At 43.8% G+C, this 144179-nt stretch overlaps 2 protein-coding genes across 5 annotated transcripts; both read right to left on the bottom strand.

The window, feature by feature from the left end:
* Window positions 1–26100: 26100 nt before the first annotated feature.
* Window positions 26101–49227, bottom strand: LOC126543833 (pseudouridylate synthase TRUB1-like). The gene is made up of 7 exons (XM_050190961.3): window positions 48957–49227; window positions 48203–48283; window positions 47547–47602; window positions 42941–43022; window positions 36596–36793; window positions 28069–28125; window positions 26101–26372 (listed from the first exon to the last, which is right to left on the bottom strand). Exons 1-7 carry the CDS (start codon window positions 49093–49095, stop codon window positions 26158–26160), a joined length of 828 nt encoding a protein of 275 aa, XP_050046918.1. The 5' UTR covers window positions 49096–49227; the 3' UTR covers window positions 26101–26157.
* A 7648-nt stretch (window positions 49228–56875) lies between these two features.
* On the bottom strand, window positions 56876–135325 carry ICA69 (islet cell autoantigen 1-like protein). Of its 4 annotated transcripts, none has more exons than XM_050190953.3 (12): window positions 135203–135325; window positions 134743–134822; window positions 129199–129425; window positions 110351–110474; window positions 107896–108094; window positions 102949–103173; window positions 102344–102429; window positions 87941–87979; window positions 79964–80241; window positions 69675–70028; window positions 62990–63102; window positions 56876–58742 (listed from the first exon to the last, which is right to left on the bottom strand). In XM_050190953.3, the coding sequence occupies exons 2-12, from the start codon at window positions 134751–134753 to the stop codon at window positions 58635–58637; spliced, it is 1764 nt and encodes a 587-aa protein (XP_050046910.1). In that variant the 5' UTR covers window positions 134754–134822; window positions 135203–135325; the 3' UTR covers window positions 56876–58634. The 4 variants fall into 4 exon arrangements, with proteins under 4 accessions (XP_050046910.1, XP_050046909.1, XP_050046912.1 ...); XM_050190952.3 differs by lacking the exon at window positions 135203–135325 and adding an exon at window positions 134992–135194; XM_050190955.2 differs by lacking the exon at window positions 135203–135325 and having other exon boundaries at window positions 79979–80241; window positions 134743–135195.
* Between the last annotated feature and the right edge of the window lie 8854 nt (window positions 135326–144179).

Raw genomic sequence — 144179 nt, 5'->3', positions numbered from 1 at the left:
ACGTTCATAGGTGAACTCGAAGTGCTAGCAGCTAACGAAGCCGTAGTGGCAGCAGAGGCCGGTAAAGGCCAGAGTGAGAGCGACGAGGTGCTGTGCCAACAGAGGACTGTAGAGACAGCTAGGCCAGCTGCGAACAAATTGGCACAGTTACCGCGCGTGTGCGTCGCATCTCATGGTAGCGAGGTCGTTAGCGAGGTACAGAATACTACGGACTTGACAGACGCGAGCACCCATGTCAGGTCAGATCTGCGTGCAGAAGTGAAGTGCGAGCTGGACGATGCAGTTGAGAATAGTTCTCGGGGTGGCGAGCTCCGTAGCTCACGAGAGAACAACTGCACTGTTCAGGGATCGGTGCGGCTCTCCGCCAGTCTAGATAGCCTAGATAGGGATGATTCAGTTGTTAATCATTCGGACTGTGCGCGTGAGACAGCGATCGATACCGACGGGCTGTGTGCAGATGCACAGCGTGAGCTGGGCAATGTAGTAGAGGGCAGTTCGCAAGAGTGCGAGTTGTCTAACTCGAGTAAAGCCTGCTGCATTGTGCCAGAGTCGGTTGGGCTGTCCGCCAGTCGAGGCAAAGTGAGAGTAGATTTAAATGTAAATCACTCAGACTGTGCGGGTAAGAGACCGATCCGGGCCGACGAAATGTGTACCGGCCAGCACGAGGCACGAGAAGGCGACATGAAAGCGAGTGCAAAGAGAAAGCGCCGAAATAAGAAGCGCGGTAAAGACCGAAAGACGGTAACTAATGTAGCGCCGCCAAAGATGGCGAGAAACCCAAAAGGGCAGGGCGCGAGGAAAAAGGTGCGGTCGTCACTGACGATATTGACGCATCGAAAACGTTCGAGCCACCGGTCAAAGGGGGACCGAGAAGCTTGTTCTGCACGGACGCGGACAAAGGGCACGGGGCAGTCAAATTCCTCGTCGTTCCGTCGTTCTCTTCGAGGCTCAGCGTGCAGTACAAAGAAGCGCAAGGTGGCAAGACGAGACCAGGTGGGGAGTAGCGACGCGGTCAGTCGAGGTCATGTTGAAAGCGGGGCGCGAGGACGCAAATTGGCAGGAGACCGTAACGTCTTGGGGGAGCTGATAGTGAGTCAGCCCTTTTGTTGTTCCTCCGTAGCCAGAGTAGCTTTTAAACCGCGACCACCTCGGGTTCGGCTGAAAGTATGAGTCAGTCGTAAGCAATCGGGAACGGGAGGCCAGGAGAGCTTCCGTAGTAGGAAAACGTGTTGTTTTGTTTTATTTTTGAACATTTGCAAATTTTCGCGATTTGAGACTAGGATTTCTTTCAATATGTAAGGTATGAGCTCTGTTTATGATTTGTTTGAGAAGCTTGAGATTTGAAAGACGCGTTTTAAGTAAACCTGTAGTCTCGCGAGGTGTTCATTAATAAGTATATAGGCTTTCTTTTTTGTGTGTGTAAGTAACCTGAGTGTCAAGGTTATCTGTGAGAGGCCTATCGTAACGCGCGTGTGTGTTATTTAACCTTCTTTCTTTTTAAGTGTTTTTGAATTTTCTAAGGTTAAACGCGTAGATTTTCAGTAAGTGCGTGATTTGCACTAAGAAGAGCTCTTAGGTCTATTAGCGCGTGTCCTGTGTGGACGGAAGGAAGCAGAACGTTTATGACTGGGTTGCTCGTGTGTGTCGAGGGCAGCCGTATTCTGACTTCTCTAGTACGCGTGCGTAGAGCTAGTTATTAGAAGACACATTTGTTCAAAGGTTCCTCTGTGTTGCGTAAGTTACGCAAGTGTGGTTGTTGGTTTAAGGAATGTGTCCTGTGTGGACTAAAGGAACAAATGTGAGTCAGCGTGATGAAAACTTTGTATGATGCAAGCACGTGTTCGGAATAGGGACCTCAAACTTAGCGCGTCTGTGATGACGTACCTGTGGAGTTGGCCAGACGGTTCAGTGGCAGCCGTACATGAGATAAGTACGCCACTGTGATAGGGTAGGAACAGGCTGTTCGCGAAGTTATGCTGCTGAAGTTATGATTGAGTATTGGTGTTTGAAAGGCTTCGGTTTAATTCTGCGTAAACCTTTAGTCTTGTGCAGCACGACGGTCGGGTTTGGTCGAACTCAGGAGGAACGTGAACGCTCGCTTTGGCGGCACGAAATTTTGGGGCAAAATTTGGGATTCCCAGTTGAGTGACTTGCATGGAAATTGTGATAGGAGGCCTGGTGGGTTAGCAGCTGATTCCGGGCGTTTGAACGCTGAGCGGTATTGTGTTGCCGGGTCGACTCTTCTGTGCCAGTTGTTGTAAGATGGTTGAAGGCATTCCAAGTACGCAGGGGTTGCAGAGAGCATAGCCATCGTCTTGCTCGCCAGCCATTCTCTTCCTGCCCAGCGGTTGCCTGCACTGGCCAGGCGAGATTTTCCGGGCCATGGAGGAGCTGTTAAGAATGGCCATACGGGGTGGCAACGTGCCAGCTTTCAGCCCGCTGCACGTGTTCCAAGCCCACCAGTCGGGGCGCCCTTCCGAGAGCTGCGGTCGGCAGGCAGCCACGTGGCGCGCGATCAACTCCGGAAATTGGTACTTGGCCGAGCCACCCGGGACAAAGCAGTTCTACGAAGCCCTCTGACGTCGGCACTGAAAGCTGGGCGGTACCGAGAACTGCGGATGACCGGCAGCCACGTGGCGCGCGATCAACTCAGGAAATTGGTACTTGGCCGCACCACCCGAGACGGAGCACAGTTCTACGAAGCCCTCGGTCGTCGACTCCGGAGCCTTTGTGTGTATGGGTTCGCACCTGTGTGTTTGCGTGTGTGTGGGCGTAAACGATAGTGCGGGGCCGCGGCAAGTTTACAATGCTTGGACGAACCTTCCCGACCATTCGTGCTCCGTCCACGACCGAACGATGACGTCGAACTATGACGTCAAGCGGAGAGCTTATAAGCAGCGTTTGCCGGCTGCTAGAGGGTGCTCGTGTCGTGATCGTTGTCGGGAGCTGAGTGCTCTGTCATGCTAGAAATGAACTAGTGAGCTGCGTGCTCGTAAACTGTTTGCTGTATGTTAGTTTTGCGGGCTCCATATGGGAGTCGCGCTAGTCTGCCAATGTATCCTGCTTAAACTGTTAATATGTAAATAAATCCTGCTCCCCGAGTTCCTGTCTACGACCTTCATCTCCTTCAAATGGTGGCAGCGGCGAGATAGTCCGACGACTCCTACATCTGGTCGACAGCGGTAGGACCGTCCGACGAATCTAATAGCGTGCGTACGTGCGTGCGTGCGTGCGTGCGTGCGTGCGTGCGCGCGCGCGCGTGTGTGTAAACCGTCCCGCGGAGAGGCGGCGTGTTTACGATGACTGGACGAACATTTCCGCCACCTTGGAATCGGGGGAGGACCGAGTGTTTATAAACGACTGTTGTGCGACTGCTTGAGAGAGTCAGACTGAGACACTCTCTCAAGCAGTCGTGTTAGACTGACGTACTTTCTCTCACAGTCATGCTAGACTGATGAACTGCATGTAAATACTGTAAATAAACCCTTATTCCTCGTTCTCGATGAGAAGCAGTCCTTCCCTTCATCAACGTCCTCAGCGTGGATAAGTTGGACGACGGCATGGGCCAGCTACCTTCTAATTCATGCCCGACTCCAATCTTGACAACGGATCACGAGCGATGGGATTGAGCCCCCAATCCTGACAACCCGAACCCACGGCTTTTGGTGGGAGTCGAACTCTCGACCTTTGGTGAGACCAACATTCAGTGGCGCCAAAATTGATGGTGTCATCATTGACGATCGAACACCCGACCATACGTAGGAGCCGAGCCTACGACCTTTGACGTTAAGGCGAAGTTAATTGAGGCACAATTAAGATATAGTTGATTAAGGCACTCGAAGCCAGCACCTTTGATGGGAGAAAACAATAGCAAGTAACACACATTCGAACGAGAATGTCAAGTAACTTAATTAATGTCTCGTGAGCGCGCAGGCTTTCGCCTTCCTCTTTATCATATGCTAAAGTGACTGTCAACATTTAATGGATCCTAGGCCCATATCATTTATCTTATCACAAAGTATAACCTCCTTGCGTCTAGCGCCGGAGCGATATAGTTATTATACTGACTCTAGAGGAAAAGCAGTGCTAAAGAGTGACAACCTCAACGCCTTGTTACTACCTCGCAGTTCTGTAACTCTAAAAGCCAAATATAACGCAATAACGAGCATTTATACGTAGCATGTATGTATGAACAATTTGTAAAGCTTGTTCCGTAAATATTTTAGAAATATCCAACGGCTATTTATTAAATTTTACGTAAAATTTACGGTGCGTGAAAGAGTGCGTTTGAGGGCGCCTGAACGAATGGCGCCACTATACTGGGGGAGGCTTGGGATCGCGTTGATCACGCGTCTCTAAATCGCATGTCGTCGTCTGTGCCTGCGCACTTACCCAGCGTAGCAACATGGCGGCGCCCTTGCGGTTACCCATTTCAACGCATGGGCGCTAGGGGGAACTTTGGCTCTAGAGTTCGTTGTATTGACTCTATGGTCGGAGCTGCTTTTCCGCGCAAACCGTGCTTCTCCCTCAGGTCACCGTGTGAGCAGGCGTCACCACGACGCACCCTAATTGGCCTCCCAGTGGCGGCGCCAGGGCTCCCTCTCCACCCGAGCTCTCTTACACTGAGCGCTTTCTTGCCTCTTCCTCTCCACAATCACTCCCTCTCGCTCGATGCAGCACGTGATCATAGGCCAGCAACGAGTTGGTTACATGGGTCCTGTGCTCCCGCGACTTCTCGTTCTCGCGCTTGGTGAATGGCTACCCGGTCAGCCTAGTGCAGCGGGTGCGCGTACTCGGTCTCGTGGCAAGCCTTTGCCCGCAAGCCGTGACTGTCACACTGTGGGGTATCTTGGGTTAATAAACTCATGTTTGTTGGCGATCTGACTCTGGAGCCTTCTCTGCACCGTGTCGGATTCTACGAACCCTGCCATAGCGCCCTTTGTGCGTTGCAGAGTGGAGGAGCGTCGTGCCCTTTTCTGACCGTCGCTCGTAGGGCAAGCCTCGTGCACACCCATCTCCACAATAGCCAAGCAGGCATGTGCTGAATCATGTAACAGGTCACCGCTAGCAGCAATATAGCTCTGAATGAACTATCTCGATCACACAAGTGAAAATGTCGATTTTTTAAGACAATGTCTTCTTAGCTGAGTTCACACAAGTTTGGCGTATCTTGGTATCTTGTAACCGCTTCCAGAAGAAAACGGCCTTCTCTCTAGAGTGGAGTAGCGAGCCCCACACGGTATTAAAATGTACGTCTGAACTATACAAAAAGCGAGAATTAGTCTCAGAGTAGGTAAAACTAACGGTACGGGCGTAATAAGCGTCAACAACCGAAAATTAACCACATTGCACTATACCCCTGTAAAGGGTGCACCGCCGTAGATACTGACACGATGAGACAAAGCGACCGCATGGCACACTTGGAGTGTGTTCGCTTGGACTAAGCGCACGAGGCAATGGTGTCAGAAGCGGCTTCGCCAGAGCCCACAAGGAGCTAGAATTAGTCGCAGAGTAGGTGAAATTAATTGTACGGGCATAATTGGCGCCAATACAGTCGAAAATTAGCCACGTCTCCGGGATTGGCCCAGCTGGCCCTCCGTAAAAAAAAAAAAGTAAGCCAAGTTTCTACGCTGAAGAAGACAATGTCAATGTCGACGTGATTGCGCGTAAAATACGATATCAATAAGATACAAAATGAGTGAATAGTGAACATGAAACAGAAGCAGACACGTACAGAGACATATGATCAACATGTAAGGTGAATCATGTGAGCCACAATGCACGTCGACATTGTCTGCTTTGACGTTGACACCTGGTTGACCTCTAGTTCATTTTTTTAACGTGAAACGTCTTTCAGTTTGGTCTAGGGGGTCACTTGCTAAAGGTGCATGTAACGAAAACATGTTGTTATACTATAATCGATTATATCTTTGCAACCATACTACCCACATGCATTTACTTTGATATCGTTGCGTAGAGGAAAGAAGCCTTTCCTCAATCACACATGGGTCACGAGCACAGATGGCATGGTTTTCCCAGAATGCATGGTACAAGGTCAATTCACATGGTCGCGAAGGCGAGGCTGAAATGCCGTTCCAAACCAATGAGCAGTAACGTAAATTATGGTCATGTGACAGTCGTGCGATTGAAGCGCAACGACATCTCTCGGGGCAAAACACCAGTTGATGAAGATTATGCATACACTACTCACTCATGAAAACATCTGTAAAGTACAATCAGTGTCATTAAAATAGAAAAATGTTAAGAGACAGGCTGTTTGCTTTCATCCACGAATAATTATGAATACGAAGCTGTGCATGCTTTTTGCAGTTTGCTCGTGGCGACGCGTGCTGAGATATGCCGCGATGGTGTTACCGAATGTAACACTGTAATGTCGTCAAAACTCTCTTTCTGCGCAGCCATAAATAGTAACTGCAATATATATGATATTAACCTTACAAATTTTGATCAGTAACTTTATTTTCTAACTGCATTCTCGCTAACTAATGTGTTTTAGTAATGCATTCAGTACCAGAGGAAAACTACAGGTAGCCTGTGTGCTGTGTTAGTGAAGATGAAAGTGCGTTTTTTTTTTATTATTTCAATGTAGCGTTGATTTTATCTTCCCACCGAAATAACAGGTGTGCTGGTAAAAAGGGCATATGCGCGTGGTACTTAGTTAAAAATCTGGGTGAACCTACTGCTCTGAATTCATGCAAAACTCTTAAGGCTCCCAAGTGTACTTGCTGGCATTATAGGATGAGGGCTATAAACACAGATGGGTCAGTTATCAATTGGTGTTGGATTGCGACGCGATGTGTGGCGAATATTCTCACTTACTTATACTGTTGTGTGTTCTTTGTAAGTAGTAAAGGGGATGTGATGTTAGCACAAGCCTGGAATGGCAAAAAGTTTTTTCCTCGAAAAGTTGGCCCCGTGAAATGTACTTAGCATTGTTGTGCCTCTACAAGCCGCCATTGCAGGACGTACGGGCTTCTATGGGAGCTTCGCTACCATGTACAGGCATGGCCACAGCTAGCGGGAGCACGGGAGTCCTGGCATCGCTCCACGGAGAGCCCCACCACTGGCGCCTCATGAACTCTTGCGGCGCAGGCGCAATCAAGGCGATAGGCGAAAAGCCCAACGAATCGTCTGCTATGGTGAGTCGTCTGCCAATACTTCACTAGGCGCCGGTGGTGGCGTTCAGCGGAGCGATGCCATAGTGTCCCTGAAACACTACGATGCCACAAGCTCCCGTATTCCCACTAGCAGTGGCCGCGCCTGTACATTCGGAGCTAAATTTAGCCTCTCGCTCAGCGTTCAGACGGGCACAGCCCGACAATACGTTTCTCTATCCGAGAGGGAGTGGTCGCGTTTGAGGGCGCTCCATCACGTTTGAGAGGTACTGGGGGCGAGGACTTACGCAATCGAAATCAGTCGGAAGCGCCTCCCTTGCGTAGTATGAGGGATCATGCGGCGCGCTCCTCATAGGTTTCGCTTACACAATAAAAACACCACGCGGCAGCCCTCCTGCACATTTATGTAAGTACTCTCAAAACGAGGGAAGTTTTTAACTGTCGATATAATAATCTTGGGCAAACTGAAAGCACAGAATCGTTTGCAGACGCTATCTCTTTACCAAATGCGTACAGTCAACGCCACTGCGCGCGGTCGCCGCGATGGAGTCTCCCGAACCGGCTTCTTGCGTGAAAGGTAGGCAAACGCTGAGAGTAAAGTATGTGAAATATGTTCTTATAGTGGCCTGTCTGTATAACCAAATGGAGCATAACAGAATGAAGCCTCAATTCAGCGATCGCACGGGTTCGCAGCGACCGACTGCGCGACTGCGTGCATGTCCGGGCAGAATGTCTTGCTTTCGCTGTGAGCGCGTTCTGGCACCGTGCCGTGAGCTTTAGGCCGCAGCATATGAGGATCTCACAGTACACTAGCAACCATTGCTGCGAGGACGCTATCAGAACTCTTCAAAAATAATTTCGTTATAGAGACTTCGACGCCTACGGCGACAGTGACGTGCCGTCGCGACGATTCAATCTTTTTCTTTTCTTTTAAATTCTTCGACATTTCAATATTATTTCTCAAGTTGCGTCGCACTGCATGTTTATTGGTCTTTTCAGCGTGCGATTTCCCTCTGCTTCTTTTTCGTAATCCAGTGCATTAATTCATAAAACAAACATGACCATAAACCATGCTTTTTTTTTTCATGTGCGTCTTACCGCTCCTTTTCCGTTCCAGTGAAGTTGCTAGTATCTAGCATCAACAAGTTCATAGACCAAACCGTCCTGACATTAGCCGGGCAGCAGGCGCGGGCGAGCGTCTCAGTGCGCGTTTTCTGCTACTCACCGAACATTGCAGTCCCGGCGCCGTAGCTGAAATCTTAAAAAAAATTAAATTATGGGGTTTAACGCGCCAAAACCACTTTCTGATTATGAGGCACGCCGTAGTGGAGGACTTCGGAAATTTCGACCACCTCACGGGTGTTTTCGCATTTCGCCCCCATCAAAATGTGGCCGCCATGGCCGGGATTCGATCCCCCGACCTCGTGTTCAGCAGCCCAACACCATAGCCACTGAGCAACCACGGCGGGTTAGCTGAAATCTTCCTCGCGTCTGTGCTTGCTGCATACCCGAATTGTAGCCGATGACTGTCTGCCGGTTCTAAGTTTCGCGAGCCATGCTTCACGCAGCTCCTTGTCCTGCGGCTACGTGCGAATAAGGCTGACACCGGGCTCCATTGCGAACGTCCAGCACTGCGGCACCAAGGAGTAGCCTACCATGCTGCACGCTTCCAAAGGCAGCCACTACCTATTATAGCACTTTCAAATGTTGTCAAGCAGACACCCAAGGCGGTAAAGCCTCACCATTTAATCAGAACCGCAGCGCAGGTGGAACTTTCGTTTTCAGCTCGCTTCGGCGCTTCCGAAGCAGCCGACGCGACCGCTGCGTCCACGTGATCCCTCATGCCATACATCACGCCGACGGTGACGCCAGCCTTTCCAGTGGTAGAGCTCGCCCCCAATAATCCAATATATTCAATCTGTGCTTATCAGAAGTTATAAGGCCTACAAGTGTGCAATTTTGCAATTATGTTGCAGAAATTTCTTGTACTACCATGGGAATGATGGGAAGCACATGGATTTGTCTGATCTTCGTGCTTGTGGATTCAAACGTCCTTGTGGCTTTGTATATTACGCTATATAAATCCTATTGTCGTAAACTTCAGCCCAATATATACTCTTCGAAGTGCAGAAGACGCCGCGAACGCGCACAATTGCTATTAATTGCAACGATCGAGCTTGTCCAGGTGGCCAATTCGAAACGCGCCAAACGTCTCAAGGCACTGGCATGCCCGCGATAAATTCATAAGGGCGTTTCATTCGCTTGTCGATACATGTATCCGTGGCTTAATGGTTTCAATATCAGGCTTCTGTGCTAGTTTGAATCCTGCCGTCGGACAATTGTAATGATTATTTATTTATTTATTACGCAGTACACTGTTCAAAATGACGTGTTTACAAAGTCACAAAGCCGTTTGAAGCCAAAAGGACGAAGTGTCAGCAAATCCATGTACTTCGCATAATTCCCATGCTGGTAGAACCGCTCTCATTGCAGCTCCCGTAGACACTGGCGCCAGGGTTCCCTCTAGTAATTATTGTATGAAACTCTGACTCCACCAGTTAATCACAGAACCAAACAAATCGCCGTAATGCGACCTTTTCAAAATGGCGTCGTACTTGATACCTCCGGAGCGTCTGCTTTTCTTGAAGAGTCTTCATCCGCAGAAGCAATGAGTTATGCAACAGACATGGACAAAGTGTATGGAGTCTGAACATTTCACTCTTGGAAAGTCTGCGGTACAGTTCATTTCACTGCTGAGCCCGTTTTATTTATGAAACAGTGCCAACTAAAGTGAAAATTGACAATAAATAGTTGCAGCGAAGCAAGCATTTTATTTCAATTCAATAAAAAATTAGGCTTTCACCACTCCCCTATAATAGTCGAGGGAAAACATATAAAACTACGTGCTAATAATTTTATTTTTGTGCTTACCGTCTTATTTGGGTAACAGGAAAAGTTTGAAGTACGAACTATTAGCAACCTCACGGAAGAACAGTGGCTGGTGGTTATGAGGGCGTGAGCGGGGCTTCACTGCAGACCTTAGTTGTATCCGACTACAAACAAAGTAGCGACCACAAAGGCACCGCCATGTTGCTACCTCTCATTTCTGCAATGCTAAAAATATTCAAAATACGATGCAAAAAGAAGCATTTACACGTAACGCATACATATTGTTGCGTGTGGAAAGACACAGACAGAAGAGGCTATTTACAGGCTATTTACACTGGAGCCAGGCAGCCAGGCCGACACTCGCTCGCGCCAAGCGCACCGACCAACTTTATCGTCGTTCTCGCGGCGGCTCGTTTCTTAATTGAGCATCTCTCGACGATATCGTAATACTACCCCCCGGCGGCAAAGGCACCGTCACGGTGCTGTTAAATATCCAAGGCGCGTGGAGAGTTGTAGGGCTTGAGTCGGGCGACGTGGACAATGTGACTGGTTGTCACAGCGGAGGACGTAGAGAACGATTTCATAGGTGACATCGGTCACTTTGCGGAGCACGCGATATGGACCTGTGTAACAAGAAAGGAGTTTTTCACATAGGCCAACTTTACGCGAAGGTGACCAAAGCAACACGAGACTGCCGGGCACAAAATGGACATCACGGTGAAGGAGGTCGTAGCGCTGCTTCTGCTTGTCTTGAGACACTTGTAGACGAGCGCGCGCAAGTTGGCGAGCGTGGTCAGCATGGGCGATTGCATCACGGGCATAATCGCTAGATGCAGCTGTGGCGGACGGAAGCACAGTGTCCAGTGGTAGCGTTGGTTCGCGGCCATACAAGAGGTAAAACGGGGAAAAGCCAGCAGTTTCGAGACGGGAAGAGTTGTATGCAAAGGTAATGTAAGGTAGAGCCAGGTCCCAGTCACGGTGGTCGTCGGATACGTATTTGGATAGCATGTCTGTAAGGGTGCGGTTCAAGCGCTCACTGAGGCCGTTCGTTTGGGGATGGTAGGAGGTGGTAAATTTATGTCGTATTGAGCAGGCACGCATGACGCATGATGTCGTCGATGACTTTGGCCAAAAACGTACGGCCACGGTCTGTTAGAAATTGACGCGGAGCACCATGCATCAAAATAATATCATGTAGGAGGAAGCCCGCAACATCAGTTGCGCAACTGGTCGGAAGAGCACGGGTTACGGCGTAGCGGGTCGCGTAGTCCACCGCGACTGCAACCCACTTGTTCCCTGATGTAGATTCCGGAAATGGGCCGAGAAGGTCTAAGCCGACACGATGAAAGGGCTCGGCAGGAATGTCGAGAGGCTGCAGGTAACCAGCGGGGAGCTGGGAAGGCTTCTTGCGTAGTTGGCAAACTTCACAAGCGGCGGCGTAACGTAGTACGGAACGGGCAAGACCCGGCCCGAAAAAACGGCGACGTACACGGTCATAGGTTCGAGATACGCCGAGATGTCCTGCCGTTGGTGCGTCGTGGAGCTCTTCTATAACGGTGGAGCGGAGGTGTTCAGGTATTACAAGTAGGAACTCAGAGCCGTCCGGGTGAAGGTTACGACGGTACAGAGTACCGTCGCGGAGGACGAAGAGGCGTAGAGTAGCATCGGCCGGAGAGTGCTCAAAACGGTCGATGAGTGCTCTGATGTAGGCGTCACGGCGTTGCTCGTCGGCGAAATGAAGCAGCTGTGATACAGAGAATACGCAAGAAACACTGGCAATATTAGATGAGTCAGAGTCGTCAACAGGGTAACGCGACAAGCTATCAGCGTCTTGGTGCAGGCGGCCAGACTTGTACACCACGGTATATGAAAATTCTTGTAGCCTCAAAGCCCATCGACCAAGCCGGCCTGTAGGATCTTTTAGCGAAGAGAGCCAGCAGAGAGCATGATGGTCAGTGACTACGGAAAAAGGGCGACCGTAAAGGTAAGGACGGAACTTCGCAACCGCTCAGACTACAGCAAGGCATTCTCGTTCCGTAATGGAATAGTTGCGCTCCGATGGTGTGAGGAGGCGGCTCACATAAGCAATAACGCGATCCTGGCCACGCTGACGCTGGGCTAAGACAGCACCTACGCCATGACCGCTGGCATCTGTACGCAATTCTGTAGGGGCATCAGGGTCGAAGTGGGCGAGAATGGGTGGTGAGGAGAGAAGAGTAACGAGACGAGAGAAGGCGGTGGCTTCTGCAGTACCCCACGAGAATTGTACGCCTTTCTTCAAAAGATTAGTGAGGGGTCTAGCAATTGCCGCAAAATCTTGAATAAAACGACGAAAGTAGGAGCATAGCCCTACAAAACTTCGAACGTCTGCGGCTGTCTTCGGAACCGGAAACTCTCTGACAGCGCGAGTTTTGTCGGGATCAGGCTGTACTCCGGAAGCGTCAACGAGATGGCCCAGAAGAGTAATTTGCCGGTGGCCAAAACGACATTTGGACGAGTTGAGTTGCAGCTTCGCCTTTCGAAATACATAAAGTATAGTTGTGAGACGTTCAAGGTGAGTGTCGAACGTTGGCGAGAAGACGATGACGTCGTCGAGGTAGCAGAGGCATGTGGACCATTTGAAACCTTGGAGCAAGGAGTCCATCATACGCTCGAAGGTGGCAGGGGCGTTGCATAATCCAAACGGCATTACTTTAAATTGGTATAGGCCATCAGGTGTGATGAACGCGGTTTTTTTCTCGGTCCATATCGTCAACAGCAATCTGCCAGTATGCCGAACGAAGATCAATAGACGAGAAATAGCTGGAACCGTGCCGGCAGTCAAGGGCGTCGTCTATACGTGGGAGCGGGTAGACGTCCTTCTTAGTAATGTTGTTCAGATGACGGTAGTCTACACAGAAGCGCCATGTGCCGTCCTTCTTCTTAACCAACACCACAGGTGACGCCCAGGGACTCGAAGAAGGCTCAATGATGTTTTTATCGAGCATTTTGTTGACTTCGTTTTGAATTACTCGGCGTTCCGACGCAGAAACTCGATACGGTCGTCGGTGAATAGGAGTAGCATCGCCAGTAAGAATCCGATGCTTGACCGCTAGCGTCTGGCCTAAAGGGCGATCGTCGAAGTCGAAAATATCGCGGTAGGACGATAATAGTAAAGGCAAAGGTCTTCAGCTTGCGTAGAGGACAGGTCCGTCGCAACCATTTTCTTTAAGTTGGGATCGACGCCCGAGGCTGGCGCGAGGGGCATGCTAAGCTCGCGAGAACCATCGGTCGATAACGCTGCCACGTATTGGTCGCCGAGACAATCAACGCTGGCAAGGCAAATACCTTGTGGTAGAATTTGCTTTGCCAATTCAAAGTTACAGACAGGCATGCGAGCGCGGTTCCCAGTAATATTAAGTATACTGTGAAGCACTGTAACGTCCTACCTTATTGGAATGTCGGGCAGAGGAGTGACGAGGTACATCAGGAACTGGTGGGAAAGACAACAGTTCAATGTAGGCTATTGACTTTGTCTGCAGGCGAAGAAAGCCGGTGGGACGTAAGCGGTTCTGCGAGCATCGGCAACTCAAGGCGAAGGGTACTGGAAGAGCAATCAATAAGAGCAGAATGTGCGGAGAGAAAATCGAGGCCGAGAATGAGGTCGTGGGGGCAATGAGCAATTACGCTGAAGAGGACAGGAGTGTGGCGGCCGGCGATGCTGACGCGTGCCGTACACATGCCGATGATAGGCACAGTACCGCCATCCGCAACGCGGACGACGCATGCCGACGCTGGGGTGAGGAGCTTGTTCAGTCGTCGTCGGAAGGCAGCACTCGTAATTGAAAGATGTGCTCCTGTATCGATGAGTGCCGTGACAGGATAGCCGTCAACGTCAAGAAGGTTTCGATTCGTGGGTAACGTGAGCAGAGGATTTGAGGACAGGGTCGACAACGCAGCTTCACCTCCAGAAGCTGCAGTGCCTAGTTTTCCGGCTGGATCCGGGAGGCGATAGACGGCGAAGAGAAGCGACGGGGTTGGGGCGAACGAGACTGATGGCGTCGAGGTGAGGGCGAGCGGCTGTACAGAAGGTTCGGAGCAGGAGCATCAGCGGCAGTGGATTCATGGCGGGTGGTATAGGGAACGGAAGGTCCAAAGGTGCGGGAATAAGCGGCGGTGTATGTCCGAGGAGGTGGTGACCATCGGTTGCGGCAGTGACGAGCGACGTGGCCGATGCGACAGCAGTGGAAGCAGATCGGCCGGTCATCAGGGGTACGCCAATCGGACGGGTTGCGGCGAGATTGATGGATGGATGGATGGATGGATGTTATGAGCGTCCCCTTTGGAACGGGGCGGTGGGTTGCGCCACCAAGCTCTTGCTACTATGCTGCCTAATATCCTACCTAGGTTAACCAATGAAAAAAGAAAGAAAAATACACTATGAACTACCACGTCCAAACTTTCTGATCCCCTATTGCGAACTGTGCTTTTGTACGTCTCCGTCTTTTGTCGTTTCCCTACTTTTCTTCCACCAATCCTCCAATCGCCTCTTACTAATGTCTATTGCGGACGTGTTTGCTTTACCACTACTCCCGCTGAACCCAAGGGCTTCAAGGAGGCCAGTGGTGCCCAAATCGACCGCTGGGTAGACGTCTTCACATTCTAATAAAATATGCTCCGTCGTTTCCCTAGCTTTACCGCAGCAAGCACATGCTTCTTCTTCTTATATCTCGCTTTATAGGTGCGTGTTCTAAGGCATCCCGATCTCGCTTCGAAAAGTAATGAGCTTCCCTTTGAGTTATCATAAATGGTTTCTTTCCTGATTTCATTTTTTCCTCTTAAGTAGTTACTCATGGCAGGTTTCTTTTCCATTGCCGCCACCCATGAGATTAATTCAGCCTCTCAGACTTTCCGCTTGACCTTCCTTGTTGCTGTGTTGCCCACCCCACAGGCCGCATACTTGCTGGTAAGCTTCCTAGTTCTTTTCCTCCACTGTGAATCAATGTTTTGCCTGTACAGATACCTGAACACTCTCCCAGCCCATTTACTTTCTTCCATATTCCTCAACCGTTCTTCATACTCAATTTTACTGCGAGCTTCCCTCACTTCAAAACTAGTCCAGCCCATATCCCCCTGCACAGCTTCATTTGTAGTCTTCCCGTGAGCGCCCAATGCGAGGCGACCCACTGACCTTTGGTTCCCGTCGAGTCCTGATTGTACCCCTGATTTAAAGCAAACAACCGCATTTCCAAAAGTAAGTCCTGGAACCATTACCCCTTTCCACATACCTCGGAGGACCTCGTACCTATGGTATCCCCATAGCGCTCTGTGCTTCATTATGGCTGCATTTCTCTTCCCCTTGACTGTTATGGTTTTAACGCGACAGCGTTAAGGAGCTCGTGTCGAAGAAAAGCCGGTGTCGTCGGCGTCGGTGTCGGCGGCGTTGGCCGTGAGCGATAAATCCCAGCAGGCACTTCATGAATAAAAAACAACTTGCAAGATGGGCTGGGTGGGAATCGAACCAGGGTCTCCGGAGTGTGAGACGGAGACGTTACCACTGAGCCACGAGTTCGATGCTTCAAAGCGGTACAAAAGCGCCTCTAGTGAACGCGGTGTTGCCTTAGAAACGAGCTGTTTCTAAGGCTCAGGCGTGCGTCGCTTGCTCAGGCGCACATTTCGTTGTCGCGCCGAACGCTGCGTTGCTCGACGCTCACCGCGTCCGATGCGGGGCACGTAGTCGCTGCACCGTAGCCCATTGTCTTACACCCCTTGGCGGGTCGACGGGAACGCTGTCGCGTTCCACTCTTGAAGGCGAAGCTTAAGCGTCCTCCAATTTTTTTCCTGTGTTTCCATATATCCATTGCCTTCGTTTATCCATATACCAAGGTATTTATATTCTGTTACCCGAGGTATTTCTTGGCCCTGTATCTCCACTGTCTGTTCACTGTTTTCATTGAATACCATAACACCTGATTTTCTAACACTAAATTTCAAGCCTAAATTGTTGCCTTCCTGTCCACAGATATTAGCCAGACGTTGCAAATCGCTTTGCTTGTTAGCGAGCAACACAATGTCGTCCGCATAAAATAAACCTGGGAGTTGCTGCTCTATTACTGTACCTGCCTGTTTGTATGAGAGATTAAACCCGATATTACTTCCTTCTAGCGCCCTCTCCATCCTCACCATGTATATCATAAAAAGCAGCGGGGATAAAGGGCACCCCTGCCTCAGTCCCTTGTTGATATGAACTTTCTCCGCGCTCCTCATCCCTTCCCATTCAACGCAAACGGTATTTTCTAGGTAAATCTCCCTCAAAAGCTGTAGACAATCGTTACCTAAGCATTCCCCTTCCAAAATATCCCACAAAATGCTGCGGTCTACGTTGTCGTAAGCTCCTGTAATGTCCAAAAAGGCCACATACAACGGTCTGCTTTCTGCTTTTGATATTTCAATACACTGAGTAAGAATAAACAAGTTATCACCCAAACGCCTACCTATTCTAAAGCCATTCTGAAGCTCTCCCAAAATGCCATTATTCTCTGCCCATGCTTGAAGCTTTAATTTGATTGCTTGCATTGCTAGCCTGTATATTACCGATGTAATGGTCAACGGTCTATACGAGTCAATTCTGTCTTTCTCCCCCTTACCTTTATAAATTAAATTAATTCTACTTTGTCGACAACTGTCTGGTATTCGTCTATCTTTTAAAGTTTTTTCCACTGCTTTCACCAGAGCTTCCTTACTTTTTGGTCCCAATTCATTTATCAGCCTAACGGGAACCTCGTCTAGCCCTGTGGCTGTGCGCTTAGGAATTTTCTCTTCCGCTTTCTTCCAGTCTAAATTTGTCAGCACCAGCTCCTTTTCCACTTGGGTCTCTTTCATGCTCTTTTTTTCTTCAAATACAACCTCGTCCTTGCCTTGGAAAGATTCGGCTGTTACTTTTTGGATGTAATTTATTGCCGCTTCTCCTTCCAGTCTGTTTTCATCTTCGTCTAGGATATGTTGTTGTATTGTTGTTGAGTTCCTGCCTAATAATTTTATGTGATTCCAAAATATTCTAGGTGCGGCCTTCTTTTTGTCACGTATTTCTGACAACCAACGTTCACTTTCACCTTTTAATTTTGCTTGCACCAGTATTTGAACCACAGACTTTTTCTCCCGGTATTTTTACCATTTACTGGTTACTTGATCCTGTGGCAACTGCGCCTTCTTTGCCTGCCTGTGCTCTCGAGATGCTTTCTGTCGTTCGGCGATCGCTTCTCGTATCTCCTTGTTCCACCAGCTTTTCGATTTCTTTTTTCCTTTCCAACGAACATGTTGTTTCTCTTTCTGTATTTCTGTCGTTATTACACTTAGAAGCTCACCATATTCCCACTCCTTACTTGGCCACTTGCCAAGTTCTTCCTCAACTCTAGTGACTATATTTGCTATTTGTTCAGCGTTCAAATTTGGACTGGCCATTGTGCTTTCCTTGCTCTCTTTCCCAACTACATATCCCATTTTCAAAATGATGCGTTTATGGTCACTCCCTATGCTGTTAAACCCTTCCTCATCGATGACCATTTCTCTCAACTTATCATGAATTCCTTCTGTCATCAGACAGTAATCAATGGTCGATTGCCGGTTTCCCACTTCCCACGTGATCTGTCCTTCACACTTAGGCGCTGTATTCACGATCACGAGGTTATGTTGCTCGCAAAGGTCTAGCATTGACTTCCCGTTATTGTCGGTATAGCCATCTAAATCCTGTATGTGGGCATTCATGTCACCTAATAGGACAATCTCAGCACCATTCCCGAAACCCTTAATATCAGCGCTTGTGCATACCACTAACTATTTATTCTTCTCTGTGCAATTTTTTCCGGTCCACAAATACGTTACTCCCAGCCAAGTTTCTTTCCCACTCATTGTACCTGATAACCAAAGATGCTCTTGACATTGTGAATTTACTCTTTTCCATTTGGCTCCCTGATGGATGAGCACTCCGACTCCCCCTCCCTTTCTTTCCGACTTAGTTCTGTTGCACCCTTCCCATACATAATTCTCAATAAATGGCGGCTCTTCCGAGTCTCTAAGGTGCGTTTCTGTAACTGCATACACCCCTATTTGTTCTCTATGTAACTGCTCCTCAATCTCTGCCCACTTTTCCTTTCTTCTGCCGCCCTGCATGTTTATGTAGCCTATTGCATGGCGAGCTCTTGTTCTTGCTTTCCTCCTTTTTCTGTTATCGACGGCGATGCTCAGCTGATGTTGCCCTAGGGGACGTTCTTCATTACTACCTACTCTGACCTGAGCGCCCGCGGGCCCCCTAAAAAAGCAACAGCGCGACCCCCAAGTCGCCAGCCCGATTCTCGTGCTAGCCTGTCATTGAAGTGGATCCCATCTCGTTTAAAACCACCACAACTTCTCACTTCCCTGTTTACTTCGACAACCTCGAAGCCTTTCTCTCGGCTCATTTTCCATATTGCCTCATTGGCAGCCATTACGGCTCTTTGTACGTGACTGTCACGCACAGGCACCTCCGGCACCATGCACACCACGATCTGCACCTGAGGGGATAGCTCGCGCAAGTCGTCCACCCCCTTCGCCAAGCGCTGGGCTAGTCCTGGCCCTTTCCTGTTTAGGACGTCATTTAGCCCACCTACTACTACGACAAGGTTGCGCACGTGGGCATTTTCCGTGAGCTTTTCTTTTGCTCGCTCCATGACAGAACTCAGTGTCCGCCCTGGAAATGTCCCTACCGCCACTCTTTTGTCGCCTTTCACCCTCTCCACAATTGCTTTTGAGCACCCAGCCATGTTTGAGTCGCCAGCGATAATCACCCTTTCACTCTCTCCTAACTCTCCCTGCTTCCCTGTGTCCTTTTCCGCGTAATTCGGACGCGACAAAGGGCATTGTCCCCTGGGCTCCTGCTTTTTCCGCGTGGCGGCCTGAAGGTAGCTGCCGCTCTTTCCAGCTTCCTGTGGCTGCAGCGTCGCCTCACTCGGGGCGTGTTGCGCTGCTTCACTATAGCTACGCCGATTCACCGGCGGCGAGCTGGCGACCGCTTGCTTTGGCTCCCTGCCTCCCACTTCGCCTGTAGGGTCTACCCTACTTTCTGAGTCTTTGCCACCGCTTTGGTGTCCTGACCCGACATTCTCCGCTGCTCGCGTCTCAAGCGCGTCGAGCCGCTTTTTCAGTTCGGCGCTCCTTTCTTTCTCTTCCTCAAGCTCGGCCACAGTCCTTACTAACTGCGCGGCCTGGGCCGCCTCCACCTTGACGAAATTTTCAACTTTCGCCTGCAGTGCTGCCCGCTTCTCCTGCTCCTCCCTCAGGTTTGCCTTAAGCTCTTCGAAGTTAGCCGCCCAATTCCCTTCCAGTTTTTGGACTGCTTCCCTGACGCCCTCGCACGACCTGCACGTGAAGCTAGACCCCTCCGCGTCTGCTAAATTCTGGAATTTAGTCTAGTCGAGGAAGCACCATTGCAGGCACTCGTCGCACTGCACTTGCTCCCCGTCCCCCTCGGCCTTCACGTTCTTCGATTTCATCGCTAGGCCTACGTCCCTAGGCCCAACGAGCAAGTTCGCCAAATCACTCACGCAAAGCCGACCTCGACCGCTATCCCAAACAAAAATAAAGAATGATCACTCCCTACTCCATGTAAGAATCCGAAGAGCTAGCTGAAAGAATTAAAAAAGCCTATCAAATAGGTCCCTCCTACCACCTAGGCCTAACGGGGGAGCCGCCAGACCTAGACAAAGCCGGTACGTTTACTACTCCTACCAAGAATTCAAAATTTGCGCCCCTACTCCATGCAAAAGAAAACACTTCAAAACACTAGCTAATAAAGATAAAAGAGTACTTAGCTACGAACGAAGTCGCTGAAGCCTCGTACACAGGAGCGTCCGCGAGCCACCGGTTTCGGTTAGAAGAAGCGCGCCGCATAAAAAATTCCGAAGTGGCGCGAAAAAGGAATTGGTTTAAGAAAAGCACAGTATTTTACGGCTGCTTGGGAGACAGTTTCCCTCCGAGATGTGGCGGAAGAGGACTGCCGAGAACGAGGAGGGGCGCTTGAGAACTGGGGAACGCTGGGTTGCGACGTGGAACACACGGAGTTCAGACCCATGTTCTCAAATTCCTGTCGGACGACGGCCTGGATCATCGCAATGGTGGTTGCTGGCGGATCGGGAGGCGTCGTGGAGAAAGCTGGCGAACAGGTGGCCTCGAGTTCGCGGCGAACAATACGGGTGACGTCGTCACAAGTGGTGGTCTGACGTGGTCGACCCTCACATGTTGACGTAGCAGCAGTGTTGGGTAGCCGCGTGATGTGGTGTGTGTTACGGCGGCTCTTAGCTTGTTCAAGGCGACGGCATTCTTTGATGATGGCGTCGATAGTCGAGACGTTGCTGAAAACAAGCAAATTGAAAGCGTCGTCGGCGATGCCTTTTAGAATATGTGACATTTTATCGGTTTCGGACATAGCATCGTCAGCTTTGCGGCATAGAGCTAAGACGTCGAGGATGTAGGAAACGTACGGCTCCGTAGATGACTGAACACGAGACGCAAGAGCCTTTCTCGCGGCAGCCTTGCGCCCAATGGGGTCGCCGAACAGTTCCCGTACACTCTAAAAACAGTTTGCACCTTTTGGGGAGTATATTTGTCCCACAACAATAATCATCTGCCTTGCTTGCGTTTCCTTTCTTGAAATCTCGGCGCTCGCTACTTTCCTGTCGAGAATGCTGCGTCACACTGATAACGCGCATGCCGTTCGTGACTGGGATGTACCGGGCTCGCAGCGTTAAAGAAAGGAAATGCGGGCAAGACAGATGACGATTATTGTTGTGGGACAAATATGCACCCCAAAGGGTGCAACTGTTTTTAGAGTGTAGCTTCTCTTTGAAATTGTCCCAACTGGTTATCTCGTCGTCCTGCGTTTGGTGCCACACGCGTGGGGTGCCGCCGAGATAAAAGATGACATTGGCGACCGTGACGATTGGAGCAGTGGGTCAAGCCGAAGCCGTTGCAGAGGTGGGCGCGTCACCGGGAGGCATGGTGACGAGCACGGTGCGCCGACCACTTCTGAGTTCCGTGGTGAGGACGGGAATCGCTGACCTCCACCAGTATGTTGCGTGTGGAAAGACACAGACAGAAGAGGCTATTTACAGGCTATTTACACTGGAGCCAGGCAGCCAGGCCGACACTCGCTCGCGCCAAGCGCACCGACCAACTTCATCGTCGTTCTCGCGGCGGCTCGTTTCTTGAGCATCTCTCGATGATATCGTAATAATATGGACTATGCGTAATGTTCATAGCGTATATACATATATTTTTTACAGGTACGATGGCTACTTATAAAATTTTGATGTGAAATTCATGGTGCGTGAAAGGATGTGTTTGCAGGTGCCTAAATTAGATGGCACCACCATAGTGTGGGAGGCCTAGTGGGATGCTCAGCATCACATTGATTGCGCGTCTCGTCTGAACTGCATTTTGTCATCTGCACCTACGTGCCTGCACAGAGTAGCAACATGGTGGCACCCTTGTGGTTACCGAATTCAGTGTATGGGCGCTACGAGGTGGTTTTTCTGTAGAGTTGGTTATAGTAACTCTATGGTGCCCACCACATTTGACTACGCTGGCACACTACAATTAGGGAGTGAGCACAATTGTAAGATAAGACCGTAGGACTCCCGCTGGCTGTATCGCAAGATTTAGGCTTTCTAATGCATGAAGATGTCATGCACTTCACTTTGGTATTTTTGCGTAGAGGAAAAAAAGCCATTACTTGATCATGCATGTGTCGCTTGTGCAGATGGCGGCATTGTCGTGCCACGTATGCTTGACGCAAATGGAGCTAAATTTAGCCTCGCATGTGGTGTTCATGAGGAGTTATAAGGCCTACAAGTGTGCAATGTGTTGCAGAAATTTCATGCTTGTTCAGCTATGGCGCCCCTTAGTTTGGCAGGTATGACCCAAAAATGACACGAGTAGACTCTGGCGGCAAGACAGGGGGATATCCAACCTCTTTGATGACGGAAAAAAGGAGCCTGAACCATCTACGAGTGCGGCGGGCTCAAGTACTGTAGCTCGAGTGTTGCACGACAGTCTCGGGCGCCACATTTCTGTACCACGGCCGCTCGATGCAAAGCAAGGTGCGGCCAGCTACGTCGCGCCGCGGACAATAGGCGGGCACGTCTCGGTCGAGTTTACAGTTGCGACCGCTTTTCTTGGTGACGGCGCCACTGGTCGTGGATGCTTTCGCGACTTCGCGCCGGGGCTAAGCGGGCGTTGGTTTTCGCGTCAAAACGTGTTTGCCTCGTGCTCTTTTTTCGCGTGCGTGTGTGTGAGAAAGTCGGTTCGCGTCAGAACGTGTTTGCCTCGTGCGATATGCATTAATCTCGTGCTTTTTCGCGTGCGTGTGTGTGAGCAAGTTTGCCTGTGCTTGCTGTGCTTTGTTAAGGCTCTTCGGTGTGCGTGTGTGCCGTAGCCAGCCTCGTTCATGTGGCGCGATGCCGCGCAACTGTTGTGTCCCACTCTGCGGCACAAATGCCAAAAAGGAGCCGACTGTGAAATATCACGAGTTCCCCTGCCACTTGGAGCGTCGCGAAGCGTGGCTAAAAAATATCTCTCGCTAAGGAGTGTCGGGAAAAGGAAGCAAGTGGGAACCGAGCGATAGGTCTCTGGTATGTTCCCTGCACTTTACAGAAAGTGGCTATAAAACGGACGCGAAACTTAGGCTCCTGCTTCCGAATGCGGTACCGACCGTGTTTTGCAAATATCCACAGTACCTGCAAAAAGAGAATGTGCAGCCCAAAAAACGCCATCGAAGAAACTTTACTGATCATACAGTAGTTGAGGCAAGCGATAATTGCGGCAGCTCAGGAGAAAGCCCCAACATCGAAAGTGCCTTGCAGTTTCCCAGCGACAAGGTGGAAGCTCTAGTTCCAGAGACTGCCTTAGAATCATGCTCTGAACGTAGTTCTTCTGTTGACCAGGCCTGCCAAACTACATTAGATATTGTGGACGTCCTAGAACAGTCAAAGCAAGCAGTCAGGAGATTGAAAAAAAAAAAGTTGCCCGTCAAGGAGAATAGTTGAAAAAATTGCAGTCCGAACGGGAAGAAATGAAAAACCACCTCTTAGTTAATGAAAACAACAACGAAATTCAGTCCTTTGTTCAGGTATTACAAAGAGCGGAAAAAGGAGACAAAGCTGCTGTTCTCATCAGCAACCAAGTGGCCACTTCAGGGGGGGAAAAAACCTGCCTACAATGAAAGAATCCTGCGGGAATGTGTTTTATGTAAAGCGTGCTCAAATAAAGGGTATGAGCATGTTCGAAGCAGATGCCTTTTGAAGCTTCGTTAAAAGGGACGCACTCCTTAGATAACCTTCGTTTTCATGAGAAACAATCTGCTGATGATTATTTGCAATGATAAGCGTTTTTATTTCATCTAAGTTAGTTTGAATTACTTGGGAAACTCGTACAAGTTCTACCTATGTAATGTTTTTACTTTGAGTACGTGTTCACGAGATGTGAATAAAAGTACTGATAGATTGCTTCAAGCAGAACCTCCCGATGGAAGTGCACCACCCGGTCGTGCATCGTACGGGCAACCGTCACGAATAGCGTTCAGGCGTATTCTAGAACAGATTTCCACCCCTGTGACAATCTGTTGGCGTTTGTGGCGTAATCAGCACTTCCAATGACGATTTAAACGATTTTGTCTGCAATTTCCAAATATAAAACGCATTATTTACGCCTTGACTGGAGTGGAGATCGCGCGTACCGACGCAGCTGTGAAGGCGCTCTCTGTCAGCAGCCATCCCCGAGCGGTGGCGCCGCAGCGGGCGCATGGAGAACTAGGCCCGAGACGCCGTTCAGGCGCGACGCAGCGGGCCGCACCTTGTGCTTTTGGATCGAGCGGCCGTGTCTGTACCCTAGTGCCTAAACACCCTCCGCAGAACAAACGGGCCCATTAAGAATAGGGAGCGAGTACGATTGCAAAATTAGACCATAGCATCCCCCCACTATTTGTAACATAAATTAAGTTTGTAAGCTTTCTAATGCGTGAAAAAATGTTAACTTGTTTATTTGGTTATGTCATCTCTGTGCCCTAGTGCCCATACACCATCAACAGCACACACAAGATGTTTCACATACCCCACTGTAGCTATATCCCTGATAGAGCCTACCTGATATTTTTTTCATGGTTGTAGACATTAACTTGGAAGATCAATGCTTCAATTTTTCTACAATTCCACAGTAGGGAACAGTGATGCTCCTCTTACGGACCATCAATGTTCATCTTGTACTCTCTTTACCAGGCTGTGTCCAATGTCAAAGGGGGTTACAAATTTCATGCAAGTGCTTTGAACTCGCCGTCTAAGCAGCAATTACTCCTTTGACACAATAACAAGAGCTTCTAATGCCACAAAGTTTATTTTTATTCACTTCTCGAACTTGCCAAGGAAAGCATATCTGACCATTCCTCAAAAGTTAATTCTGCATCTTCTGTTAGTGAAACCTTTGCCTTTGAAAATCCTGTGCTCCTTTTGTAGCATTGCAGGTTTTACCTAACTCACAAGTGGCAGCTAGCATAACACCTGATGCTTACATGGCATCACATGCTAAAAGTGCAGCTACAGGACACTGAACATAGAAGCTAATACCTGATTTTACATTGCTTTATTTTTGATGCTTGGAACGAAATGGTGGAACATCTTTCCTGCAGCAAACCGATTAAGCTGACAAGAGACAAACCTAAACAAAATTGCTGTGAAACTGTGAGCCTTTTTCTATTTATTTTGCATCATTTGTTTCACCATGCAGTGCTCACACCTTCATTCACAGAGCGCACTCATGTAGTACAAAAAGTAACCATGCAATGCACAAAAGCTTCCAGTAAGGCACAACCTCATTAATGACAGCAACACCAATGTCAAATCGCTTAGCACCCTGCTTGTCTAGCAATACTTTGGTACCAATGCCAAGAGAGAACCGCTTCTGAAGCAGTACTTCTGAAGTACTTCTGAAGCAGTGATTCGACTTGTGTTAACGCTTTTAAAAAGCATGAATTTAACAGCTTTCCTTGTCTGTCCACAAAACACGACCAGCAATGACACAGTTGACTGTATTTTATGTCAATAGATTTTTTAAACATGAAGATCATTGTCCTATGCTGGCTGCTGGCCTTGCTTAAACAACTCATCCTATGCGTTATGCTCTCCATGCAAGTAAGGCTCATCAAATTAGGTGATGTGCCTTCATGCACTGAATATACTGTTGTAGAAATACTAAGTCTGCCAAAGAAAATGTTTGCAGTTATAATTTTACAATGCTTTAGTAAACAGTGTGAAACTTGGAAATCCCAGAAGCTGATATAGTTCACTCCAATGTGCCCATAATTTGGCTCTAAATATTTATGGATGCTTGCTAGAAAGTACAATGGAACCTCAATAAATGGAAATTGCTTAAATGGAAGTGCCACTTAAACGGAACACTATCCTCATGGTTGGTTAGTTTTGTATTCATGCAATTGTATTCAGCTTTGTCTCTCAGTAAATAGAACTCCTGATAAACGCAACCAATTAACTCTGCTCTCTTGATGTTCTGTTTAAAGAGAGTCCACTATATTAAGTCACTAGTACTTGCAATGAAATCTGAGCAAAACAGCAGTGTGCAAAATTATACACACTATGTACGCAAATCTGCAAATGTCTGAACGTTGTAATTTTTTTGTTTGCCGCAAGAATGCCTGGGCATCTGTTCGTCCCAGTTATGAGGCAATGACATAAAAAGATTTCAAGCAAATAAAAATGGTGGCTACACGTTTTGCAGAACCTCTTGCACTCTTAAAAAAAACTCACATTTTTAAGGATCATTTGCAATGTACATTTCTCGTACAACATGCAAAATATGAGTTAGTAGTGGATTGCAAACTCTGCATTGTTAGCACAATTTTCTTTGTAAACAAAGATACCAAATCTTTCGTTAAACTCAAATGTGAATTGTATTCATACCTGTTCTTCCCTCTCTCTTCTTTTTGAAGACTAATAAAGGAAACAAAGAGCAAAAACATGCTGAAGATAAATCAGTGTAACCTTATTGTAAACCTGTGCATTTGATAAATCAGTGTAACATAATTTATTGTAAACCTGTGAATTTCCAATTTGTGTTAAAAGTACCTCGCGACATTCTTGAAGTGGTCAGCTTTGTCCTTCATTTCCCTTCGAACATCTTCAATATGGGCGGACCAAAGGCTACGCAGCTTCTCAGATGTCACTCTGGCTTCTTCCCATGTCCATCTGTAGCTTGGTAGTGCATGCTCAAGTGTGAAGGGACCGTACTGTGTCAACTCCATGTGTGTCACATGAGCACAGCTACCCAATGCTGTGAACAGCAGACAAAAGAAAAAAAACAAAGGACGCAGTTTTGCATGAAAGTCGAAGCATTGATTACGATAGGAAACTATTAAACAGCTATATAAAGTAAGGTTAGTAGTTTTATCAGGTGCATAAATTTCTATAAACATTTGCTTACTAACTAAATTAAGAAGCATGCTGTCACATACACACAGGCAAACATGAAAACATCTCAATCGATGAGCACAGACACTCGCTGTCAGAACGCTAGCATGATGACGAGCAGCAAAAGTGGCGAGCGAATTCTCTTTGTGCTGCCTCTCACTTCAATACGAACTATGCGCGCGAGAACACATCGCACAGGAAGCCATCACCTATCTTGGGCCGCTTAGCCTTCAAACATATCGTAATGTGCCTCCGAGATAGGGTGCAGGCAGCCGCACATCCCGGACAAGGGCAAAATTTTCCTTCAACTACAAAGCTTTGTTTCTGAGAAACCCGTGTGGGTTTCCTTTGTAACTTCATGCTACATACGGGCGGATGTCCATTTTTTCTTTCACAAGGAGATGTGCACCAATCTGCTCCCTCCCAACACCCTCCTAGCACGCGCAAGGAGACGTCGCTGCCTCAAGCCACCATCCTTCTCAGCTAAAGGCTGTTTCACATGGTGCAAGTTTCATTCAACGACACAGCGATTTCCGTGGCTCCGCAACTGCCTGCCAAGTTGGTCACGCTGTTGCAGAGTCGCAGCAATCGGAGCAATTTTGTTGAAATTGGGCTTTTCTGCTAATGTTTATTTTATGAACTGTTGTGCAGGCATCTCCGAAGTTGAGAAATAAGCAATCATAAATGTATAATACTATTAATGACAACACATCTTATTCTATTTGCATACATCTTATTCTATTTTCAAGTAACGGCATTCAGATGTATTTCTGTGTTATTTTATTGCAACAACAGAGGTGTGAATACATTCAAAGCTGCATTCAATTTTGGGCGCCGCTCTGATGGAAATCACACTGTTGCCAATGCATGTGAAAGCTGGCAGCGACAATTGCTTAGCTACGTGTGCGGCAGCAGCAAGTTTTTTCGCTCGAGTCGCTGCATGTGAAACAAGCCTTGCAACATTTCTCTTGCATCTATAGCATACAGCGCACAGCCACTACGCTATCAAACTTGGACTTTATACGGAACCTTACAGCAATGCCAACAACGATGGCGGAAATTCACCTGGTGTGTCCGTGTAATTGCTATGGTAATAAAAGAAGCATTAACCCTCCACATTCAGATTTCAATGGACATAAAATGTATGTTAAGTTAAGCTGTATTAGTAAACTTCATTTCTAGAATTCCAACAATATCACTACATTATTACGTGCAGAGGCTAGGCCAGAAGATACACAGAAAAGAAAGATGACTGGCAATGCCTCCTTTAAGTTCCCGCACCAGCTTCCTCTGATGTTGCATTTTTTATATCATCTCCTACAGTTCAGCTAACTTTTTGCTATAGATTACATTGCATTCTAAATGAATCAAAGGCTCACCCTATGACGTCTACAAAACTTTTGTCTGTGCTAGAACAGCTCAAATACAAGTGATGCATTCCTATATGGCTTCAGGGAGGAATTGCATTTTGTTCATTATATTCATTATTTATATTTAATTATATATTGTTTTTTATCACAAGGAGGCTCAGCTGTATAAAGAGAATGCAGACCACGCACCTTTTCCCAAGTCGTGCACAAATACTCGAGGTGAAAAGCCCGGCCCGCACACTATTTCTGGAAAAAAGAGTGGGAGGAAGAGAGTAGCGAGATACATGAAAAATTACCCTTTCTTAATTTCAGTAGTATGAATGCTACTATTCAAGTAGCTAAGAAATTGTTGGACACTTAAATGGTATACTTGTTTAAAGTCTGAAATAAGCAGAGTTTGTTGTAATCCACTTTAACTGCCTTGCAACCTATTTAAGCCACAATGTAAAAAAAAATTTTCGAACATAAAACACAAGAGACAAAAGGTGGTGGCTTTTAGCAACACAATATCAGTAGTAGATGTCAGGAAGTGCATATATGTACCAATTAGTAGCTGAATCATTTATCTAATTGGCAAGCTTATGGCTAAAATTCTAGTTGTGGAATTTAAGCCCCACTGCTCACGGCGGGTTCATTTACCATGAATCTTGAGACTAGTGCCAGTTTCAAGATGTTTATTCATCAAACACACTAGCATCCTGCAGTGCACCATGCTGAAATAGAACATGAGGAGGGTATTTTGGGAAAAAATTATGTGATATTATAACATATCCCATTGCTCAATTTAGTTTTCTAGAACTGGTACAGCGCAACATACAAGGGAAGAAACTAGCCGAGCCGGCCAGATAAAGGAATAGAGTGCTGACTTCCAACTGGTTTATTAGCGAGTTTCACGAAATATATACCTACAAGAAAGCATCAGGACAAGTCATCACAACCCTTCACAAAACGTCACACCGATAGAAGGCTACAACATCATGGGTCACAGAACGCGCAATTTCGTCATGCAAGGTTAAACTGATCATGAAATCTTGCTTCCTGTGGAGATATGCGCAAAGATGGCACGCTAACACACATGCTTCCAGCCCTTGCTATGAGATCAGCTTCAATGATATCCCGGGTAAGTTGTGATCGGTGCTTTTTTAGCACTTCACATCGATAAAAATTCGGTTTACATCCACAGTCGCGACAGTGAATTCCTAAGTGTCCCTGTATAGCCTGGTGCACATTGTAATTATGTTCTTTTAGCCTTTCATTAAGGCAGCGACCAGTTTGACCTATATATCTCTTCCCGCATGATAGTAGAATTGAATAAACAACTCCAACAATACATGACTGAAAACGCTTCTTGTGCATATTCGAACAGACAGTAGTGTGCAGATGGAACACATTTATGACAGTACAGAGCCTGCGTAGCGTAACCGGCGCAGAAAACACTACTTTCTCGTTACCCTTGCGGCCTATCTTTTTTTAATCTGTGAGAGACGTTATGCAAATATGGTATGACTACCAGCCTCCTGTGATCACTATTTCTTTGTTGAGCTTCCGTGTCACTATCCTTCTTTAGCTGCTTTAATAGCTTTTCAGCTATGGCCGACAGTAGTGTGGCCGGGTACCCGGCACACGAAACTCGATGAACTTGACCGGCAAAGCTGCGCTGCATGGTATGATGACAAGATTTCCTGAGGGCATTTGTGAGACAAAGATTAGTTATGCTTTGCTTAACCAGCTTAGAATGGGCTGAGTTAAATGATAAAAGAGGTTTCCCGTTTCTTGGTTCGTACATCCAGCATACATGGTCATGTGAAAGAAGTAAATTGAGGTCTAAAAATCTTAAGCTGTTGTCAGTGGGCATCTCATGGGTGAAAACAAGCGGATGAAAGAAACTGTTAAAAGCTTTCACAATTTCATCTGATGTGGGCTGGAAAGCAGCGTTGCCGCAATCTACAAAGACCAAGAAATCATCTACAAAACGGCATACTTTGACGACACTTTGTTTATCTAGCATGCTCAATAGCAGCCGGTCATAATGAGCAAGGTAGATGTCATTTAAGACAGAGGCCAGGCTTGTTTCTTTCCTTGTATGTTGTGCTGTACCAGTTCTAGAATGCAATACCAACTCGCCCAATCCTCAACCCTAGTGCTCAATTTAGGATGGGTATCTCCAGACTTGTGTTCACCTCAGAAAAAAATGATGCCTGAACATTGGCTGTCTTAAATTTTACAACTGGCATAAAATTATTATCATATGTTATTAAATTGGAAAAGCATTAATTAGTTATCAAATTAAGGCAAATTGTGCTGACATCCCATGTTCACAGTAGCAAAGTTTCTGTTGCTTAAAAAATTTGCTTTTTTTATCAATACCATGTACCGTCATTAGGAGCATTTTTTTTCTTTTTGCTAAAATATGCAGTGTCTCAAAGGCCTTTGAACATCTACTTCTAAATATAAGGTTTGGACTATTCAGTGAGGCATTTGAATAGCCTAGGGAAATCTTTAGAGGCAGAGGACTCCAGCTTGCATTGAGATTAACATCAGATGGCTTGTATGTGACATTACAGATTAGCCAGTTGGTCTATAACTGAATCTTAAGAAAGGCGCAAGAAAAGAAGTTCTGTCTTTCTTGTCACTGTTATTTCTTGCGCCATTCTTAAGCTTGGCACACTACATGTCTTTCATTGGAGAACAGTTCGCAGCTTCCACAGCAATAGTGAAAATAAGAGATAAGTAGATAGCATTGAAGTGCAACTTCCCACTGTCCTTCTGGTGCTTCAACATGGCAGTTGCACTCATGCTAGTGCAAGACATATACTATAAAGTGACTTTTAAAAGTAGCCTTGATTTAGGTGTTACAAAAAGCACCTAAGCTGTAAATTAAATTACATGGGTCAATTACTTGGATCACTGGGTATGTGCCACTCTTCAATCCACCTCTTTCATGCCAACTTGGGTCACTGGGTAGTACGTGGTATCATGGGTAGAGCATCAGGCTGCTGTGTTCAGGGAACCGAGTTTGAAACCAACTGCGAGAACCACCTGGGTCACTGGGTATGTGACACTGGGCATGTGCCGCTCTTCAATGAATCTCTTTCACACAAACTTGGATCACTGGGTATGTGACACAGAGTATGTGCCACTCTTCAATCAACCTCTTTCATGCCAACTTGGGTCACTGGGTAGTCCGTGGTATCATGGGTAGAGCATCAGGCTGCTGTGTTCAGGGAACCAAGTTTGAAACCAACTGTGAGAACCACCTGGGTCACTGGGTATGTGACACTGGGCATGTGCCGCTCTTCAATGAACCTCTTTCACACAAACTTGGATCACTGGGTATGTGACACAGAGTATGTGCCACTCTTCAATCAACCTCTTTCATGCCAACTTGGGTCACTGGGTAGTCCGTGGTATCATGGGTAGAGCATCAGGCTGCTGTGTTCAGGCAACTGAGTTTGAAACCAACTGTGAGAACCACCTGGGTCACTGGGTATGTGACACTGGGCATGTGCCGCTCTTCCATGAACCTCTTTCACACAAACTTGGATCACTGGGTATGTGACACAGAGTATGTGCCACTCTTCAATCAACCTCTTTCATGCCAACTTGGGTCACTGGGTAGCCCGTGGTATCATGGGTAGAGCATCAGGCTGCTGTGTTCAGGGAACTGAGTTTGAAACCAACTGTGAGAACCACCTGGGTCACTGGGTATGTGACACTGGGCATGTGCCGCTCTTCTATGAACTTCTTTCACACAAACTTGGATCACTGGGTATGTGACACAGAGTATGTGCCACTCTTCAATCAACCTCTTTCATGCCAACTTGGGTCACTGGGTAGTCCGTGGTATCATGGGTAGAGCATCAGGCTGCTGTGTTCAGGGAACTGAGTTTGAAACCAACTGTGAGAACCACCTGGGTCACTGGGTATGTGACACTGGGCATGTGCCACTCTTCCATGAACCTCTTTCACACAAACTTGGATCACTGGGTATGTGACACAGAGTATGTGCCACTCTTCAATCAACCTCTTTCATGCCAACTTGGGTCACTGGGTAGTCCGTGGTATCATGGGTAGAGCATCAGGCTGCTATGTTCAGGCAACTGAGTTTGAAACCAACTGTGAGAACCACCTGGGTCACTGGGTATGTGACACTGGGCATGTGCCGCTCTTCCATGAACCTCTTTCACACAAACTTGGATCACTGGGTATGTGACACAGAGTATGTGCCACTCTTCAATCAACCTCTTTCATGCCAACTTGGGTCACTGGGTAGTCCGTGGTATCATGGGTAGAGCATCAGGCTGCTGTGTTCAGGGAACTGAGTTTGAAACCAACTGTGAGAACCACCTGGGTCACTGGGTATGTGACACTGGGCATGTGCCGCTCTTCAATGAACCTCTTTCACACAAACTTGGGTCACTGGTTATGTGACACAGAGTATGTGCCACTCTTCAATTAGCCTCTTTCATTCCAGCTTGGGTCACTGGGTATGTGTCACTGGGTCTCCGCTGCTCGCCAATAAACCGCTTTGACGCCAACTTAGGTAACAGGATACTTGCCACTGGGTATGTGCAGCGCTTCATATTAATCAGCACAACATATAAAACATGTCACCAATTACCCATTATAAGATAGGTTGATAATCACCAATCATCTCCAAATGATGGATGCACCGCCAATTTTTTTGCATATCAACACTTCAGCAGAAAACTTTATAAAGTTACAAAGACATTACAAGTGAGTCTTTAAAGGATACAAGAAATGACCAATACTTAAAGGTTCTTGAAACATCAATGTACAAACTATTTCGGTATTTCTTGGTGATGAAATGCTCAACTACTGATATGCACATAGTTTTCACACTGACTAACACAGCTGGCAAAGTACCTCGAAGCCGGACTATCAAACCAAACCAAAAAAAACTGAAAAAGGAAACAAAATTTATGAATCAGAACAAAACCAGAACATAACAAGTTTTCTTTTGCTCTGGCATAAAATTGATAAACAAAAACTTTCGGTTCACTTTGACCACCTCAAGAGCTTTTCATCCATGCACTAACTGCATGTGCCACTAAACTATGCTATCTCATTTGTAAGTGCACACTAGCTTGCACCACTGAGTGCACACATAGAGCACCACTGATTTTTTTTTGTACAAAATAAATTTATGCAATTTTCCTTTAATTATTGGGTTATGCGAGTGAACATAAACAGATTCATACTAGTTTGGACATTTCATTTACCACCCTGGAGTTGAACCACAACTAAACCCTTTTCGTTGAACTGGAAGTTTTTGAAAAAGTTTTGGCTTGACAGTCTGCTTGAAATCTTTTTGTTCCATAACTGTTATGTAATAATGGAATGTAATATTGTAAAAAATACAAAGATATGATTCTCACAATATCTGATAACTTCCTTGATCAAGGTTATTAACTTGATAAATATAATGTCAGCAAATGTAACATTTTGGTAAATCTAATGCACTGAATGTTGCACAATTAAAGTACTGCAATATAAAGTATAAATTCATTTCATACAGTCTAAGCCTCAACCATTGTTTATTGTATAAGATGTTTTGATGTTGTAATGCTGCCTCAAACTAATGTACTTTTGCAGGAAGTACAAGGTTATCACAGAGCAAGGATACATTGGAAGATAATTTTTTTGCTGATATTAAAAATTAGATTTTGGCATTTTACATGCAGAAAACACACTTTTATTATGGGGCATGCTGTAATGGGGGTATCTGGATTAAATTTGACCAGTGAGAGTTCTTTAATGTGCACCCTATGCCCAGTTCACAAGCACTCTTGCATTCCGCCTTTATCGGAATGCGGCTGCCACGACCGAGATCAAAAACCTCATGCTCAATATGGCAACATCATAGTCACTGAACACCACAACATTTTTTTTCCTTTTTAATGCAGCGTACTTTACTGCACTGATGATAATGTTACACAAATTATGTAAATAAGGCCATGTCTCACCTACATAAAGCATTTCATGATCTCAAAAGGTAGCAAGGAAACAGTGTTCAAACTCTGTTTTTTGTTCCTAACAAACTTGCAAGAATATCATTGAAATGTGCAAGAATTAAAGTAACAGGTGATGCGACAAAACAATGCAGTCGTTCATGCGAGACTGATTTCCATAGTTTCACATGGCAAGTTCCACATCAGGCTAAACAACATCACATCAATTTTGGTACATGGAACAGCTAAAGAAGATGAATGCACTTGGAAGAAACAGTAAGAAAGCAATTCAAGAGATCGAAGAATTTTGCAATGACAAAGAACATATCCAAGAGTGAGGCCACTATATTTTTGTATCATACATAAGTTATCTTTTTGATTGCTGTTTAGGAGCATTTTGGCAATCTGTTCCATATGCATGTGTTATTGCAGTCACACACAGCTGGGATCAAGCTATTCAATTAGAGTTGGCAGTAATAGCACCTGTCCGCTGCATGCCTTTGTCACTGCAATACTACAAGCTTCTTCTATAAATACGCAAATTGTCCCAAACTTTAAGAATGACTCATGTTCAGTGTCAAAGGTTTAATATTTGAAAAATTAACACATTTTCTCGCTCTCTTGCTCCATGAATATTTTTTCAAATCAAAGCTTGCCATCTTTTTCCAGGGACTATTTTTCTTCCAAATAGGTGAGTGCAAATTACTGTCATTTATTTCAACATCAGGCAATTTGTGTGATATTTCTAGCTCAGTGATAAGTTGCAGGTCCTGTTTGAATTCTTTTATTAGTGTAGTATTGCTGTAACGCATAAAAAGTCATAAAGATAACGTTGAAGTACTGTGATCATGACATATATGCAACCGTGAAAGTGCTGGCCATGCAACTTCCTGAAATCACCGACTTCTGTGCTGAATTTGTGCTCCTCATGGACTAAACAACATTGAGCTTACAGACTTCCACTATGATCATCTACCTCTACCTCTACATCTACAATTTGCCCAGCAATACTAACATTACTTAAACTGAATTTAACTGAACTGTTAAAACATAATTTTAAAAATAATGAGAAATCAGCACATTACTTTTCTTGCCTTTAGGTTCTAGCTGAAAAGTTCTAGCTATAAAAATAATCAAGCCTAGTTTTATTAATTTCAAGTATGGATACACCTGCAATGGTCCTCACCAAATTAGACCAGCGCAAAGCCTTTTTTTAGAAGTTCTTGGCATTAGGTCAACCTTTAACACTGACCTCTGTCGAGTGAGGCTAGCTTAGCAAGATTCTCCGAGGAACTATCAGACATTGTTTGGGATATCATTGGCCTTAGTGAGATTAGAGGAACTGGTGAGGCTTATACAGTGCTTATCAGGTTATCGAGAAATCCGTAGAGTACAATCAGCCCCTATATATGGCTTTCATCGTTACGAAAAGGCATTTGATTCAGTCGAGATACCAGCAGTCACAGAGGTATTACGTAATCAAGGAGTACAGGAGGCTTACGTAAATATCTTGGAAAGTATCTACAGAGATTCCACAGCTACCTTAATTCTACACAAGAAAAGCAGGAAGATACCTATAAAGAAAGGTGTCAGACAGGGAGACAATATCTCTCCAATGCTATTCACTGCATGCTTGGAAGAAGTATTCAAGCTATTAAACTGGGAAGGCGTAGGAGTAAAGATCGACGGCGAATATCTCGGCAACCTTCGGTTTGCCAATGACATTGTTTTATTCAGCAACAATGCAGACGAGTTAGAACAAATGATTGAGGACCTTAACAGAGAGAGTGTTAGAGTGGGATTGAAGATGAATATGAAGAAGACAAAGATAATGATAAATAGCCGGGCAAAGAACAAGAGTTCAGGATCGCCAGTTGGCCTCTAGAGTCTGTGAAGGAGTATGCTTACCTAGGTCAATTAATCACAGGGAACCCTGACAATGAGAAGGAAATTCACAGATGAATAAAAATGAGTTGGAGTGCATATGGCAGACATTTCAGCTGCTGACTGGAAGTTTACCATTATCATTTAAAAGAAAGGTGTATAATCAGTGCATTTTACCGGTGCTGACACATGGGGCAGAGACTTCGAGATTGGCAAAGAAGCTTGAGAACAAGTTAAGGACCGTGCAAAGAGTGATGGAATGAAGAATGCTAGGCATAACATTAAGAGACAGAAAGAGAGTGGTTTGGATCAGAGAGCAAACGGGCACAGCCAATATTCTAATCGACATTGAGAGAGAAAGATGGAGCTGGGCAGGTCATGTAATGCACAGGTTAGATAACCGGTGGACCATTAGGGTTACAGAATGGGTGCCAAGATAAGAGAAGTGCAGTCAAGGACAGCAGGGGAGTAGGTAGGGTGATGAAATTAGGAAATTTGCGGGTGTTAGTTGGAATCGGTTCACACAGGACAGGGGTAATTGGAGGTCGTAGGGTGAGGCCTTCGTCCTGCAGTGGACATAAAACAATATGATGATGATGATGATGAAGTATTTCTTAATAAACGGATGGCAGCAGCCTTCAACAAAAGTTTTTCTCAGCCATTGGGATCTTACAGCATCCCAAAAGTGTATGAGCTCAAACATGAATGCACTCAGGTTTACATATCTTTTTAAGTGCTGTTTTCATATACTCGCTGATGGCTTAACGCCCTACCCTACTTCACATTTATGTTAATAATATGGTGTTACAGCTCCATACTTATTTGTTTCACGTGCGCTGAAGAATGCATGAAAGGATTACCTAGTGAAAAGTGAGGCAGATTAAGCATAGAACAGCTGATGCTATGACAAATGGCCAGATGCTCCATGACGGCAACATGGTTTCGTATGGGCTGGTTCTCCGACTGAGGCAAAGGCCCATCATAAGGGTTGACTGCCTGTTTGATTTGACCAAGGAACTGTGGGAACATCTGCATCAACTTTTCTTCTGTTATGTGATCTGTAACAAGAGTTTCAGCAGCGACATTCAAATATAAGTGAAGAGGCACATTCCCATGACATTCACTGCAATACACATGTACACAAAACACACCTACACACATGTACACCGGTGGCGCAAAAGTGAACAGAGGGTGAATGTGTGGTATGCAAGTCAGGAATAGCAAAATGTCTCTATGCAACTATGCAAGTGCCACCATTCCACGTAATCACATACCACTTCCCATCTGCTAGATAGAAAACAATGCTGCTAGGCTATGTTTAATTTTCGTGCCATACGTACTGCCTGTACAAGTTTCCACACCCATGTCCAGCAGTTGCAATGAAAGCCAATGCTATCAATTTGCATTTGCTAGGGCTCTCACTCAGAATGAATGACATAAAGCAGCTAAAATAGCACTACAATGCCCATGGGCACAAGATTACAAGAACAAAGTGCCAAGGGTTTGAAAAGTTGAACACAGGATATATTTTCAAGCAAAACTGTGGGCTCCCAATTGCACATACACTAATACAGTGGGACCTCATCGATATGTTCCCATTATGTACGTTTTCCCGGCGCCAACATTCGCAATCGAGAACACAAAAAATTGCCCAATAGGGTTACGCTCATTTTCTGCCGGTTCATACGTTTCCGGAAAACAACATTTTTCGGCAGAAGCGTTCAGTACGTCGCCAAACTGCGATTGTATGATACGTTTTCCGACCGCTAGATCCCATGTAAAACAAGAAAATGCGCGAGTCGCGCGCGATCGAAAACTGTATATAGCTGCCCGCCGCGGCAGCTTCACCGCAATACTCGTCCGCTCGTCTGGCGTGAAAACGCCGGCGCGCACTCGGTTTGTCATTTCGGTACCAGCAAATCTCCTCCCGGGTCGTCGCACGCCGCATTCACAGCTATCGCCGCCAAACCTATTGCGATAAGTATCTTCACCCATCTGTTTTACAGCGCGTGGTGCGTAGTGCTATTGGTAGCGTACTGCACGCTTTTAATAGGCGATAATCCAAATGCGCAGCCGTTCCCTGCTGCAGGGGAGCGATGTGGGCATAACGTTTCGCTTCGGCGGCAACCGGCGTCGCGCATCAGCTCAATTTCGTTTCGGTTTCGCGTCGCCTTCTTAAATCACCATGCAAAGGGAAAACAACAAAACGCGTCTCGGGTCGCCGGAGCACTACCTGCTCGACGCGCGTCGGCGACTCGTGCAGCAACGATCCGCGCGACACTTCGCATTACGTTGATATCAACAATAGTCGAGTCTGTCAATTCTTTTTTGTTACTTCGGATCGTATGTTTTCCCGTTTAGTACGTTACTTCTCGCAGTTTTTCCCCCAAACGTATGAACGAGGTTCTACTGTAGTTGGTCCAGAATTTAAAAGGAAGCTTCAGCTCCGGGCCAATAGCCTACCTACTCAAACAGATGTAAAACGCAGAAATGCTTTTATGAGGCAACCCCCCCCCCTCCTCCCCTATTGCAAAAACCGCCGTCTTCCAGTGCCTTCCAGTGCGAAACCAGCGCGTTTTTTGGCACTGGATCGCACTGGAGACGCTGGCGCTCGCTGGAAGTCACTGGGACACCCGTGAGAACGCTGGATAAGAGCTGGGTCACACTGGACGAGGCGCTGGTTTCACTGCCATGACGCTGGGGCGCACAGGTTTGTGCTGTCAGTGCCTCCGCACTGCTGCTGTACACGCGCTGGTTCTCGCAGGTTCGCACTGGAAACTGCGCTGGTTGCGTTTATGCCGCACCGGTTCCAGAACGCAAGGAGTATAGGCGCTGCTGAATATTAAATAATTTATATAATTTCTTCGCTAGGTGCTATCTTAAATAATGTTATATCTTTGGGTCATAAAAGTCTATTTCGTGTCGCAGCCGCTCAATTGGAATAAAGGTGCGTGAGCTGCCCTGTCTATGCATGGATATTTGACACTGAAGATTACTTCCTTTTTCACATTTTCCTTTTTGACTGAGCGAATAGCTACATTCTTGAACGAAACCACACAAACGTAGAGGACGCCTCGTTTTTTAGTAGTTTGTACGTAACCGATGACTGCGAGTTGTCGCCATTGTCGCAGTGTAATTTAAGTCGAGCTGAGATAACAATACCAGGGGACATTAAACAGACCGAGCATATGCAAATACTAGGCATCAAATTTTATACAAGTGGCGTTTAACCTCACAAGTGGTGAGACGTCGTTCAGACGCGTTCGAACAGACTCCGAGTTCGAAGCCTACCGCTGATTGATATTATCGAACCGATATCAGAGCTGAGGCGGCCTATCTTAGGCCTAGCGTATCCGCCGAGCTGGGCTCAGGAATCAGTAAGTCTAACAAAGAGAAATCACTATATTACTACAGCTTTCGCATCAGTGTTCTTAAATAAAAATTTTTTTTCGTATCTACAGTGTCAGCAGAAAAAGCAATGAGCGCCGATGTGACGCGTTAACATGGGGATATGTGCTGTCACCGAAGCCTGCCAGCACTAGCCTATGCTTCTCTGACGAAGATATGCGACTAGACAGACATGTCGATTGAAACGCATCAGTGAACTAAGAAAACGTTGCATAACCCTTGCGCGAAGAACAAGAAACGGCTACCAAAATCGACAGTAACAGCCCATACAGCGTCCCGGGTCGGCGGATCATTTAGAACTTTTTTCAAAATTAAGATACCAATCGCAAACAAAAATCGCTGTTGTGGCACTTGCAAGCATAATATTGAATGCAGGCAACAACTTTTTCCTTCTGATACAGGCGTAAGTTTTTGTTGCGGGGCGATAGCACATCTATCATGTCTGCAAGATGTCTCTCTGTGAAACTAAACCTGCACCTGGACCATGACACCCACAGCCCCGTTACAAGGTTTGTTCAATTCAGAAAAAGGTGCACCGCACCTCAAACGAAAAAGTGCAGCGGGTGCCGGGCTGCACCCACCCGCTGCAAGGTTCAAGGGTGCAGTGCACCGTGGCGGCACCTTGCATTGCACCCCGTTCAAACAGCACGGGGGTGCAGGGTGTACTGCTGCACCTTGGGGAATCGAGGGTCTAGGTGCAGTGCACCGTGAATAGGTGCAGAAGGTGCAGAGAAACTTGGCTGAATCGAATAGACCTACAAATAGACGCACGCCGCTCATAGCCACATCTGTGGCCACGACCTACTGGAACTCCAGACCTGCACAGAACTTCCTGCTCCAGCATGCCTGTTCTAGTTTGCCCTTTTTGCCGCTAGGGACAGAGCGTAAGAGCAGAGTGGGTTCTAGTTGTAAACTGTTCGCTGTCGTCTGCTTCTGCGACCTGTTCAGCGATCATGCTGCCATTTTGGCAGGCGCAATGCACTTGTATTCGTAGTAAATGAATAAATTCACAAATATAAGAACAAAACAAGAATTTGCGAATGCTTTGCATTTGAATAGCGAAATTAGAGGAGGAGGAGCGGTGCAAGAAAGGTAAACAACGAGCACAAGTGGCAGCTGCAATGCTAGTCGGTATAAATTTCCCTTTCCTAGCCTCCGTAAGAGACTGGAAAAATTGTTTTAGAAGATTCGTAGGATAATATAACTTTTTTGAGTTGATTACAGATAGCCTAATGTCGTAGATGACATTAGGATTTACTGCTGTGTGCCATAGTGAAAGGCAGGTGATCTGGTAAAAGTATTCGCAAGTAAGTCCTGCACCCGATATGTGCAATAGGTTGATCGAGTCTGTTTCAAGGAAAGGTTAGCATAGCTTGTTTTTAATGTTGTTGGATGCCTAGCTCAGTAGAAACTACAAAGCGATCCCAATGCTTTAAAACGTGCTGCACTGTAGACCTTGTGTCGCGGAAACTGTTTTCAAACTGCAAAGCTAGCTTTTGTGCGTGGTACGGCGGCAGCATAATGGTGGTGCAAAAGAAACGTACGCAGTGAAGCTGTACGCATAATTCTCTTTTTGAACTCACGACGCATTCATGGACAACTTTTAAGAGTTAGAATGAGTGTTAATCGTTCCGTTGTCGAACGTTACGGTGGCTTCCACTTTCTAAAGAGTGCAGAAGCGAACTTTGCAACGTATACAATGAAACTATTGTGTACTTTATGAACTCTGTAAACAATGTGACTTTAGTAATGTGCAAGATCTGTGCAGTTTGCTACTGCCTGAAAAAGGCAATAGGAGTGGCTAATTACCGCTATTTTAGAGAGCAGCGAACTACATGCACCATCATTTTTTAGGTTCGGGCAGTCAACTTTTGGAGCCAAGTGACCAATCAAAGCCTTGTGACATCACTGTCACTGTGCTTGCAAAAATCAACTAGGTAAGCAGTTCGTCACAACACAACAGCCACCATACTAATTATAACGCCGCACCAGTCAGCCATAGTGTAGCAGACGAACAGGTTATAAAGGGGCCATCAACGGCCAACAGTTGAACGGGAGTGGGCGTAAGTGGCTCACATAGAAGCCGGATATCTGTGCAGGTCTGGAGTTCCAGTAGGTCGTGCGCATAGCATCCATCCATCCGGGCTTGGGATCTGTAGGTCAGAGGGCCAAATCTGGGTCCAAACATATTTATTTTTACTCTTTTTTTTTATTGCACTAGAATGCTCTCTGGTGCTTTCTGTGTTTTAAAAGTATATATATATATATGGTGGCCAGGCACCACGTATTTCACACTCTAGAGCTGCTTTTCGCACCAGTAGCCAACGCCTGCAAGTATGCCGCACCTGCCCAGTGCACCAGCATCCAGCGCACAACACTGGGCCCATAATCCGGCATGGCACTGGACACTGGATACTGGGTTTTGCAATAGGGCCTCAACTAGTTTGAATGCAATTTGTTGCATTTGAGAGAGAAAGTTAAATTCTAGTGACTGCAGCAAACAGAATTTTGATTCAGGGTTTGACGTTTTGTACAATAATTGCCAAGTATCAGCGAGCTAAGAAAAAAAAGATTACAAGCAGGAAGTTTACAAATCCACAACTCTGGACCAAAAACAGATATCCCACTTCTGTAAACTGTATTCATTAGAGTATCTAAAGCAGACAAATTTGACATATGAATGCTGCAAAAGCACTACTCGCATATTAGTGGGTATATTTCAGAGCAGTTTACAGAACTGTGACATAATTTTCATTACTGAAAGATAGAGTTACAAACACGATATTTATGCAAGATTTAGCAATTTCAAACTATCTTTATGAAAGCATCAATGGCCTAAATAAGAAGTCTGCTTCCTATGATCACTATACTTTTTCGTTAAAATCTAACAAACCCTACGAAATTCAGTGCAGTCGTTGCAGAGAAAAATGACTTCTTCGATTCCTTGAGTTTAGATAGAAGCCTCCAAGCTAAAGCTTTCTCTTAATGTACTGACTAGTGACTACAAAAATTTATTTACCATGTTCACAAAGTGTTGCAAGGCCCATTAAGAAAGCTAAGTCACCTTCTATTTGTGGAAATAAATTACTCAACATGTAACAGCAATGCACTAGCACTACAAAAGCAGACATCCAAGCAGCAAAACATCAACCTCCTGAAGCCAAAGGAAAATGCATATTCTTTTTCAGACCATGCATCTACGCTCTTCGACCATTGGAGTTTCTCCTTACCATGTTAAACTCAAAGCAGCAAGCAATAACATTCTGCTCTAAATTTAAGTGAGGTACATGCAGCACACATTATTAACAGTTTGGTCATATTGATGTCACCAGCTTTCAAGAAAATGATTCTAGAACACCAGTGAATTACAGTGCAAATGCCACAAAATTTTGCTGCAATCCACGTTGGAAAATTAACAAAATAAGCTGCCACATGATGTTAAACCTATCACTGTGTGATTTAGTCAACAAAAAATGTATTTAAATTAGCAAATCTGATAGTCACTGTGTGCACATACATGGACATGCTGCTCTGTACATGCATCTATACCATTTGATGGAACATTCTAGGTTTGTAACAGATCAGGTCACAATAAGAACTGACCATAACAATATTGTATCACCGGGTTTTAGAGGGTCTGAGGAGGATATACCATCTCTATAGAGATAGAAAGCCCAAAGTGTAAGGCTCATCAGCTTGGTTGTCGAAAATATTTCAGTATTGTGTTCCATTTCATACACATTATTTCATCATGACAATTTGCTCTACATGAGAAACAATACCAAAATATTTCTTACCATATGGAGCTGTCCCAACAACCTCTCCCAGAGAATTATAAGTGCTCGTTTCAATACCAAAACATCCCTTGATGACAAACTTCTGAAAATTTCAACAATGAACATAAGCCAAAAGCTGACTTTGGCTACAATGGTATACGGTATGGCACTAACTTAAGGCGCAATTCAAGAGAGACATACACAGTCACGTGTCTAGACAAGTTCCTCTTTTAACATGTTCGCTGCATTCTAGGTCAGTGATGGGTCATGCCAGTATTCCTGCTGGCTGGCAGGAAGTATGCAAGTACCTCGTGTAGGGCACAAGTGATATCTTTGCAAAAAACCAACATAGATGACAATTTCTTGTTGCATATGACTGTACATAAGAAACACCTTAACCCAACACACTGCAAGAGAATGTGGAAAGCTGTGTTATCACAAGCTGAAGGGAGCTGACAGATCAGCACACAAAATTTAAATAATATCCCTCACACACAGGTGAACTAAAGCCCTTTGAAGTAAACACCTTACCAGTTACACAGTGGTTAAGCAGTGGTTAAATTGCTGAAACAGTGGTTAAAGTGAAAGCTATTGAATGGCAAGCATTCTATAATAATTCTAGTGCCGCCTTGTGATAGTCTCGGTCTCCTTTCTTGTCCCTCGTGTTCTCTGGCACCGTTTGCTGCTGAGGGACATGTTGCATAGGAGAAAAAAGTGGGACTTGTGTGGTTTAGTACATTTTCATCAAGTGGGACAAGTTTTTCATTGTTGCCCACTTCTAGCTCATCGTGGCAGCGTGTAAAATCAGAAATAGCCTTCGCACACTAGTGAGGGGCGGAAGGAGTAGCACGAAGAGGGTGGGGGCACCACTGGATCTGCTAGTGGGAGTAGTACATTATACAAGCAATAAATGCATTTTCAAATGCTTCTATTGACTTTGTTGAGCATCCTATATACCAACATCATCGTTCAGAGCTACTCATTATCATTAAAATTACAAAAAAAAACAGACACTTCTTCAAAAGCTTTAAAGGCTAATGCATTTCTCACAGCACTGTGATGTGTGGGCGAGGCTAATGAATGGTTAATATGCTATTGCTAGGAACAGTTATGGCAAGGTGTGATGCCTAAGGCCATAAAAATCAAGAAAGTACACAGCTGTCATGAATGCCCAAATAATTTCAATTAACAGATTTAGAAAAAGATAGGCTTCAACTTTCTATCATTACTCCCGTGCAAGAAAGAAATATTGCTCAAGGAAGACTTCACTTATTTTTGTAGCGACTTGAAATAACAAAACACCATGGAAAAGGCAGAAAACAGTCTGTGCAAGTGCTCTGCCTTTTTGGTGAATATAAAATATAACTAAGAGAAGTACAGAAATGTAGCCACACAAAAACATTCAGTCGTAGTTGTTATATTTCATTGCTATTGCTACAGCACAGTGAAGTTGCTCTGAATAATGGGACCAATATGACCCACCAGACCCATTTTCTTATGTAATTAACCTTTTATTTAAATGCAGTGTATTTCCATCTAAACTTAAGAAAGCCAAAATAGTCCCTGTATGTAAAAAAGGTGATAGGGGGTTGATTTCTAACTATCGCCCTATTGTTATATTATCCGTGTTCAGCAAAATTATAGAGAAATGTTTTGAAAAGCATCTAACTAAGTATCTAACAAAATTTGACATTCTTTGCACCACGCAGTTTGGCTTTCGTGCAGGTTACTCTACTAATCTTGCAGTTATTTCATTCACTGATCGAATAAAGCACCACATTGACGAAGGTAAATATGCTGGAGCAGAGTTTATTGACCTCACCAAAGCATTTGATTGAATTCTTCATAATATTTTAATTACTAAATTAAACGCAATCAGTGTAGTCGGACCGGCGCTGGCTTTTGTTCACGATTATTTAACTGACAGACAACAGGCTGTTAGCATTTCTAATCACCTTTCTAACTTCAAATTAATTGATAGGGGAGTTCCTCAGGGGTCTATATTAGGCACATTACTCTTCACTATCTACATTAATGACTTAACTGCCCATCTTTCGCATTGTGAACCTTATCTCTATGCGGACAACAGTAAGATTCTAACTGCTGACACTTATATTAATAGCCTAACTTCTAAGCTCAATACCGATTTGGAAAACATTATTCGCTGGTGTCGTCATAACTCTTTAGAAATTAACCCTAGTATAACAGTCTTCAAGCTACTTCACCCCACTCAAAAGAAAGTAATAAATATTCCGACCATAGCTATCGATAGTTATACCATCAAACCTTCAAGTCATTGTCGTTTTTTGGGGGTTGTCCTCAATTCCAACTTAAAGTACATTACCCATATTGCACATCTAAAGCAAAAAATTGGATATGGTATCCGGATTCTTATAAAAGCACATCCATACTTTAGTCTACCAATCTTGCTTTCTCTTTATCATGCATTCATTCACAGTCACTTCACCTACTGCATTGCAACTTGGGGCAACACATATAGCTCTCATCTTGTTCCTTTACAATACGTCCAGAATCAGGCCATCTGCATTATTACTTTCCAGTCACCCCAATGTAGTGTATCTGCTCTTTTGCAAGAGCATCGCATTCTCACAATTCATAAACTATTTCAATTAAACATGGCAACCCTTGTCTATAATTGCCTTCACTCAAACATTCCCCAAATAATCTTTAACAATTAACAATTTGCTAATCATAATAATACTCGATTTGCATTAGCTAACAACTTCTTATGACCTAAAATCAGAACTAATTTTGGTAAATTCACTTCTGCGTTCACAGAGATGTCTTACTGGAACTGTATTCCAACGGACATAAAGCTGTCTCCTAGTATAGGCAGCTTTAAAAAGCGTTTATTCTCATATTTACTTAACTTGTGAATGCTGTGATGTAATTTAACATGTTCTGTTTGCTTCATTATGTGTAAACCATTATATCTCTTTAACATTTCACCACATCTCACTCCACTTGTTTCCTTGTGTCAGTTCTTGTTAGTACACTGCCTCTTGGCTACATATCACTTCCCTTGATTTGTTTTGTTTTTAATTCAGTACAAGATGTAATTCTGTACAGCATTATGTCATGTTTTCAGTTTACTTGTTTTCTTGCATTAACACATTAAACAATTCTACGTCTTTGCTGTATTTGCATTAAACTGAATTGTTTTGTTACTTTTATTTGTTCAAAACGCAATTCTGTGTACTATTATATAATGTTTCAGTTCTTTTGCTGTCATATGTAATTATTTGTAGACAACTTTACAATTTTGCTGCATTTGCTCTAACCTAACTTGTTTTGATCTTTCTAATTAGAACAGGAGGTCCCCCTACAGCCTTGAGCTTTGGGACCTCCTTCTGTATATCTTGTTACTGTGCTTTTATTTTCGTGAGTGAATGAATAAATTCTTCTTCTTCCATCAAAGAGCTAAACAACTGGGCCAGAAGAAAATAAATATATTTCAAGATACTATTTAAGATGAGTGCCATTATGTGCATGGAGTACCATTCTTGTATTCAATGAAATAAGCAACAGCATATGAAGTACCAGCGTTATACACACAATTATACAGCTGGTCAAAAACTTCAAATGACAAATGCTATCTCTATGTGAAACAGATGGCAATCTATTTCTCCTGGGGAACTCACAAAACAATGCTTAGCAATATGAGCCAGCACTGTGTATATGGATACAGACAGTGCTGACTTCTAAATGATTTTATTTGCAAAAAGAACATTTATGCAGGACTACAATAAAAATGCCAAAATGTCGTTTTCCACAGAATAAACCAGGCAAAATATATCAATGTAATTTCTTTAGTGTTATCCTGCCTATGCACGATATTGAATGAGATCTTAGTTTTGTTAAAAATTTCTCCTACTTACAGCTTGTCTTAGCCAAGTCACCATTCCCTTTCCAGTGTCAAGTTCTTTTTAAAGGCCAAATGCAATAAAATTCTAGACTACATAATAAGCCGTACCAGATAGTGTATAAACCAGCCTCCATGTTTGAAATATGAATGGATGAGTCACGAAATGTTTCCAAAGATGCATGCTTTTGAGAGTGAAAATGTAAAAAATGACGCAATTACCGCACACCGAAAATGACTCAGAATCTAAAATGTTGAGAACCAGTTCAGCTCCTCTGCATGGTGTCCATGATTATGCGGAATCTGTGGCAAGCTGTAAATCTCGAAAGTGATGTGCTGGGATTTGTCTCGTCCACTAACCACCAGATGCACCATCTACTTAGTGTTTGTTAAAGCCTGTTAATAAGAAAATTAAACTATTACCAGCCCTACATTTCTGACAAGGTTGCTTCAATAGTATATATTATTCATTTATGACCAATTTAGAAAACAGATTCTGTTGTAGTTGGCCTTTAAGTTTTGCAATGCAAGGATACAAAGCTGCTACAGCATGTATCCTCAAAAGAGAAGCAAACAGTAATTACATAACATACTACAAAGGAGAACATGAAGCACCGAATAAAGCATATTATGGCATGTGATGAGCAGGAAAAGAAAAATTTACAACTGTACAATCATTTATTAGAATACAAAGATGGCAATTCACTTACAATTTACATTCACTGCTGGGCACAATACACTCACCCTGTTGGAAAGTCTCAGCCACCGTAATGCAGTTTTGCTTGCTCCCACAGAGTAACCTAGAATCAGACGTACCCAACTTTACTTTGCTTCATAAAATTTTAAGTGATGTCAGGTTAGGTGGTGAGCTTTATAATTAAGTATGCCAAGTACAGACTAACCAACTCAAACACAAACATGGACCAATAAATGAGCACTTAGTTGTGTCTGTTATCCATCATGGTGTTTCAACTACACTCAACATACTCCACAGTGAAGTTTTCAACCTTGCCTGGAGAATACCGTTATTGTATTATTGTGCACCACACACACACAAAAATATCAACTGGCACTACGAAAATCTCCAGGGGCATGAATGTGCATATGATAATTGTAAATGGCACTTATGGTGCCGAATAGTCCCCTATGATGGCCGTAGAGCACCAAAGCAATGGGTAGATCACCAGCAAAATGTGGTCCGTGTGCATATCAGCAAAAGCAGATAATGCAGTTATGAAATATGTACAGTGTATCAATGCAATGGTACTGAGTAAAAAGGAATTTGTAACAGATGTTGACACAAGGTAATGAAAATCAGAGGTTTCTCTGAGCAAGTGGCCCATTCATATTTGGATAGTATTACTGTGGTTATTGTGATTACTGTGGTTAAAGACACTCACCAATCACACCTCTTGCAGAAGCCTCCAAATGCCCAATCGCAGCAACATTAATACCATAGGCCTGAAGTCGAATGTCCAATTCTAAAAGTAAAAGGAACTTATGCTTGAGCTTCTAATGCATGATCATTAACAAGACACTGCTTTAAAGACCAAACAAACATGACTGCAGGTATTTCAACTAACGTTGGCAGTCACTGAAATAACATGTACATTTGATTAATCGTACACGACATAAACTAATAAACTAAATAAATTAATATCATACCAGTTTTCTGTCACCACTGTGCTCGTGCCCAGCACTTCCTACAATAAGCTTACACCTTTTAGAAAGTGCACTAAGTACCAAGAAATACTAAACATAATACGTAGCCGTCAGGCGTCTTTATCTTGAGTCTCTAATCATCCAAACCACGGCGCACACTCTTAATCGCAACGAAGGCAATCTGCCGCCCATGTATGCCAGGTGCCTTAATCATGTTTTGAGACGCACATAAAAAGGGGCGCCAGCTCTGCCGCTTCTTTCATTGTGAACAAGGCTCCCGTGGGGGAGCCGAAACGTAAATAACTCTTTTAAACAATTTTTGGTCGGTGTCCAGACCTCTTCCTTTTAAGTATGCATCATCCCGACCAGACGGGCTTCCGTCATACTCTCAACTTCACACACACCAACATTTGCGGTAATTTGCCGCTGTGGCTTCTCACACAACAGTTTTCAACTACGCAGTTCCTCACACAAGTCATTTATGTTCAGTACCATGGTTGAATACCAGCTTCAGCTTTTCGGTGATGTCTTTGATATCTTCGGTCTTCTCCTTAAGCACAGGAAATATCGCACGCAAAATCTTTCTAGAGTCTTTCACTATCAGACGTTTACTAAGCGACGTCGAGCTCATTTTAAAACTACCTAGGCAACAGGTGGAGCACGACACACGACACTACCATAGAATAAAGAACCACTACAACAACCAACTATTACAACCAACATGCGCAGTAGAGCCAGAAGCGTCTCCCCGCAGGCTGGCTGTACCCGGTTTGGAGGCAAACCGGATGTGACGTGAGCCAGTGGCATACTCCCTGCCCCCAGATAGGTACTTGTACGCCTAGGGAAAGACGATCTGGTGCACCGAATACTTCTCCATTGTAGGCAGGGAAGTGCCACATACGTCGCATTTCATCAATTTCTTGACATCCACGGCCATTTTGTGAACGTTCCTGATGTGTTGCAGCATGTTCTTCCTCTGTATGAATAGTTTGCTGCAAAATTCGCAGCGACGATCGTCATCGCCGATGGCAGCCCGATCACAGACGCGCGCCATTCCGAAGCGGAGTAGGCGGCGTTTGGAAGCACGTGGTTTCTGTGTCATTGCACGCACTAGGGTTGTTGTATAATCTGGCAACAATACAGGGAAGAAACCTCCCCAATCACGTGACACACTAGGTATTCAGTGGCCCCATAGAGACAGTTGGAAACCAACTTAGGGAACCAACATCCGGGAACGCAGGGTCACGTGGATGCTGCCTTCTATTGTTCACCGGCCTCAGCCGGCCTGCGGGGAGACGCATGTGTGTATGATAGGGGCAATAGGGGTTAATGCTCGTTCTGTGGCTCTACACATGCGTCTCCCCGCAGGCCGGCTGAGGCCGGTGAACAATAGAAGGCAGCATCCACGTGACCCTGCGTTCCCGGATGTTGGTTCCCTAAGTTGGTTTCCAACTGTCTCTATGGGGCCACTGAATACCTAGTGTGTCACGTGATTGGGGAAGTTTCTTCCCTGTATTGCTGCCAGATTATACAACAACCCTAGTGCGTGCAATGACACAGAAACCACGTGCTTCCAAACGCCGCCTACTCCGCTTCGGAATGGCGCGCGTCTGTGATCGGGCTGCCATCGGCGATGACGATCGTCGCTGCGAATTTTGCAGCAAACTATTCATACAGAGGAAGAACATGCTGCAACACATCAGGAACGTTCACAAAATGGCCGTGGATGTCAAGAAATTGATGAAATGCGACGTATGTGGCACTTCCCTGCCTACAATGGAGAAGTATTCGGTGCACCAGATCGTCTTTCCCTAGGCGTACAAGTACCTATCTGGGGGCAGGGAGTATGCCACTGGCTCACGTCACATCCGGTTTGCCTCCAAACCGGGTACAGCCAGCCTGCGGGGAGACGCTTCTGCGCTAGGACAACCGCTTCCATTGCAGCTCCCGTAGACACTAGCGCCAGAGTTCCCTCTAGTAATTCTTGTAGGAAACTCTTATGGGCTGCACCATGCAGACCGCTCACGTTTATGCCTCCGCCCCAACGCCCCGTCCGCCTGCGTTTTACCGGAATACCAGACAAGCTAAACCTCTCTATTGTCACCCATGTTTGGCGCATTGATTCAACAGTGTGCCCATTAACTTATTGTTGATACGTTGGCAACGGAGTGGGCATAAGTTTGGCATGTGAGTTGGGGTGGATATGTGTATACATACCATGTGTGAAACGTACTATGCCAGGAGGCAGCGCCACTTCCTTTGTGTAACGAGCAGTACGCACTCTTGCCGATGTTCCGGGGTTGAAGTAATTTCTTCGGAGGTTAGTGATACAACACTGACGGAGAATAAGTGCATTTTTTTATGCTCAAGGCATGCATTGCGAAGGGCCAGAAATACAGACAGCCCTTATGTAGCAGCACCCCGTAACTCAGCCACAGACATTCATTCCATGCATCCCTTATACCAGCCAACCAACTACTGCAAGTTCTTCCTTTACCATTCCACATTCTGCAGCATGAGTGGAGCACAGTGCGTTAGTGAACACCTAGTTACATCTCCGACAGCTGATCGCACAGTAGCAGGGCAGAAGCACTATTGGTTTCGTACTTGTGTGCTTTCGCCGAGGCAAAGCGTGGTGGATAAAGTCCCTTGATAATTTGAAAGTAACGACACTCTTTGAACTCTGCCGCCGCCCCGCGACCTCCTCGCCTCCTCCTCGCACCTTGCGTGTTCCCAAACCAGTTTTGCCTCCGTTTTTCTGCACGACGATTGGTCTCCCTGCCGTTGCCCTTGGAAACGCGCGTATCTTGAGTTTTGCTTGTGTTTTTCTTTTTCGTTCGCGCCATTTTCCTCCTAAGCACGGCTGGCTCGGCGCTTTAGCTCGGTGTAGCGAACGTTGTACGCCGTGTTTCCTGCTCTATGTGCTAGCGCTATGCCGGGCTGTTGCGCATATAACTGCAGCAAGAAGCCTGAAGATGGTTATGCCGTTTTTATGATACCACAAGGAAAGCGTGACGGCTTGCGCAAGAAGCAGTGGCCGCATGACATTGGCCGAATGAACTTTGTTCCGACAAAGAACAACGTTGTTCACGAGCTGAGGCGTCTTTCTTATAGTTCGTAGCAAAGCATCCCGTAATGCTGCATTTTTTTTCATTCTTCCGGCTTGCTCACCAGCGCTTTTGCGGTTGTCCTCAGTATGCTTAATATTCCCCTCGCACGTCGCTAACTGTTGTTATTCGGTCGGAAGCGCAGCATTATAGATTCTGCTTTGCGCCTTGAAAAAATTAGTGGCAAGAATACCCGTGGTATTGCAGGTGATGAGCGTTAGCTAGTTAACATTGAGTTTTTTTAAAGTTTTAAGCCGAAAGCCTTTAGATCTCTGTTTCAAGGTCGCGTTGTAAACTGAAAGTATCACGTGACCAAAGCAAGGCCAGAGGTGACCCAAATCATGTCCACCCCTGTATAAGAGAATGATTACCCAAGTTAATCAATGAATCATTAGTGATTGACATAAGGTGGATTAGGGAGAATAATGTTGATTAGAGTGTATTAAAAAAGATTAAGGTGGATTAGAGTACCTTAAGAAGGATCAAGATGCATGAATAAAGATTAAGGTGGGTGGAGGAGGATTAAGGCGGATTATGGTGGATTAAGGTGAAGGGTTGATGAAAGGGTATTAAGACCGATTATGGTTGCTTGGGTGCATGAACTAGGATTAGGGAGGATTAAGGTAGATAAAGTAGGATTAATGTGGATTAAGGTGAATTAGGGTTGCTGAAGGAGGATAAAGACCGATTAGGATGGTTTAGAGTAGATTAAGGTGTATTAGGGACCATGGAGCTGGATTAGGTTTGATAGAGATGAATTAGGGTGTATTAAGGTAGACTGGGACTGTTAAGCAGGATATGAAGTTGGATTAAGGTGCACGAATAAGGATTAAGGTGGATGGAGGATTAAGGCGGATTATGATGGATTAGGATTGATAAAGGATGATTAAAACCGTATATGGTAGGCTAAAGTGCATTAGGGGCGATGTAGGTTGATTAGGTTGTATTAAGGTGGGTTGGGAGTATTAAGCTGGATTAAGGTGGATGAAGGAGCATTAAGGTGGAATTGGGTGGACTAAGGTGAATTAGGGTTCATTGAGTATTAAGACCGATTAGTCTACCATAATCCTCCTAATGCACATTAATCCACAGAATCCACATTCATCGACCTTAATCCTCCTTCATTCACTTTAATCCACGAGAGTCCTCCTTAATGCACCCTAATCCACCTTCATTGACCTTAATCTACTCTAACCCTCCTTAATGCACTTTAATCCTCCTTATTCAACCCTACTGCTTCCTCATTCACTTTAATCCACCCTAATCCACTATAATCGTCCTTGATTCACCTTAATCCACATTCATCTACCTTAGTCCACCCTAATCCACCCTTATCCTCCTTCATTCACTTTAGCCCACCATAATCCTCCTTAATGCACCTTAATCCTTCTTAATCCATCCTCATCCTTCTTCATGCACTTTAATCCACCCTAATCCACTATAATCGTATTTAATGCACCTCAACGCACTTTCATCCACCCTAAGCCACCTTCATCGACCTTAATCCAACCTTGTCCTCCTTTATGCACCTTAATCCACTTTCATCCACCTTAACCCTCCTTAATACACCTGAATTCATCTTAATCCACTCACTAATCAATCATTACTTTGTTAATCATTAATCATCTCCTATGCGCGGCTGCACATGCTTTGGTTCACTTCCCGCCTTTCTTTCGGTCACGTGATATTTTCTGTAGCTCACAACGGGACCTTGAAACAGAGGTCTAAGGCTTTCGCTTAATAAGCCACACACAAAGGGATGTGTCACAAGCAAATACTAGATCAGACACACGAAGTAAAGCATCTGATCATGTGGCAGAAAAATTGTCTGGAGTATAGAACTCGCCCCAAAGCTCCTTTTACATCGGTATACCCCGTTCATACGGCTTTAAGAAAAAACCAACCTCCTCATAAACGATGCCTCCAGCATTATCGATGCTGTTATTAGCATTTCTCAAAATTTCCAACCCCAGTGGGGCGCGTAACTGGCCCAAAATAACACGCCTCCATAGAATCCTGGGGCCCGTCCGCGGGAGCCCAGGAGGAAAAGCGCGCCGTGCGCAGCCGGCTGGCGAGGAGAATCGAGGAGGAAAGCGCCGTGAGGAGGAGAGTGTTGCTACTTTCAAATTATCAAGGGGCTTTAGTGGTGGACAGCCGACAGTGCCATCTTGTTCCTCTAGAGCAAACTGCTCTGTGAAAAGGGTCTATCCAGTATGCTTCTACAATTTCCCTTTCCTTTTTGTTTTTTGCACGTTTCAGGAACCTGGTACTACTAAACATTGGAGTACATGCACATTTGTTACAGTGGGTGGCTAAATGGCTATCGTGCAGATTTTTCAGTTTGTTTTTGTGCTGTCTTGCTCTGGCATTAAAAGATTGCCCAGTTTGTCCAATATATAACCTTCCACAGCTTGAAGGTATTCATAGACATCAGAACTGCACGTGGTGAATTTGGCTTCATGCTTAGTGAAAAGTGGATAGATAAGTGAATTACTGGCGAGAAGAGGCATTTCCACCACTCGTACTCAGCAGAAATTAATGAGTCCTGTGAGTACAGGATGGAGAATAGCCTATTTAATGAGATAGAGTGCCTAAAAGCTGCTGGGTAAACTGTCTTCCATCATCATACCTGTGTGTGTGACACTTATGCAAAAAAATAAAAGGGTGCACACACAGAGCCAGCACAGGGAGAAAAAAAAAACAGGGCACATCATATCGCACGTTCACAGGCTTCCTCATAATCTAAAGAAAGTAGCCAGCAGACATAACAGTCAACTTAATTAGTGTTGATTCCTTGCAAAGTACTTTTATTTATTTATTTATATATACTGCAACCTTAAAGATCTTAGCAGCGTGGTACACGAGTAAGTTTACAAAACAAAATAAATACAAAAATGGGGAACTGCACTAAAAAAATTCTTCACACAAGTGCTTCGCACAAGCACAAAAAAAATGAAACACGCACAAAAACAAGTGCTGCAACGTTACTTCAGCGATCTTTCCAATCATACAGTCAAACAGTGCTATCACACAATCTCAGCAAGTGAAAAAAATAATTTTTATTAAATATATGTCTCGAAAAGTGATAATGAGTCTTGTGTTACAATTTTATCGGCCAGCTTATTCCACTCTACTATAGTGCTAGGAAAAAAGGAATACTTGAAGCAGTTGACACGTGTTGTAAATGGAGTTACAGCTAGTGAGTGTCGCTGTCTGGTAGCGTAACCTGTTGTATAGGTGATAATGTGAGACGTGTCTATGTTGTAGTGACCATTTATTAGTTGTAAAAAGAATTTTAAACGAAATACACGATGTCTATCATTATATAAGGCAAGCTGCTCCAAGATAAAAGAATAGTAATAGAACTACGCTCATATGTATTGTAGATGAATCGAACTGCTTTTTTTCTATAAGCTTTCTAGCTTTCCAATATCGCTTTTAGTGAACGGGTCCCATATAACTACAGCATATTCTAAAACGGGCGGACGAGTGTTTTGTATGCCAATAGACATACTTTTGGTGTAGGATTTTAATATGCGTATTAGAAAAAACAACCTGCGGTGACAGTTTACTATTACTGTGTCAAGGTGCTTTGACCAGGAAAGATAATTTGTTATGTATTACAAGCCAAGGTACTTATATTGCGTTACCTCTGACAAAAGTGCAATATACTGCTATAATATAATAATATATATATATATATAACATAAAACTGCAATATAATGAAATGTCTCGCAATGTTCCACTAATGACTAAGCCCAGTTCACCACGTACGCTTATTATGTCTGAAATACCTCTAAGCGGTGGAAAGATACAAATTGGGCAATGTTTTAATGACAGAGCAAGACAGCACAAAAACAATGTGAAAAATCAGTACAGTAGCCATTTAGCCACTAGTTGAAACAAATGCACATGCACTCCAATGTTTAGCAGTACCAGGTTCCTGAAAGATGCAAAAACCAAAAAAGAGAAATTGCACAAGGCTACTGCATAGCAAAAGCAAAATATAAATGTGTATGTGGGGTGTCACTTAACCTGTCAAAGCAAGAGATGTTTTTTCTGGAAAGATACCTGTACTTGCAGCGCACCTGTGCCTTTGCCTGTTAATTCTAATTGCTCTTTGTGTTTGCCAGGCTATAGATGGCTGGTGCTTTCTTCAAATAAAGTTTAGTTGGCAGTCAGCACTAGTCCTTTCCTGCATGTTTTTCATCCTCATGCTATCATGCTGCTTTGATATACCCACTAAGTGTACATTCAGTACATAACTTGTGTTCACATAGCTGAAAGAAAAAGTGCTACCAAAATTCACTGAAAGCTACAGGCTGTGAATGGAAATAGTATGCATTGAAAACCACTCATGGAAATATGTTGCCACAAGTTTAGAGGAGGAGAAACCTATGTTTGTGACGAGGTCACCGACTCGCCTACATCAACTTGTCGCTACACTTAGTGGGTAATGCCTACCATACGCACCTGGTTTGAAGTCATTTGTGAAAACAAGGGAAGTTGTGGGAAGACGAACATAAGAGACTACACAACCCAATGCCCAAACCACAATTTCTCTTCACTGAAGAGGTGTTTGGAAAAAATGTCGCATAATTTCAAGACAGCGAATGGATGGTCTTAGAAGTGGAGCAACTTTACTAAAGCCAATGTTCCGCCAGTGATAATTTCATGCACTCTGCAAAATATTGTCAGCCATGCTTTAGCAATATCATGCATGAGGGAACTTTTGTGGCAAGAAGATTGCCTGCCACTTGAAGCCCCGAATGTTTGTTGACAATGCAGCATTTAGGATGAGACAGTACAAAAATGTGAGCACCACAGTAAATTCAGTGTCATCAGAACTTCGGAGGTGATGGGGGGAGGCAATCAGAATACATGCCCGCCACCCTCTCACAGTCTTCAAAATAATTTTCCACTATGGCAGGGCAGTTCCATGGTAAGCAAGTGATTGCCACACCCTACTTTCTCCTCCACTGCATGCACTTTCATTTCCCCTGCAAAAAGTAGTAGCAACAATTCGTTTGCCACTGCTTCAAGCACATTTGAAATGTGTTTGAAGCACATGTAATCAAAATTCCTAGTGAACCTAGCAAGTGAGATTTTAGTTTGGAGTCCCCATAGGAATTCACCATGGTGAAATCTTGCTGCACATTAACAGAACTCAAATTTTTCCAGAAGTTGCCAAGAATAATAATAATCAAGCTGTGTACTCAGAGCCATGAGAGAACAGCTCCTCAATGAGCAATCGCTTATACTGTCTCAGTCAAACTGAGAGCAAAAACATCTCGCATGTGCATGTGCAGGCATCACTTAATACACGTTTATTTAAACAAAATGCTTGCACAGTGAGCAAAAGCAGTACTGCACAACCCCTCCCGCCACTGCAAAGCCAGAACAGCACAATCTGCACATAATGTAGAACAAGACACATTCGCAACAGAAAATCTTCAAGCAAATAAACACAACTGCAAAATGGTACAATGATTCATTAATTACTTCTATATGACAGTTCTAACATTAAATCATATGCCAAATGGCAGGCTTTTTTAAATGAGTGCCCCCCTCCACACCCATTAACAGAAGCACTCAACAAAAATGAAAGTTTATAATAAAGCAGTTACAACCAATGGCATTGCTATCAATGCTAAATGTTAATGGTCACGAAATTAAAATAAATGCTCTTATAAATAAACAAAGCACAGAGCAAAGACAAAATTCCTCTCATAGGTTACCACAACAAATAATAAAAAGCATGACTAGAAATGTGCGACAGCTCTTGTATGAAAAGCGACCAAGAAAAGCAGAATCCAATTGCACATATCCATAAATGCATCTAAAAATAATAGAATTCTTCAACTTGGAATGTCACTTTCAAAAACGATGGGAAGTGGTGAGATGCAAAAAAGAAGCAAAAGGAAGTATTGATATTGACTTTGTGAATTGAGCCTTTCCCTTCACTCAAAAGGCAGAATCCACGAGTTCTGTCTGATGACTTAAAAAAATGTTGATACTTGTTCTCTCTTGCACATGTACTAGGTCGTTTCTAATTAAGGCTCAAAAGGTGCCTGTCAAAGAATATAAATTATCGGTCAAATGGAAAGAAAACTGAACACAATTTAGTAACTTTTTTTACCCACACCCTCTGAACTGCTGGCAAAAAGTGCCAACACACTGTAGCAGAAACACCTTTGGAGGTCACGTAGGAAGGAATTGCACTAGTATAACACACTGCAAGGAAGTAAAACATAAAAGCAGTAATCAGGACTTTAATCATAAATGCACCTCCATGACCTACATAAGATTTGATGAGCACGCCGTTTTTTTAAAGACATGTCCCTTAACATTTACATTTACACAAAACAGGCCTACCTACATGGGTAGGTACATCATGAAAGTTCTTAATGGCTCACGGCAAGCACCATTTTCGAGAATGTGCACTCCACTGAGCTGTACTTTGTTTACCCCTAAGCCACCTGTGTCACACAAAACCATGCAACATAATGTGCACACACACCAGCTCTGTAGGTAAAACACAGCATACAAAATCTTCAGACTGTACAACAGTGAAAAAAGTGGACAGCGATTCTCTTTATTAACATTCACCAAGGCTTTTGTCTGCCACAACCTGTCATGGTTCAAGTCTAGTTCCTTGCACAACAGCATAACACTGCCTTGTGAATGGCTCTCTTCTATTACCAAGCATGGCAATCACACGGAGAAAGCCTGCCGAAGAGATTACTGAAGATGGAAGTCCAAAGTCCTACTGCTTGCAGTTACATTTCATTAATCAGGGTGCATCAAGAAATACAAAAGAAAACAATGCAAGGAAGGTATGAAAGACCAGCTGCAAGAAACAGACTACATCTACAGAGCACAGGTTGCATTCATTCAGGGACGCTGAACTGCTCCTTTAATGTGCACAACCAGAAATTTTGAGGGGAAGGTCGCTGAGCGGTTCAAATGTTGCAGGGTGGCTCCACAGTGCTGCCCTTTCACACACTGCCCACAGAGTAGGTGCCAGAACATGCATCTGCCTTTTCAGAATGCTCAAGGGTTTTCAACAGTTTCGGTCTTCTTCAGTCGACTTCTTCCCAATGGCATCTGGGTTGGCTAGGGGGTCCAGGTCAGCAAACAGATTGAACCAGGCAGACATGTCTCTCTTATCCTGCAGCAGCAGAGTACAACTAATTAAGGAAAAGATGACCCCTCAAACCACATTTTGGCCAGTGTCCTCCTGGCAGCCTACCCTTTACTTTGCACATGCAATCAACTCACTCACACATCCAAGATGTGCTTGTTTCAAAAAATAGTAAATTGTAGATTTTGAAAAATTAAAAGGGAGTCAAAGATAGCATGCACAGCCACCTATCTCCGGTTTCACTGAATTGCAGCACGTGTAAGCTCTGCACCTTGACTAAATGAAAACTTCTGGGTTATGATTTTACTGGTGAGCAAGATAAAATGGGCCTTTCCAAAGTTCTGTAAGCAGGCTGCCCTGTAAACCTCCAATATAGCAAGACTGTCATACACAGGCTCACCTTTATATTTATAACAGTGCAAGGATAAATGGATTTGATCAAAGTAAGCCACTTGCCAATTTTAACACTAGCTTTGAGCTATTTGTTAGCCCCCTTGAAAACTACTTGTGCCGGGGCCCTTTAGAAGTGAACGATAGTTGCAACTTCAATCTGGAGACAAATATTCACATGATTAATGCTTGATCACCTCTCTTTTTTTTGTTTATTCAATTATTCGACACTTGGAAAATTTGGATGTAGTATTCTTTGGTCCTCTGAAGCTTTTATGGTAATAATAAAAAACAGATAAATATGCTGTGAATCTCAATTTCACGTTGCTCAACTTACTGGAACTTTCTCTGCTTTTATACTACACGGACACTTCTTTAGGTGGTTGGAAACCACATTTGGATTAAAGTCAGGGCACGTCCACGCTAGCGGCAAACATGCAGTAACGGCGAACCGGCCTCCAGTGCCGTAGAATGTCTGCCGCACGAGAGGTGTCCAAAGTTGAGGGCAGTTCAGCCGGCGCACCACCCGCCGCACGACCGACGGGCCAATCGACGACCGCGAAGATGCACGCCTCCGCCACCGGCGATAGAAACATAGGCTGCAACTTCTGTTCCAAGCAAACTAATTTCCGCTAGATAAAGTGATGAGTAATGTACATTTTATGAAAAACTAGATCCACTCTCAAACGTTAAACATGAACGAGAGCTCCGATACTTGTCGAGCTCAGCCGCAGTGCACGGCTACCGACAGCAGAAGGCCGCCATGGCTGTGGTCGCATCGCAGCCCATGGCGCCACTAATATTAGCATATTTTTTTTCTTTTGTGTATAATTATTGCGAAGAGCAACAACAACGGCAAGAAAATATTTCGGCTTGCAAGCATCGGTGATTCATTCCGAAGCACCGTCAGCTTTAGCTTTAAATGAACCAGAGAAGGCCTAGCGACAATATCGGCGCTGCCGGGCAATTGCCAGTGGTGAGGATGCTGTCGGTGCCAGAGTGACCACACCTCAGTCGCTGATTGGCCACTTCGCTGTACGGCTGCTGCACAAATGCGTCCCAGTCCCATCCTCTCTACGGCAAGGAAACCTCGCCATTCGCGAGGAAAACCAGCATCCAATAGCGGTCCACAAATGGCAATCGGTGTGCGGCAAGTTATCGTGCCGGTAACGTGGACGGCACAGCAAACGGCGTGCAATGAGTTGCCATGCCGGTAACGTGAACGGGCCTTAATACAGTTAAACCTTGATATAACAAACTTCAATATAACGAAATATTTAACCTTTCATAACTTCTAGTCCACAGAACACAATGTATTTAGAACCTCAATATAATGAAGTGTGTTTTAGACAATTTCAATATAACAAAGTTTCCCTATTGCCGCGAACGAATGCCGAGAGACAATAAATGGAAAGTTCTGCGGATGCAGATGGTGAAATGGCTGAATTACAAGTCATCATCATCATCAGCCTGGTTATGCCCACAGCAGGGCAAAGGCCTCTCCCATACTTCTCCAACTATCCCGGTCGTGTATTAATTCTGGCCATGTTGTCCCTGCAAACTTCTTATTTAATTTCACCCGCCCACCTAACTTTCTGGCGCCCCCTGCTACGCTTCCCTTCCCTTGGAATCCAGTCCGTAACCCTTAATGACCATCGGTATCTTCCCTCCTCATTACATGTCCTGGCTATGCCCATTTCTTTTTCTTGATTTCAACTAAAATATCACTAAGTCGCGTTTGTTCCCTCACACTATCTGCTCTTTTCTTATCCCTTAACGTTACACCCATCATTCTTCTTTCCATAGCCCGTTGCGTAGTCCTCAATTTAAGTAGAACCCTTTTCGTAAGCCTCCAGGTTTCTGACCCGTACGTGAGTACTGGTAAGACACAGCTGTTATATACTTTTCTCTTGAGGGATAATGGCAACCTGCTGTTCATGATCTGAGAATGCCTGCCAAACGCACTCCAGCCCATTCTTATTCTTCTGATTATTTCAGTCTCATGATCCGGATCCGCAGTCACTACCTGTCCTAAGTAGATATATTCCCTTACCACTTCCAGTGCCTCGCTACCTATCGTAAGCTGCTATTCTCTTCCGAGGCTGTTAAACATTACTTTAGTTTTCTGCAGATTAATTTTTAAACCCACCCTTCGGCTTTGCCTCTCCAGGTCAGTGAGCATGCATTGCAGTTGGTTCCCTGAGTTACTAAGCAAGGCAATATCATCAGCGAATCGCAAGTTACTAAGGTATTCTCCATTAACTCTTATCCCCAATTCTTCCCAATCCAGGTCTCTGAATACCTCCTGTAAACACGCTGTGAATAGCATTGGAGAGATCGTATCTCCCTGCCTGGCGCCTTTCTTTATTGGGATTTTGTTGCTTTCTTTATGGAGGACTACGGTGGCTGTGGAGCCGCTATAGATATCTTTAAGTATTTTTACATACGGCTCGCTCACACCCTGATTCCGCAATGCCTCCATGACTGCTGAGGTTTCGACTGAATCAAACGCTTTCTCGTAATCACTGAAAGCTATATATAAGGGCTATGTATAATTACAAGTAGCTGCTTGCAAATGCACCTCTCAAATTGCGCAGCAAATAGCGACTGCCGAAGCAGCCGTATAAACTCCAAGTGTGATAGGAATCTATAGCACCCTGCGAGGGTGAGCTGTAAAGGATGGTAGCTTGATGAGCATCGTCTTCCTGCGCGAGCAGGGGGAAAGGGGCAGAGGGAAGTGAGCTTGTGGTAACGCGATCCAAGCACGTGTGAGGGGAAGAAGTAAGTGGCAGGTTGGAGTCTCCTTTTCAAGCGTGGATGGCTGTGCGTGGCTGTCAGCATGGCTGAGCACATGCACAGCCCGCATGCTCTGTGTGTGCAAAGAGTGGGCGTACTGATATGGCATGGCATCATGTGCACTGTCTTCCCACATGTTTAATATTGGAGGTTGTGTAACCTCAAGTTTCGGAAACACATTGAAGTGAGAGGTAGACGAAGCATTCATTTTCCGCTGCCGGCGCTTTTCATGATACCGTCGTCCCACTGTGGGTGACACTATCAGCCGAGGAGGCGGAGCGAATGCGAATGTGTCGCTGGATTTGCTTCCGACTGCTGATGTGAAGATATTGTTAACACGGCATGAAGCCACATCTTTTGTCACGGACTCTCAAATTGAACAAAATTAATTTTTCTCTCTATCAAACTTGATTTGTTGCCCATTCAGTGTAAGAAAAATTTATTGGCAAGTGTACTTAATTACATAAAAGGTTGAATTTCATATAACATAATTTCGATATAACAAAGCAAATTGCTGATTTTACCAACTTCATTATAACAAGGTTTAAGTGTATATCAAATTTTTGGCTATGTTTATATCTCCAAATTATTTTATCTTTTAACTTCAGCATAAAAGAGCTTTGTAGACATCATTACTAACTTGGAATGAAGTGACCAACACACATCTAAGTCATCAAACCATTTGGGAAAGTATGTAGACAAGCACTGCAGCTAAGTTGGATAACATTAGGAAGTTTGTTGACTCAGTAAGTGCGTGGAATTAACCATTTCTTGGCTGTAAGAAGTGCTTCCATGAAGCCCCTTGTGCAAGGTGAGATAAAACAACTACACTTCATGGAACCGGTGTGGTGCATTGTCCCCTTATTTTCAGCCATTTGTCTGTACCACCATTTATAATCATCTGGCAAAGGATGGTCGCACCTTCTGAGATGCTGTGAGTATTGCAAAAAACATCTGTTTGTGCAGTGCTCTTCTGACACATTCACGTAACATTGTTTTCCACCAAAAGTGGAGGGGCACAAGCTTTCATGAAGAAGGCTAATAAGTAACAGGAAAGGGTGGCATAATGTGTATCCTGCAGAACACACCTTCTTGAGATTCGGTCTGCTCATGGGTCCTGGTATTGGCTGGGCTTTTTGCGTAGTCACAGCAGCAGGCTTAATGGGCTCCAGGCTCTGGACTAGGGCTTCAGCTGGCATGCCTGCATATTTTGCCATTACCTGCTCACAATCATGACATAGCAACTCAGAAGACCACATTCGCCAGAACACTGCGGAACTAATCCAGGGTGTCTACCAACCTGGAAATACTCAGGGGAAACTCAGGTAATTTGTGCTTCTATCAAGGAAAATTAGCTGTCATTTTATTGAAAGCAGACAAAAGTCGTTCGAATGCTAGCTCGAGTAAAAGAGAGGAACCGTAACAAGTTGCCTTTGATGCCCCGTTGTCGGTTGGTGGAGTTTCCAGTGTACAGTCGCCGACCGATTTTCCGGACGCCTGATTTTTGGGACATGCTCGATAATGCAGATGGCTTTGCGGAACCACCACGTACCCCATAGAGTCAATGTATAAGAATGTCTGAAATTCCAGACGCAAGAACCCTTCACCGTTCAATTTTCCTGACTTTTTGCCGTGATCGCAGGTCCGAAACAGCATTAATCAAAGCCAACACTGTCGTTTTGATTATCTCGCCTCCTTGAACCAGCGCTCTCGCACGCAGGTCCGCTGGCAGCCGTAGTCACCACAGCGGCAATGCGAGGCCTACCTTCGACGTTTGCTGTTAAGGTTCTTGCTGTTCGCTGCCGTGTTTTTTATTGAAAGAATTCACCACTGTCAGCAATGGCACCGACTACGCCTCTGCAATCCTCGCAATTGGCTTCGAAGCTTAGAAAGCACGGCACTTTGCATAATTCCGGTTCCCAAAAGGCAGCTTTGCCTCAGCACAGCAATGTTACGCGCTGAAGCACATGTGAAATATTGCGGTGAAGCTTAACAAGCGTGGGAAGGGGCAACTGTCATGGGAAATAATACACGAGAAGAAAGGGGGTTAACTGAGGGGCCCGATTTTTATTTGTCATATCATGAGAAGCCAACAAACACTGACACCAATGACAACATAGGGGAAATTACTTGTGTTTAATAAATGGAATGAAGAAACGATAAATTAATGGAAATTAAAGTGGATGAAAAAACAACTTGCCGCAGGTGGGAACCGAACCCACAACCTTCGCATTTCGCGTTCAATGCTCTACCAATTGAGCTACCGCGGCGCTGTTTCCCCATCCACTTTCTTGGGTATTTATGTGTACTAGTAGAACCCTGGGAGTGTTAGCCAGCGCCACCACTCACAGACCTTGGCGGCGGACGTGGAACGTCCTTGTTGCCCCAGGCGTCACGAGAACGTGATCTTTTTGGGTGAAGGCAATTGGTCAATAAACCCACATATGCTACCTGAAGGCATCAATGTTGCCGGATTCGAGACCCTCGTTATGTAATAAACGAGAAGAAAGGGGGTTAACCGAGGGGCCAAATACATATGACAAATAAAAATCGGGCCCCTCATCCAAACCAAAATATACTCTTTAAAGCAGTGAAACGCAACACTGAGGCATTGTGCATGGGCTGAGAGTATGTCAGGACAGTTGAGACTGACTTTCCAGCTGCTGAGAGAATCTCACTTGTGGCAAAGTTCGGGCCAATAGACCAATGAGCTTGCTATCAGTTGACAGAAATAGCTCATTTTCGAAAATATTTGCTTCTGTATGTATCTCTTTTTATTCGTATTTGAAAATGGTCAACTCAATTTGCGATGGGCTTTACCATTTTTTAAAGATATTTTATTAGCTGTACATTTTACTACCTCTCCCTTCAGTTTTCTATTTTGAATAAAATAAACATTGCCCCTTACTATTCAAACTGGATTAAGCTGCTTTCTTTAAAAATTTTTTAACATGCTTACTTAGAGAGTGACAGCAGTGGGCGACATGGTGTCAGCCCGTCTTGACATAAAACAGTGTCACTCATAGAATTTCGCAAAGGCACCCAGAGAAAACCTGGAAAACTCAGGGAATTTGAAAATGTCAACTTGGTAGACACCCTGTAATCACACCACAAATAATGCTTTTACTGCCAGTGAACAGTTCACAGACATGCAAAGCACAATTACAAAAACAAGTGGTTGAAATACCAGTGCTGTTATTGAACGAGGAGAAAGGAAACCGAGGGGCCTGATTTTTATTAGTCGTATCATAAGAAACTAACAAAGACACTAAGGACAGCATCAGGGGAATTACTTCTGCTTATTAATTGAATTAAGGAAAATGCTAAATTAATGGAAATGAAAGTGGGTGAAGAAAACAAGTGGCCGCAGGTGGGGCACAAACACACGTTTTCGAATTACGTCTTCGAATTACCGAGCACCGTTGCCGGTCCACTTTCTGGGGTATCTGCGCTGATCTACTAGAATTACCTACTAGAATGGCACTGTGGTAGCTCAAATGGTAAGAGCATCGCATGCGTAATGCAAAGACGTGGGTTCGTGCCTCACCTGCGGCCAGTTGTTTTTTGATCCACTTTCATTTCCATTAATTTATCATTTTAATTCAATTAATAAGTACAAGTACTTTCCGCTATGCTGTCCTTGGCGCCTTTGTTTGATGGCTTCTTATGACAATGCTGTTATTATGGCTTATTGAACATGTATTCAACACATAAATAGAAAACAGCACTGGTTTCTTCCTCTTCTACTTTAGTTTTTTCTAATTTCGCAATATTGCTTACTGCCGATATATTGTCTATTAATTACTTCATCCACTTATATCTGTATCTCATTATTTATCATTACCGCAACTGTACCGATTGAGCTGATGTTGCTTGCCAAATGAATTTTTGTGTTAACCATGAACAGGAGGTCCCAATTCAGTTTTAACTATGGGACCTCCTTCTGTATACGAATATCTGTGTAGTATTTTTATGTAATAATAAAAATTGATTGATTGATTGATTGATTGATTCATTGATTGATTGACAGCCTCTAAAGGCCCTCTCTAGGAGCTGACAATGGCAAGTGGTGCATAGTTTCCCCATTGCCTGCTTCTATCATAAAGCAGCACAGTTGTATAAATAAGCTCAACAAAGGAGGGCTCGGATGCCAAGTTTTGCCCTAAAAGTTATGCACAATGTTTTGCAAGATCTGAATCCAGTTGCAAATAATAAATGGCTTAGTGATGTTTCTTTGAAGCATGACTGAGTGTCCTGCCACCCATATATGCAAGAGTGCAGTTACGGCATCTTATTATATTTTGCAGGCTTTCTTCAGAGACTGATACAATGGACTACCTAAATGATAATGTCAAAGATACAACGTCATTGGGTGTTTCTGAGCACGCTTTACACCTTTTCAGGTACAACTTATGCCCTAAAAATGAATATTTGAAATTTTACATAATTACACTAAACTAATTGCCTTCAAACAATGGTCTGAATACCTCAAGATGGTTGCGAACAATGCACCACTGGCCTCCTTTGTCTAAGGTGTACCATTCTATACTTTGTTTGGTTCTAGTTACATGAAACATATAGTATATAGAAAGAATTGTGGCAACAAAGTATGCAGCTTCAAGAAGGTCAAGATATCAAACCATAAGGATGTTTAAAGTCACATTAACAAAATATCAGAACAAATCCATTCACATTAGACATTATGTCCATCCTGATTGAATCACCATATAGGCAAATAGGTGGTTCCTGCAGATAGTAGGCTCAACTTTATGTGAAAAGAAAAAAGAAAACATCAATATGTGCTTGTTGGAAAGTTGGAAAAGCTGCCTGAAGTCTGTCATCATTGCCACTTCTACTACAAGAAAGAAAAAAAAGTTCCGGGGTTTTACAGTGGACTCTCTTTTAGCGGAACATCAAGGAACCAGAGAAATTGGTTCCATTTATCAGGAGTTCCATTTACTGAGAGACAAAGCTTAACACGATTGCATGAATACAAAACCAACCAACCATGAGGATCGTGTTCCGTTTAAGCGATTTCCGTTTATCGAGATTTCACTGTACATGCCAAAACCACTATCCGATTATGAGGCATGCTGCAGTGGAGGACTGTGAATTAGTTTTGACCACCTAGGGTTCTTTAATGTGCACCCAATGCAAAGCGAGAAGTCCATCAATTCTGTTTAAAAAATTTAAACTGCTACCACATCTACTGCAGATTGGACCATGTATGTACAAAAGAGATCAGCAAAACCTACTAACATGCAATGACCCATAAAAATTTAAGCATTATAAGCCAACAATTCAACAACCTCGACAAATTCCATTGCATGATATAAAAAACGGGTAAGTGCAATTTTGAAAAAATCTATCTGTCACACCTAGGATTCAGCATTATTTATTATTTTCCCTTTTTTTTGCATGTGAATATAACTTTTCAGATGAACTTCACCGGCATTTTTCGTCGTACAATTTTTCACCTTAAGCCAATAGTGTTTTTTATATTTGGTTTAATAATTCTCTTCATGCTGAAACATGATGTATAAACTGCAAATCCTGCACTTCAACACTGTATGTAGTTGTATTCAATACATAAAATAAAAAAGTTTTTGAAGAGCAGTGTAGTAAGGGCGCAATTTCATTCTGCTGATAAGTGAGGGTATTTAGTACTGGAACACAATTAGAATTAGACCTTATTCGTAAGATTATGCTACAGAGCTCCAACAAACGATGAAAAAAAAAACACTGGGTAGGCACGACCTTGCATTACCACCAGTGAACTTGCTCAGTTCTTCCCCTGAAGTGGCCACACCGTGAAGACTGCAATGACCTAGGCCAGGTCTCCCCACCCCCTCTTCAAACAACCGTTTGAGTCCGCTTTTTGTTTTTGTCACAGCGACAAGCAAATTGAATGAAAATAAGAAGAAAAAAGTACATATCGTTTGGGCGATGGGGGCTGACACATGACCTTGACCTCACCAGACTCCTTGCATCAGAGCGCATGTAGGATCCCAGCTTCCTGCAGATCGCTGTCTAAGCTTTCTGGTAAACTTGCTTTCAGTGACCTCCTTTCAGTTAAAACCGAATTTTGTGAAAAAAAAAAGAAAAGCTGGCTTCTTTTTCATTTATTTTTTGTTTAAACTAAAAAAACAAAACCCTGAATCCTAGTTACACCCAATCCCAGATTATGTTAAAATAAGATAATTATTGGGAACGATTGGAGACATACTTATGCATATATAATTATGGTTTAAAAACATAATAAAAAGCCAAATTTGTCATTTACATGAAACCACAAGCGTAATGAAGGACTTTTTTTTAATAGTTCATGCATGTTTATAAGCTATAAAGATATATTAAGACATGAGGTTTATACCCAGCATCTTTTTCACAGTCCAGTGAAGTAGAAGAAAGGCTATGGTGTCATTTTCCACTTTGTGCTAAACATAATGGATTTTCACATAATGGATGCTTGCTGGCCATAATCGGTGACCTCATGAAAACCAGACATGGCAAGGAAAGCATGGTCAGTGCGGTATGTCAAGCTTTGTCATAGAGAAATAGCAAGACCATAACCAGGCCACAGCGAGGGCTAAGGATAAATATGCTTTTCAGTTGGAACTCCTAAATGCATCTTTCTGCATTTTCTTAATGTAATGCTGGAATGGTTTTGGACCAGCATCTTCAAGTCGAGAAGCAGAACAATGCAGCCCATACACAGCTGTGATGTCCCAAGAAAACAAGCCTGACAATGCGCACAGTGTAAGGGTACTACATTTTGGAAGTGAAGCTTCCTTTGTCTCTTACTCCCCTCTTTGAAGTGCACTGGCTTGCTGAGTATACAGTTTGGGCCAGTGAGTGTGTGCCACTGAATAATATGTGCCCAAATAAATAATTTGGGCCACTGGGCACATACCACTGGGTATGTGCTATTGCATATGTGCCCAAATAGTAGACAAGCAGAAGAGCAGGCGAGAAGTAAAATGCACACCTTAAAGAAGTGCTTGGATTTAAAGTGGATGGAAGCATCAACCGGTCAGCAGTCAAGATAAGCAATAGACGTTTGGAGTATTGGTAAAAATAAAGCAGGGAAGAGACTGATACAACCAGATCCATTACAGGAATATATAGCGGTACAAGATAGACATAGAAGTTTTGAGGAAGAGAAAAAATGATTAAGGATATGTATACAAAAAAAAAAAAATGCTAGAATGAAAAGCATGTATAGCATACCTGATTAACTTAAGCAGGCTAGGTGACTATTCGTCACCGCCTCGTTTCAAAGGGGTTGCCAATAAATCATTATTAAAGAAGTCGGTTTCAGAATATTGAAGGAGTTTGGTGCAGAGAAGTGAAGAATAAGGACTACAGAAGGCTACAGAATCAGGTGGGCATGCAGAAAGGAAAGTGAATTGAACAAAAAAGGCACTAAAAAGTGCAATAAGCGACGAGCGTTGAACTACACAGAAGGGAAGAAGTTGGCAACAGAAAATTGAATAAGTAAGCAGCAGAGGAGTGAAGAAGTGTAGAGAAAAGTAAAGTGAACAAAACGAGAGCAGAGCATGCATCCAGCAAAATGCATTGAGCAAAATGCATTGAGCTACAGGGAAGTGAAAAAGAAGGAGAGTAAAATTCCATTCCATTTGAGTCACTTTGTACAAATGTTTCAGTCATTAGCGTTACGTCTGCAAACATTTGCTTTCAACATTTGCACAAACATCAAAGAAAACTTCACTTAACACTGACTCTCTCATAAGCATGGGATCTGGCGATTACCCTTGCTTTCGAGAGCTCCAATGCCATCTTCAAGGTCAAGCAGCTGTGACGGAAGGAACTGTGACGGGGCGTCACCGGCTGGCTGCGGTGTGGTGGCTGTTGTAGCTGGAGGGTTGGCCAGGAGCTCGGGCTTGGTAAGCAGCGAGCCACCAAAGGAGAGGCTCTTCTGAGGACTAGGCGGCAGGTGGCCAAACGCTGTCTGCCACTGTTGGGCAAAGCTGTCCTCGGGTGCTCCTGCTTCAAAAGCGGCTGGGTAGACCGACTCAGATGAGGCAAGGATCTCGGACAGCAAGGTCATGTCATCCTTCTCCAAGTCACTGATCTCGGGGTTGTGAGTCAGCAGGTCTTCTCGCCCTGTGTGCACACACCACTTCCCCATTCGATTTCGCACCCCTACTGAATCACAATACCAACAATGAATTGCTGCAGTACACCTTTGGCAACATAAATGCAATAAATCTTTTGTACCCAAGGCATCAATGTTTTTTTGTTTTTGTTTTTTTTTTATCTGAGAAGGGGCACAATGTATTGAACTAAATTTTGGGGTTTTACATGCCAAAACCACAGTTTGATTTTGAGCCAAGCCCCCTAATGGGGGACTCTGGATTAATTCTGACCACCAGGGGATATTAACCGTGCCCCCAATGCACGAGACACAGGTGTTTTCACATTTTGCCCCCATCGAAATGTGGTTGCCGCGGCTGGAATTTGATCCCACGACCTCATGCTTCACAGCACAACACCACAGCCACTAAGCCACTGTGAGAGGTAAGGGACACAATGATGTCCTATGTAATGTTGAGTGTTATCAGACATGTAACACATGAACTACTTGTAATGACACTTGTGATTCCACAGTGACTGCACTTGACAGTACACTGGCCTGCTGGCACTTGAGCATGAAAGATTAAGTGTAGAAACTGCTTAGACAAATGCAGTAGTTTACTGCTCACATTATTCATTTTCTCACCAAGTCAGCAGAACAGGCTGAAATTTTGTACATTATGCATTGCAATAGGCTGCAGACAGTTTTTTAGAAGGCTGCACAGCCAGTGCAAAAACAATCTGAAGTATGAAAAGGCCAGTGGCAATTAATGTGGCTAGTGATAACTAGTAGAAACAATTGGAAATGACAAGTTCTGGCATTACTTTGCAACCCTTGTAGGGACACTCAAACACTTCTTGAACATGGTAAAAAAAATTTTTATGATGCGTAACCAATGTCACCAGGAACATGCAAGCCAAACATTATTTTGGTGCATGCAGTAGCAGACCTATAATCTTGCGTAGTAGAGCACTTGCTTTGCGGCTTTCCAAATCCCCACATTTTTCTACCTTAGGCAACGTCAGCAATGACCTTATATGAAGCCCAACAGATGCCAGCATTTGGGCACACACATGCACGCCCTTCTAGTGAAATTTTTAGGAAGCGGCAGTTGTTAATGTGGCCGACCCATCCTGTCATTGCTCGAACGTCAAATACCAGTCTCAAAGGGTTACCATAAGTGCATTGTAGGAAGAAGCAAGAAAGGAGCAATAGGCAAGACACTGCTGCTCCAGCTTAGAGGAAACAGTGTGTTGAGGGGGAAAAGTAAATACTGGGCTCATTATATCTTCCTTCCTATTGGGTGCTTTTTAAACTCAACAGTGTTCGAAATTGATCCCCAAGTACTGCACATTCCGCCCACTTGTGCAGTTTTGTTTTGCTGTGCAGCTCATAAATTATTGTAATGGCACAAACATTAAATTTAAGACATCTGAAAACAAAATGATATGCAACCATGCCTTTCCATGGTAGTATTGAAATGACATAAAAAATTCTCCAACCTTAGGTTATGGTCACCATCACCAGCTATATACTGCAAAGATTTTATTTGTGAGCTTAAATACAATACAACCTCATTAAACTGACTCCAGATAGAGTAAATTCCTCACTATAAGAAAGAATGGTAATAAGCTATAATAATAATAACTATAATAAGAAACCCTAAATGACCTTCTCTATGAATACATGCCTACTTGCAGCATCACCAGGCATTCAAATCCCAGCTGTATGTGTAAGTTATTAAGGCACCACCCACTAATTTTGTGGCGAACATCTGGCAAAACTTTACGCTATCTATCACAACATCCTATTGTTCCCACACATAGTTGCAGTTTTAATTAAGGCTTTATTGAAGCACTAACATAAATGATGAGGGCACAAAAGTTCCTCCTCACAGTTTCACTGTCTTTTCATGGGCTAATAAACAGTTCTGTGAGTGTCTAAAACAATCTTGTTGGTTTAACAAGTGTTCACAGCAACTATCCTTAAAGTGAAACTCCTGCTATTCTGAATTTGCCTGGTCTCAATTAGTTTACTCTGATAGAGTTCTAGTGCCTTTCAAGCTCTTGGCTCAAACTTAAATTTCGTATTAATTCACAAGCACTAACTTTCACAAAATAGAAGAGCTAGATATGTACTACCGTGGTTATGTGCGAATTCTTTGAAAGGCCAATTTTGTACGAACTGTAGCCCTAGTGAGAATTCCAACATTTTTATTGGCCAAATAAATCTTTCATTTGATCTATGAGATATTTATTAGACTGATAATAGGAGTTTATATTAGGCTCATGCACAACAATTACTTTTCTTTGAGTTCAATATAAATTTGAATTGGGCGTATATTAGCTTTTGGATAATTTCTATTAGTATTAGTTTCTATTATTAGTATTTGCTGATAGACAAATAAAAGTATGCATTAGGTCCACCATCAATTAGGACTATTACAGATATAGCTTTCTGAAGGACACATTTCTTTGCTGTAAATTCAGGCAGAAAACTTAATTTTATTTTAACGTTAACAGAATTTTAAAAATTTGCTTATGGCGTACAGCACAAATCTACTTATTCAGTTGTATTACTCAAGGAGGCAGACGTTACTTACAACAAAAATTTTTAAATGCACATTTGCCTAATTAACAAAATCTCCCTCATCAACTTTTAAAAAAAAATTAAATTATGGGGTTTTAGAGAGGGGGGGAGAGAGTTAACCAGAACAGAGTTTCCGGTTTGCTACCCTGCATGGGGGTGGGGGATATAGGGATTGGAAAGAGGGCAGAGAGAGAGAGAGAGAGAACAACCCAGGAACAGGAACAAGTAAAAGGAAAGGTGTTCCAATCACAGGCATTCACACGTGACGGTCAATCTCAAGAAGCACAGTAATGCTTGCACGGACTTCTGATGCGATGTTAAGTCGCATTGATGTTGTAGAATTCTTTCTTCCAACAGAGGCTGGTCATCCAACTGGTTCAGCACGACGGAAAGCGATTGTCTCTGCACACTGAACTGCGGGCACTGACAAAGAACATGCCGAATCGTTTCCGCATCGCCGCAGTCACCACATGCTGCAGTGTCAGCCATCAATATGTGGAATGCGTAGGCAATGGTGAACACAACGCCCAACCATAGTCTACACAAAAGGGTCGCGTCTCTTCGGGGAAGTCTTGGTGGAAGTCGAAGCGATCCAGGGTGTAAATAGGCACGCATAAAATGTGGTTCATTCCACTCTGATGTAGTGCATTGGTGTGCAAGTACGTGGAGCATCCTTGCAGCATCTGTCCGAGACAGCGTGATTGATAGGCGGTTGTCTTCTACATGAGCAGAACGAGTAGTTGGATCGGCATTTCATTGCCAAAGTGACTTGGGTATTGTTCATTGCACAGTGACTCGGTAGCCACTGAAAATTTATTTCATGTCCTTTCTGTGTTATGTGGTGCATGGCCTCTGTGTTTTCGAATACTAACTGTTCATGCAGACCACGCCATAAGGCTGACAGTAAACACTGCAGTGCCAGCTTGGAGTTGCAGAAAATTGACCATTTGTGTGTTGGTTCGTCGTTAATAAAATGTAGTGTAGCTCGAAGCGCTGCTAGTTCTGCTGCCGTCGACGTTGTCAAGTGAGACATTTTCAACTTGATAGTGGTGGCTTCTGCTGGAATGACGACAGCTGCAGTAGAGCTGTTCGGCAGAATGGAGCTGTTAGTGTATCTGTGGGTGTAATTCCAGTACTTTTCATAATAGGAGTAAGGTAAGCTGTTTCCCTATAGAAACTTATTAGGCTAATAGGCTATTAGTTGTCGATAACATTATGTGTTACCAGTTTTAATGCGATCAGAATTCTTAGGGTACTTCACCCACTTTTTGGAACTGTCTGAGGATCTATCTACCTACATCGATGTCTCTGTTTTCCAGCCAACTTGGGTCACTGTATATGTGGCACTGGGTATGCGCTGCTATTCAATGACCCTCTTTGATGCCAACTTGCAGCACTGGGCATGTGCCACTTGGTCTGTGCCACTCTTCAATGAACCTGATGCCAATTCCACTGGCTATATGCCACTAGGTATGTGCCGCTCGTCAATGAATCTCGTTGAGGCCAACTTGGGTCAATGAACATGTGCCGCTGCACATGCGGTGCACTTCAATGACATCAGTTAACTAGTTTTATGCCAACTTTTGTTACTGGGCATGTGACAGTGCTTATGTGCCACTCTTCAATCAACCTCTTTCACCCCAACTTGAGTCAATGGGTTTGTGAAACTAGGTATGTGCCACACTCAATTACCCTCATTGATGGCAATTTGGGCTACTGCGTATTTTTTCAATTGGGTATGTACCACTCTTCAATAAACCTCTTTACAACTTGGGTCACTGGGTATGAGCCCCTGGGTATGTGCCACAAGGTGTCTGCCACTGTTCAATGAACATCCTTTACGTCGAGTTGGGTCACTAGCTAAGGGTAACTGGATATGTACAGTCCTTCAATGTATAGAGTTTCCAACAAAAATTACTAGAGGGAACTCTGGCGCTGCAATAGTTGTCCTACCATGGGAATGATGGGAAGTACATGGATTTGTCTGATCTTCATGCTTGTGGATTCAAGCGTTCTTGTGGCTTTGTATATTACGCTATATAAATCTTATTGTATATTTCGGCGCAATCTATATTCTTCGAAATGCAGAAGACGCCAGGAACGCGTACAATTGCTATTAATTGCGATTGAGCTTGTCCAGGTGGCCAAATCGAAACGCGCCAAGCATCTCAAGGCACTGGCATGCCTGCGATAAATTCATAAGGGCGTTTCATTCGCTTGTCGATACATGCTTCCGTGGCTTAATGGTTTCAATATCAGGCTTCTGTGCTAGAGTCCCTGTGTTCGAATCCTGCCGTCGGGCAATTTTAATGATGTTTATTTAATTATTTGTTGCGCGATATACTGGTGAAAATGACGAGTTTACAAAGTCACAAAGCTGTTTGAAGACAAAAGGACGAAGTTTAGGCAAATCCATGTACTTCCCATAATTCCCATGCTGGGACAACCGCTCGCATTGCAGCTCCCGTAGACACTAGCGCCAGAGTTCCCTCTAGTAATTCTTGTAGGAAACTCTATGCTTCAATGAACCTGTTTGATGGAAACTTGGCTCACTGGGTATGAGCCACTGGGTATGTGCCACTCTTCAACAACATAATAAGAAAATCATTAAGATTTATCCGGTGCTGGGCAGAGTTGAACCCATGTCATATATATTCAGACAGTCTTGTTTGAATATATATTCACACACACTCCATGCGGGGACTTCATTGCAGCGATTCTAGTTGGCACAGCATGCTCGGTAGGGAGCACGAGAGCGCGGGAAAGAATAAAAACAAAAATAAAACAATGTCTTAACTTCATTTCCCATTCTTTTTTTCCAATGCTCGTGGCAGCTAACGGACAGCATTAATACTAGTGTGACGTATTTCCTGTTGAGCAGCCCGGCTGCATACACGCCTCATACATGATGCATTTTGCCGGTTGCATTGACGAGTGCAGACGGATTGCTTCAAGACTAATCACACTAACATTGACACTCATTGTGGCACGGGTTCTGCTGCAATGTTTTTATATTGGAATTTTCACTAAGGAGGCCCCTTTCAGAAATGCAAAGAACAGGTCCTTGCAATTACTAATTCATTGTAGTACACGATGAAGCATACTGTAAACTGAATTATATTAATGAGTAATGCACTTGCTAACATCCTACGTACTAGCTAGGCTTTTCACTGATTGTTCCTAAATTTTGGTGACAGTATTACCGAATAGGGACATGAAAACTCTGGTTTAAGAAGTAGGCTTAGGTGTTAGCTGAACACAATGAAATGTTTGGTCGATATTTACGCTGTCATGTTTTGTCATAACAGTCAGAAACCAATTATTTCACTTAGTTTTTTCTTAATGCCAACCAATTCATAAATGTAATGACGGGTAATCTAGCTGTGTGTTCTAGATCTAAAAAAATCTTGTTCTTACATAGATGAGTGACACTACCGTGCCATATCTGTACTGCTACTATGCTAAAACACATTTAAAATTTATAAAATTTCTAAGAACACAAAGCACGCTCTCCTTTCCAAGCCTTCTCATAAATTGAGTCACCATGATCACCAATATAAAGTGTCCATTTTGTCACACTTATTTTTTTACTTATTCATTCCCATTACCTAAAATGACTGGAACTGTCTGCCCAGTGCAGGCATCAGTTGTAACTGATGCCTCTTGTTTCAAATCTGCTGCCGAAGAAAGCTCCTCTAGTAACCACATATGTTGTTGCTCTTTGAATTTCTTATATTTTACATACAAACCCATTCCTTTTTGTAATGACTTCAGACCCTTGAAGTATCTGAATAAATAAATAAAGAAATAAGTATCTCCCACCTCCTCTTTATCCCACCATAAATTGTGTTTAGCCCTTTAACCAATCTCAAGCAGTAGTCCTCATGGGAGGTTGTGCCAATATCGCCACTGACAAGTCACACTCGTTCTGCCCAATGTTGTGCTGCTCCCACTGCCAAAGAAGTTACAGTCGGCATTGAGGGAAAGCTGCATTCAAAAGCAGCTTTTCCTTTTTGTTTAAATTTTTGTGGTAATTCTAACCAGAAACCAATCAATTAATACATTTTCAAAATCAGGGACATAGAAAAAATTGACAATATGGAAAGACCCAGGAAATTTGGAACGTATTTACAGAATTAATTTGAGGGTTTAAGGGACCCTGAAATGATTTTGATGATATTGTACAAATATACTGAATCGTTAAGGTAGGTCCTTCTGATCATTAAGTGACACATTTAAGCACTCCGTGCAAAGGATATAATTTATTATAAGGTTTGGAAAATGGGCATTGTTACCGTTTGCAGCGGCACCGCTCCCTTGAGTTTTCAGCCACTTTGTTACAATCTACACAGCTGGCGTGCGTGACGTCAGGTGGGAGAGTTATCTGATTGGCTACCCAGGTTGCGTCATCGATACTTTTTTCAACTTTATGGTGAACAAATGTTGTTTGTGGTAGTTACATTGGTTAATTTTTTTTCTATAAAAGAAGAAAGAGAATACACAACGACAATTTATCGCCACACTCAAACACTTCTGGCACAGAGGAAGTGTTGGCTTGTGTTACAATGTGATCCGTGTTGACACAAGCTACACGGTCAGTGTTGGTTTCAAGGTTTCTTTGTGCGAGGACCATGAATTGCCCTTGTTGCATTGTGGACTGCAAACCTATTGATTGGCGACATGCCAATCTGTATGTACTAGACCAAGTACAGAGTGCAGAGCAGACCTACTGCGAAGATTAGATTGGCATAAAAGATGAGATAACATAAAACAATATACAACAAAACTATAACTACAGTATGCTAGTGTTCTTTAGTCACTCAAGTTGGCATTTCATTAAGTGAATTATTATGCCAATTGATGATGCATGTTAGTATCTTGCCAATTTAAGCATCAATAAAAAAACATAGGCAAAAGGCATATGACATGCAAGTCAACAGTGACGTGTCATTAAGTGTGTTTCTAGGCTATAGTTAAGGACTGCAGGAGCGAGGACAGGAGTGAAATTTGCACATTTCAGCTGGGGGTCATCAGCGATGAGGCAGTGATTGGCAGTGCGGATGGCATGTCACAAGCTGTCTTGCCCCAGAATGCGATGTTGCCTTCGCACAAGAACAAGCAGCTCATTCGCATATCCGCTCCTTCTTTTTTTTCTTCTTGCCACCCTATTCATGCTCTTTGGTATGTAAGTACGCAGCATGATCTCGACATGCCAGGATGACAATTTTTTGCGGTCCTCCAATTTCCCTGCTTGATAGCGATTAACGGCATGTCGACTCCCACCCACCCGTTCTTTAAGCCCAGATGTTCTTCAACATTTCGATATCAATTTAAGAGCCCCACTTGCTCCTTTTTAAGCGTTACACGAGACTGCCCCCCCTAGAATCTAGCTTTTTTTGCATTCTTTATACTGCCCTCCTACCACTATGAATGCAACGCAGCAGTCATTGCCATAGTGCAAAGCTTCTTACACATAATGAATAGTCAGCATCCAGATCGTACTGTTAACACATACTGATAAGGATGGCGCATCCATGTTTGACCAGAAAAACCAAAGGAAATGAACAAACCACTTTTGTTTGTCCTGTCCCACAGTCTGTTACTCTATTTCGTTATGCGTACCAACTAGTACACACTAGCACTTCTTTCAACAATACAGTAGAACTTAGTTCAACCCTTGTTAATTTGGAAAATCAGATAATTCGAACTAATCCTCTGGTACCGGCAGGCATATGCATTATTTAATGCAATTAAATTCTCGTTAATTCGGACCTATTTGGCCAGACATCATTTAATTCAGACAACTCTTGGATCTCGGCGACCATGCTGCACCGCAAATGTGCAATGCAAAATAGCAAACATGGCGTTAGCGTCCAACCGAAATGAAGCGGCGGAGTCCGCACAGCCATCATCAAACGGAAATCATACGTGAATGTCGGCAACGCCGGAACACTTCTTTCTATTTGTGCCTATAAAGCCCTTATTCTTGCGTTAACTCTCGCACGTAAGACTGCGTCGCCTGTATGCATTTATAACTGTGTAGTCGCCATCCATGATGGCGTCGATAGCAGCCGCGGTTTCGTTCGCAACAGTTGCGGCAAACAGTAGTTTTGTTTTGACTTCTAGCACGTGTCGGCCGCGCACCTTCGCAACCGTGTAGTCACCATTCACGATCACATCAATAGTGGCTGCAGTTTCGTCCGCAGCAATTGCAGCAAACAGTTGCTTCATTTTGAGTCAGTGTAAAGCTGTCGAGGATGAAGAGCACCAGCTACATCGCAATGGATGGACAATCTGCTGGCAACCGGCTCACGGGTGAAAGAACAATCGGGATGTGCGCGCAGTAGTGCAAAACAAGTAAGAGATAAAGATGCATGCCTGCGGCTGCGCTGCGAAGGAGGTCGCGAGGCCTTCACCGCAGCGTGCGCTAATCAGTCACGAGATGACGATAACTGCAGCTTCTGCACTGCTTTTGTACGAAATAGAAACAGGATTTGCTGATTCATTCAGTAAACAAAAGCGTGTTGACTAAGTAAGCATTTGTTTATTTTCTTGGTACCCTCAATAATTCGACATTCGTTTAATTCGGACATTTTTCTTGGTCTCATGAAATGCAAATTAACAAAGTTTTACAGTATACACTACTTTTACGTAATTTTTGCCTGTTCCCGACGGCGTTTGTGTTATGTGTCCGATTCACCTAGAGCTTGAAAAAAATTTTAGTTCCCCATGCCTCACTCACTTGTGCATATTGCAATGGTAGGCTAGTTGGTGCATAACTCAATATTTATGGTGCGAAGGCCATTGGAAAAAAGAAGAAATGGACACTCTTTCTTTCTTCCACTTAGCGATTGCACCACAAATATTGACTGCTCACAATGGCATTATACCCCAGTCTCCGGCTCTCTCAGAACACAATGCAGTCTATCTTTGCAGACCAAAGGTTAAGTAGGTTAAAGCAGACAGCGTGTGATGGCAAAATGGTACGGGAACTGAAGGCAGTGTCACCACCAGTTTATAGCTTTTGCATCTTTTTTGGCTTACCAACCCTCTTCTCAAGGTAAGAGTGGCTTTTTTATTTTTGGCACTGCAGAGGGTACTATACTGATACAGCACCAATTATTTCCCCTTTTGTGTAGCCTTAAGAGTTTGCTAGGAGCACTTCAGCTCATTTTCAGAAAAAACTGCACATATGTCATGACAGCAATAGATTGCTTAGTTAATCTTGGCCTTTAGCACTTACTGGTGGGGCCATCCATGTTTTTTTTATAGAGTTGCACAATTGGCAGACAGTCGGGTGCCATGCAGCTAGCAGAAAAGAAAGAGTGGAAGGAAGGAAAATGAGGCTAGCAAGCAGTGCAGCCCAAGTGCTCACAGAGAGGCAACTTGCCAGCGTCGCGCAGTGCATCTGAGGCAAAGTGGGGCCGTTCCTCTGACGTGGACTCGTCCAGGCTCAGCAGGGGCACATCATCCAGGCTGCTCTGGGACTTGGTGTCAGCGTCCAACCGTGGGCCTTCCTTGCTGTCTACCCCACCTGGGCCTGCCACACCATCACGTCGAGGAGGTTTCTCTTTCTTCTTGCGCTTTTTGTCCTTGGCTCGTGCGTCCCGCTTGCCTTCGTCATCGTGGTACTCCGACTCGAAGAACAACATCCTGTGGCATGTGCTCACCATGAATGTTTGTCCAGCAAGCAAAGAGGGAAACTGCATTGAATTCTTTACCAAAATATTTTAATCAGGACACTTGTGCTGGGACATTAAACAGTAAACATCAGCTGAGCTTACTTTTGCAGCTTCATTAAAAATAACAATGCAAAGTGATCTAGCAATGATACTACCCTTAGCAGTCAAATGTGCTTATTAAGGATTGTGTCTATTCGCTTCATAGAGTCGTGATGTTATCACTGACTAGACACTAGGTGCCCAGGCATTAAAAGTGCATGCTTCAAGTGCCATAAACTAGGCACCAAATATCTCATTTCAGGTTCAAACAGCACAAAACAGGCACCTCATTTTTTTAACAATACTGTTAATTTTTTCCACGAAGCAGCAGCAGACACCCCAGCAGGAGAACAAGACCTGTGAGCTTCAAAAAACAGGGAGCTCAAGACATAGATGTCCCCAAGTCATCCTGCTATATGCAGGACACATGAACAAAGGCAGTGCTTGCCTATATTATAACACAGCTGAACACCTTGACCATAAGTATTCTTCATTATAGAGGTCTCTTTGTTATATAGAGATTATACCTCCCATGGCCTAATAAAGTACAAAAAGTGCACTGAATAACTTCAGTTGGAGTAGTCTCTGTAGACATTCACTAAAGAAAATGTGATTTTCCTTTGCACACTTCACTTTATGGAGTAATCCTCTGCTGACCTGATGTCAACGCATGTGGGTGGCATGCATGCATGTTGGCAGTGACATAGAGAAAGCTACCGAGAATGAATGCTGCTATTGCAAAGCTTTAAAAACAATATCATAATGTAGCAGCACAAGTATCATCATGACTCATATCATTGCTAACATATTGCACGTGCAAAGTTGTGAAAGCAGTCTGTCAGGCCTACAGGTGAAGTGTAATGTGCTCAAGTTACCATACCACTCTGTAGAGAATGGTTATAAAGGTGTTTTCATGCATGTTCATCATAAAACACTAAGGTGCTAAGAGACACATACAGCTTATTTCGTTCAACAAGAAAAGTCATTAAAAAAGTACCTTTTGTAGGTCATAAACTGCACATAAAAGATAACAAACTTGCTGGGCCACATTTGCCCTGTAATTATACTGGCCAATCCACCATAAGGGTGTTTGATGTAAAGAAATTAAGGTGTATTAGCAGGCAATCCAAGCAAAACAGCGTGTCTAGCCAGGTGATGATGTTGAACACAATACAGTGGGACCCACAATATGTTTGCAGATACTAGTCAATAGCCGAGGATGCCCTTATCTGCAGATGAGGGGAAAGTAAGAGTTAAAATAAAAAACACTAGTACAGTTGTCCCAATGTAATGTACCAATGATTGTATGAATGTATCAATGATCAACAGCATCAATGATTTTAGATCATAGTATGAACAACAGTTCAATAATGAAATCAGAATATGGCAGCATAGAAAAGGGAAACTTGCTGTGCATGCTATGTAATGCCAAGTGCTCATTAAAAAGAAATCTTAAAATCAGCTTTCCAATATAAGCCACCAACTTTACAACCAAAGTAGAGGGTCAGCGAGGTAAGTCCAGAAGAGCTTCAAGTTTGTTAATGCCACAATACTGCCATAATAGTCCATCATGCTTCATCTGGTGTAATTTGTTGCTCAACAAGGAACAGCCCAGCAATGAGCAAGTTCTCATTTTAGTTATTTATTTGTAAATACTGCAGTGCATTAAGCACTATAGCAGGAGCTGGTTAACATAGGGAAATATAAACAGCAAAATACAATGCAGCAATAAGGATGATGTGCTAAGACCACACATCTTGGATGGTGGATACAAAAATTTGGGATGGGCATGAGTGAATAGCCGCAGGTAAGTAATTCTAGTCTTCTATGGAACAAGGGAAAAGGCTAATTTAAACTTAGTGCATGCGAAGTAGGGCATCACATTCAAGTTGCGATGTCTTGCTGATGACTTCGGCACGGGGTTAGTATAGCTTTAGGGTAGAGGCTTGGGCGAGTTGGTCGTGGCTGTTTTTTGAAAGTTGTTTTTTGAAAGTCCAACCAAAGAGTTGATTCTATGCAAGAAATGTAATGATGCTATGCAGCAATAGAGCAATGTCAAATTCAAGTAATGAAGTGCAGAAGAGGGTAAAAAGTCACATCATAATGATGACATATAAATCTTAGCTTTTTTCAGAGTTGCTTCTAATCTGTTAATCTCACACTGCTTATAAGGGTTCCAAACGACAGACGCATAGTCAACAACAGGGTGGATTAGCGATTTATATAACAGGAGCTTAGTATCTTTTGGACAGCTGGATAGTGTACGATGTAGGTAATGCAATTGTGCTTTGTTACATATGTAATCAATGTGTTTAGACCATGACATGTTATGTGTAAAAATTACACCGAGATACTCCAACCACAGCACGATTATTGAAGGAGTAATGAAAAAGAGAAGATTTCTTACAGAAGGACATAATGACGGTTTTATCAAAATTAATGTTAGCTTGCCAGGTGTTGCACCAACTGCAAAACCTAGCAAATGACTCCTGGTGGCAATAATGATCATTAGGACAGTTAATCACTTCATATAAAACAGCTATCGGCATAAAGACAAATGTTAGAAGAGAAGTTAACAGGCAAATCATTTATGTAGATTAAGAAAAGCAGTGGCCCAAGAACGGAGCCTTGTGGCACTACATATGTCACATCAATAGCAGTAGAATCAGCCAAACCGTAAGAGACAAAGTGGGGGCAAAGTGAAAAAAAAAAAAAAAAAGCTTGAAATCTTGTTAACTGGCTGAGGATTATTTAGTACAGCGATCAGCTCAGCAAGGAGTTTAGAATGTAATGCTGTGTCAAATGCTTTTGAGAAATCTAGAAACATAGCATCAACCTGGTTGTCAACATCAAGATTAACAAAATTTCATGCATAAACTCAAGTAACTGTGTTGTCGTACTAAAACCATGCCTAAACCTATGCTATATGGTAGATTATGTGATTCCAGAAAAAGCATGATGTGTTTATGAATATGTTCCCAAGATTTTGCATGACTGTGATGTCAATGAAATCGGTCTGTAGTTCGACAAAGACTGCTTGTCAACGCATTTATAAAGAGGAAGCACCTTAGCTAACTTCCATGAGGAAGGAATAGTGGCAGATAATAAAGATTTGTTGAATATGACCACCAGATATCTTGATGACCACAAGGAATAGCGAACCAAGAATGCATTGTGTATCCCATAAGGACCGGTACATTTCATGGTATCCAAGTTTAATGTAAGGTTAACAATACCTTCATTGTTTATGTCAATGTCACTTGCTTCATAACAAACTATATTAGTGAGAGAAGGAATGAAGTTGTTATCAGGAACAAGTACAGATTGAAAATACTTTTTGAAAGCATCTGATATTACTGATGGATCACTGATGACATCATTATCAATTTTGAATGAAGTGGGTGAAGCATCGAAAATAGAAGACCAATATTTACTAGGATTAGTTCATAACAGACTAGGCAATTGAACGTGGAAAAAGAAATCTCTGGCCATTTGCAGCTTGAAATTAAGTTCATTCTTTGCTTTGCGAAATCTGCCCAGAGCTATGCGATCGTAGGTTCGTTTAGAACGGCTAAGTCTGCAGACACGACGAGATAAATGCAAGATATCACGAGTGATCCAAGGAAGGTTAGCAATACTTTTCTTCGTTTTAATGGGCACAAATCATTGTATACATGTCGACATTTTGTCGACAATCAGCCAGCAAATAGTTCAACAGAACTTTAGGTTGATTAGACCGAATAACAAAATAAAACAAATAATTCAACAAAACAAAGTTTACAACATTTTGCAAAAGTATAGACCTTTTACAGTGATTAGTTCACGGAATGCAAAGGAGATGGCCATTCGACGCCTCCAAGTGCAACCGAATGCCTGGATCACCACAAAAAGGGAATGGGCTTGTGCTAGCTCAACTGCATATAATAACATATCCCACATATGAAGCAAACTGTCTTGGTACACCTGAAAAAGTATCCTCCGATACTATGCAATATCAGCGTATCCTGCAGTATTAATAAGGGCAAGTGCGACTTCGCATACTGCGTGGGCAATCACCTTTAGAAAATAAATTATTGACTGTCATAGATGAATGGGAGTATCTTCACAAATTAGGCTACTGAGCTATGAAAAAGAAAGATTTAGCTCCTATATGAACAAGGGTTCTGAGTTGGGTCACAGAAGGGTGGTTTTCCGGGCTAGTTGGTTTATGTGCAGTTGACTGATTTTTTTAACAGTACCACGCGAATGGTGACTGGCTGGCCGGTCAGTGCTTTCTAACAGCGTGAAGCAGATCAGCAAGAGTAATGCATGCACACCAACTTCACTGGAAGCAGTTATCTCCGATAAGCCGGGGAGCTTGCACTGAGTTAATTGTGCCAGGGGCTGTGTCGTGCTGGTGGAGAGAGCCTAGCAGACGAAACTTGCGGTTCCAGTGCATTTGGTGCACATGCAGTACTCTTGCTGATCTCGTTGCTTCGTGCTACTAGAAGGTGCTGACCGGACGGCTAGTCGACACTTGTGCGGTACTGTTAAAGAATCGGTCGACTGTACATTATGACAAAATAGTGCAGATGACGAGACGCATCCTGTTGGTTTTTCACCCGTCTCGTTGTCTGTGCTGTCTCACCATAATTTCCAATGTGAATGTGATATGAACAGGCAACTACAAGCACGAGTGAGCAAGGAACATTTGAGAGCCCTTTTATACATTTTTGATGCAACTCCACAGTCTTGCTTCTGAACAAAGATTTCATGTCTGGTAATGTGCATTTTAACAACAGGTAGAGGTGACCAGTCAGGGCTTGTACACTCTTAAACAAAATTACACCTTTTGGGTCGTATCTTGCTACACAACAATCATCGTCATCTGTCTTGTGCACATTTCCTTTTTTAATGCTGCGAGCCCAGTACTTCCAAGTCAGGAACGGCATGCACGTTATCAGCTTGACAGAAAATTCTCGACAGGAAAGTAGCGAGCGCAGTGTTTTCAAGAAAGGAAACGCAAGCAAGACAGATGACGATTATTGTTGTGTGGCAAATATACACCCTAAAGGGTGCACATTTGTTTAAGAGTGTATGTAGACGTAATTGCAGTGGATCGCACATGCAATCATGATGATAAACCAAGGACATCCCCCGTGTAAACACATGTTCCGATGTTGTGGCAAGAACAAGGATTAAAAGCAAATTTTGTTAACTGCAAATTCTGTTCTGAGCTGAGTACATAAAGCATAACCAAATGTCCTTAACCGACTACTGTTTAGTTGAAGTGCAGTACACCAAGGCACTTTGGGCGAAAATTTTAATTACTTCTTATCCCAATGACTAACCCAGTGACCTATAATCAAAATGACAATAGCATAGCTAAGTGGGCAGAACTTCATGTGTAAATAGATCTGACAGTTGTCGCTGCTTATGCATCTCTGGAGACTGTCTTTTGCATTTTCAGATTAACCAATGGTTGCAAGAGGAAGTAAAACAACAGATACATTCTGAATGGCACTGAAAGCAATGTTATTGACAATCTGCTGGCACATAACGAGTGTCACAACGGATCCCATAGAACTGAGACGGTAAAAGCTATCTGCTGTTATGTGAAATATACATACAGAATAAAAAGAATATGCACAATTGGGTAAATTGCTTCATCGGAGGATGGACATGCACCGACTTGACTCGCCGACATCAGGCTAAAATAAGGCCTTCTATCAATTATCACAGGCATTAATGTTCTTTCTGCACTTTTGGTTGAGAGCTTAGCATCACTGGCAAATAACTCAGAAAGCAAAAACAGCATTTTTCTGCATTTACTCAGCACATCGTCTGTAATCGCAAAGAGAAAGCCAGAAGGTGTGGTCACATGTTCAGATTTCAGCGCCTATGCAGCAGCACTGTGACAGGTCTATAGAACATTAAGTACCTGCAAAGCATTACTGCTGAGAAGGCATATCAAATGACCGAACCACCATCCATATGCAGAGAGAAGAAAAATCAAATGAAAGTGAATGCATAGGGTTAAATCATCAGGGGACTGTTCTGAAGACCTGGATAGATTAGAGGATTGTTTGAATGTAATACATGCTCAAGCAGGGCTTGGCTTCAGTGCACAAGGCCTGGGAGACTTAAGCATGGGGCCATAATCTCTAGAGATCACTTTTGGGAATACTTTCGTTTTTGCATAACATAGCACCTAGTGCGACACTTAACTAGAGCAATAGACACCCTGTCGTTGCACTTGAGAGCAAGAAGACAAAAATAACACTAATCAGAGGAGTGTCAGTACCTTCAACAAACATACCTGCACTGGCTTAGTCAATCACTACACATAGAATGTGATATTCTCAAAAGAGGCTGAATGAGAACAAGGCCTCTTGCTTTGTGAGAATGCACTAAACCATTAGCCTTATGGCTTCATCACTCCCAGCTGCTCACTACCCAGCTGGTCAACTGCTACGTATTGGGGCACAGTCTCAACAAAGACGGATAAAAAATACTGTGCCACCAAGAATGGCCACAAATACAACATCAAGCAGGAGATGGCCCACTAGCAGCAGGCCTAGCACAGGCTTGAGGCACTGGTGGTTACTGATAGAAGCTATTTCAACTGCCTTACATATTTCCTTGTTTTGTATTTTCTGCATTTTCCATAACACCCCAATTTTTTATGGATTTTGTCTCAAAGACCCTGCATAACGGTTGACTAAAAATCATACCGTATTAGCACAAACACAGCAGAAAGTACCTAGCATTATATTTGGAACCATGTTATAAAATGAGACCACTCAATATTGGGCTCCAAAATATGGCAACCTGAACCACACAATGACTTAGCTGTATGGCAAATATTGTAAACTCTGTGAGTTAGGGTGATCACAGATGCACATGAGTAAACAGGTGATGCAGGCCTGCAAGGAAGTGACACTGACACTTGGCACAAGGTGAAAGGGGGTGAAGGGGGACTTAGGTTCAACAGCCAAATCTGCTACCATGTGCAACTGCAAAAACATAGCTAAGCTGTTTAGGTTCACAAGTGAACGAATATGCATCTAGTTTATCCATTATCCATGGCAGGACTAGTGTGCCACCTTGAGGTGGAACACTAGTCCTGCCATGGATAATGTGTTACCATGATGCATGCCAACGTGGGTGGTCCCATTGCACAGAACATTTGCTATACTGAATGGCACATAAGGCTATGGAAGAATACCCTATTCTAAACTAGTGGCTACTGTTGTGTTACAGATTGTTAGGTTCACAATATAATTATGGCATTCTTTGTCAGTTTCCAAAAGTACCTCCTCTTGTATTTTCATTGTTGTGTTGTATTTGTGCTGATACAGTATTTTCACATGAAGAACCGTTAAGCACTTGTGCTGCCTATGTATGTGGCAGTGTATAGACGCCCATGTCCCAATAATACTGCAGATCTTGAACGAAAATTCCGCATAAGTTCCGTGAGGGCAACTGCTTCTGACCATGTTTTTTTTTTCTTTGATTTTTGACAAATTTAAGAAAAGCACAAAACATATTTCAACTGTCAGCCTTAGTATTGTAGACTGCATGATAGGATTTGATATGACTGCTCTAAAAATTGTCGCTGCTAATGCATATAAAGCAGGAAGAGTTCTTACTTATGGTTTTCTGTGCCTGATTCTGTAGTTTTAGAATATCTGCAATTATAAAGTAAAGGTCTCAAGAACAAAGTAAGTGGGAACACCAATACCAATTTCTTAAAGAACACTGTTAGACATCTTTAAAACATATTTGTGTATCCTGCAAGTAAAGCTGACACTTAATGTTGCAATATTTTGGACATTTATAGCCAACCCTTAAATAGAATGCAGTTGAACACACTTGCAATGAACACAATGATTTCTCATAAGGCAGCAAGTATATCTGAGACTTCTTTATACCCAAACTTACCATGAAAAACAGATCTCGAAATCAAGGACAATGCAGCTAGTTGCAATGAACCATTTCTTTATTGAAAAAAAAAACAACTGAAAGCTGCTCACTGCTTGCTTTTGCATTTCAGTGCCTCAGGCAGTCTTTCGCAGATTGTTCAGCATGGTCATGTACTTCTCTGCAAGCCTTCAGCTGTATATGTGTGTAAGTGCTAGAAATCTGAAGGGGAACATGCAAAGCTTATCATAAACACTTCTAGACAAGACAAAACTAGTGAGCTCCTAGCTCTCATGTTAGCCGTATCAAGCAGCTGAATTCGGTGGCCAACTAATGTTGCGGGTAAGTTTTTGGAATAAAGAAGTGTTTGAAAAGTGAATTTGTCAAAACAGTTTTGTCGCTATAGAAGCATACCTAAGGTTTAAAAATGTGCTGTACTTCAAATGTGAAATGTGAAGGTCACATTACTGTGTGTGGCACAAGTGAACCTCGATATAACAAACATGGATATAAAGAATTATCAGATATAACGAAGGTATTTTCGTGTGCAATGTGGCTTCATTACAACAAGGTTTGACTACAATTTCACCGGGCAGCCCAGCACTGAGGCAACAAAAAAGAATTGCTTTTCTCCTTGTCATGCTCATTCTGTACCATCAAACTAAATACCATTGGACACTGAATGTTAAATTCATGTCCAGTAGGTGCTGCGAGTGCTCAACAATTCAAATATGACACTTGGAGCACACAGCTGCTGTGCCTTGTGCCACGGTTAGGCGCTAAGGAAATAAAGCTGGTGTATTGTACTATAATTTGTACTAAACATTGTACTATACAATGAGGGTGAGAGTGTTTGTGATGCATGGTGACCACATTTGGTCCCCCAGTGCTCACAGCTGATGGAAAAAGCACTAGCCACCATGTGGTCCAAGTATCAGGTTTGAATAGCTGAAAACTGTGCACCATACCTGCTGCCCTCAAAACGCAATACAATTTTTCTGCAGTACAATGTGGTGAGCTGGTCTAATGTTTATTTGGATGCACACCTGAACAAGTAATAAGCTGTCAGTCACACACTACAACAAATGTTTTAAAACACTGCTTGCAAAGATAATTAATGATATTCATCGATTACTGTCTGGAATGAAATAAAATAAAGAAACAAATAAATGACAGAAAACTGTGTCTAACTGCCAAAACACAAATTCGAAATGTGTTTGCTGCAACGTTTATGCTTGTTTTTATTTTAAACAGCAAGAAAACCCATCACAATATTGTCACTCTGAAATGGTTACCTTATATTCTCTATACTGCTGGCATCTTTTGCTCATATGGTTACCAAATTAGTTCTATTTATTCAAATAAGGCCGGTAAATATTTGTTTCTACCAATGTTCTCATATCTCACAGAAAATGCAATGTCTATGCCCACAGCTATTTACTCAGCGCAACTTTTCACAAAAGCAGCAGCCACGCTAAAAAAAGAAGAGCCATGGCAAACTAGTACTATGTTGCAATCAATGCTCTCCCATGCTGGCCCTCAGCTTTGACAGATCCCAAGTACTAACATCATGGAGGGGAACAGGTATTATCTTATGTGGCATTGACGGCACATGGACTGAAGGTGCCTGTTATTTTCAAACCCTGAGGCATTTTCCACGACGTTGCAACACATTGGCAGGGGTAGAAGTTGCCAACTGTTGTTCGGACCAACTCTGGGAGCAGCAAATTTGGACCAGCGATTGCCCGTTTTGGAGGAGAATTTTTGCGTTTCAGAGCAGCTTCATAAATCTCAACATGACTGAAACAAAGGTAGATTAAAAAAGGTGCTCTTTTTCTGACTCTGCAGAACAGTGTTATGTTACATACTAGCTGTGCCAAATGTGGCCAAGAAATAAAAAATAAGAGATTGCTTTACGAGAACTGCACTCACTCTATGTTGGCGTGTGTTCATGCTGGTCTTAAGTATTTTCTTCTGCAGAAATAAGTAAACAATATTTAGGTTTAATTAGAAAAAATTATTAACTTAATCAATAATGTGTCAATGCAAATGTTATGATTATGTCAAGAAATTATCGATAACAGCCTTTCGTTACCATGAGAAAATGGTCGTTTTTCATAGGCTCGGAAAAAAATTATTTACCACTGCAAACAATATTCCAGCACACACTGCGGCACAGCATATAGCACATAATGAAATGCTCTTTCCAAAAACATAAGTTGCCAAACAAAAAAATGTATTAGGTAAAACATTAAAATTTCAGAAAGCGCCATTTTTGCTGCTAGTTGATAAAAACAACAATAGAAAAACATGATATCTACAAAAAAATTTATGTCAAAGGAAATTCAGAACATACATTTCAAAGATAAATAACCCAGGAATAGTGTCTGAAAAAATAAATACTCAGTACACCGCCGTTCTTTGGGTACAAAAAAGAAACTAAGACCAGTTCATCGCTCATGCTTCAGTTCACCCCTTATGTAATACCCCGTTACGGGGTCTTTAAGGAATAAAAATGAAATGAAATGCTATGCTGTAAAGCAGTTCCTGGATTTTGTGAAGCATAGGTGAACTCCACACTGGTTTTTGTTAAACTTTGTGGTCCTCCTAACACAATTTGCAGTTCCACCTCTTCGGCATCTTCTGGGGATAGTCCGATGAGAAGTCCAAGGAACATACTTCACCAGTTCGTCTGGAGTCATGCACCTCTTTCCAGGACCAATCACTTTCAGCGTAGCTGGTCAACTACAGAATTACGTATCCAAGCATACCTGGTTGCACTTTTGCATATTGTCTTTATCACCTCTGCAGAGAAGAAGAGTAGAAAGAAATCCCATGCCGTTGTAAACTGTCTTGCACTACTCTGTAGTGCTGGGCTGAGATGTGCTATGGGTGTGTGAACGGAAGCTTCTTTGCAGCCGATGGCAGCACATTATGACCAAGCGAAATATGCGCCCTGATGATAATCAGTGCTCTCAGGTCGTGCAAAAAGATCAGCAGATAAGCGTGCACAAGGAAGGAGACCGCTCACGGCTGTAAAGGAAACTCGCCAGTGAACCACTATGGATGTCCCAGGTTGACTCAAAACATCGTCGCTGCCAGAGATTGAATTTGCTTTGCGGTCATCTTCGGAATCATAACTCGAGTCCTCACCACTAAATTCAAGTGCGGGTGCAGCATAATTTCGAGTGCGGCACTTTTCTCGCGATGCAGCCACGCGGGACGATGCCACGAGAGCGATTTTCGATAACTGCGCAGTGACACTGGCAGCACCCTTTGCGTCAATTTTACAAGAAAAGCGAGGAGACTGGTTGAAAATACTAGGTCCACATGTTGGATGCACGGCGGACCTTCAGAAATGCACTTTGGTGGAATAAACAACTCGGACTCGAAACCAAAGCTCACTAGTGAATAGCTGGCGCCATTTTAGGTTAATTATCACCGCTCAGCACAGTTGGACGGCAAAGCTGGAGATATAACTTAATTCTTGATTTACTGGGAGTCATTTGAGTACAAAACTTTGATGCTAGTGCGACGTAATCATGAGCAGCATGCTTTTTTCTCAAGCACGGCAGAGGGTGACAGCCACGCCCCCTTTCACTACAACATACGCACATTATTAGTTTGCAAAAAGGTCCGTCAAAAATCATAACATCGCCAGAGCGGAAAAGTTAAACTGATTCTACAAGTGCAGTGCCTGTAATAACTACTGGATGGCCTTAAGTGGGTAAGAAATGGCTACAACATGAAGAAATCGGTGATCTAAAGCATCGATCACCGGTGACTGATTTGAATAGGCGTGGTAACGAAAGATTTTAAGCAACCTTTATTTCTCACAAAACAGAAAAAGAAAGAAAGAGCCTGCGAAAATTTAAAGTTGGAAAACATTCAACCTCCAGTTGACATCGATGAAAGAGAATGTCTTCCTGAGCAAGTTGCGGATGAGAATGGGATGTATGAACAACACATTATAATTCACTCTGAGAGGCCCACAGTATCTAAAATAACCATGCCTGCGTCTTCAACCAGAAGCTCAGCGTCTCAACGACAGCATCTCAAAATGCTAACTGTTACTAGGGAAGAATGCAACAATTCTCTCCTTGCTACCAGTACCAAGAGCACTGGTACCACCGCTACCAATACCATCGGTACCACTCGCACTATCAGTACCACCAGTGTTGACCCACATTTTAGATTGCACATACCTATGCTAACGGTTTTACACAGCACTACCGTTGAGATCAGCCTACAATTTTAGACAGCAGTATCTTTGGGCTTGGCCAATGAAAGAGACTAAAAACACACATTCCCGACACAGAAAAGTGAGGGTAATTCAACAAAACAAAACAAAAAACAAAACAAGCTTTAAAAACCACATGATACACATACCTTGACATTTAGTATGCTGCACATCTCACATACAATTCGAACCACAGCTTTGTGTTTGATAAGCAGCAAAGATATGCACTGACACGTTAGAGAAAGAACATGCCGCTTGTTCCCAGTGTGGTGAACTAGGACCGTTGTTGATGAGGCTTACATTTGAGACTGCTGCAATCACAAGTGTGCAAACATACTGTGACAGTGCATTAAAAAATAATTTCACAACATTTCTTTGTTGCCATAAATGCATGTAGGTTGTAGGTGAATGTAGGCTGCTTTAAAAGCTGTCCTCGGTCGTTTCTCAAAATCTTTCATAACTATTGCATTGACACCATATTGATAAAGCAGGTTAATAAAAGTTCGCTAATTACACTTAAATAACTATTTGTGCACAATTAAAAATATTCCCATCACTATACTCACTTTCAAGGGCAATAAAGGGAAAGCTATGGGGGTGGAGCGTCTGCATGTGTGTTACTATACCAAGTATTCCAGCAGCAATTGACACCAATTTTGGTTTTTAGGAACAGGTGCAGAATCAGCGTAGCTTCTACATGTGACACTTTCGCTTTTGCCCACACGTGAAGATATAGGCTGAAAAATAAATAAAATTTTACACCCAGGGGTGTATTTTGCTTTATTTTGCTGCATTCCTGTATTTTCAGGAATGCTCTTAACCGGTTAATATTTTGCCTGCATAGCTTTCATTTCATCCCCACAGAAAGCTGTCTGATAGCATAGCATGAACAACACCCATCGATACAGAGTGCATGCCTATTGCATAAAGCTGTCAAAAAAAGAAGAGAGAGAGAAAAGAACATTATTTTCTTTTTATTCTTGGTGACATTTTTTTGGGACAGTCCGTATTAAACTATCACAGAATAAATCTGAAGTTACTTTCACTGCATGTTTGCCAGTTTTTCACATCCCTTGCAGAGGGAAAAACTATTTTTTGACAAAGATGTATGGGAGGAAAATTCACCGACGATTACGACACTTCCTATTGCGAAATTTGAGCACAGCTCTTTTAGTGTTTTCCTTTCATGATATATGTATTGGCTGGTGTGGACAATCTGTCTTCTGCGGCACTTTGCAAATGGAGTGAAGTGTGGGGCGACTGCTTGCTAATCGGGAGATCGCGAGAGGCAGCGTGTGGACGATGCGTGGCCACGATTCACAGCAGCTGCTGCACACAAACCTCCACTCATGTAGCACTTTATTTCCATATATGGTACCAGTGGTCACACTTGCCGCATGGCTTATCGATGGCATCATCGGTGAACAGATAAAGCATGCTACTCTTACGGCATCCCGTAGCTATCGTCGCTGCAGAACATATCTTGCATGGCACTACACTTTTCTTCTCACGCCTTCACAATACCATCCTTCTCCTCCACTTTCCGTCTCCTGGTTCCACTGCACCCTCCTTCTCTGCTTTCCTCCTCGCGCTCTCTTCGCTATTGCCGTTTTTCATCCCCTACTGCGCTCAGTGTTCACTCTTTCATCCTTCGCTGTGCTTGTTCGCATGGATACGCCGAGGTATGCCGACACTCAACGCAGGAACGGCCACCTAAGAGCTGCACTCTAAAGGTTCACTGGCTTTCAGAGCATGCACACACTTAAAGGGGCATGAAAGGCAAATATCAAGTCAAAACTAAATTGATAGACTGGTGCTCGAGAATCTCTAAGGCATCAATATTATTGCAAACAGAGGCTCAGTAATTGAGAAATTGTTTCTGACACGATTAGAGACTCCCCCGGGACATTAAAGTACTTGCCCAATGACGAATGCACTCCACATTTAAATTCTGTGACTTGTACTCAACCACTCGTAATAAGGAGACCATTGTATTGCATTATAAGATGAAAGAAAATGCTACTTATCCAGTTCTATTTCATTTTTAGACAAAAGAACTCATTGATGTTACTCTTGATGACGATGCGAGTGGTCGAAGGGTTTTGCTTTCTACCTTCAGCGCTGCCCACACTTTTGCGTCTTAGGAGTTTCGTTATCGCGTAGTGCTGCGCTGGTTTTGATGGCTCACAAAACTTGCACAAAATGCAAGTAGCAGAGAATTTCACTTCCATGTGATGTCGCGGGATGCACGAATGGTCCACGCCAGTTGACCAAAAGCATCTGCAGCGGCAAATCCACCACTCTATCTTGGCTCGGTTTATCCATGGCCATGCATTTGCATTTTGGGCAAAAAATGTAGTACCGTCTGTCGAGCGCAGTTTTACTCACCAATGGCAGCAAAGGGCAGTGATGGCGTATGCAATGTCACTACTCCCCCATTAGGTGGCAGCAGGGTGTCTACCAAGTTGACATTTACAAATTCCCTGAGTTTTCCAGGTTGTTCCTGAGTGCCTTTGCAAAATTCCCTGAGTGATGCTGAGATATGTTTTATGTCAAAACGGGCTGAAACCATATCGCCCGAGGCTGTCACTCTCTAGTAAGCATATGAAAAAAACTTAGAAAAACGACTTAATCCAATTTGAATACCAAGGAGTAGTGTTTATCTTATCCAAAAAGAGAATAGAAGGGAGGGGTTAGTAAAATACACATCAAATAAAATGTCTTCGAAAAAAATTGCAAATTGAGTCGGACATTCTCAAATACGAATAAAGAAGAGAATACAGAAGCAAATATTTTCGAATATGAGCTATCTCTATCAACTGATTGCAAGCTCAGTGGTATAAGGCCCAAACTTTGTCACAATTGAGAGTCTCTCTCAACAGCTCGTCTTCCACTGTCCTGGCACACTCTCAGCCCGCGCACGATGCCTCAGTGTTGTGTTTCAGTGCTTTAAAGAGTTTAGTTTTGTTTGGATGACGGACATCTGCATCTCTGCATCAGCCAACACTTTGTTTTTTGAGCTCAAGCTCCTTCAAAACGGCGGCAGCACGCTTCTTTTCCTATTCATTCCTCAATGCGTAGGTCCTTTCTGTTCTGGTCCTCCTTCTGCCACTCGTTCGCCCCATGGACCATTTGAAGCATCTTCTTGGTCAGTTGCACAGTCCTCGTCCGATTTTTCGAACTCCCTAGGGGCCACGAAAACGTCCGAAAAATCGGCCAGTTGGAAAAAATAAATGCATGTCATTTACTGCCTTTAAGGGCTCAAACCACCACAGGCACATTCGAAAACGGTCTGAAGGCCTGTCGGTACACGTATTAGGCATATCGGTGCTCGTACTGTGACAAGAGATACTGAGTGCACACATGTTTAATTAAGGAATACATACTGGTCCCGTGGCAATAGCCCCTTCCCATGCTTGTTATGCTACACTGCAATACTTTTGCATATGCTTCACCAAGTAACATTTATGTACAGAGGCGAAGCTGACTTTCGGAAACCAGCAACACACTGTGCTTTTCAAGCTTCTAAGCCAATCGCAAGGACCACAAAGGTTGAGTCGGTGCCATTGCTGACAGCAGTGAATTCTCTAAATTAAATACACGGCACCCAACGGCAAGAAGCTTATTAGCGAACGTCGAAGCAGCTAGGTCTAGCGTTGCCGCAGTGGTGGCTACGGCTGCCAGCGGATCTGCGTGCGAGAGCGCCGGTTCGAGCCAGCGAGGTAATCAAAATGGCAGCGGCGGTGGCTTTGATTAATGCTGTTTCAGACCTGCGGTAACGGCAAAAAGTCAGGAAAATCGGATGGCGAAGGGTTCTTGCGTCCGTAATTTCAGACATTCTGATGCATTGACTCGATGGGGTACGTGGTGGTGCCGTGAAGCCATCCAAATTATCGGGCATCCGGAAAGTCGGTCGTTGACAGTACACTGGCAACTCCTCCAGCCGACAACAAGGCATCAAAGACGATTCATTATGATTCCTGTTTGCTACTCGAGCCAGCATTACCGCGACTTTCAACCCTTTCAATAAAATTACAGCTAATTTTCCCTGATAGAGGCACAAATTCCCTGAGTTTTCCCTGAGTTTCTTCAGACTACTCAAAATACCTGAGAATTCCTGGTTTTCCCAGTTGGTAGACACCTTGGGCGACAAAGGTATTGCGATAAAGGTAAATTGCACCTGAAGGGTGCAATTTTCTTGTTAACTAAGTATTGGCATGAAACAGGCATTGCGAGGTTTGTGAAATGGTATTTAAACAGTCCACATTGCCTCAGTATTTGCCTTTAGTGTCCTTTTAATAACATGGGCCATACAATCACAGACGAACTTTTCGGAGAAGCTAAGTCTTATTCGCGGTCCCACCACAGGTCCCACAGACAAACTACAACGGCGACCAATGTTTTATGACCATTGTATGATGCTTTATTAAATAATCAAGACTTGACTTGCACAAGTCACACCATAAACATTGTTGCTGCATACACAGTTTCTGCCACTTGCGTTTTCTCCAGCCTTTTGCGATTGGCATTTGGTTGCTAAGGTTGACTAAAACGATGACTAAAACTGCTACATTGGACCCCTGGTTTCGGTTCTGTGGTGGCAAAAGTCTGATTTGACTTGTGGTCACACAGAAAATGTAGTAGATGGAAACCAAATTTGATTAATAAAGGGAAAATCAGACATCCACCCTTACTTCTCTTCTTGCGAATTACTTCTCTCCACCTTGCGGGTTTCCGCAGAAGTATTATGTCAAACCAAATTTGAGTGATGATCAATGTTGCCACTGGATATCTGTAGCTGAGAAGTTTCACGAAAGCAAGCAGGAGGTCCACCGTTATGCCAGAGTGTCAAATCGGCAACTGGACGTGGTGCATGGGTGAAATATTTTTTGGACATTACACACACAGTCTTCGCCCATACTTTGACACAGACTTACTAACAGGGCACAAGCAAACACTATAATGCAGAAGCATAACTAAACTGATATGCTGCATGCTGAATAGATCAAATACAATATCTTCACTCAAATGACAGTGTGGCTTTTCTTCCCAGCTGTCCCATGGAAAGAGTACCATTTTAAATCCTCTTTTGCTGGTCTGCATAAAATGTGAATCATCCTCATCAATAGCAGCAGCAGTCAATTTTATGTCCACTGCAGGACAAAGGTCTCTCCCTGCGATCTCCAATTACCTGTGTTTTGTGCCAACCGATTCCAATTTGCACCTGCAAATTCCTAATTTCATCACCCCACCTAGCGTATAATACATACGTAATGCACTCCTTATTTCCCAGTGGCCGAGTTACAATGTGCCACCTAACACCCACACTCCGGAACTGAGACTGACTGCCTAGGCTTGGAGTGCAGGGCTAAACGCTAAACAATGCACAGCAATGAATGTGTGGTTACCAGTGAACGTGCACATCTCATTAAATTTAACTACTTCACTTAAAATTTGAATTTCGGAGCAGGCTGGTGCAACTCGAAGGTTTGGAGCGGGATGGCACAGTTGGCGCAGCATTTCTACCCTTGTGTCAGTATTTGAGCACTTTCCAGCGAACATGCCCGCAGATATGCATTTGCTTGGCCAGGTGGCCCACTGAGCTAAGTAATGCCACTTGTGTGGTGCCTGCGACCACAGCACCAGCGCCTTTGCTGAAAGGAAACACTTCACGGTATAGAGCCTGCACTTCTAATAGGCAATGTAATGGTGTGGCCCACACACAGCAAATGTGCAACCAAAACAGTTGCAGAAGAAGGCTTAGCATCTGGTTACCCATTTTGCTTCGAGAATAATGATGTGGTAATCAAACTAATGTTAACATGAAGGAGAACAAGAGTGATATGGCGCAGCCTGCGTGTGCATGAGAGTGAGTTGGTGTACGTGTATGCCATCGTGTTTTGCACCCCTTCTCGTTATCTTTTCTACCCATCTAAGGAAGCACACCAAGAAATAAATGACGAACCACTGATACCTTTCTAAAGATGCTGAAAAAAATTCTTTGCGCTTATTCCACACATGCTCATTTTCTTTTATAGTAAGTGGGGATGCACGGCCCATTGTATCAGTACGGTGGTTTGAAATATATCTCAATGTAATTTCAGTAGATAGGGTTTGAACTTTGTAGCATGACTAAACTCAGGTTATATTATGACCGGTAGATTGTTGTAAGTGCTTTTGACTATACCATTTGTTTCTGCAAGGACATTAAGCAATTTTTAAAAACCGTCTGTCGCAAATACGAGAATAGCAGAAATAGCTGGTCTAGTCAAAAACTCAGACACTACTTGCACAAGAAATCGAAAAACATAATCTGCTAATTAAAAAATATCACTAATTAAGGTTGTAACTAATTACATTACAGCACATACTGCAATTTACTAGCTGGTGAGACTGCAAGGAATATCCACTTGAAACTAATTCTGCGAATGACGCCATTTTCTAGAAAGCGCCATCAGATTTGTGGTAAAGAATGCACTGTCGTTCCACTTTTTTTAACAAAATGCTGTTTTATAGATTGAAGAACAAAAGTAACTGGACTGCCAATGTATTACTTTGTAAATTTCGGAAATTAATAGCTGAAAATCTAACCGATATCTAACCAGTGCTCAAATCCGCACCCATGATTTCATGCACATAGGTACGCAAGATACCATGGTGGAATGTGCAGTGTTTTTCATACAATAACTATTTGTCATGCATACTAGTGTCCCGTTTATCTTATTCCCTAAGTGCATGCTAATGTTTACATAAGGAAAAACCAATTGTTGCATCGACAACCACCCTAGGAAGCATAAACATGGAGTGAAATGGACCTCACTTTAGCTGTAAATTGCTGTGAGCAAGTACCAACAATGAGCTAAGCCTTCTATAACAAGCATTAAACACCTAGGAGACCTCTGAAACATACAATGAATGTGCTGTTTAAAAAGTGGCAGGCTTTCGCAGTGACATTTACCAATCCTATATAGCCTTTGCAGACTGAAAAGCTCATATTGCCTTGCTTTCATGTATGACTGCCTGGCAGTATTGACACATGTACTTACTTATCCTTTTCTTGGGGACTTCATTTCACCCACTTATAACTTAAAGTTATTGCTCAGTGCCAGATACGCCTGCATGATCAGAACTTACTGGAATGTTGCGTTGTCTGTTGTCACCGAAGCCTGTGTAATCTGATTGCATATGCGATGCGAATTGTGTAGTGCTTTCTGGAAGACACGCAGGCACCAGCGATAACTTTGGAAACTTCGATGACTCATGTATAAAAGCCGACGCGCTTGAGCGGCAGATCAGATTTTCGACGATCACCAACTGTGTTCGCTGAGCGGTTCGTCGCTATTGTTGTTCTTTGAGTGCAGCCTATATTTGAGGGCACAGGTTCACCCAATAAAACACTAGTGTTGTCATTCACAGCTTTGCTGCTTTCTTCACCGTCCCTAATACATGACAGTATTGTTACATTAATTTTGGTCTGCCTGCCATAAATATATTTCTGTGCAACTGCTGAATAACATCTATTTACAAGCCAACAGCTGTGGTATATTGTCTTTCCTTTTTGCCTTCATATTTCTGATCTATAACCATCAACATGAGAGGTAGTAGAATTCAGAGCATCCCCAAGTGCTCAATCAAGGTAAACACATTTGTTGGCCTTAAAGGGCCTTTGAAATGGTTCGGACAAATTTTGTAGACGTGTAGGGTACAGCTAAAGTTAATCAACTGCACCACAATTTGTGTGAAACGTCTCTTATTAAGAGAGCTACAGACGATTACAGTTACCCTCCTCCATAGTCATGCATTTTCTCCTCAACTCGTTCGCCGAGTGATCGGGGCTAAGCTCCACCTTCACTGGCTCTGCGTCATGATGGCACGTCGTGTCGTCAACTTCCGGTTCTCCAGGAGCGAGTGTGTGAAGCCTCTCGAAACTCTCCGCTAGCCAAGCAGTCGACCCCAAGAGAGAGCTATCGAAGCAGCATGCGTTGCGAGCATTCTGCCGCAGCGCCGAACGTGCCTGGTATTCCGGTAACCACAGGCAAGCTGGGCGTATCGACAGATGGCTGGAGGTATAAACTCAAGCCGATGAAGGAGCGTTGGCGCAGACGTACGTGAGCTGCCTGATCGGTCTTTACGGTCCAGGCACATGTTGGCGCAGTGCTTAACCAGCCAAACAAAGAGCTAATACTGCTCTAACCAAGTGTAAAACATTTTAAACATTTACAAAAACAACATGTTAACGATTACACCCCTGCGAAAAATTTACACCAGCTGCAAAGAAGAATACATTTCGTTACTGCAACTGTGTGTGGTTGAGCTCTGTGCCACCAGGTGGCTGCACCGTGCAGACCATTCACATTTGCGCTTCTGCTCATCCCTTGAAACGACACAATCAAACGGCCAGGCCCTGTTCCCTTGCGCTTGCGTTTACCCGAATGCCGGACTCGTGAAATGCTATTGCGTTAGTAATCTTCCGGTGTAAAGTAACGGCCGCAAATGCGCAAATCCTGCCACCAATCGGATAGTGGCAGTCCGATGCACTGCAGCCAGTCCGCTCGTCTGCTGCCTGGCAGAGGGACACGATGTCGCAGCTTGACATATTGCCAGTCACTGCGTTTGCAGTCCACAACACAACAAAGTCGAATCATAGTTCTCGCGAAAAGACTCTGACCGCACAGCTCTAGTCAAAATGGACCACATTGTAACACAAGCAGACGATGCTTACTGTGTGCCGGAAGTGCTTAAGTGCAGTGAGAAACTGTTCTTGTGCATTCTATTTCTGTTACTTTCTTTTTATAGAAACAAATTAACTAATACTCCAACTATTACGAACATCATTTGTTCACCATAAAGGTGGAAAAATTATCGATGACGTGCCCTGGGTAGCCAATCGGATAGCTCGCCCTACTGACATCAATTGGGTGATTTATGTCATATGGGTAGGGGCGGCTGAAAATTCCGTCGAGCAGTGTGCTGTGATCGGCAGCGATGTACATTTTTAAAACTTTATAATAAATTACACGCTTCACACGGAGCACTTAGATGCGTCAATTAATGATCAGAAAGACCTACTCTAACGACTCGGTATGTTTGTACAAAATCGTCAAAATCGTTTCAGGGTGCCTTTAACTAATGCGTACTTGGCCTCATCCTCCTAGCAAGCTCATATTGTTTGATTATGCATATGCGCTGCAACTTGGCAAACAGGCAACCTCTTTCATTTCATTTATTCCACCTTGAACGCCCATAGGCATTGCATATGGGGTGGCATACAGCAGGACCATGTAGGTGAGTGAGATACAACACTATACACAAGCCTAAAAAAAAGCCATATACCAGTTTGTAAAAATTTATTTTGTTAAATGGCAGACACATGCATGCAAAACCATTTCGTATTTGTTACTGTTAGCCGACATCATTCCTCAAATTTTCTTGACTGATAGATACGTCCACATTTTATTGTTTACAAGTCCTCTGAATTTGTAAATATAGGAGCTGTGCCAACGTTAAAGATATTTATTTTTTTAATCTACAAACTACTAATGGATTTGCTAAATAGGTGTTTCATTCAATATAAAGACAGTTTACTGATAGCCACACCACAAGTATGCCAATTCTTTTGCTCATTGTTATTTTCTGCTTCATCTATGCGAATTGAAATAAAAATTGCAAAAGAAAACAACCACTTCAGATTCATGCTTTGAGCAACTTAACGCCACCAATTACAATACATTATTAGAGATGTTGTACTTTGATCAAGATTTCTTCCATGGGCTTTCGATTGAAACTGTAAGCATTCGTTCCAAATTGCTACAGCTTAACCAAGGTAACTTAAATATGAGGTTGACAAGTGTGTTAGTTGCACTAAGGAAAACATAAATATTCACAATCCTACCTGTCTTTGTCACCATCTTCTTTGCTTGCTTTTTCTTCGCCATTGCCCATTTCTTCAGCTAATTTTCTACTTGGCTCTTGGAGTTCCTGTGGTGAATGACATCACTATCACTATCACAATGCTATTGCACTACACAAAGACCCTTAGTAAGCACCACCTGATTTTACTTATTGCGCTACTTACTTCAAGTAATTTGGGAAAGCAGGAGCCAATTAATACAACCTTTTAGTTCACAGCTTAATAAGCTCAAGTATGTAAGTGTGACATTGCCTCCATAAGCAGACCTTATCTAGAAGCATTAACTAATCTGGACAATTGCCATTATGTACAGTGCTCAGCAATTTACCTATTATTTTCATTTCATTGCTCACTGCATGGGCCTTGGCTTCATCTAAATTTACTTTGGTATCTTGCAAGTTTCAGCCCTTTCACTGAGCACTGGTAGAATGTACTGACTGTACACTTTTCAAAGACAATGGTAAGCTGCTGCACAAGATTTGAGAGTGCAAGTATTAGACCTTTTAAAAGCTTTAGCACGTCCAGATACCTCACTTGAAAAAATGAAAGTCTGCTCCCCTTCATGAAAGATCCATGGGCATACACACCTTGACAACGATGAAGTCATAGTGCTGGTACCCTTTGAAGCTTTCAGCGACATTGGTCATAGTGGAGGAGGTTTTTTCCCAGAAGGAGAGTAGTGCATTCTGGTAAGTGGCTAGCACATGAGAAAACATGTTGCAGCGTGAGGCTGCAAGCAAGTCCACCTTCTGTAGTGTGTCCAGCTTCAGCTTCTCAAACTGCATTTTGGTGCGTTTCACGTGCCCTTGCACCTGCACAATCCAAGCCACAGCAAAGTTAATATTGCAGTATGCGACTACAGCGGCTATTACAGGCAGCCTGCAACCAATGACACTTATCAGGAGTGCATAAACAGGAGTGATATCTTCTCACACAAATGTTTTGCCACATGCCTGTGCAAGAAAGTCAAATATTGGCTCCATTCAATGAAAGTTTGCAGTAAAATTTTCCCATTGAGCACTTCCACTAAAGACTATGGATTATCTGTCTCAATTCAACAAAGCAATTTTGGTCCCTCTTTGTGCATTGCACAGGCACTTTGTCAGCCTTTGTGAGAGACACTGATGCTGAAGTGGCCAGGAAAATGCTTAACACCGCCGTCTAACACCCAGCACCTCAGTGCTAACCCCAATAAATGCAGTCTTTATGTTCGAGGGGTACTCTGAAACACACTCATACCATGGAACTGGTTTGATTATGCCTCTATAGCTCCCATGCAACTGTTTCCTACATTTATTGCAATCTTATATAAGGATGCTCATTCCCAGGAGAGTGGTGCATTCTGGTAAGTGGCTAGCACATGAGAAAACATGTTGCAGCATGAGGCTGCAAGCAAGTCTACCTTCTGTAGTGTACAGGGAGACTCTATGAAAGTGCACAAAATTATTTTCATATTCACGCCATATAAACCAGTTCGAAGGCATTTCTTTAAAACAAGTTTTTCAGGGGCAAGTATCAATAATTGAAATCGAGATTTGACACTATGCGAGAGTTAATAACTAGACCCTGTTGTTTGACTAATTCAGGCAACATTTATAACAGGCCTCAAAGAGAATACAAAAACAAAGGAAGGAGCCCAGAAGTGAAGCCCACTGTGAAGACGTGAAGCACTGTCTGCTTCAGCCTGCTATCAACCGCTTTATGTCATAAAGGAACAGACTTCATGGCACAGGTATGAAAGTGGCTGGGACAGGCTCACAAGTGTTCGTTGAGTATGTTGCAAACTTCATGCTGCAGTCTACATACACTGATAAAGATATGCCACACCTGTGCAGCAGCATGAAAGAAACAAAAAAAAAAAAAAAATATTGTTGACCCCTCTTTCCTAGGAATCGGTAGAACACGAAAGTGAAACGTGTCTTCACAGAAGCTGTTGCATGTTTGCTTCGTGAACTCACAGTCCGCTGCAGCGAAAGGCACATGATTTGCGGGTTGGCAATCGTGTTGCAGGTTTGCTTGGTGCGCGCTGTCGTTGGCGAGCGGCATCCTGCTGCCGAGTCGCTCCAGCGAAGGTACGAGCATTTTGGTCCCGTTCTGTAGTGTCTTGGGCAGCCAGTTGAGTTGCGACACGCTCAGCTTCAGGAATATGAGTGGTAGAGTTTGCAGCGTGTGCCGTGAACGCGTTGTGCTTCACGCTAGCTTGTCTCTCGCCGGACCAAATTAAGCTTCGCCCGTCAACGTCGTTGCCTTTATGCACCGCTTAGCGCAGCAGTTTTCTTAGTTGGTGCCATCGCAAGCAAACCAGTAGACATAGTATAAGCACTGTTGATGCATGTTGAAGCTGTACTCCGTAGGCGACAAGGCGTCACAGGCTAATTGGATGCGAAAGACAAACCATGTGTGGAAACTGCGTCGTCACCTCAGCAGAAGGCCTACACCGCCTGCACCACACTACACTGCATTGGAGTCTCCACTGCGCTGAGACTACCGAAGCAGTCACTGTCGGCGCTCGTTAATGTCATGATGCAGTACTTCGCTTCACTGCTGCTGGATGGCGGTGCCATCTCTGTGAAGAGAGACCACATTTTATGCGTTCGCGCCGACGTACGGGAAGTTCATGGTGGACCCCGGCATAAAGCACTTTCGTGTTTAAAAAAATCTGACAACTAATATATCAATGACAACAAAGCTGGCAACAAAGCTGCTCACGGCCTTGCTCAAACGCAGTAACTGCTGCGGTGTTTGAGCATGGTCAGGGCTGGCTGTTATTGACGGCTCTTACGGAAGCTGTGTCACAGTGCCGAGGCATCTGTTTACACCATTAAAGCTATACAACCTCCTGGCTGACCTCCAACATGGAGCCGCTATAATGCGATGTGAGAAACAAAAATTGTGGATCACTAGTTCAAAAAATTGCGCATCAAGTTCTTGTCTATTCGAATCAGATATACACAAGGCAACTTTTATTTAATAATCATTGCTAATTATGTATCAAAGCAAATTTGGGGCTCTGACACATATTGTGGAGCATATACATTTGACATTGACCACACTGCCACACGCTGCCGCATTAAAATCGTTGGGGAACTCCCTTTAACAGCTTTGCTGTAGAAGTGTTAAAATTGACAGTTCATTGTTTAAACCTCTTGTAAGTGTGCAGAATCATTATAGCAAAATTCTCAACTAGATCCAACCTCCATTTTTCATGTAACATTCACCTAAAGCAAACTGAACAAAAAGCAACAGATGCACTGCAATAGATGCACCTGCCGGTCCCTCTTTGAAAATATGATGATTCTCAGAAAAAGTGTTAATGAGATGACTAGGCTCTTCACTGAAGCACATCACATCGCCATCGTTGGTGATGCGTCAGCAAACCTTCCATCTCATTATCAGGAAAAGAGTTGGAATGTATGTGCATGGCATGATTTTTTATCACAATACGTGCCATACATGTTGCGAGTGGCGTTATCAAGATGCTCAGAACATGGCACTCTATTGCAGCCAAGTGAAGGGTATATGTACGCTGCGATCCCGCAATTAAAACTCGTTGTGGAAAGTTAGCGCGAAATGTGTGTGGTCTGTGTCCTCCTTTTGTTCTGTTTTGGGTGCACTACGTTTTCTGCCTCCATCATGCGTATATAAGTGCTTGGGAAAACAAACAGTGCTAAAGAGGGGGCTAAACAAGAAGACACAAAGAGTGCACTGTCTTGCTTTTGTTTGGTTACATATTTAGCGCTGTTAGATTTTCCGAGGCATGCACGAACTAGGCCATCCACATACATTTTATAAATGCATCAATTTGTAAACTAATTTTTATTCTTTTTAATATCACTATTTTTGAAAGTAGCACTAGGACAATAGCATAATTATATGCGAAGTGGCTGCACACATTACCAATTAAAAACTTTGGTCAGGAGTTAAGAAAAAATTTGGCAACGCAAAAATGTGCATCCTTGTTGTTCAAGCACGCTTTTTCAGGGAGTGCTAGCAATTTTGCCTCTTGCATAGTGTACAATCTCTCTTTTCGTCACTTTCTCTCTATCTCTGTGTGTGTGGGTGTGGGGGGGGGGGGGGGGGGGGCATGAGTGTGTGTAAATATGTGCAGGTGCACATCATACAGCAAAAACAAACTTTTAATTTCGACATCTCGGTCGGGGTACGGCCTTCATCAGGAGTGTGACTGCAAGCACCCAGAGCTCAATTATGCACAGAAAGTGTCACACAACCTTAGAAATGCTGCTAGCTTTTTCTGCCCATAATAAGCTTTCGAAGCTGTGTCCGCCCATACTCGATGATGGCAGATGAAGTTGCAGCACAAACCATAAGAATCCCTTTATGAATGTTCCAGAGGGATGGTTTATGCCATTCCCATGTCTTATAAAAAAGTGTACATAGGTAAAATTTAATGATGCATGAACGATTGCTTATGGGAACAAAGAAAGAGAAGGGTGAACATCTGGTAGCCCATATTACCGCATTTACTTGCATAATGAACGCAGCGCCCGCTTTTCCAATCAATAAGCGTGTTTTTTCTTTTTCTCGCATAATGATTGCACCCAGAACTTGCTGCCGTGAAGTAGGAGATGCACTCAATCTCGCACGCCATCTTTCGTCGCGCAAAAGGTCCCGGGGGGGAGGGGAGGGATCCCTGGGACAGTGGCGTTGTACTCTGGAAGCAACAGCGTATTGCACAACTGTGCTCAAGGGGTGCCGATGATCGCGGCTCAATCTCCCACGTACAAAGGAGGAAAGCGGGAAGGAAACATGCCGTCTTCCGTCGCACGCATGGCGCTGGGGGGAAGGGAGGGAGAGGGTTGCAGTGTTTTACTCTGGCAGCAACTGCACATTGCACAACCACTTCGCACCCTATCTTGCAAGTGAACTGCGTTGGGAGAGTCGATGGCGGCTCATACTTTTGTGCGTGCTGCATTCTCGCCACTCAGTGTGTGTTGAGGCGAATGTTTGGAAGTTTACACAACCGACAAAACTACTATCCTTACTTCGTGTAGCTATCTGCACATTTTCTGTCAGAATCGATGGTTCGCATTTTGGGTGAAACTGACCTTTTTAGAGGTGGCCGTGGAAAAAAAAATTGCTCAAAATTTTACCCTGCATAATGAACACGCCCCCCAACCTTGAACATATTTTTCTGGAAAAAAAAGTGTGTTCATTATGCGAGTAAATACGGTACTACGTGTAGTTGTGAGGCATGCTTCTCGGGGATGGCCATCCTGTAGAAGTGATAGCACCACTTAAAGGATTGTGTTTGTAGTCTATTTTATCAAATTGAACAGAGGCTGTTGTGTAAACGAGACCTCCATTGTGCTGCATGTGACTGAATACAAGTTCTTGAGCACCAACCTATGATGTTCCTGTGTGAATATGTGGTCCATTTGTACCTTTTTGTGTGGATGCATGACCGTATGTATAATATCTACGAATTGTTCCTACTAATTAACAGTTCTCTTTAGTGCTAATTCCCCTCAACAGTTAGTCAAATTAAAGCACGAGAATTACCACGAGAAACTCACTTTTCGGAACTTCTCCAACTGTTTGTACGTGTCAGGGTCCAGCTGTTGTGAGATGTCTTTCATCCAAAGGAGAGCCCCTCGGTAGTCTGTCCTGGACCGCTCCATCTTCTCAACAGTAGCCAGAGTGTCAGCAATAGCACGGAATTGATAGGTTTCCACTTCCTGATAGAGGCGCACTAGAGGCACACGTAGGGTCAGCCTGCAGGAACAGTACAAGCACTAGGACCCCACACAGAACCATGCAGAAAATTGAGGTCAAACAATGCTACACAGGTGCATGGCAAGTAGACTACAATGCTAGGATAGCTTCCGAGTCACTAACATGAAACCCATGGAAAATGTTATTGGTCTTAAGGATTACTATAGCACCAATCGACCACCTGTTTTGTGAAAGGTAATGGCGTGTGAATATGAAGTTTCAAATATGAATTGAATAGCCCTAGCTATTTGACTTTTATTCTATATTTGAAAATTTCCTATATTGGTTTGTTAGAATATGCAGGATAACAACAGCTGCTACAGTTTAGAGGGAGTAAGACCAATGCAAGTGGTGACCGTTACAAATGATGCTATGGCAAAGGAGCTGTAGATGGTGCACAGAGCCACCAGTTTCTGAGGGAACAATTTCCTGTCATTTATTAAAGATGCCTAATTTCTAGGCAGCCTATAAATTTGTTGTCTTGATTTAAGCAAAGGAATATTTATTTTCCCAGCTTGTTCAACATCAGTCTGCAATTTTACATGCTGATCTCTCTGGTGACAGCTCATGGTACTTGGTCAGGGTAGCTAACTTCCAGAAAAGCTGATTTGAGTGTTCGGTAAATATGAGAAATGTAAAGGACACCCTCAGCAACAGTCACTGCTACAAAAGCAAAAATAAGAAGTATGCTAGAATTTGCATCCTCATCTAAAACTTGATCCACTGAAATATGGCATTCACAGTGCCATAGTTAAAGGGGTCCTGAACCACATTATTGAAGTTGAGAAATGCATTTGAAGTTAAAATGCACTAGTACTTCAAAAATACTTTGCCACGAAAAGTACTTCAGTGCATACAGCAGAAGCAGTTATTGGCAATCCAAGGTTGCCTATAATCCCCTCTGCAGTGCTCCTGCTGCTTCTTCAAAGCCTCACACTGCAAAGGCTACGGCAAAGCGGGGCATGCCCACAACGCTCCGCTCACTGAACATCACCATGGCGCACAGTTCAAATTTAATTTTGGATGTTCGTGTAGAAGCCACTATTTCCAATTTTGGCACCTACAACGTGGCAAATGCAGCTGTTCTCAGCGAGCCACAGTGCACGGACTCATCGCAGCACCCACGGCATCTATGCTACACAGCAGACCGCAGCTACATGCAACTGTAGTGCATATGCACAGCGTCTTCTTTGCACATGACAGGGCCTGAGGGTGTGCTCCAGTGTGGCCGTGCTATGTGGTGCGGACGAACTTTGTCCTGCCCCGGCTTGACTGACAGATAGTAGCCACATCCAACTTGCACATTTTGAAGCGCTGTCAATAGCTCAATACGACGCAATGTCTGAGAAGGCATCTAATCAGGAGTGAGCACGTACTGGCAAGCATGTGTGTGGCTTAACCTTAAGTTTCGCGTGGTTCAAGGCTAGTTGATTGTTAAAACTAATCGTAATAAGAGAGACCTGACGGCTACGACACCGATAAGCAGGGCAACTAAAGTTTAATTCCTACACTGGTAGCCGCAACCGAGTGTGAGCAGACGATAGTCGGCTCCTTCCGGAAGTACGTAATTCTTATCGAAATTCAAAAGCAAGGATTTTCGTTTACTACAGCCTGTTTATTAAACTATGTCAATAAGCATATACAGTAACAGTAGGAAGAAGCACACTGATCCAAACACCTATCTTGATTGACGTCAGCTGTTGATCAGTAGCAGCCGTGTATGGGAATCTGCTATATGACGAAATATAGCTGCTCAAAAAGAGTGAGGAGAAGGCTTCTGTAGAAAAGAGAATGTGTGAGAAAAAGGTAACTTCACGCTCTGCTTGTGAGCTCCACACATCGTACACGACAGCAAAATTTGGCTGAGATGTTCGCAGCAGCGTATGATATCCGCAGACTACGTTATTTCACTAAGCCTGAGGGGAGGTTCAGCACCCCCTGTAAACATCAACTGAATTCGTGAGCCTCGCATATAAGGTAAGGGTGACTTTGCAGCTAAGGATATTGGGAAAAACAATTTGTTACATTTGAATAATAAGCAGCCTATCTTAGATGGTGATACATATGCAATTCTTGTTTATATTTCTTCCTTGTAAGACTGGACTTTGAGGAATTACATGGGTCATTCAGTGTTTCTCAAGACTGATGAAAGAAGAAAAAAGTAACTATGGCACAGACAAGGATTCACAATCAGTAATCCTTCTGAAGGCTGGAGCATGCATGTAATTTGCTGTGTCTGGTAGGCCAGGCTCATACCTTTGCTGCGCAGAGTAGCTCATTGTCTTTCCTGTTGCACCCATCATTTTGCCAGCTCGGGTCTTGTCCTGTTTTCCACATTCTTTCAGGAAACGTCCCAATGCATTCTCTTCTTGGCTAAGTGCTAATAGAAAAATAAAATTCCATAAGCACTAGCAAAAAAAAAAATTTGTGTGCACAGCAGTAAATATGTCTGCCAACAAAAAGCAAGCTTTCAAAAACAGTTTTCAAGAACTAGCAAAGTGGGAAGACGCATTACGAGACAAAATGCAACATACTGTGCTCAGTTAAACCACTTAACCACCAGAAACTGGGTCCTTTGCCACACGTAAAAGTTAATGCAATGTGCTAGTAAAGATCCGTTCCTTTAGTGCCTGGGGTGATTAATTTAACACCCCAGGCACTAAGGCAATTATAATGCACAAAGTGACATCTTTGCTGTCAAGCCATTCCTCAAGCTACACTTGCATGCACGCTGTTGTACAAAGAACTTACAAGAGCGGGGCAAATAAAAAGAATGTGCACACACCAACTGCAGCTTCACCTAACAATTCCTTAGAGTGAAACACAGAGGGAGGCAATACCGTTTGCCAGCTGGCTCCAGTAGAATCTTCCTCTGAAGGATACATTAGATATGCACATCGCTAGCCCCTTCTGCAATACCTTTCCAGAATCACAGTTTTGTTCCCATTTAAAGGGACACAAAGGGAAAATATTATGTCAACCTAGATTGAAAGATAATGTAATAATTAATTTGCCATTCATAGCAAGAACAGAGCTTTTGTAAGCGAGAAAATTAAAAAAATAGAAAATCTTAGTGGCACCACTTATATTGGACTATGGTACCTCTCAAGCGACATCATCAGCACTGGCTGATTGCCAAAGAGTGGCAGTGAGGGAGGTTACATGGGGATTATGTCAACTCGTACATTTTTGTGTGGACGATTCAAATTAAAGAGTAGCAGCGCGACCTTCAGCAGGAATTTTCTGCACAACCAAGTCATATATTGGACACAGTAAATGATGACTAGACGAACAATTTATTGATCTGATTCGGTTTAATATATTATTTTAGAGCCTCTTTAAGAAGCAAACCGATATGCAGGTCCTGTCAAAGTTAACCCAAACAACACCACTGTTGACAGCTTGCGTAAAGAGATCAGATGCATTCTTTGGATCAGCACAGAAAACGATGGCAACACAAAAAAGGGCACAGGATGAGTGCTGTGTTGTCACATGTCCTTCCCATTTGTGTAGCCGTCGTTTTCTGCACTGATTGAAAGAATGCATCAATTCCAGCTCGAAAAGATTTCCACCTTACAGCAAAAAGTTCGGATATGTCTGCTGATAACCAGCACCATTATTGGTAGAGATATGAACATGCACTGCAAATCCTAGGCATCTGTATTCAGGCTGCATACATCTTATGAAGGACATGTTCATAGGTGATGGCATTCATCGTTCTTTATTTTGATGAGTGAAGTGCACGAGGCTGAATGCAGTGTTTGGAACGAAGAAAAGGAATGTTACATGGAGGGGTGCACGCACAGATGAAAGTGCTGTGCATGGGAAGAAACGCTGACGACAAAGAACCAAGCGCAAGGACATGCGCCGCAAGAAAGAAATGAAAACACAAGGAGCCACTCGCACAAGTCCACAAATCTTTAGCGAACGAATTGTGGGGACACACAAGGCCATGAAGAGGAGAAAAATGCGAAAGGCATTGTAGACCAGAGGCAGAGTCCCAGAAGCGTCCCAGAAAGTTCAGACACTGGATTGGACGCTGAAAAGTTCGGTTTCAGACCCGAACCACCCCAACTTCAACCATCAGGGGGCTACCAGTCAAGGGCTGGCCTATGCGTTTCAGTGCTTCAAGACTTCACCTGGCCACAGACTTCTGCCATGAGGTGCTTGGATGCCTACAGCCGTAGGCAGAACGTAAGCAGTTGAGCTGTGGACCCAAGCTTGCATACAGCTGCCTGGCCAGAACGTCCCAATCTCTTGCTGCTTCCTCCTGAATGTTCCACTGCAATGCCTGTGTCTCCTCAGCCGGCTAAACACAACAGCACTACATTCTTCATCAACTCACCACTTAGCCTCATCACAGGTTTGGTGAGATTATCGCCGCTTTCCTCATCACCTAGCCCCACTAGTCATGCAGTGGTGAACTGTTGTAGATTTGACTGAACCGCATGGTCCAAAAATAATTGTTTCATACCGTGGTGTCTCAATCCTCTATTAATGTCAGTTCAAGACATAATGTACTGTTAGCTGTTTTATTAGGTCTGTGCTATCCTATTTTCGTTTACTGTGTGTATTAAATGTCTTGTATGCGTCAGCATGAATAAACAGCTTTGTTCTTCATTGGGTGCTCTGAGGTCATGTCTCAGTGACCCGCTGGAAAACTAGTAAGGACTTTTATCACAGTCACAGGCACTCACTGATGCAGCTGCCGACGAGAACAGCTATTAAGTAATGTGTCACCACTGTCTACCCACACCCTGGAATTGAGCCAGCATATGCAAAAACCATGACTCATGTCCTTCACAATAAGCACACGGCTCAAAGGCAGGTGTCTTGTTTTCACGGCACGCATTTGTACCCTAATCAAGTGCACCAGTCAGCAGCAGAGTGGATAGCGCTGCCAGCTACACTATTGCATGCTGCTATTAGCAGGTCACAGCTCAGTACATTCAAGGACCACAAAGCATTGGTCATTATGCTTCAGAGGCCTGATCTGTGCCCGCTGATGGTAATGCATTTTGCTGAGCACATCTGCTGAGTACATGCCAAGGATTGATCTTTCGGACATTTTTCGGAATGCAGAAGGCAAAGGAAGCTAAGCAACCATTGGACTCAGGCAAATTATTTGTAGCGTTTACTACCAAAATGTGCGTGGCCTTCAAACAAAAGGAAATGAATTTCATTCAAATGTAGCCTTCAATGATCATGACGTCATGTCTTACTGTAACTTGGCTTAATGAACGTTTCAGTACAAGTGAATACCACCTGCAAAACTAGGCTGTTTTCCGTACAGGTCGAGAGTACTCCACCTTGAATGTAGGTTCTGGCAGTGGTGTACTAATTCCCATGTAGGATAGTTTCAAAACAAGGCACCACTGAAACCTTTAGTGTGTGCTGAAAGCATCTGAGTTGAAATCCAATCAAGTAAGAACAAAGTTGTGGTTGGATGCTGTAATCTCGCTTTTTAATGACTCCGATGTCAATTGGAGAAACAGAAATCCTGTGTCTGAATTGGAACATGTTAACTCAGACAGATGCCCTAGTCCCCTTTGTTTCTTTTTAGTCCTTAGTGCAAATAAACAAATTCGTCCATGTGGCTGGCAACATTTTAGATCTTGCTCTTAATTTTGACACTGACGGTATTGTGCCAATTAGTGATCCCCTTGTTAAACAGGAGGTGTAGCATCTGACATTCCAGGTCTTTTTAGTGTTGTGTATGCCACGACCACAGGTGTGTGATGCCATGTTTTATTTGTTTTTAATGGGTAACTACTTGGTATGTTTAAAGATTTTAAATGTTATGACTGGTTTCCAATTTACCATGCAACAGATATAAATGACATACTGAACTTTCCATTTGCGTGGTAATGGATAACATTCATCTATATAATCCAAAATCGGTGAAAAACCAAGTAGCGAAGTCCTTGCTGGTTTTCATATGAGTTACGGTGTACGCCCCGCAAAAAACTGCTGTTCCATCATCGTTACAAATAATCGCGTGACCAGGAATCGCATAAGCAGTTCAGTGAACTTAGTGCAAACATCTTTACCATCAAGATAAGGTAAGTACTTGGAATATGTGCAATTCAGCTTTTCAGAACTACCAGAATAATTCTGTAAATATGTGAAGGAATATAAATTAGCCAATGAGCCCATGTGTATAGTGGTGATGTTACAGGATCCGGTAATGGGTCTGCCTTTCCTTAGGTTGTCGCCCAGACGTTCGATGATTATTTTTCTTCTGTCTGCTCATTACTGACCCCAGGCATAGCAGATGTGCAATGATAAATTTACTGTATATACTCGTGTAATGGCACCACCCATGTAAAAGTCGCACCCAGAACTTTGTAACAAAATATCCCCCAAAAATATAGTTTGAAGATTACTTGGGTATAGGACGCACCCTTGATCTTTCAGAACGTTGGCAGTGTTATCTGTTATGTGGTGCAAGAGTTTCAAAGTTTCTTTTTTAATCGGTGGCAAAACAAGGCAGCGGTGCTTAAAGCCCCTCAATACAAATCAAAAGTAGTGCCATCCTTTGAAGATTGCCACCATCCTCCTACCCTGCACTTTCCCTCGATGCTTGGTCCTCCCGTTGGCTGTCGCGTGCTTTTGCACACCTTTTTCTTGCTTGTTTTTTGCTTCTGACGCCATCGCGGTGCCAAATATTGCGAGCGGCGTAAGCAGGCACGTTTCGTGCCTCCTTTGTGCTTTTGTAGCATAGTTACGTGTTCACGATGCCACATTGCTGTGCCTTCAGGTGCAGCACAAGTGAAAGGACGACAAGAGACTATTCCGTATTCCATCTGCCAAGCGAGACGCAGCACGGAGGAAAATCTGGCTTCAAAGAGTCAGCCGGGCTCATTTCAACCCAACGCAATGGTCCCGGCTCTGTGAGGTAAGCAAGCAATTCTTTGCTCATCACTAATCTCATATGCTGCCACTTGTTTCATTAGTTTTTTGCTCTCCTAAATGCTGCATGCTCGCGCTGCATTTATTTTTAACTTTCGTGCCCGACTTCAATCAAGTTGTCTTCAAACGCATGTGCTTTTTGTCGACTCAGTCATACATTCCATGGCATTGTCTTTGTTTGGCCTGAATGTATACAAATAGCACTTTTTGAGTGTATCGCTGTACATTACGAAGTGGTGATGATACGCAGGCAAACAAGTGTGCTGATGACGTCCTGATCATTATAAGTCTTTATCGCTCTTTACGCCTTATCCATCCGCATCGAACTGTTATGAACCATGACCAAACCCACTCGAGCGGCGGCACTGCCAAGTGGACAGTACCTTGAAAGTGATCTGCAATGCAGACAAAGAGTGCCAACTGCTGATATAGCGTCACACTTTGTATTCTCGCCGCTTACTCAGCGTTGAAGAGAGATGCGCAGAGCATCTGCTAGTTCAGCACTGTGTAGGGGGAGCCAACACCGGCACAGGAGGAGGAGAGAGGAGATGGTACTACTTTTATTTCATTTAGCGGCTTTAGCCATGCTGAGTTTTCGGTGCCTCAAGGAAGCAAAAGCACAACCTCCGAGATTTAGCGGCTGCCTCCAAGACGCTGCCGTTGCTGGCCTTTGGGACGTCACTATCTATTCCAACCCGCAGGTCGCACGCTACGAGAATAGCCAAGAATAGCCAGAGCCAGTACAAGTGAGTACTGTAGTTCAATAAAGGCAAATACCACCAAAAATATTTATGAAAAATAAATGTGTCTTTTTTTCCATGTAATGGCCGGACCCTCGATTTTAACCCCAAATCTTGGAAAAAAACCTGCGGCTATAACACTCCATAATACTTGTTGCTTTTGGCGTGTTGTGAACCCTGGAATTCGTGCTGACATCAGTCTTACTGATTCTTATGGTGTCCCTATCCCCTATTCAGATTGCGCTCAACTTCTTAATGATACGTTTGCAACAATTTTCACTCATGAAAACGTTAACTCATTGCCAACTTTAAAGACATTAGTGGGAATCACAATGCATGAGGTAGTCATCAGTGAGTCTGGTGTTTTATCTCTACTAACAAATCTTAAACGTCATCTAGTGCCGACCATCTAGGTTTCAATAATAAAATTTTAAAGAATCCATTGCATAGTATTTATTCTATCTTAACCGCTCTATTTTCCCAGTCACTATCAACTGGTGGTATTCCTAATGACTGGCGCATTGCTAAAATAATACCCATTTTCAAATCAGGTGATCACGCTTCTCCGCTTAATTATTGTCCCATCTCTTAACCAGCACAATTTGTAAATTACTCCAACATATCATACACAGTCAAGTCATCAACTTCCTTAAAGACCATAACATTATTTTTAAGCATCAGCATGGTTTTCGCAAGGGCTTATTCATGTGACACCCAACTTGCTGGATTTATTAACGACATACACGCACTGATAGATGCTGGGTTCCAAGTTCACGCAATATTTTTAGATTTTTCTAAGGCATTTGATCGTGTTCCACACCATAGGTTGTTACTTAAACTTTCACAGCTTAACATTCACCCTACTATAATTGTATGGATCACCGATTTTCTCTCATCTAGAATTCAGTTTACATCAGTTAACAATTCCAACTCATGTTATGCTGATGCTACGTCTGGAGTTCCACAAGGCAGCGTACTTGGACCTTTACTCTTTCTAATCTATATTAATGATTTACCCAGTTGCGTGTCATCATAAATCAGACTATTTGCAGATTATTGTGTACTTTATCGATGTGTAACAAGTAACGCTGATGGCCACTTATTACAAACTGACCTGGATGCAATAAGTGCATGGTGTTCTAATTTGTTAATGCCACTAAATATTTCCCAAACTAAACTCATGTCTTTCACCAATAGGTCACGAATTCCAACCACCTACTCCCTTGATAACAACGCTGTGGAACTCGCAACAACTTACAAGTACCTTGGCATTAATCTTCAGTCAAACTTATCATGGAATAATCATATTAATCTTACCCTTGCCTTTTCAAACCATACTCTCGGACTTATTAAACATAACTTAAAAGAAGCTCCAATGCATGTTAAATAACTAGCGTACACAACATTAATCCGTTCTAACCTAGAATATGCGTCTGCCATCTGGGATCCCAAACGAACTTATATCATCAGTAACAACGAAGCCTTGCAGAACCGTGCTACGCGATTTATTTTTCCAGATTATTCACGTTACACCAGCGTCACCTCGTTAAAGAATAAAGCTTAGTTGGATAAGTTAGCACTTCGCCATAAAATTTCTCGCCTATCACTTTTCCATAAGCTTTATCCCCATCCATCACTCCATGATGATTTCTTTCAGTCACCACCAGTTATCTTTCCACGCCGTGACCATCCATACAAAGTCAAACACACTAACTGCCAGTCATCCCATTATGCATATTCATTCTTACCACGCACAATAACTGAATGGAATGCCTTACCATCAGACATTGCCACGGAACCAGACTTGACTAAGTTTCAAGATTTAATTCGCTCACGACTTGTCAACTACTCTTATTATTATTTTTTGGGGGGCTTTTACAGTGTTATCGATGTTTGTTGCTGTTTGCTTTTCATTGCAGTTGCCTTATGTTCTCCTAATATGTACTAATGTTTTCTCTGTAATAATTGTGACTTAATTATCTTGTATATTACTATGTTTCACTCTATTATTACTTTTGTTACATTCTCTTGTTTTTAGTATGTACAAACTATGACCAGTGCCTGTGATCACCCCCCTTCCCCCATGTAATACCCTCGTAATGAGGGCCTTTGGGGGTATTTTTGAATAAATGAATAAATATATATGGTACCGGTGGAAGTTTAGTTGTCAAATAAGGTGATGTCATCGGATGTGATGGATTCTACACGTTCACTGAAGGCAGAAACTTCTTGCACGCACACACAAACACACACGAGCACGGGCGCACACAAATTATACCGAGCCTTTTATTAAAGGGCCCCTCACCAGGCCACACAGCAAATTATGGTTATACGCTAAAAATTTTTACGTGCCCTTTAACCCTTTCAGGGTCAATGACGTAAATATATGGCGCCGCGAACAAGTCCAAAATGGTCGATGCCGTATATTTACGGTGCCGTCTGTACATTTAAAAAGCATGGCAATTTCCTAACTTATTCGTTCCTGGCATGTGCTGCCACTACATGGGAATAAAAGGAATTTTTTTCTTGCGCCTCTCTCTCTTGGTTTTCGTTGCATGGTTTGTTTTAAAGCTACTTTGCTCCGGCGCGTCTATATACTACCGCTCGCGCACTGGCGCGCACGCGGGCGGGCGGCCGGTGTTTTGGGTTTTGTTCCACAGGCGGTTTCGGCATTTTGCGCTCGTAAAACTGATGGCTATCTCGTTACTAATTGCTCAAAGGAGGGACGCCTGTTTCTCGCTCGTTTAGTGCTCACAAGCGTGCACATAGGAAGGATGCCGCCATGCATGTGTTTCCTTTCTTTTCTTTCTTTCTTTTTTTGAGATTCGCGAAAACTAATTGCCTATGGTTGGCGATCAGATGAAGATTAGCGGAAGTTTGTCATACATTTTGCTTTTTTGACAGGCACACGACCACACAGTTTTCTTGGGTGCACGCACCTACGCAGTTCCATTATGCTATAGATGTACATATTAGTGTAAGAGCAGGAACATTTGAGACTTGCAAAATATTCTCGTGAGCGCATTTTCTAAGCTTTGAACTATGTGTATAACAATGAATCAAATTTTTCATTCTTATAAGTTTATTTCCTTTTTTTATTGTTGTTGTTCATGAATAAACAGTAGATATTGTCACGTGGTGGTGACGTTGAATAACACAGTAGCAATACTGTGAACGACAAAACAAACTTTTATTGGGCGAACCTGTGCCCACAAAACAGGCTACGCTTATAGCACAACGATAGCGGCGAACACGCTCGGCGATCGTCGAAAATCTGATCAGCGGGTCAAGCGCGTCGGCTTTTATACAACAGTCGTCGAATGTTCCAGACTAATCGTTGGGACCCGCATGCCTTCCACAAAGTTCTACAACATTCGAGTCACGCGATGAAATCAGATAATACAAGGCTCGGCGACAACAGACTGCGGATAGAAGCATCGATAACTTTCCAGAAACTTCGGTACATGCAAGCGCGTCCCGCGCTGTGCGATAAGATTTGTTAGGCGGCGAAACGGGGTCGCCCGATAAATATAAGTACACGTGTCAATACCCCCCTCTTAAAAAGCATCGTCCCGATGCTACAAATATAAGAGAGCGAAACACAAAAGGACACTTATTAAACATAATTAACAAAACAACGAAAAGAAATCAAGTCCAAAGGTCAGTTACGCGAAGTCCCAAAGTTCGTCAACGCTCGTGGTACGGCTTGAGTCGCACAACGTGGACAATTTCAGGTCGTGAGCGGCGCCGCTGTGACAGCGAAATGCCGTCTGGCACGACCTCATAGTCCAGTGCGCCAATACGTCGGATGATCTTGTACGGTCCGAAATAGCGACGCAAGAGCTTCTCGCTCAGTCCTCGTCGGCGTATAGGGGTCCAAACCCAAACACGGTCACCGGGCTGGTACTCGACAAAGCGTCGTCGGAGGTTGTAGTGTCGGCTGTCGGTCCTCTGCTGGCTCTTGATTCGCAGGCGGGCGAGCTGTCGGGCTTCTTCGGCGCGCTGGAGGTAGCTAGCGACGTCAACATTCTCTTCGTCAGTTACGTGCGGCAGCATGGCGTCAAGCGTCGTCGTCGGGTTCCTGCCGTAAACCAGCTTAAACGGCGTGATCTGCGTTGTTTCTTGCACCGCCGTGTTGTACGCAAAGGTTACGTACGGCAGGACCACGTCCCACGTCTTGTGTTCGACGTCGACGTACATTGCTAGCATGTCGGCGAGGGTCTTGTTCAGGCGCTCCGTGAGACCATTCGTCTGCGGATGGTAGGCAGTTGTCCTCCTGTGGCTTGTCTGGCTGTACTGCAGAATGGCTTGGGTGAGCTCTGCTGTAAAAGCCGTTCCTCTGTCGGTGATGAGGACTTCTGGGGCACCATGTCGCAGCAGGATGTTCTCGACGAAAAATTTCGCCACTTCGGCTGCGCTGCCTTTTGGTAGAGCTTTAGTTTCAGCAAAGCGGGTGAGATAGTCCGTCGCCACGACGATCCACTTATTCCCGGATGTTGATATCGGAAACGGCCCCAACAAATCCATCCCAATCTGCTGGAATGGTCGGCGAGGAGGTTCGATCGGCTGTAGTAATCCTGCTGGCCTTGTCGGTGGTGTCTTGCGTCGTTGACAGTCTCGGCATGTCTTGACGTAACGGGCGACGTCGGCGGTCAGACGCGGCCAGTAATACCTTTCCTGTATTCTCGACAGTGTCCGGGAGAATCCGAGGTGCCCAGCGGTTGGATCGTCGTGTAGGGCGTGCAGTATTTCTGGACGCAGCGCTGACGGTACAACAAGAAGGTAGCTGGCGCGGACTGGTGAGAAGTTCTTCTTCACGAGCAGGTTGTTTTGCAGCGTGAACGACGACAACCCGCGCTTAAATGCCCTAGGGACAACGTCGGTGTTTCCTTCCAAATACTCGACGAGGCCTTTTAGCTCCGGGTCTGCTCGTTGCTGTTTAGTGAAGTCTTCCGCGCTTATTATCCCAAGGAAGGCGTCATCGTCCTCGTCGTCCTGCGGCGGGGGATCGATGGGGGCGCGCGATAAGCAGTCGGCGTCGGAGTGTTTTCTTCCGGACTTGTATATTACCGTGACGTCATATTCTTGTAGTCTGAGGCTCCACCGCGCCAGCCGTCCTGAAGGGTCCTTTAAGTTAGCTAGCCAACACAATGCATGATGGTCACTGACGACTTTGAATGGCCTGCCATAGAGGTAAGGGCGGAATTTAGCTATAGCCCAAATGATGGCGAGGCATTCCTTTTCAGTCGTAGAATAGTTGCTTTCCGCTTTTGACAGCGACCGGCTAGCATACGATATCACCCTTTCAAGTCCTTCTTTCCTCTGGACTAGGACGGCACCGAGGCCTAGGCTACTGGCGTCAGTGTGGATTTCGGTATCGGCGTCCTCGTCGAAGTGTGCAAGTACCGGCGGCGACTGCATGCGTCGTTTGAGTTCTTGAAATGCCTTGGCCTGCGGCGTTTCCCACTTGAACGCGACATCACATTTGGTCAGATGTGTTAGCGGCTCCGCGATGCGTGAGAAGTCCTTGACAAAGCGCCTATAGTAGGCACACATGCCAAGGAATCTGCGCACTGCCTTCTTGTCGGTTGGCTGCGGGAACTTTGCGATGGCAGCTGTCTTCTGTGGGTCGGGGCGTACTCCTGATTTGCTGATCACGTGGCCTAGGAACAAAAGCTCATCGTAAGCGAAGCGGCACTTTTCCGGCTTCAGAGTGAGCCCTGATGACTTGATGGCTTCTAACACTGTCGCAAGCCGCCTAAGGTGATCGTCGAAATTTCCGGCGAAGACAACGACGTCATCGAGGTAAACAAGGCACGTCTGCCACTTCAGTCCGGCTAACACCGTGTCCATGACGCGCTGAAACGTTGCAGGCGCCGAGCACAGTCCGAATGGCATGACCTTGAACTCGTAGAGGCCGTCTGGCGTGATGAAGGCAGTCTTTTCGCGATCTCTCTCGTCGACTTCTATTTGCCAGTAGCCAGACTTGAGGTCCATCGACGAGAAGTATTTAGCGTTGCAGAGCCGATCCAATGCGTCGTCTATCCGTGGAAGGGGGTACACATCCTTCTTCGTGATCTTGTTCAGTCGACGATAATCGACGCAGAAGCGTAGGGTTCCGTCCTTTTTCTTTACCAGGACTACAGGAGAGGCCCACGGGCTTTTCGACGGCTGGATGATGTCGTCGCGCAGCATTTCGTCGACTTGTTGCCTAATAGCTTCACGTTCTCGCGTCGAAACTCGGTAAGGGCTCTGGCGGAGTGGTCGAGCGCTCTCTTCGGTTATTATGCGATGCTTTGCAACTGGTGTTTGTCGAATCCTCGATGACGTCGAAAAGCAGTCTTTGTATCGTCGGAGAAGACTTCTGATCTGTTGCTGCTTACTCATAGGAAGACTTGGATTCACGTCGAAGTCTCGTTCGGGGACAATGCTCATCGGGGTAGATGCGGCTGAATCCGAGAGGACAAAGGCATTGCTGGTTTCCAAAATTTCCTCGATGTATGCGATTGTCGTGCCCTTGTTGATGTGCTTGAACTCTTGGCTGAAGTTGGTTAGCATAACTTCCACTTGCCCTCCGTGGAGTTGAGCGATCCCTCTTGCGACGCAAATTTCACGGTCGAGCAGTAGATGTTGGTCGCCCTCGATGAGGCCTTCTACGTCAGCGGGTGTTTCAGTGCCGACGGAAATAATAATGCTGGAGCGCGGCGGGATGCTCACTTGATCTTCGAGCACACTCAAGGCGTGGTGACTACGACAGCTCTCCGGCGGTATCGCTTGGTCTTGTGACAGCGTTATCGATTTCGACTTCAGGTCGATGACTGCGCCATGTTGATTCAGGAAGTCCATGCCGAGAATGACATCTCGTGAACACTGTTGCAGGATAACGAAGGTGGCAGGGTAAGTCCGGTCATGAATGGTAATTCTTGCCGTGCAGATTCCACTCGGTGTGATGAGGTGTCCTCCAGCGGTCCGAATTAACGGGCCTTCCCATGCAGTCTTAACTTTCTTCAATTGGGCTGCGATGGTTCCACTCATGACAGAGTAATCGGCTCCTGTGTCTACTAAGGCGGTGACTGCGTGGCCGTCGAGAAGCACGTCGAGGTCGGTGGTTCTTTGTCTTGCGTTACAGTTAGGCCTCGGCGTCGGATCACGGCTGCGTCGCGTTGACCTGTGGTTGGTACGTGGCGTCGTCAGGTGGTCATTCGTCAGCGTGTTCTTTCCTGCCAGACTTCGTCGAGACGGCGGTGTGTCGTCGTTGTTATGTCGTCGAGATAGGCTTTTCGGCGTCTTCGTCGGCGGCGGAGGATCTTCGTCAGTTCGACGAACAGCAACCGCACCTCCATCGGTTGCTGCTTTTAGTTTTCCGGATATGGGCTGACGGACCGGCCCCGGGCTGGGCCAGTGTATGGTCGGCGCTGTGGCGACAGGTAGCGGCCTGGTGACGGCGAACGGGACGGTCGTCGAGGGCTCCACTGAGTAGCGGCGAGGTAGTCGGCGATGTCACGAGGGCGTTCACCTTCCCTCGGGCGCTGCGCGTTGACGGCGAAGCCTCGCAATCCCAGCTCGCGGTATGGGCATCGGCGGTAAACATGGCCGGCTTCGCCGCAGTGGTAGCAGAGCGGGCGGTGGTCGGGGGCGCGCCAAATGTCCGTCTTCCTCGCGTAGGTGCGCTGGGCGACGGGTGGTCGTACTGGCGGCGGCGGCGGACGACGGAATTGGGGCGTTGCAGGGCCCTGGCGCGGTCGCGGAGGGGGACCTTGACGACGTGCGACGGCGGCGTAAGTCATCGCTTCTGGCTGAGGCTGCGGTACTTGCGGTTGCACCTCAGGAACTCCAAGCGATCGGTGCAACTCTTCTTTCACGATGTCGGCGATCGAAGCTACTTGAGGCTGCGACGAAGGCAGGACCTTGCGCAGTTCTTCGCGCACAATGGCCCTGATGGTCTCTTGAAGGTCGTCCGAACCCAGTCCTTGGATGGCATACTGCGGCGTGTGCCCCTGGCGGTTATATTGCCGGGTGCGCATCTCCAGAGTTTTCTCGATCGTCGATGCCTCTGCAGAAAACTCAGCCACAGTCTTCGGCGGGTTACGAATAAGTCCGGCGAAAAGGTCTTGCTTGACGCCGCGCATCAGGAAGCGAACTTTTTTCTCCTCCGACATTTCCGGGTCAGCGTGCCGGAAAAGACGGGCCATCTCCTCCGTGAAGATCGCGATCGTCTCGTTCGGCAGCTGCACTCTGGTTTCTAGTAGAGCTTGGGCTCGCTCTTTTCGCACGACGCTTGTAAACGTGTGCAAGAAGCCGCTTCGGAAAAGGTCCCACGTCGTTAAGGTGGCTTCCCGATTCTCGAACCACGTTCTGGCGGCGTCTTCCAACGCGAAATAGACATGCCGCAGCTTGTCGTCGCTGTCCCAACTGTTAAACTTAGCGACCCTCTCATACGTTTCGAGCCAGGTTTCCGGGTCCTCGAATGTTGATCCGCGGAACGTCGGAGGTTCCCTGGGCTGCTGCAGCACGATGGGGGACGTTGGGGCTGCCATTGGGGTTGCCTTGTCCACAATCTTTTTGGTCTTCTCAGGTAGAAGTCCGTGCTCCGGGGGCAGCTGTTGAAGACGGCGGCTTGCTCGATGCTCCGGGACTACGTTGGTGCTCTCTTTGCGGTCCGGGCTTGGATCACGGCTTGTCGGGGGCGTCCGGTACATGAACGAAAAGCACCTCCACCAGATGTCACGTGGTGGTGACGTTGAATAACACAGTAGCAATACTGTGAACGACAAAACAAACTTTTATTGGGCGAACCTGTGCCCACAAAACAGGCTGCGCTTATAGCACAACGATAGCGGCGAACACGCTCGGCGATCGTCGAAAATCTGATCAGCGGGTCAAGCGCGTCGGCTTTTATACAACAGTCGTCGAATGTTCCAGACTAATCGTTGGGACCCGCATGCCTTCCACAAAGTTCTACAACATTCGAGTCACGCGATGAAATCAGATAATACAAGGCTCGGCGACAACAGACTGCGGATAGAAGCATCGATAACTTTCCAGAAACTTCGGTACATGCAAGCGCGTCCCGCGCTGTGCGATAAGATTTGTTAGGCGGCGAAACGGGGTCGCCCGATAAATATAAGTACACGTGTCAATATATACCAATGCAAACTATTTTTTTTTCACTTTACAGTAACCCTAGAAAAACTGCAGTAAATTTTTTTTCGAAATAGATCCCTCAGAAGGATTGGAATCTGCAATAAAAAAAAATCGACCCTGGGCGGTCGCATATGGCGAAAAAATCCACCCTGAAAGGGTTAGAGTGTTCTACCACAAGAATTTTCCAAATTAGTTCATTTATTAATAGCAGAGACAGAAATATTTGAAGTGCTGCAAATCTACAATTTCAGGAGACAAGCGTCACTGCCAAGAGACACTCACTCCACTTGCCCCGTCTAGCCTCCGCAAGTGAAATTTCTTCCCTGCATTTTCCCATACCAGAGTCAGAGGATTGTGTAACAAATACATCATGGGCACCGCCTTCATCGTTTTTTTTTTTTTTTTTCTCGCGTGCGTTTTTGCTGAGTGGTGCACCTTGGGTGATAGTCGCATGCGCGAGCTGTTGCATTTGTCTTGTTTGATGCAATGGACAATTTTTCATGCTCTGCACAAGAACATGTGATTAGCGGTATAAATAGGTGCCACAATCACAAGCACTGAGGAAGACGCGAGACGAAGAAAGAGCATGACTGCAGCGCAGAAACACGGTAGAACATGACATAGCTTTGTTTTCTATGCACACAACTGCACGACGTGGGAAGAAGCAGACGAAACAAAAGTACACCTCTCTTGGTACGGTATGAAGTAAAACAAAAACACGTAGGCATTCAGTTTTTATGTATTATTATTCATCTAAACTTTAATTTGTCTATTGAAGCAAGAGATTAAACAAATAACTTATGTGCCTTGAATGAGTGACGTCACAGCCCTGCCATGTACGTAGGCACACTTGTGCGATCAACGTTCAATTTGAAATTTAAGCTCTTTCCATGGCACGCAGGGAGTAATACTTAGCAGACACGATCATTAGCGCCAATTGTGTGCACTGCACTTTTCAGCTCAAAATGGCCAGACCTGGCGAGGGGCCCTTTAAGCAGAGTCGCTGACTACTAACGAGTACGACAGACGCCCTAATGCATCATTGGCTCAGAGGCAGCAGGCGCATATGTACATAGTGCAATTTGAATCTATTCTATCCCTAAGAAGCGTTTACTTCCTCATTACCATGCAGCTGTAGATGAGCAAAAAACAACTTTCTGGTTCTTTTCCTTTCCTCCACACGGCCAGCTCCATCGCTACCGCGGATGCGAGCACCATATGGTGATGCTGCAAGGAACCCAGCAGCGCACAAGGCTTGCGTGCTCTACTGTGACTAGTTGGCCCATTTAGCAAGGAAACATTAAGGCCGCAGCTCCCATGGTGACAAAACCCGGTGAGGTACGCAAAGAAAAGCTTCAATTTTAAAAACTGCCCTGTCCATTTTGTATACACTTTTGGATGGTACACTGTTTGACAAAAAGTATGAAACTAAAGATATAGTTGTTCATTTTGCTATTAACCTAAAATTTGGTAAACACGTTAACCACATCGTAAGTACATCTTTTAGCATTCTTGGTTTTGTATCCTAAACTACTCGTGGTTTTAGTGATTCTCATTGGTTTATTAAATTGTTTCAATCTTTAGTTGCTAGTAAACTTGAATACCGTTTAAATAGTATGGAATAGCATTGGTGTTGTTCTTTAGGAGAAAACTGTAAAAGTGCTATGCAGATTTATTAGTTTAATTCTCGATAGATTCATGGGTCATTCAGATTATTACAATTACGTGAGAGTTCATGATAGGTGCAACATGAAAAACATTGAATTGGCAATGAAAAGTTTGGGACATCATATTTTTTGCAGAGGTGCATTCATGAGTATATAGAATGTCCATTTTTGCTTCAATCTACTATTTGCTTTTTTTTCTCCTGGCAAAGCGATTTAGAGTGAAATATCTGTTTAGAGTAAAGAAAATTCGCAAGCCAAGTCACATAATTCGTTCTCAATGTTTATTTAACAGTGTGAATAACAATGACAATGCTGACATTTTCATAAACGGTACCTGTGTTTTTAAAAATACCACTGAATTATTTTTCGACGATATATGTATTTGTTTATGATCTCTTTTTGACTTTTTCTTCATTATGTACCAAATTACAATGCTTTTGTATGCTCTTTTGGGGCACATACATAACCAATTCAATTCAATCACAAGTTCAATTCCTGCCAGCAGAAGCCACACACCAATGGGGTCAAATAATACCCATATGCTGACATTACAGTCCACATTAAAGAATCCCCAGGTGTTGGAAAACAACCCACAGCCCCACACTAAAATTACTTTAATGTTCATGTGCGGCTATGGGACACAGGAACTACCAGAGAAACAGCCACTAATGTCATTAGTTCAAGGTTAGTGCACATGTGCCAATAGCATGTCTTAAAGGGCCCCTGCCCAGGCCCCATTGGAAATTTTGGCTATAAAACAAAAAATGTAAACTGCCATCTTGGCAGCATCTTACTGCAAGGATTTTTCATATTGACTATTTATTAGAGGTGATGAGAGAAACTGAAATGTTTCATTGCCATGCTGACAGGAAGCAAGCTTCACCACCAACATGACACCCTCATCTTTGCCTTGACTAGTGTCTAAAAGTGATATTTCTACCCTGCCTTCTTCCATACTGGAACCAAGTGACTGGTCATGTTTACGCCACGAGCTCCGCCTCTGCATTTTTTTTTTCTCTTCCTTTTTTTGCTGAGCAGCAACGCACTTCCAGTTACAGTTTGACGTATGCCGCCTTGGGTGATTTACTGAAGTCACGTGCCACAATCAATGACACTGCAGGCAAGGTGTCTTACGCAGAGGTGTTTATGCATGTAACCTGTATTCTCCGGCAGGAAGCGGTGCTCACTTGAGAGGAAGAGTGCACAGGTGTTCATTTGAAATTTTAGATGTTTTCGCACCTTGAAGCAGTTTGATACTTTGTAGGCGTGATTATCAGCACATGATCCATGCATTGTGCAAACTCTGTTTGCAATGCCCAAACCTGGTGAGGGGTCCTTCAACACCTTCAGGTGAGAGTACAGTAAAGCCTGTGCATGCAAGAACTTATACATCAAGTTTTCTGAAACTTTACCTTTCACAACATGAATATATATACCAATTAGTGTGCAAACATGTCGTGTTCACTGATTACATTTTTTTTTCAATCTTCATATAACATTTTGCAACGAAAATACATGAAGGGAGCAATACTGTTTGCCACACAGCCACAGATATTACACACCACCATCAATCTCAGGCCATTTAATCTATATACTCAGTGCAACCATGCACAACAGCAGTACCTGCAACACTTAGCAAACTGTGGCACTCTTATACGGGGAGTCCCAGCTATCATACATCACATTTTTCATATATCATACAGCAAAAAGTACACCTGACCACAAAAGTTTAAAGACCACAAGATCTCAGAAAACATTCATTTCCTGAGCAGCCTGTAGCAGTAGCTAGTAAAACTATATACGACAATGTTGTTAGCATATTCTAGCCGAGGCAATTAGCAGGCTGCGTTGTGAAACTTCAGAGATGTCCAGCTTTTTCTCAGATTTCATGGCCCGCAATATTTTGTGACCGGGTGTACTTGGCTGAAAACATGCCAGTTTTAAGTTTCTTTCAATTTTCCAGAAATTCTTCATTGACAGCACGCCATTCAGAGCAGTAATTTAAAAAGTAGTCTAATTAAAATTAATTAATAAATTGAATGGCATCAACAAAAAAATTACTGGCGGCTGCTCTACTCGACTGTGAACAATATACACTTGGCTATCTTCACATAGAATGTGATGGTCCGCCTTTATTAACAATGTTATTTATTAACAATGTGATGCATGATAGCTGAGACACCTTGTATATATGCACCACTAATCAAACAATAAAAATGAATCTGAATTGATACACAGTAGCACACAAGGTAAATTGCAGCAAAAAAAAACATAGATGAGAGCCACCCACTGTCGGTCCTACTTAGTTTGGACTCCCACTCTTACACTGGTATTTGTCCAGTAAAGTACAGGACATATACAGTGTTACACAATTAACCATGTATGCAGCTTTTAAAAATATTCAAACGATTTGCAAGGAAAACACAGCTTATAGTTAATTAAATTATGGGGTTTTACGTTCCAAAACCACTTTCTGATTATGAGGCACGCCACAGCTCACAGTCAAGCATCATCGTACCTCATACCTAGGTCTTGGTATCCTTTTGCATCTATTTTGTGCATACATGTAATAATTAATGCTGTCTGGTAAAGCATTATTGTAACTGCTCCCAGGTGGGAAAAAATAAAAAAATGAACACACCCAATATGCGGTCTTGGTAGTTTTCCAGCACCCGCAGCAAGTTAGTGCAGGACTCCTGGATGGCCCCGAAGAGTTCGAGCTTGGCATCAAGCTCAGCATCGCTGGCAATGATGCAGTCATCTTCCTTGCGACCAATCTTGCGGAAGAATGCCTGCTTGGTGGTCCAGTACTGCTGCTGCATACGCGACACTGTCGATGACTGCCCATAGTATGCAGTAGGCCTTGTGCTGCACACATACGCATCAAGTGGCACCTTTGTTGATTTTCATGTTTGCTACGAGATCAAGGATCAATATTAAACTTCCTGGCACCCACTTTTTTTTTTTTTTTTCAAATAGGCGCAGCCATAGAAGTACACATGGCAGTACCCTAAATCAAAAGCCTAGTTACTAATGTGTGCTCAAGGAAAATATATATTAATCAGTACAAGACCATCTACGTGGCTCCACGAGCTAAATGACAGTGGTTATTCAGCAGGTTATATATGATACCTGCTATTGGTTATACAAGACACTTTGATCTTGGTTGTCCTAAATTTGTGATAAAAGAAATATTAAAACAATGAACCTCTCTCTTTCTTCTGACGAGCTTCAAGAATTCAAACTTTAATTCAACAATACCTCCATGAATGAAGAGCCATTTTCAATAAAGTTTTAGCATTAATTCATTACAAAATGTGACGATGCTTGCTTATAAGCGCACAAAAATTTTATAAAGAAGCAACTATGTAACTGAAAATATTTAATGCAAACCACTGTACTTATAATAAACATGCAGCAGAAAATATTTATAGAAAATCCTTAATAATGTTACCAAAACTACATGGTTTCAACATGCCACCAAAAATATGTCTAGTGCTCACTTTTAAAGAAAAGTACCATTTTAACACATCATCTCAAAGAAAACAAGAGACTGAGACCTCTGTAGCACAATATTCTGTAAACTGGGATGTTGCTTACTGTAAAATCCTGTAAATAACAGAAGTTCTGAACTGCAAATTTTCCATGTCAAATTTTCTTAATTAATCTTTAAAGGGACACTAAAGGCAAATACTACATGTAAGTCAATGTGGACAGTTTAAATACCATTCCAGAAACCTCACAACGCTTGTTTCGTGCCAAGAAAAGACTTAGTTTACGAGAAATTTGCATCTGAAGGATGTGAATACCTTTTTTGAAATTCAAATCTCCCGCCACCGAACCGGGGAAGTGGCGAGGTTGCATACGCTATCAGTACTCTTTGCTGCTGTTGGCGAGTAAAACGGCGTCCAACAGACGGCGGTACCAAGCCAAGTCAGAGCGGCAGATTCACCGCTGCAACTGCTTTTTGGTCAAGTGGCGTAGACCGTTTGGGCATCCCGCAACAACACATGGAAGTTGAATTCTCTGCTACTTGCAGTTTGTGAGAGTTTCGCGAACCAGCAAAACCAGCACAGCACTACGCAATAACTACTGCAAGACGAAAGCATGGGCGGCGCGGAGTCGAGCAGAAATGAAACCTTTCGACCACGCGCGTCGTTGTCAGCGTAATTTCAATGAGTTCTTATTTCTAAAAATGAAATAGAACTGGACAAGCAGAATTTCATTTCGCCTTATAATACAATACAAGGATGTTTTTTTTTTTGGTAACAAATGGTTGACTACTAGTGACAGAATTTAACTGAGGAGTGCTTTCGTCATCAGGCAAGTACTTGAATGTCCCGGGGAAGTCTTTAACCATGTCCTACATTTGCCTCAATTTCTCGATTATTAAGGCTCTGTTCGTGATAATATTGACACCTTAGAGATTCTCGAGCACTAATCTATCCCTTTAGCTTGATTTAATATTTGCCTTTAGTGTCCCTTTAAGTGCCAAAGTTCTTAGGGTTGAACTGTTTTCAGCCTTATATGGCAATGACCAAGCATTCGTTAGCCAAACCATACTTGGGCAATTTTCACAGCTCTAAAACTGTTCCCCGTTTCCCCATACATTATTCTACGGTTCATTTGCCGGATTTTATGGCACGTTCGAGACACTGTATATGAAGCACACAATATAACCATATCAACATTTAAAGGTGCACATCAAAGAAATTGATGCCTCGAATGGCCAATAGCAAAAATTATGTTTATGGAATCCATATGCATACAACCACATATCCAACTTCTCATTAGCAAATATAGGCTTGTGCAAGTGAGAAGGTAGATATACAACTGTGATATGTCATATACAATGCACTTATGGTGTAAGCTAGAAAATTTCGCTGCTCGAGCCTAGAAACTTGCAGAGTACAACTCAGGATGCACACATTTAAGCCACCCAAGTAAACAAAAGTACTATATCTATTTATGAGAAAAAAAAGGTTTTTTCTTAAGGCCTCATGTCTGACACTGGGCTTAGAACATAAAAACAAGTTAACATAGCCTCGACTACATGACCACTACCTCACATGACTACATTACAGTGCACTTACACACACACTTAGGTTTGTTAAAAAAAAAAATTCTAAAAAATTTTAAAGAAATTAAACAAAATGTTTATGCACAACTTTCACAGACAGTGGCAGTACCACAGTTTGTTTGTGAACCAGCAACACAGTGGTGAGCACCTGCAGAACGGGCAACTGCTGCATTTTCAAGAAGCAAAAGAAGCGCAGACGAATAGCCAATCAATCAATGTCTTCTTAAATTAGAAGTGTGGTACATTGTGAGAAAATAAATATTGGCTTGCATATTAAATCATCAAAAAGGAAAATAGTTAATAAATATCGAGCGAGACAGAAAGGGAGGTGCATGCAGCTGCTATATGTAGTGTGCCTCAATTGAATGCACCTTGAAAAGTCTGTGTTCAAAATGTTCGCTGCATTATTCAGACTCAAATGCCAGGAAAGTATCTTTCCCATCGTCATTGACTTTCAGATCCCTGCAGTCATTGTATCCCCGTATTTTTTCTGTCCCTGCCCATTGTATTCTCTTTCTTTAGATTCCTCAAAGACCAAGAAAAGTAGAATCGAAAAGAGAAGCAATATTTATTTTTGACCTTCCACTGGTTTTGTCCGTTGTTGACCAACTTAACTCTTGTCCAACTCTTTCAATAACCAAGAGACTAATATGCTTCCAGAGTTACTCTTATTGTTTGATCACAAAACTACTTTGTTTCCTTACACGAGCGCAAACTTCACTTGGTTTTTTTAAACTTCACTTCATACTCGTAATACACTGCGGCACAACATGCAGACTTTGACGGCCCACGATCAACACTGAACCAAACTAAATTTTGCACTGTGATGTGTGGAGCAAAGTTCAAGCAAAAGCACAATTAAGCACATCCTGTAAGAATTTTTCACACCTTACTGGGCCGTATGCCTGAATATTTCATGCTTTGTGATGGACTACCTTCAATACTTCAATTTATGCGAGTGAAGTGACAGGCTGCAGCACTCACAGTACAGTACAATCTCGTTTAACAAAAATAGCTTAAATGGAATTGCTGCTTAAGTGAAACAACGTCCTCTAAAGTGTTTGATTTTGTACTTAATGCAAAAAATGGTAAGGGTAAAGGTAAAGGGCAATGCAAAAAAAAATTTCAATAACCAGAACCAACATTCTCACAACTCTCTACAAACAAAACAACAGAAGCAAGCTCTAATTTTTAAGAATGACGCAGGATCGGCAATATTTTTTGTGAACCCTGTCTTCGATCCAGAAAGCCATCCTTAAAAAGTGGTGGCAACAATTCAAGCAGGCAAAAATTTGATTTTTAATGCATAGCACATACAGACATGGACAGCTTCTTAGCGCTGGCACTCGCCCCACAGACTAACTACCAAAATAAGGACAATGAAAATTTTGAGAGCCTTGCAGCATGCCGTTCGATAATTTGGACTCTCTCGCATGACCATATGTAATTCAGCCACTGACTGGAGCAGTAAGAGGTATGCTTTTGTTTTGATATGTCACCAATGCCTTCTCAAAACTGAAACTATAAAGCCTGGTCAATCCAGTAGCCGCCTATCATGCACGAAACAATGGGACAAACTAGCTGCTACATTCATTTCTTTATGCTTAACATATGTAAATTTGGTAAAAGGGTGTATGACATATAGTGCTGCATTTACTTTCTTAGTAAACGGAACTGCTGTTAATGAGCACCTATTTTTCCGGTCCCTTCAGGTTCCATTTTATGGGATTATACTGTATTTGAAATGTTATGCATTTGAGTGCCTGATACACTGTATTTACTTCACCAAAATTTACTCAGTTATGATAGAATATTGCATCCCAGCATACAAAATAAAATGCATCTGAGGAAAACTGGAGCACAATGAACTCCATTCATGTCCAAACTTACAGTGCTCAGAGATTGAAATGCGATACTCAGGCAGCATGGTGGCCGGCACTTTTTTTTGCGCCACCGTTGGACACTGGGGACATTGAGCTGATGCACTTTTGTCACATAAAAACGAGGGTCATTTTGATTCATCGGGATGCAACTGGGCCCCCTCAGTGATCACCCAGCGCTCACCGGTGGTGCAAGAATCACCGGCCGCCGTACTGTCTGAGTATCTCGTTTCAATCGCTGAGCACTGTACGCAATCTAGCAGCATTATGATCACCTTAATGTCCACCACGATGGATGTACAGCTATGGCACTACAGGCCACAAAAGTTACTAATAGCAGCTTGATAACATGTGATCGAACAGTAGAAATTGCACTGCTAGGAGCTCACTAGAAAGGCACAGTATGCACTAAGAAAAGCAAAAGAAAAGAAAAGCCATGTTGTGGTCAAATGCGTTTTTTTTTTTTTTTTTGCTAGCAGAAAAACAGGTAATGTCATTTGTCCGATCAGTGCCACACAGGGCAACATTTGGCAGTAACAAGTGCATGTTGGCTCCAGGCGACATACCACAAGCACCCACATCCCGCGACAGGCACCCACATATAAAAAAAAAAGTACTACTTGTAAATATAGGTTTGTGTCAAACTCCAACAGGCATGCTTTCATGTAAGGCATTACCTGTTTGGTATGGATTCAACATGCAAAAGTTGTCTGCAACGAATGTTGCTATGAAGTATGTCCAACCTATTTTGCTTAGACAGCTTTAGGACCAACGTGCGCGAGACCAGGCGCTAAACTTGTTTTGCAAGTAGTGCATGGTCTCGCCGAGAGCTTTCCCCACAGCACATTTGAATGGGACGGCCAGTTTCAGCATACCATTTTGCACGCACTCATGCGAAGCAAAATCAGGCCACTGAGCAGGTAAACTTAAAGCAACATATATCGAGTCCACAACGCATGCTTCGAAGGAGACAAGGATTACGACACACCTGTGTTTTCCCAACAAGGGATGGCAGAATTTGTGAACAAGATTTCGTTGCAACTTTTCGTGTACGCTAAAGTTCTGCCTCGTAGTGAACGCGAATTCACGCACCCATATGCCAGGCCAAAGCGATTACATATGAAGTGAAAGCATCACAAGCTGGCGATGGTTAGACGTCAAATACCGAAAGACATGCGTCAAAGGCCCAAGAAAAAAAGCGAGAAGCAGGAAAAGGGTTACTTACAAATCATTCATTATCGTTTCAGGAAATAATCATTCCCAGACCTACAATCAGGTGCTAGTAGGCTGTCGTTTGGATTATATCTGAAGGAGAGGTGGCAATGGTTAGTGATCAGAAAGCGAGAATAGGCGCAGCACATTTGATGTGCTGCAGTTAGTAGCCACTAAGGTTAGCAAGCATTGTGCGGGTTAGCTCTGCATAGCATTAACAGTGAAAATAGAAAAACAAATGACAACATAAATACAAAATTACAGCAATAAAATACGTGAAAGCTTCAACCGAATTCCATATTGAAATTATTCCCTGCAAAGCTTGAATTTGATCAGCAATAGGCCCGAGCACAGAATAGGCAGTCGAAGAAGTTTGGCCTGATTGTAGCGCAAAAACTCATACGTTATTTCCCCGCCACTAATAGTCGTGCTAAATAATTATTTCACGCAAACGGAAAAGCAAACCTGGTTACCCATAACGGAAGCAACGCCATATTCCGTACTGCAACTTCCGGTGATCCGCTCTATTGCCCCCTGGCGTCTGGAATAGGAAAACAGAAACGTCAATCACGCATAAGTAACATTTCGTTATGCATGTCACGGCCGTAAAAAAAGAAAAAAATTGTGCCTTTTCATAACGCGTGCAGTGAGTACCAAACTCATATATGTTGCAGTCACGATGTGGCTTTGAGCTTTGCAACTGGCTTGTTCCGTCTCTTTCTGTGTTACGTATTTCCACAAGATGGCAACACTTCCCCGCTGAACTAAGGCGTTGCCTTAACCCGACTTGACTCACCGTAGGTATACTACAGAACACCTATATGGGAAAGAAAAGCTAGTGACAAAAGTAGCATCGATCATACAACGCAGCTACAGAAAGAAAGGAGCAGCCTCGTACGACAATGCACTCTGCACGTGCAGGTTTCTGTGCACTGGTTGCCGTCGCATGGTTCCACTAGCTACGGCGGAAAAAACCTGTAGGGCAGTAAAAGTACATCACAGAACACATATACGTAGTAGTATGTCCGGTAGTAGTATTATGAAGGCGTCTGTAAATGTGAAAGAGAAATGCAGGATCGAAGAAAGAAAAAAGTGCTGTGTCTTTTTTCGCGTTTGCTATTCTGTTGCCTCCTACAGTTAGATTCTTGGTTTACTTCCCGCAGTAGATGTGTTCCAGGATCAACAACAGCTGTTTTACAAAGCCTGTGCTTGTAGTAGCACGCAACGTCTGGATAAGGCTCATGAATTTCGCTAGCGCGCTCGGGCGCAACTCCGACGCGGCCTATTCAAATACATGTAATACGCAAGAACGTTTTCTGAGATAAACCCAGGACCGATTTTAATGAAATTCGTTGCATTTGAGAGAGAGAGAGTTAAATTCTAGTAACTGTTGGAATAGAAATTTCGATTTAGGGCCTCAATTTTGTTAAAAAGGTTTTCAAAAATTCGAAAGTTTGAAAAAAATAGAAGCACGAAGTTTGCACATTAATAGCTCTGAATCAAGAACAGATATCGCGGTTCTGTAAACGGCATCCACTAGAACACTGAAAGCGGAGAAATTTGATATGTCGGTTTATATCTTGTGTGAATTTGTTACGTTCTGTACAAGGGTTCTGCAAAAGCTGTATATCCATAGTACTAAAATTTTTGAGATTCATGTGAAACATACCAGTTTTGTCAGCTTTAGATGTACTATTAGATGCAATATTCTCATAATTGTCATATCATTTTTTATCGCTGAGTTACAGAGTTGTAAACTTGATAGTTTCATTTTCTGAATTTTCTTTTATTTTTGCTACTTTCTAATAAAAAATTGCCGACCTAAATGAAAAATTCGAAACCAACAGTCACTATATTTTAAGTTTTTCTTTTAAATGCAACAAATCTAGGCAAATTTGGCGCAGTGGTTGCCGAGAAAAACGAATTCTCCTTTAACGTGTATTTAGATAGGAGCACCCGAGCTAAAGCTTCCTCTAAACCAGCTATCGTTAAAAACAAGAAAGAAACCTGGCAGGAAAATAATAGTTGTTGAAGTGCAAAATAAAATGTTCAATTTTGAGGAAAGAGGGAAACACGGCTCATATGTTCATTCCGTTTCCTACATGCTTGCAGAGAGCACGCGGAAGGCGAACGCGTTAGCTACTCCCAGGGCAATTGGAGTAGCCACGCAATCGAGTCCCTGCCAGATCACGGTCACGCTCCCAAGTTGAAGGTGGGAATGCCTCCGAGCGCTCTTATCAACGCGGCCCCATGCCACGTTGCACTGACATCCAGGCAGCCTAGGCATAGAATAAAGTGCCTTAGGCAATTTAGAGTTACTGTATATGCTACCAAAGGTAGCTTTGGTAACATGTACAGTAACTCTAGGCAAATGTGTTCCGAGCGCTCTATTAGCCTCGTGCGCAACTGATGGTGGCGCTGCGAACGGCGCTCCGGTGACGTCAGTCGGGGCACCCGCCTTTGTCGTCTGCCACGCTCCGGCTATGATGGCTTCATTTTTATGCGTTTCCTCGCGCTCTGATTGCGTCTCGCGTAACATGGCACTGTCCAGTTACTGCCTGTATTTTTTTTTCTAGTTTTAGTTCTATAAATTACAGCATTAGGAAGACAACAAACATTGTATGTTAAATAGATATTCTATATCGCCACGCAATGTGGTAGACCAGTGGCTAAGCTCGAGGTCGCTCATTCGACTCCGGCCGCGGCAGCCGCATTTCAATGAGGGCGAATGCGAAAGCGCTCGCCTATACTTAAATATAAAGGCCCTGTAAACAACCTCAGGTAGTCAGAATGAATCCGGCGTCCTCCACTACGGCGTGTCTCATAATCATAAGGTTGTTTTGGCACGTAAAATGCCATAATTTCATTTTTTAATTAAAATAAAAATTCACATAACCACAGCCCTCGTGGGCAGATCTCGTGACTCAGTCACAAAACATTGCGCCGAGCGAGTAAACGAGAGCTTACACATCTTTGGAAATGAAGCACGATAGGGGGGCTCATTCGCAAAATTTCGCGTCGACTAATTGGCATTGTAGGTGAATACAAATTTTTAAATTTCGCTCATAATTCTAGTCACTTTGTGTAGCATGTTATAAAAATTTTTTCTGTCCAAAAAAATCTAATTGTTGTTCAATGACAGGCGGTTTATCTAGAACATTATTTGAACCACGCTCTATCATCTTTCGCAATCGTCAATCATGCTTTACACTATTTTCTAACACTATTTATCTAATTACCACTTTTTAATGCAAAAATGCAAAACGCACTTTCAGACTACCGGAGACCACTCGGAAGATATCATTTTATCAGCGTAAGAATAAAAATATTGTTATACTGCAGTAATGGGCGACTTCAATGCAGAATTGGGGGAAAAACAGGCTCGTGAACAAGCAATTGGGTACTACGGCGTCGATTCTAGGAACGCTAGATGAGAGATGCTGGTAGAATTCACGGAAAGGAATAAGCTGCGAATAATGAACACCTTCTTCAGAAAGCGTAACAACTGAAAGCAGACCTGGAAAAGCCCTAATGGTGAAACAAGAAATGAAATAGATTTCATGCTTTCTGCCGATCCCAGCATAGTGAAGGATGTTGAAGTGTTAGGTAAAGTGCAGTGATTATAGGTTAGTCAGGTCTAGGATCGACCTCAGTTTGATGAGAGAAAGCGTAAACTTGGTCAAGAAGAAACAAGTCAACATTGAGGCAGCAAGGCTAAAAGCAGACAAAACCAGGCTGGTACTTGCAAACGCATATGCAGCCTTAGAACAGAGAGATGAAGATGACATAGAGGTAACGAATGAAACCATAACTAGGCTGACTTCAGAAGCAGCGATTGAAGAGAGAGAAAAGGCACCAAGGCAACCAGTAGGGAAGCTCTCCTAAGTAACAAAGGTCCTAATAAAGAAACGACAAAGAATGAAAGTGTCCAACTCAAGAGATAAGATAGAATTCGCGGAAGTGTTAAAAATGATCAACAAAGATAAAATAAGGGATATTAGAAATTATAACGTGAGAGACTGAGGAAGCAGTAGAAAATGGACCCAGCATGAAATCAGTGAGAAGAAAACTTTGAATTGGAGAAACCAAGATGTATTCACTGAAAGATCAGCAGGGTAATATCATCAGCAATCTCGAAGGTACAGTAAAAGCAGCGGAAGAATTCGGTACTGACCTGTACTGTACCCAAAGGAGCCACGATACCTCCAACGAAGCAGTAATGAACAGGTTGCACAGACTCCTTCTATAACTAGCGATGAGGTTAGAAGTGCCTTGAAAGACATGAAACGGGGTAAGCGGCAGGAGAAGATGGAATAACAGTCGATTTAATCAAAGATGGAGGAGACAATGTTTGAAAAACTGGCGGCTCCATCGCAAAGAGCGATGGAACGAAGAATGCTAGGCATAATGTTAAGAGAAAGAAAGAGAGCGGTTTGGATCAGAGAGCAAACGGGTATAGCCGATATTCTAATTGACATTAAGAGAAAAAAATGGAGCTGGGCAGGTCATGTAATGCGTAGGTTAGATAACCGGTGGACCATTAGGGTTACAGAATGGATGCCAAGAGAAGGGAAGCGCAGTCGAGCATGGCAGAAGACTATAGGTGGAGCGATGGAATTAGGAAATTCGCGGGCGCTATAGTTGGAATCGGTTGGCGCAGGACAGGGGTAATTGGAGATCCTCTCGCGCATTCATACGTCTACCCCCCCCCCCCCCCCTTCTTTTTTCTTCTTTCCAGTGTGTTCAGCGCTGCTTATTTGGTCAAGTACGTACCAACAAACCGGCACTTCTCAATTTTTTTGGTTTAGATTTAAGTGCGTATGCGGCTTTTCAATATAGAAAGTATATTGAAAACGGTGATCTACGCTAATGTTGTTACTGGTTTTTATAGCACTTATTCTCATCGCTGGACGAACCTCACCCGCGAAATGTGTTCGCTACCCATGGCAGGAGCAAAGAAAGGAAGAACTACGCTGAGCCGCAGTTTATTGTCAAAAAAGGGCCGACATATCATTGAGTGCACCACGACAACGGAACCGCAATGACGAGAAACTAATGCCATACTCACACATGTACATCATCTGAAGACTAGCAGACGACACTAGGAGCAATCCACACTAAGTGTGTTGACGACGACGACTCAGCTCGATATTTCGCAGGAAATAGTGACCTGGAACATTCCGTATATACTGTTCTACAAACCAAATTTATGCGGGAAACAACCCAGTTACCTACAAGAGCACTAAACGTGACATGTTGCTGACAGGACAAACAAGCGCGAAGTGTGCCCAGTTCCTTTATTTGTTCGTCCCCTTTTTTGTCATCTGCACCACATTTACTAAGAACTGTTTGTTGGCCTAGTTGGTGTTCGCTTCATAAAGAAAGATGTTTCTTCCTTTGTGTGTGTTTTAATTTGCGGCAAAAGACATGTCCTCCACCACGTTTACTGCTCTCTCACCAACAAGCCCCGAAAGCAACATTAGCCTTGATCATGCTTTCTTAATAATATACATGCAGATTTAACGCATTCATTGTAATGTTGTAATTAATTAAATACTGTAGAACTAAAGGCAATGTCTACAATTGTATTTATCATGGTGGTTATTGTCACCGTTTTATCGAGGGCGCCCCGACTTGCGATCACAGTGGCGTCTATGGTCCGGCGCCATTCTGGTATGTGGGATCGCGCTGGAGGGTGCACTGTATATATATATATATATATATATATATATATATATATATAGGCGTTCTGTGGGCGCGCAGCGTACGTGCTGTTGTCAATCAGTGGCAAGTTTTCGCGTTTTACTGAGAGGTCTCAACAAGCTTTTGCGATTCGGAAACTTCTTAGTGTGTCGGCACTAAGCTTCGAACTTCAATATGGCGGCACTATCGAACGGCGATGGGCCAGCTCTGTCGGCGATCGAAATAGAGGCGAGCCAAGTATGCACATAGTCGATACGTGAAGCACGTGCAACGTGTTGTTATTCTATGTCTAGCCTTGAACTCTATTGAGGTATCCCTCAGATGACAACAATCAGAGGTGTGTCAGAGTGCCATGCTGTGTGCCGCACCAGCGTACATCCCAGTACAGGTAACTATATAGCGAAGCTCCGAGGAAACATGTTTTGCTAGCTTTCGTGCTCCTAAATTTACCGCGGAACGATTTTTTAAGAATTGTTTACCAGGCATCCTGGCATCAAGCTTTACAAAATAGAGAACTGTAAAATAACTCGACTGGAATTAAAGGCGTTAACATGGAATATTTGTTAAAACGACCTGGCGGCACTGGCTGTGAATATGCCACGGTCAACCAAATGAGTGCGACGCATTTGAAGAATATGCGCACTCTTAGGTCCCGAGTGGTGCCTGTGCAAGGGTACCTGACCGACTCAAGAGACCTGGAAAACGCACAACTACTCTCTGCAACAGCAACATTATTTTCTGAAGTAATACAGCGCGCGAGATGCGCGGCATCGGCCAGACAGCTTGTCAGCGAGAGTCGGAAGCACGGGAGAGCCCGTGCGAACTAGCCGGTACACTGTATACGCATTGCTTTGGTTACTGAAAGAAAAAGAATAGACCTTCATTTTCTTCGTCGGCCTACTGTTTCAATTATACGTCTCCAAACAACTTCCACTACAACGTTGATTGCCAAGCATGATAGTTGCGCAATTGTGCAATTATACAATTGCGATAGATAATTGCGAACGATGTAGTGCATAATCATTGTTTGAGGTTACACATTACATACAGACCGTTTTATCGGCGAGGAGAAACGTAGCCTTGAGCCAGCTAGCGCGCGATGCCGCTCTTCTCGCATTGATATGTGCGAATTGCTGTTTTTCCCAGCAGCACTTGGAACGGTAGTGGTGTGATTGCGAATTAGTGCGATTCTAAGGTGTTCCGCCTGTGATTGCTGCGATATCAGATGGCTCAAGGACAACAGGCTACCATGCACTGTACTGTATTTGGCAGCAAAATAACTTTCGAAGCGAGTCTGAAGTGCCCCATTCAGCAGGCGGCGACTCCGTGGACTCCGCAGCTGCGGTTGCAGACAAGCGTCGGCTTTGGATTGCCAGCATAAATAGAAAGGACTTGACGCCATCAGCTTCGTCGCGTGCATGTTCAGATATGTTGATGGTGATAAAAACATATTTATTATTACAAAGGAAGATTGAGGGTGGTGCCCCTAGAAGATTTGGTTTCCGACCCGGCAACCATGATCAAACAGGGATATTAACGAAAGGTGCACATTCAGGTCGGTCAACTATAATATGAGTGGACGAAGTCAACTATTCCTTCATGCCTGCACGTTAAAGTCATTCTGTTCAAATGTGTTCTAAGCAGTTAATGCTAATACACAATGTGAGACGTCTACGCAGTAATGCCACAAGGACGAAGGCGATGTTTGTCGAGGGAAGACAAAAATAGGACGCTGAAGGCAGTGCTGAGGTGTTATTCGCCCGTTTTATTCTTGCGCCTTTGGCCTAATGAAAAATGGCGCGCGCGCACGTCTCCCACGTACCACGCGATGATGAGGCACGCAGCGGCCATCGTTCCCCTAGCAGGCAGATTTTGACGTCGAAGATTTTGACGTCGGGTGTACCAGAACCATATTCTAGTACACTCTAGTCGAGGGTGACCTCCTGTCCCGACGCAGCATGGAGTTATTTCCTTCATGCGTTGCACCACGCGATGGTTGCGCTTCCACGATGGCAAGCGTGGTATGCATTATTTCTGTGACGTACAGTGCCGAAACACCGAGAGGCACCCGTGAAATTCGCAGGTGAGACAAGCGCTCTACTTGTAAGCTGCGCAGTTTTCTTTTTATCCGTGTCGCGTTGTAAATTGAGTGGTCCTTACGTGCACATCGATAAAGTTTTGTAAACTCCTCATGTACGGGTGCTTCCACTCAATGCCGGTCCCTTTCCAGGATGAACTGCGCTGCAGCACCATGCAGCTATAGCTGATGAGAAACATAGTCGTGGTTACGTGGACAATGCAGTCTTTTCGAAACGCTGTAATTGTGGCAGCGTTTATTGGCGGTAGTGGAAAGGACAAATATCATGGTTATTTTCCATGATCTAAGTATCCGTGGTCTGCGAGTGTATGAAGCGGCCGCGTGTCGTAAGAACGATAACAGTAGTAGTATACAGATTTAACCACCTAGTTCGGTCTGCTGTCACACGCCTTTGCAAGTCTGTGCATCAACAGCACGTAACCGTTGTCAAAACGAAGATAATTTATCATTCTGCTGAGTATGTTCCCCTACTAAGTGATGCTAAGCGCGTTTTAACCACGCAGCAAACGGGAGGTCTGGAGCACAAACTGCTTTCTTTTTAACATCCGTAACCGAGCGTTAAAAAGAGAGAGAGAGAGAAAAAAAAGAAGAGAGAGAGAGAGAAGGCAGTGATGTTAACCAGTCAATAGTCTGGTTGGCTATCCTACGCTGATGGAAGGGAAAAGGGGAAGAGAGAGAGTATAGAGACGTGCACAGACAGTACTTGAGTCAATATCGCTCGTGCAAACCATACGTTCTGAGAAAGCACAAAAGGGCCTTCACTGCCTTCTGAGCCTATGATCGGTGGGGACGGTGCTCTAGTACTGTTTGTTCACTCAGAGGACGATAATCTAATTTCGTCAATGTGTTGGACAAAGATTGTCTTTGTGCTTGAAACTGAGGACATTGGCACATTAAGTGGTCAATGTTCACCTGGCATCCGCAAACATCACATGCATCACTTGAGAGAAACAGGCCATGATATCTCCTTTCAATGGATACCAGGTCATTGCAGTATCATTGGAAATGATGACGCACACATTGCAAGGCCAGCCTTGAATCGCTGGAGACTGCCCATTTTCTAGGACTTTCAGCATTTATCGCATGAAGAACGTCGCGGAGAGCCGCGAGCTCTGCAGCTGTAAACGTAGTAATATGAACCGGGCGTTAAAATCGCACAACAGAAATTCTGGGGATCAGTTGCCTTGTGTTTGAAAATAGTCAGATGTTTGGCTACTGCGTACAGAGCCATTCCAACTAGTGCTGAGTAACCTTTCGTGAAGGCTATTTCCAGCCACAACCGACACAGAAGAGACGCTTCGCGTCGATGCAATCCGGCCGGAGGTCTGAGTTGCAGTGAAGGGTTTAGTCTTTGCAGTCTTGTGCGCCTTGTATGTGCGGTTTTCCACTCTGCTAAAAAGAGTGTGCGTGCTAGAATACGAAGTTGTCTCGCAGCGTCGGTCCTTGAGAGAGGAATGGGGACGCAGTGGTCTTCTTTGTTTGACGTCCGAGCTGCCTTATCTTCTTCATCATTTCCAATGATACTGCAATGACCTGGTATCCATTGAAAGGAGATATCATGGCCTGTTTCTCTCAAGTGATGGACAAGTTCCACGATTTTGCAAGTGAGCTGGTCGTGAGTTCCATGTCGGAGAAACGACTGCACACAT

This window comes from Dermacentor andersoni, chromosome 1 (genome assembly GCF_023375885.2).
Source record: "Dermacentor andersoni chromosome 1, qqDerAnde1_hic_scaffold, whole genome shotgun sequence".
Classification (NCBI taxonomy): Eukaryota; Metazoa; Arthropoda; class Arachnida; order Ixodida; family Ixodidae; genus Dermacentor; species Dermacentor andersoni.
Note: the sequence above shows the minus strand (reverse complement) of the source record. Positions and strands in the feature narration are given on the sequence as shown.

Coding starts and splice junctions, on each gene's coding strand:
- ICA69 (XM_050190953.3), bottom strand. Junction 70,029..79,963: donor CGCTGGCAAGTTGCCTCTCT/GTGAGCACTTGG, acceptor GTGTGCACACAG/GGCGAGAAGACCTGCTGACT. Junction 58,743..62,989: donor GCAGACCGAATCTCAAGAAG/GTGTGTTCTGCA, acceptor CTGCTGCTGCAG/GATAAGAGAGACATGTCTGC.
- LOC126543833 (XM_050190961.3), bottom strand. CDS start 49,095: ATGAGCTCGACGTCGCTTAGTAAACGTCTGATAGTGAAAGACTCTAGA. Junction 48,284..48,956: donor GAAGCTGGTATTCAACCATG/GTACTGAACATA, acceptor TTTTACTTTTAG/AATTGGACATTCGACTTCAG. Junction 36,794..42,940: donor TGTTGGGACAGCTCCATATG/GTAAGAAATATT, acceptor CTCTTGTTACAG/ATCACATAACAGAAGAAAAG.